Source organism: Rattus rattus, chromosome 2 (genome assembly GCF_011064425.1).
Source record: "Rattus rattus isolate New Zealand chromosome 2, Rrattus_CSIRO_v1, whole genome shotgun sequence".
Classification (NCBI taxonomy): domain Eukaryota; kingdom Metazoa; phylum Chordata; class Mammalia; order Rodentia; family Muridae; genus Rattus; species Rattus rattus.
The window spans coordinates 61898316-62041232 of record NC_046155.1 but is presented as its reverse complement, the minus strand read 5'-3'; the positions used below and the strand labels follow the sequence as shown (position 1 = coordinate 62041232).

The 142917-nt window shown below is 49.5% G+C and overlaps 3 protein-coding genes across 4 annotated transcripts; all 3 read left to right on the top strand.

Moving 5' to 3' along the window:
- Positions 1 to 18756: 18756 nt before the first annotated feature.
- Adgra1 (adhesion G protein-coupled receptor A1) lies at positions 18757 to 60812 on the top strand. The gene is made up of 7 exons (XM_032892354.1): positions 18757 to 19156; positions 25696 to 26282; positions 31014 to 31141; positions 32895 to 33018; positions 36951 to 37096; positions 58537 to 58635; positions 59474 to 60812. The coding sequence occupies exons 2-7, from the start codon at positions 26271 to 26273 to the stop codon at positions 60696 to 60698; spliced, it is 1734 nt and encodes a 577-aa protein (XP_032748245.1). The 5' UTR covers positions 18757 to 19156; positions 25696 to 26270; the 3' UTR covers positions 60699 to 60812.
- Positions 60813 to 78905: 18093 nt separating this feature from the next.
- On the top strand, positions 78906 to 127767 carry Kndc1 (kinase non-catalytic C-lobe domain containing 1). Its single transcript, XM_032892353.1, has 30 exons — positions 78906 to 79350; positions 85074 to 85272; positions 85979 to 86037; positions 92018 to 92164; positions 92535 to 92652; positions 93808 to 94544; positions 97278 to 97392; positions 98082 to 98153; positions 98239 to 98300; positions 103789 to 103947; positions 104397 to 104474; positions 105044 to 105137; positions 105667 to 105829; positions 105906 to 106519; positions 106796 to 106940; positions 107940 to 108019; positions 109034 to 109443; positions 113309 to 113402; positions 113488 to 113585; positions 113802 to 114022; positions 116556 to 116669; positions 117190 to 117337; positions 117439 to 117618; positions 118273 to 118479; positions 119097 to 119179; positions 119426 to 119576; positions 123103 to 123225; positions 123307 to 123366; positions 124310 to 124467; positions 125995 to 127767. Exons 1-30 carry the CDS (start codon positions 79249 to 79251, stop codon positions 126224 to 126226), a joined length of 5223 nt encoding a protein of 1740 aa, XP_032748244.1. The 5' UTR covers positions 78906 to 79248; the 3' UTR covers positions 126227 to 127767.
- A 1855-nt stretch (positions 127768 to 129622) lies between these two features.
- Positions 129623 to 130793, top strand: Utf1 (undifferentiated embryonic cell transcription factor 1). 2 transcript variants are annotated; one of them, XM_032895593.1, is made up of 2 exons: positions 129623 to 130223; positions 130321 to 130793. In XM_032895593.1, the coding sequence occupies exons 1-2, from the start codon at positions 129668 to 129670 to the stop codon at positions 130779 to 130781; spliced, it is 1017 nt and encodes a 338-aa protein (XP_032751484.1). In that variant the 5' UTR covers positions 129623 to 129667; the 3' UTR covers positions 130782 to 130793. The 2 variants fall into 2 exon arrangements, with proteins under 2 accessions (XP_032751484.1, XP_032751483.1); XM_032895592.1 differs by having other exon boundaries at positions 129668 to 130210; positions 130323 to 130781.
- The last annotated feature ends 12124 nt before the right edge of the window (positions 130794 to 142917 follow it).

Here is a 142917-nt window from a genome sequence, read left to right as displayed (position 1 = left end):
GAACCCCAAGGACTATGAGGAATGGGTGGATGAGGAGGGGGCTGGGTGAGTGGATGGATGATGGCATACATGCATGAGAGGAAGAGGAAGAAGTGTGGTTACTGAGGTAACAAGGCAGCAGGTGCCTGAGAACATGGCAAGGGAGGACAACTCTCTGAGGAAGACCAGGAGAGCCCTAACAGTTGCTTTATCCCTCAAATGCACCATACCTTCGTGAATTCAGACACACAGGAGTGTGTCTTATTGTTGTCAATGCTATGATTTGCAAGAAATATTTCTTTAAACTCAAATATTGGGTAAAATATAATGAAGCAAAACAGGAAGGAGCCGAGTTGGTAGAGTGATTGCCTAACATGCAGGAAGCCCCAGTCGGATCCCCAGCACCATGTAACACCAGCCATGGTGGCGCACGCTTGACAGCCTGGTCCTCAGGAAGCAGAAGCAGGAGAATCAGAAGTCCGACGTCAGAGAGATAGCAAGTCCAAGGCCTACCTGAGCTCCATGGGACTGGGTCTCAAAAACTCTTCTTAGCTCCTAAGTAACAATGGATTACAGGAGTTAAAAGGAAATGTTCTTACTCCCTCACATTAGCACAGAAAATAGGCCTGACGGAGATGGAAATTCTCCACACAGCAGCAGGGGCTCATGAGCCAGCATAGCCCTGAACACCAATGGGACTGCAGAACATCTACAAATACTCACGTCATGTAGTGCTAACAAAAAATGGGGTGGGGGCGCTGTGGCAAATGCATAGACAAATGATGTTTGCTCTGAAAATGTTTCTTAAGCAAGGTCAAGCATCACAAACGTACAAATTGGTTTAACATAAACAAACATGTTTGGGACTTTCTCAGCTACTGTGTGAAAATTATCCTGTCTTGTGCAAAGAAATTATAGGGTTAGTGTTCCCAAAAATAGTCACTACTAAGTGTGCCTGTGAAAGGTGGTGGCTGAGCAATTGGTTAGTTATTGTGGCTCACACAGTCCGTGGATGAACATGGGTAGGTGTGGGAATTATAAATACGGACACATGGACACAAGGACAAGAGACAAGTTCTGTGTGGTTGGAACCCCCTGATCCTCATCAGAGCACAGAAGCAGAGGAAACAGTGTGGCTCCTTATGTTCTCAATGCTTGGATTCAGGGACACTTGGAGGGTGATTGACAAGACTCCCTGAAAGATGAGCCCTTCCCAATTATGTTGCATCATCTGCCTGCTGGTGACCCCACCAAATCCAGCTAGGTAACTTTGACCCCAATGTGAGCCTCCCTCTGGGACAGACCACTAAGTAGACACAGAGCCACTGACTCGTGGATGGTTAGAGGCCGGTGGAACACATTGAGTCTCATGTACTCACCCGGAAGTACACTCACTCTAACCTTAAAGGCTCAGCTACCATCTGCCCAGCACTGAGACACACTCACATGTACACTCTTGTATATGAAGTTCTGTTGGCAGTGAAGATTGGAATGCCTCAGGGCCAGAGGGATATCCAGCTCCCTTACCTATTCCTGGGATCTGCAGATACCTCCAGAATGCTCTGCACTCTGGGGTGGGCATCTGCATGTGAGGGAACAACCAGGGCAAACATGCATGGTTGCAGCTGAGCTAGGGCTCTCTACAAGCAGCCCTGAGGCTGTCAAGCCTAGTGATACACCAACCCACTGACAGAGTGGCCCTACCTGTTTCTGCCAGTACTAAAATGGCATTTTTCCAAAGTTGGCTCTTCTCCACGTCCCCATATACCTCATTCTTTATACATTTCTCTACTCTTGAGATGTCTCAAGTCACCCTCTTTTTCTAGGATCGCAGTGTCCCACCCTAAAGCTACAGCTCTGCCCTTAGGCTGGATCAGCCTAAACGATATGGACCATGATGCTACAAGGTTACCTGAGGTCAAGTCACAGCAGCCCACCACACCAAACTCCTGCAAGGATATACCCCACAAACTTCACCCCGACCTTCAGCACAGGGCTGCTGAGACCAATGGTCAACTCTAGCTCTGGTCCCAACATAAATGAAAGGGATGAGAAATCTGGGGTCTTCTCAGGGCTCTCCAGAAAAGGTCATGAACCTGAATACCTTGAGCATGGGGAAGAGAGCAACAGCCACTTGAGGGTGTGACTCATCCAGCATTTCAGAAGAAAGGTCACTATGAAGCCAAAGGGCTTTGCATCTACCTGAGACTCAGGGGAAACCTCTACTTGGCATGGAACATTCTAGCTAGTACTATAACCCAGCCAGGGGATTGACTCGGGTGAAGCCCGGAAGATGCTTCAGAGGAGACTTGCCAAAAACCCTTGCAGGTGGCACATTCTCCCCAGGCAGCTTACTCTTCCCATGTGGCAAACAGAAATTAGAAGTGACAAGGAACATGTGACAGACCTCCGCTGAAAATTGATCTCTGACTGGAAGACATATGCTGTATAGACCCCATAACACTTGGTAAGCCTGTGGAGCTGACTGGAAGCCAAGAGTGTGGAAGAGTAGATACTGAAGTGTAGCTCAGACCCTCTCTGGTCTTCTGGGCTTGTGCAACACCTTTATTTGGCTTTAGGGGCCAGGGTTCCTACAGAGAAATGATTGCAGAACCAATCTCCAGCACTCAAGACTCCAGCCCCTTAGGGATGGCTCACTCCCTCTGAGACCCAGAGACAAGACTTTTCCTGGAACATCAGGGACTTTAGCTCCATGGTGTGAAGGGGACCTTAAGTCATTGACACAGCCCAACCTTGCATACTGTGTATCCCATTGTCTGACACCTCAATGATACACTGGCTGGTACTGTAGACTGAAGGGCCATTAGATTTGGACATGTCAGGGCCAAACCTGAGCATTGAGAGGCCATTTCAAAGAGCTAGGCCATGTGACTATGGGGGCCAATTGATTGGCTGGCAATCATGGCAACTCTGTTCATGGTATTCAAAGAAAAAAATTCTTAGGACTCCTTTAGCAGTTGGGTGGGGGGCTGGACAGGAAAAGACTGGAGTGAGCTACAGGTTCTGTGGACCACGGGACTTGGGGAAACTCAGCTGCGACATCTAGGCTCAAAGGTCTCTGAAAAGATATGTGTGCCACTGCTGACCCCAAGCCCAGGTGAGGCTACCTCCATGGCATAGGGGATCCCGGGCAAAGCCCAGAACTCTTTGCTTTCTCCCTTTGCTTTCATGGGGTTGGGTAGGTGAAATGGCACGAGAAGAGTCAAGGTGTGAGAAAGGATGCTCTCCTTCATCCTCAAGGGCAGGAGACCTAAGTGGTCTCGTGTGAGCATCAGTCTCACTGTCTCCCTGGGAACAGCAAATGAGTCCCTGTGTATGTCATCTTAAAGGTTGTGGGCAAGTAATGACCTGTGTAAACCACAGGGTGAGAGTTCCCGGCCTAGTTCTCCCCTGGGCTTCAGAGGTGTTGTCTGGGGTGGGGACCACTCAGGTGTGGCCTAACAAGAAGCCCTGGATCCCACTGCACTGCATAACCATTGACAATCCATTCTCCACCCCAGGCAGCTCCTTCAGAGCAGAATGAAACAGAGGCTATAGCCCTGTACTGCCCAAGCCTGGGCCTGCATTTCACACCTGCCACTTGGCCGGTTCCTCTGAGGCTCCTGGGAATTCTGGCACTTTATCCTTTTAATTAACACATGGCTACTATGACTTCTGTCACTTAGTGAAGCTGAACGGGTGTTCCCTCAGGAGGCCGGGGAGAGTGACTTACGGCTGGATCGCCACTCCACAGTACTGCAGCCGGATGGTTGATTTTCATTATCATAAAGCCCTTCAGTGACTTTTCATCCGTTTCAGACCAAAACCAATAAACAAGTTCACATACGTCTAAGAGGCCCAACCCAGGATGCAGCGCAGTCTGACTCAGAAAACCCCAGAGGAACCCAGCCTTGTCCTACCCTAGGAGACAGCACTATTCCAACCCACAACTCTGATATCTGCAGCAGCCGAGACATAGTGACATAGTGACCTGGGGTTTGCCCTGGGCAGACCAAGCAGGGCTCACACTAACCATGGTTGGCCAGCAGGTGGATGGGGTGTTCATTGGTTACTTTTCTCATTGGTTTGATAAAACAGAATAGAAACAATCTAACAGGAACAACTTGGGCTCACAGCCGAAGGGATAAATGGGCCTCACGGTGTGCGTGGTACAGCTCACAGCTGTGGTTGCAGGAGCATGAGGCTGCCTTCTCACAACTCAGAATTAGGAAGCAGAGAGAAGGAACCACTGGTGCCCAGCTTGCTTTCTGGTTTTCCCCTTTTAATTCCGTCTAGGAGCTCACCCCACCCACATTCCACTAGCTCTTCTCTTCTTACTTAATCCTCTCTGGAAACACTCTCACAGATATGTCCAGGGATGTGTCTCCTAGGTGATTCTAAGTCCAACCAAGCTGACAGTGAAGACTAATCCATCACAGATGGCACAAACCATAAGCAAGTAAAGAAAGAGGACACACTGGGAGCTTTTCTCAAATCACTGAGAGATAACTAATGCTTCTAGCTGCACTGGCCGAGGATATTTCTATTGCCCACTACAGAACAGAAATGCCCACTGGTTCTTCCAGTGGAGAGCCAGGTGTGGAAAGGGCAGGCAATTGTCAGTGCAGAGGTCTGCAGTTAAGACAGAGTCTGTCTGACTGGGCCTTTTTTGTGCACTGGCTATATTGTGTGAGCAAATAGACATGGCTCCCTTCTTCAGATAGGGCTGGTCGGTGGGAGCAAAGCCCCTCTCAGAATTTGAGACTGAAGGAGGCCAGGAAGGAAGGAAAAAGGAAGAGGAGGAAAAAGAGGCAGCAGGGTGATAGGGAGGAAAGAAGAAATGGAGACCCACTGAGAAGGAGGGAGGGGGAGGAAAAAATTAGGAGGAAGAGGAAATAGGGAAGAAAGGAAGGGGAATAAGGTAGAAGTGGGAAAGTGGGAGAGGAGAAAGATAGAGGAAGAAGGTTCACAGAGAAGAGGACAGAAAGGAGGCAGGAGGAGAAAAAATGGAGGAAGTGGGGAGGGGGAGGAAAAGGACAGGCTGGAGTGGGTGGGGAAGAGGAGGAGGAGAAAATCAGGTCCTTATTCCATTCTGCACTCTGTAGATCTAGGCGGAGGGCACAGGCTCAGCGGCCCCTGCCTGATCCAGAAGGGAACACTTGTCACGAATGCATCACCACAAGCCCCGGTTAGGATGGAAATCCAGGGGTACTGACTTCATTGTATCTCTCATGACACACAAGTGTGCATCATTCAGAGATCACTTGACCAGCACACACAGTGAAGACACCTGGGAACAGATAGATTTAAGTCCCACTCAAGAACCACGACCTCATTTTTTTCTCTTTAGTAGAGACACGGTAGGATTTCTGCTCTGTGTCTACTTTTCAGAGCCTCTGGAACTTTCAAACCTGGTTAGCTCCTGCCTCAAGCCTTCAAGCCTGCAAGAACACCATCAAACTAGGGTTAGAGTTAGGGTTAGGGTCAGGGTCAAAATCAGAGTCAGGGTCAAGGTTAGGGCTAGGGTCAGGGGGTCATGGTTAAGGTCAAGGTCAGGGTCACGGTCAGGGTCTGATCAGGGTTAGGGGTTAGAGTTAGGCATACATCAGCTTAGGGAAGTCTTTACAGGGAAGGTTCCTACAGGAAGGTATTCTAGTTGCAGTGAAAAATACCTCAACCAAAAGCTACTCGAGGAAGGAGAGAGTTAATTCATCTCCCTGGTTACAGTCCACCACTGAGGGAAGTCAGGACAGAAAGTCAAGACAGGAACCCGAGGGCAGGAACTGAAGCAGAGCCCATGGAGGAATGATGCTTGCTAGCTAGCTCCCCATGGGTTGCACAGTTGTCTTTCTTACACAGCCCCTAGGGTAGATTCCCTTCATTTACCCACCCAAGGGTGTCACCACCCACAGTGGGCTGGGTCCTCCCACTTCAATCATTAATCAAGAAAATGCCTCAGGCTTGCTTACCAGACAATCTGATAGGGATGTTTTTCTCAATTGAGATTCCCTTTTCCCATGTCAGCTTGGCAAAATACCAGCTAGGACAAAGGTCATGGCAACGGTGGGGAAAGTCTGACCCAGGCACTGGTGATCATTTTACAATGTCCACCAAAGACCAAACAAACCAGGTCCTGGCAGGACACATCTGAGCTTTCTCTTGGCAGTGCATACAGAGTAGAGTCACCAGATAAGAAGGTGCCGGAGGTAGAGGCAGGGGACAATGGGCTGGCTCTTAGAAGACAGCTGTCCCATCCCTCGGAAGACCGTGAGGCAGGGTGGAAACTATGCTGCATAGATCTCCGAGAGCCAAGGCAGAGAGGAGCTGAAGCACAGCCTAGGAAGCTCAGAATTTCCCACAAGAGGCGAGAGACTTTCCCACTGGGGCTGCTCTACAACCTCCTCCTCCTCCTCTTCAATGCCAAGTACCGAATCTGTGTGTTTGTCACACCTGATTGAGACTTTAAGAGCCATAATATCACAGTTACCGAGTTGCACATCATGCTTTTCAACTTTGTTTCCAACTGAATATTGTCTACCGGAAAGCATTCCCTCTCCCAGTCGGGCATTAAGCAGGAGTGATGGAAGGCTCCTTCAGGCCTGCGCGCCCCTGTACCATTCTGTCTGTGCTCCCCAGCTACCAGCCGAGGCAGCAGGGTCCACGAAGCCCACTCAGAAATGGCCACCCCTATCATCAGGAAACAGCTCCCAGGAATAGTGTTTCATTTTGTTTTGTTTGGGGGTTTTTTTGTTTGTTTGTTTATTTGTTTTGACCTTTGTTTTTTAACTATATTTCATACCCATTGAATATGCTCCTCACTCTACCACTTGATGACAGACCCTGAAAAAAATGACCCACCCTGGTATGAGGCACTGGGCAGTCAGTGAGCCTCCGAGAGGCAGGCCAAGAGCTTGGCCAGTAAGCACTCTCTGTTAACTGTGTTTGACAGGATATGGGAGCCATGGGGGCTCAAGGTTCCCTCAGAGCCCTGGGCTGAGGCTGCTAAGCTGGGACTATGGCCAATGGGGACAACTCTGTCACCTCAGCAGGTGGCCAGGCTATCTCAGAGACAAGAGTGCCATAGCCTACCACACATGCTCGGTTTTATCATGATGCGATCGGGGACGGTGTTCATTGGCAGAGAAAGTGGCACAGGAAGGATAACGCGTCCCCCACAGCCACCCAGATCTCTGTCAAGCCTCCTTCTCTTCACAGACTATTTTGAAACAAACCCCAGACATTTCATCACTGCCTATAAATACTCAGCATGTTAGCAGAAAGGTAATGGCTATTTTGTAAACACAGCCATGATACCACTACCCAATACTCTAACATCCAGAAAGATCCTTTGTAATCAAGCATGAAGCTTGCGTCAGGCTGTCTGGACTGTGGTAACCTTTGCCCCTACATCTGGACGTGGGCAGACCTCCCTGTACCCTCTGGCCAAGACTCTGCAGCTTTCACTTTCTGCTAGAGAACCAGGCTAATTGGTCTCGCCAGCACCCATCCTCGCTTTGCAGTGACCTCTCCCAGTCTTGTCCTCCAATCCTGGCTTCACGGTGGCCTTGCTTGCCTCTACACCAGCCACTGTGTCTTGGATTTTTTTTTCTGGACAGATTTAGAAACAGGAGACCTCAAGCCCTGAACATTGCAGTGGAGTAAAAAAGGAAGGAATGTGTGAAGACCAGCATATCCTGGGATGCTTGATGTCTCCTGGGAACACAGCTACTGCAGGCCTCAAAGCAAGCAGCAGGAAGGTAAATGTGTCTTAGTTTGGTCCTGATGGAGAAAGCGACAGAAGGTTGAGCCCAGGGTCAAGGATCTGGGTCCTAGAAGGTTACAGGAACAGGGCTTGGCTGGCCCATCTAAACTCTTTGTGAGCTTGGGGTGAATACCGGCCTTGAATACGGGGCTGAGCTGCCATCCTGGAGTTCAGAAGTCACAGGGAACCCCACCAGGTGCTGAGAGCTCTAAGCTTAAGGGCAGCTATTCGTTCACCCCATGTCTTCATACTTCAAGGTTGTTTAGGGTTTTTTTTTTCCAGTAAGAGACTTCTAACACATTGCCCAAAGAGCTGTGGTAGAGAAGAGCTCTGGGGAAGAGTAGGCTTGTAAGGAGTAGGCCTTCAAGAGATTTGTTTCCTACACAATCAGATCAGATCAGCCTAAACACGTGGGTCTCATCACAGCTCAGGGAACTCACCCGACATCCAAGAGTTCCCTGGATTCCGCATCTCCCCCCAAGAATGGGATGGACCTTCAGAGCTGGGCACTGCACTCACCTGCAGGAGTGTGGTAAGCGGCCTTCTCTTCTTGGAATCACAGAAGGCCTATAGGAATAGCAGGCAGCTTCCTGCAATGCCCCACCCCCAGCCTCCCAGCAGAGGCTTCCAAAAGCTGTTCTTTGTGACCAAAGCTTTGCCAGAAGCCTTGTGCACTGCCCTGCCCAGACCCAGCCAGCCAGCCTCGTCTGACCTCTTCAAATGAGAGAAGGCAAGAGCCATTCACCACAGCATGGCCCTTTGGGGGTGATGATACCTCAGGTGACAGGAGGAGGAGGAGGAGGAGGAGGAGGAGGAGGAGGAGGAGGAGGAGGAGGAGGGAAGTGTGTAGCCCCTCATCCTCCCCTTCCGTCTGCTAATAGCTGGGATGACTGAGGGTGAGGGACACAGGAGTCCTCTCTCACTGTGACTCCTCCCTCCCACCCCTGCCCACTTCCCGCTCAACAGCTCTTCCATGAGTCTGGGTTCCTGGGGACCCTGCTGCTGGGGCACCAGCTCACCAGATCCCGAGAAGGAGGAGGGTGAGAAAGGCTGTGCCTTCTCTCTCGGAAGCTGTGCCATTCACTAAGGATTTCTCCATGCTCACTGGAAAAACTATTAAGCAGATGGCCTAACGGGTCAAATATTTGGAGTTTGTCAAATGTATTTTGAAATTAATGAGGATTTTAACTTTTATAGACTCCTAAAATTCAAAATACACCAACTTAGGAGAGAAGAGTTCGCAGTTATTGAAGCCAGCTTGTGCTGACCTGTTTTCTGCCCTGTAGTATAGACATTTCGCTGTGCTCTCTCCCGCTGATATAACAAAATACTCAAAGAAATCAACTCAAGGGAGAAAAGCCCACTGGGCTCGTGGCTGCAGAGGTCCTGGTTCACGGCCACTTGGCTCCATTGCTTCAGGGCATGTGGTGAAACAGATAATCGCAGGAAGAGTAAAGAGCCAAAGGTGCACAGGCGGACGAGGGAGGGAGGGAGGGGAGAGAGGAAAAAGGGAGGGAGGAGAAGGCACTGAGGAAACGGAAAGGAGGAAGGAAGGCCTAGGAATAACTCACACCAGCGGGTACCTTCCCTTTCTCCCAGGATTTACCCCCAAGTTTCTGCCACCTCCCAACACACCACCCAAAAACGAACCCACGATGAATCAGTTCATCAGTAAGGTCGGAACGCTTATAACCCAGTTCCCTCCCAAGTGTCCCACCTTTGAAAATGGCTGCACACAGAGACCTGTGCCCTTCCATGAGACCTTGGGGGACATTTTAGATCCCAACCCCTGTGCACACGGAAGCCTGGTTTGGTCTCATTAGTGAATGCTAACAAGTCCTTTCTCTGGGGTGGGAGTGCTGGTGTCTGTTCTTCTGACAGTTAGATCAACAGCAGGGCCCCGAAGAAGGCTGGATCTCTTAGGAAGGGTTTGGTGTTGCTCCACCCCCATGGCACCCTACAGGGTCCCCACCCAGTGGTACGTTAGTCCTCAGCCCTGCCTTGCCACCTTCATGGTTTCCAGGTGCCAGCTGTGGACACAGAGGGTGTCTGTGCTAGTGGGTCCCACCATTCCATCCCAGGGCCCTACTTCTGCCCACCCCTACTTTCAGGAGCAGCGGGAAGCAGGGAGAGTCCACCTCCCTATGATGCTGGAACCTCGTGCACGAGTTAGGGTTGCTACTTTCACCTCCATGTTTGCTTTTCCCTTGTTTCTTGACTTTTTGTTTGAAATTAATTATTTTTCTGTCCCACTCTGTAGTATGGGCAAATGACAGACTATGTCAAACAAATTCAGTAAGAAAACAACAAAAGGGGCTGGGGTTTAGCTCAGTGGTAGAGCGCTTGCCTAGGAAGCGCAAGGCCCTGGGTTCGGTCCCCAGCTCCGAAAAAAGAAAAAAAAAAAAAAAAAACAAAAAAACTAAATGTGTCCACTAGAAATTTTTAGGTTTAATGACGATAGTAATTCTATTGGGTTTTACAGCACAGGAAGAAAGTGATGTCAGAAAAAGGGCCACAGTGCGTGTGGTGAGCAATCACCCTCCATCAGCTGACCAGCCATGACAGCACAGACATGCTCAGTGCAGCAAACACCCATGTTGCCACACGACACGTGCATGCATGCACTCTCTCTCTCTCTCTCTCTCTCTCTCTCTCTCTCTCTCTCTCTCTCTCTCTCTAACTCATAGGCTCCTTTGTATTCTCACATACGTTCACACTGTGTGGCCACACAATCATGTACATAACTCCCACATTCATGCACACTCCCACACTCACATCCACCCTCCTACACACATGTTCAAGAACATTCTCCCAAACTGTACATTCACTCCCACATGTGCGCACACACACACACATATTCACACATGCACATTCACTCATGTTAACACCAACCACACATATCCACACCTGACGGCACACACATACGAGCATACTCTCACATACACTTGCACACGCACACGTATTTGCATGCTCACACTAGTACCCAAGCACCTTACGCATGTTCGCGCCTACACAGTGGTGCACACTCACACTAATGTGCTCCCGCTCACATGCTCACATGTCTTCTTTGTTCACACACTCACACGTGCACATTCATATGTGCGCATGACTATACACATATCTTCATGATCATCCACAGCCATACCTGCGTGTGCAAACACACATACACAATCACTGTGATGACTAGCTCCAAGTCAATTTGACACAAGCTGGAGTCATTTTGACAAAGGGAGCCTCAATGGGGAAAATGATGCCACCAGACTGGCCTGTGGTCATGCCTGTGGTGACTTTTCTTGATTAATGATGGATGAGGAAGGGTCTAGATCACTGTGGGGGATGCTGTCTCTGTGCTGGTGTTCCAGATGACATAAGAAAGCAGGTGAGCAAACCAGGAAGAGCAAGCCAATAAGGCTGCCTCCAGCCTCCAGCCCAAGTTTAGGTTCTGGCTTCCCTCAGTGATGGGCCCATAGCTATGAAGTAAAATAAACCCTTTTCTTCCCAAGCTGCTTTTTGTCCTTCTGTTTTATCACAGCAATAGAAACCCTAACCAAGACATTCACATTCATACTAACTTATACACACATGCTCATAGACATTCCTGTTTACATGTTCATACTCCCTCATGTTCATGTACGCTCACACATCACACAGTCCTACATGCTCATGCACACACACTCACATTCACACACTTGTGCATGTTCACACTCATGTAATTCACTCACACTTATTCACATTGGTATGATCACATATATTCACACCCACCCTCCACTCTCATGCTCATTCAAACACACACACACACACACACAAACACACACATGCATGATCATACTCCTACAACCACACGACTCACCCTAACATGTTTGCCAAATCCACATTTGCATGTTTACACACATTTGTACTTGCTTGCTCCTCCCCATTCACACTCACGCATTCACATGCGTTCACATTTGCACACATTCTCACATATACCTATTCACAACCACCCTCACGCCTACACACATCCGACTAAGCCTGCATATTTGCACGCTGACACACTCACGTTCTTGTGTACAAGAGCATAGTGCCACACCCACATAATAACTTAAGTGCTCAGGAGTATAAGTGCTCACTTATACTCAGCTATAGTTGTACACACTTGGACTCTGAGACACATTTGCACACACTTTCACACATAATCATTTGAGCAAACATTTTCTTCAATACATTTATGCTGTCTGCCCATATATGCTGACCTGAACATTTTCTCACATACTAACACACATAGGCACATTTGCACACTCACAGCACACCATGATGTCTGTGATAAGGGCTCACAGAGTAGCAGCACTGCCCTATACCATGTGATTTGCTGGCTGCTCCCCAGAGTGGGTATTCAAGTGTCTCCAACCCACCCCTGTGTTGGATATTTAAGCTTTTCCAAACTTCTGCTCTTACCAACAGCTCAAAGCACGAATGACTGGCTGAAAATTTATTAGAAATTTAAAAATATAATGATATTTTTAGGCTTAAAGATATTTTTGAAACAGAGAGAGAATTATTTCACAATGTAAAGAAGAAGAAGGCTGCCCTGGCTTGTGCCAAAATTGCTAATCCTAGAAACACCAGTGACTCAGAAACACTAATTTTTAAATAAATAATTACTTAACAAAATTGCCAGGTGGAACAACTTGCTTTCCACCACATCTAATTTGGTTAAATTGCTCTGGTCCAACTGCCAGAGGACACAGCAGGAACAAGGCCCCCTGGGAGGGGCAGGCAGCTAGCAAATACATACCACACTGATGAACAGTCCAGGTATGATTTGGTTAGCAACACCCAGAGTTCTTAGCAGGTGGGGGTTCCAGGCCCTAGCTAGAATCTAGGTGCCGGACGCAACAGGAAAAGGACTTGTGTATCAGAGTCTGGGAAGCACCATGGACAGTTCCAGAACAGCCTAGAGCCTAGAGCCTTGCCCCTCCCGGCCAGCTGCTCTGTGAACTAGATCTGGGTCTGACTTTAATATCCTACCCATGGCTGACAGTGGCCCGGGAAGAGAATGGATGAACTGGAGAGTTATGTGTGGGGGCGGGGGGTGCAGGTGGATGAACTGGGGCAGGAGTGAAGGGGAAGCTGGGAGGAGAGTGTACAAGAAGTTTGTCCACTGAGGTGGTTAGGGAAGTATAACAATCCCTGCAGCCACCTCTACTCCTGATAGAAGGACTGCTATGGTGACTTCTGCCCATAGCACAATGCTCCTCCCCCAGGACCCTCACCCTGTACAGGCCGCATCTTCTCATGAAAGCCAAGCTGTTGGCTCGTCCCTGGGGTCTAGAGACTAGGGTAGTCCCTAAAACTTAAAGCCATCTGGAAAACTGGATGTTTCTGTTCCATCTTTAGCTCACATTTGAGATGAAGATAGCAGTAGGGAATGTGGTTCTGTTACAGAAGTCCCAGCAGGTCTGGCTAAAAACGCTGTGTTTAAAAATGTTCCCGAGGACCCAGGTTAACTCCTGACAGTGGAGGCAATTGAGTGGCCCACAGTGTTGCAGGCCAGCACCCGGTGGCTGTGTGCCTCTCTGGCTGCCATAGCAGTTGCTGCTATCAGTCTAGCCAGTGGGGACAGGCTCTGTGTATTGCTTATCTCTCCCTGTGATTGACTCTGATTGAAATTCTGTGCCATGCCAGAGGTTCTGCAGCTTGAGGGAAGCGTCCTTGCTCTGTCTGTGACCATACATCCAATCCATACCTTACCTCTGGGAGATGTGAGATACTGATGCTAGCATTTTTTTTATGCTGGTGAAACTGGTGTTCTCCAACAGTAAGGTTGCCTTTACCTTTGGAGAGCCAGGTCATCCATGCCGATGCCCAGAGCTATCAGGGGGAGGAGGCAAGCAGCTAAAGATCAGAATATATGTCCAGTTGCATCTCAAGATGGCGAGTGTTCATGGTAGCAACAGAGGCAGCCCCACTACCCTCTTACCTTCCAGAAGGAACTGGATGGGTCACACGGTGGGGGTGTGGGGAGGACACATGGACCCTGAAAAAGGTGGATTCACTTCCTGGTGTGGCCACTTTGGCTCCCTGGCTCTGTGCTCCTCCGATCCTGAAGACATGGCTGAGCAGTGCTAGCTCACGGTAGATGTAGCCCATCGGTGAGGATTTCAGAAGGCTGTGTCTGAAGCTTATGAGGCCTCAAGGGATAAAACGAGAGCACTGAGAGCCACAAAGTTGTATCATATTGCCCATCACCATGACAACTAAGAACAAACCTGCCTCTTACTCTCTCCCTCAGATACATCATTCCATGGCTCCCTGGTGCCTACAGAATAAGCAAAATTTCCACACATGCCTAGCCTCTGCTCCTGGGCCCAGTGTCCCAGGACCTCTGTCTAGAGTGTGAGCAGGCTTGATGGGCAAAGAGGCCACATATCTCTGCTGGGATCTACCACAGAGTCGGCAGAAGCAGAGAGAAACTGTGCATGTCCTGGGATATACCACTGCCTCCATGATCTTGGAGATATGAGGCAAGTTCTCCACAGGGCAGCCTTATAAATGCCTCCCTCCTTGTGACTGCAGCTCTCTAAACCTCTCTAAGGGTCCCAGGGAAGGAAAGTAGCCTTTGGAAGAAAGAGGAAGGGACTGAGGCCCAGGAATTGAAGCTCAGTGAGGCACCCAGCACTTGGGTACAGTCTTCACAGTTCCCAGGCCAATAGAGCCTGAGCTCTCTTCACTGCAATCTGGACAGGTCAGGACTCTGTTGTCTGCCCAGGAGGCCTCCTGGGCTCATGTGAAATGCCAAATGTCTACTTGTTATCAAGCAGAGACTGCACATTAGCTCCTTGTCCTCCACAAGGCTGTGATGGAGGGCTGGACTGGCCCTGGGTCTCTCCAGGGTCCGACAGTGCTTTGCTAAAGACCCAGCAGCATCAGAATACTGTAAGCTTGATAAGTTTATTATTTGCTTCTCAAATTCAGCTTCCCTTGAGGTGGGGATGAGTTTGATGGTTTGAATCTGTTAGGAATGGTCTGCACAGATTCAAACTGATGCTGTGGGGAATGGGGGGTGGGGGAGATGGCTGGTTTCCACAGCAACCCAAGAGTCTTTTAAATTCTGCTCTGCAGCCCAGATGCTGCACACAGAGAGGCCAGGGCCACCATCCATTCCCCTCCAGGGCCAGGCTTCATCCCCCAGAGGCTACCATTTCCACATCCTCAGGTCTCCTGTTTTGATTTCTTGGTCTCCACTAAGTGGCTGGGAAGCCTTCAGCTCCGAAGACTCAAGTACTCAGAAGAGGTGCATCTAGCCAGGGCACTAGCAGCCATCCACGGCTATCCTTATCCTACGATGAAGCGTTTCTCACAAGTACCTTGGTATGTCCTTGGTAGCCTCAGCCCTTCCCAGAGAAGGAAGACAGTCAGTCAGTCAGGATTCCAATAACCAGGTGTGTGACTCAGTCTTGGCCTCCTCACCAGACTGTTTCCTGCTCTCCCACAACCAGTAATCCAAGCAATGCAGAGAGAAGCCTGGTCTCCTGTGTGTTCTGGATGCTTGGAACTTTCCCCCTTAGCTGCTGCTGGGCAGCCTACCTTGATCCCCTGAGCATGGAGTAGGCTGTAACCCTTCTAAACTCTGTCCCTAACCAGGCAGTATTAATAAGCCCACAGCTGTCAGAATCCACGTCTCTGCAACATCAATAAGTCAAGTTCAAAGGCTGCTGGGAAGACCATAGCTTTGATTGAGATCCTAACTCTTCAGAGGAGGCCAAAGCCACCAGCTCAGTCCATGAGACTAGCTGGATGATCTCTTCACAGTACAAAAAAAACTGACCTCTCTAGAAGAGAGGCAGAACCTTCAGGTGGTTAGGGAACTGGGCTGTCCATATGCTGGGGAGACCTAGGACTATGCTTTAAACAGGCCACACAGCCTCCGACCCCTCTGCACCTTTGCTGTCCACTGATGCTTCTTTTGGAGACAGTGTCTGTGGTAAGATATGCGTCAGGAAGCAGCTAAGCAACTAGGCACAGCCCTGTGCCAGCAATGATGGGAGATCTGACCAAGTCCTGAAGACATGGCCTAGGATAATGGCCTCAGAGACAATACAACAACAACAGCTTGTCACATAAAACCTAAAACAGGACATTCTTTCTTGCACTTTTGAAAGGTTGGGAAAAGTAAGAATAACATTTCATGGCATGTGAGAGCTATGTGATTTTTCCAATGTTGGCATCCAGCCAGTCCTTTACTGAGGACTTGTCTGCACCAGCAAGGTGGGATGTTGTTAGGAGGACCTAGCCCAAGAGAGGTGCTGTCTTATGAAACTGACCATGAAGGGATATTCCATACTGCGTGTCTACAGGGTCTATTCTGTCTCAGTCAAACACGTGGAGATTCACAGAGAGGGAAGTCGGTAAATGCTGTGAATGTGAACAGTCGCTTCCAGCTTACTACACGTAAGGAAGATGACCCTGGATGACTAGGTAGGATAACCTGCCCGGCAGTGGACAGGCCTGGAGACTGTAGCTGAAGTTTTCTTGAGATAAAATTCTCAAGGGCAAAGGATCGGCATGTGTTGGAGACTTCCGGGCAGTCATCTCTACCCGATTGTCCTGCTGTCCCATGAACCAGCTCCTTGCCAGACACCACTGTTCATGTGACTATCGTAGGTACAGAAACCCTCATCCTCTGCAGGCACTGGACTTGGTGAACTTTTGTAAACAGAATGTACTCTAAGCAAAGACCCATGCCTGTGGGGTAGACATTGGCATTTCCCAACATGGAGGGATTTTACCTTGGTCAGGGTCTTTGTTGCCTGCATCCTAGTGGCCTCAGGTGAGAGGTTATTTCATTGCTTTGTCCCAGCCTTGTTCTTGCCCTGTTCTCTCTTTGACCAGTTTGGAAAGTTAGCAAGTATTCTGAGACGACTGTCTCCATCATGCCCAGAGGTTGGGCTGTGTCCCATAGCAACACTGAATCCACCCAGCTGAGGATGCCCAGAGGAGCAGACTAGAAAAGGGATCGGGCCTCTTAGAACCCTATGCAGGGGCAGGTTCCTAACTGTAGGGTCATTTACGTTACTCCCAGTGTTGACAGATATAAGATCTGAGGTTTGAACCACATTGTCAGGCTTTCTTGTTTAAAAAAGGCATAGCCCATAGCCAGCTATGCTTCCAGTAAGAAGCAAGTGTGGCCTGTCTATCAAATAGGACAGGGGGTTCTCCCAGAGCAGCAGCAAAGGCTGGGTGGCAACCAGCAATACACCTGACTACGTCATGCCTCAGTTTCCCCATACCATCGAAGAACTACTCTGTGTTGATATAGAACAGGGGTTCTTGACCTGGGAGTTCTCAACCTTGGGGTTGAACAACCCTTTCACAGGGATCACCTAAGACCAATGGAAAACAAAGATATTTACATTATAATTCATAACAGTAGCAAGATTACAGTTATAAAGTAGCAACAAAAATAATTTTATGGCTGGGGATCACCACAACATGGGGAATGATATTAAAGGGCCGCAGCATTAGGAGGGTTGAGAAGAACTGGTATAAAACATGGATCACCATGTAGGTCATCACAGCAGCTCTGTCTCCAGTGGCACCCTAGAGATCCAGTCTGAAGTGATGCCCTCCATGGGCAGCTCCAAACCTAGGCCCTGGCACAGATGTACAGGGGCATATGTGGCACTTATGAGTGGATGGAGGCCACTAGTCTAGTGCCCAAGTATTCATAAAACCAGGTCTTAGGCTTTCTTTCTGGAGACTTCAGCTACAGAGTACAAGGAGATTGACTTCTTCTTGCCACTCCAGGAAGAAACTGAGAAACATCATTCAAGCCATGAATAGACCAGTAGCCAGGGTTCTTCTGCCCCTCCTGAGGGCCTGGACCAATTGTGACAGAGCCCTGAGCAGAAGATCGATGTCAGAGCCAACTCTGGGCTGGAGCTGCCTCCCCCTTCCCACTTCCTGCTCTCCTTTCTGCCCCCTTCCCTACCCACCTGACTAAGACTATCATCCAGGATCCATCAGGAACCTTGGCTGGCCTCCAGTCCCCGGAGAAGAGACTCTGAGAGTTCAGAACACATGGAGGGCTCCATGACTCATAGGGTGCTGAGCAGACAGAATCCCTTAGGGTCGAATGCCTTATCTGAAGTTCAGGGACAGGACAGCTGACCACACCCCACCCAGAGGTTACACACCACAGGACTTCTAAAACAAAAATTACAATGTCTCTGGGTCTAAGTCTACCTTTATGATTTGTAACTATGTCCCCCTGCCCCAGGGACTCTATTCCAACCCTTTACACTAGCAAGAACCTGGGGACCCCCTAGAAGGCACTAGCTTCAGCAGCACCTGAGAGAGCAAGGTAGCTGGGTGGGGCTGGAGACTACAAGAAAAGAAGTCAGATGCAGAGGGAAGGGAATGGCCCCCAAACAGGTGTCTCCCAATCACAATGCCATGCTCACATCTGCCAAGGGGGTAAATCCTGTGAAAAATCTTGACCTCATCTGGCCATCCCCTCAGCCAACCAGTCTAGCCCAGGCCATCCCCCAAGAGGTGAGCCATTGCTCTGGCCTCTGACACATGCCTCTGTACAGTTTCCTCAAACCTTTGGCCCAGGCTTGGAGAAGGGGGTCAACACTGGGGTTAGGGAAGATACTTTCTACCCAGCCAGGCCCAGTGCACAGACAGGACCAGCCTGCTGACTCATGCTCAGACAGTCTTCACCTCAGTTTCAAAAAATTTGAATTTGAACAAATTTTAATATAGGGATTGTGAAGACTCTTCCAAAGTCAATTTCCGTTTTCACCTTCCTGTTTCTGGAGCCCTTGAGAGACAGGAATCTCTTTTAAAAATGAAATAACATCACCCTGTCCTCCTTTTGGGAAAAATGCTTTAATGTGAGTTGTCTGAATCAGTTGGAAGCAAGCAGCAAACCCTGGTCGGTTGTCTCTTTAAATCGACTCTGCAGTGTGACGGGCAGCGGGCCGCCGGGCTGGGAAGAACCATTCCCGCTCTGCCGCAGGGAGCCAGGGCACGGCGCTGCCGTGGTCCGCGCCTCCCCCAGTCCCCATGGTTACAGCTCCTGCTTCCCGGCCGGTCCTTCATTCCCCTGGCTGTTGCTGCAGAAATCAGGCGCGCAGGCGGCTGGCGTCCCCCAACCCAGAGCTGGAAACTGCCTGCAGAGAGCGCATTGGATGCCTGCTCTTCTCGGCTCTGACTCACTCCCTCCGGGTGCAGAGCTCCGTCCCCAGCGCAGTGCTCTGGCCACAGCCAGTCGCCAGGCTGCAGCCCTGCAATCTGTTGATAACTCCACTCATAAGCTCCAATCTAATGCCTTTCGTCATAGAAAGCTGTTCCCTAGCACGAGGGACATGCCACATCTCGCCTGTGAGAAGCAGGAGACCTGTGCCTCTTCAGCTGCCTTTACCAAAATAGGTGAGAAGTTGGGTGGCTTCCTCCTGGTGTCTGAGGAGGGAAGGGGAGGGGTAGGGCTTGTGCCCCAAGCTACTGGCCGGCCACAGTGTCCACTCATGAGGGCCATCTCTGGAGCAGAAATGCTATGAGGTGTTCGGCCACTCTTGCTGTTGGAAAGGTGGATTCTGAATAACTTTGGGTAAGTCTAGAGCTTGGAGCCCTCGCAAGACCACATAGTTCCAGCCAGGCAAGAATGTCCATGTGGGAGACGCCAGCCCTCAAGGTCCATCCACACCAGGCAGCGGAAGCTGTGCCTGCCAGGTCTGCCCGGGGAACTGAGAGATTTATTCAGGTTTATTTGATTCTCTTGATTTCAATTGACAATGCTGGTCTGGCTTGTGCAGCCTGAAATAACCAAGTTGCGGTCTTACGTTGGTGAGCAGAGACTACTTAAGAGATGGTTTCTGGCTGCCAGGAGCCAGGTTTCCTCCCAAGTCCCAAAGCCCAGGCTGTCCCCACCTCTCTGGATGCCTCAGATGGAAGCCTGAGCCAGGGACTCCAACAGGCTGGCCAGGTTGATAGGAGCCAGAAAGGGGCAAACTTGGGAAGGGACTGAGTGCTCCTTGGGTATACCTGGATATTGACCTGTAACAGGCTGGGAGGGGGCTCCGGTGCACCCTGACCATGCACTGTCTTTGCAGGTGGGTCAGCCTGCAGGTCCCCATTCATCTTCTCACAGTCACTCTGAGGTAGCCCTCCCAGGAGCTCGACTGTGACTGCTGTTTGGGACTTGACCTTCCAGATGGCCATGGAGGCCAGAGGGGAGAAGGGCACAACATAGTGGTCGGTGCCAGAAACCCCAACGCTGCAGGGCTCATGGTGAGTACACAGCCCAAGGGGCCTAAAGCTCAGACCAAAACCCTGCGGTTCATGTCAGATCAGGGGGTTACCACCTCTGATAGGTAGAGGAGGCTTGGGCAGGAAAGTAAGTATGGTGCGGTTAGGCAGTTAGCAACTGTCCAGCCTGTGTCAGTCCTGGGGTGGGAGAACTCTATGGGGGAGGTGCTGAGGGCAGCGGGGTCTGGCTACACTGGGTCTCTGGCTGCCTGCCAGGGTCTGTCTGGCTCACTTGGTGCCGTTCATACTAATTAGCTGCAGGCACACGGCAATGTCGAAGCATTTAATCAACAGAGTGGCATCCATCCATGGAGGCTCGTATCCAACGCCTGGGGAAACCTTGTCTAGTCCTAGACTAGGTTCCCTCCCACTCAAGGGGGCCTCAGTCAGGTCACCAGGCCCTTCCTACTGTCCCTGCTCCTCAGAAAGTCAAATGGCTTTGGCAGCTAAGGCTACACGACAGGAGTTGGGGGAGGGTGTTTCTCTCACTAGAAAGGAGTAAGGGCAGTGTGGTCAGTGGGTTGGAACAGTGTCCAAGACATGATGGGGCCCTTCCTGAAGGCTCGAGCTTGTTTTGTGGTCGCTGCCTATTGGTCTCTAGGAAGGCTAACAGCCGAGTAAATAATGCATTGTGTATGTTCCTAAGGGACAGCTGACAGGGGCAGCTCGGGCTGGGGTGCGTGCTGAGAATGCCAATGACCACCAGGATAACGTGTCCGTAGCTGAGACATGGACATAGGTGCTTCAATGCAGACCTGTGTGTCTACCGAGTAAGGAGCATTCTGTCTGAATCACTGTTCACTTGCTTCTTGCACCATTCAAAATGCCCAAGAAGCAAGATCCCTGGTACCCAAATCCACATCACGTTAGCATTGCTTGCCAAGGCAAAGGTTGTGTCCATGCTCTCTCCTGACCCCAGCAAGGTTATCTGTTCCAGGCACTGGCAGCTCTCAAAGGAGAGCACCCTGGGCTTAAGGGTCCCTTGGCTTCTGACTATGTCTCCTACTGCCCCCCAGGTGCCACACCCAACATGGCTGTCAGCCCTAGGTTGGAATGGTTTGTGGCCTTCATCCTCAAATTCACGATGTTTGCAAAATGGAAAACCTCCCTTGGCAGATGATAGATAAACTGTCTGAAGCTTCAGGAGGCATGGGTGGCTGCAGTGACCACCCTATGTGACCCTCTGGGCAGTATTTAGCTGCCTAGCTCAGCTCCCCACCTACAAGTTCCTGGCCCTCTCCTACACTCAATTCCCTATGCAAGATGTGTCTGCCCTTTGCTCCCACTTGCCTCAATATACAGAACTCAGAGCAGTTGCCACCTGCCCCGGAGAGATTTCTGTCCCATGCAAGGACCATGACAGACTTCAGAAGCCCAAGGCTGCCCCATTCAAGAGCCCACACTGTGAATGCCTCCCTGACAACTTGGCCTGCAGCCTGTGGACTTTCAGGGAGTTTATTACTATCGACTGATAGTTTGCAGATGAGAAGTATCTGAGAGACACAGAAAGTGTGGGGTGGACAACCTGAGGTACTACATCTTCTGGATGTCTGCAGGCTGTGATACTGGTGCTGGACAAATCACCTGGGACCTGGGGACAGAATGGTTGTAGTTCTGAGACTGGTTGGGGCTCCATAGCGACCTGCACCGTGCCTACTGGCACTTCTCCAACACACGTCCAGCAGCAGCACACCACTTTCCTGCTCTAGGGCTTAAGATACAGCTAGTGGTCTTCTGAACCACATACCAGGGCGTGAAAGAGCCCCGGATTCAGGGCTCTACCATGCTCCTCTTCCTAGACATTATCCTTGTCTGATCCTCCCCGTGCCATGTCCAACATGGGAAGCCGAGGGCACCTCTGTCCTCAGAGCATCTGCGCCACTGCAAATAACAAACTCAGAAGCCAACTAGCTTTGTTACAATAGGCACTGCTGCTTAACTCCTGCAGACACCCAGACACAGATGACTTTGCCCTCTGTCACCTGTGATTCTCACAGTTGGCACCAAGAAAGCATGTTTCCTAAGGGAACAAAGTGACACCTGCGAAAGACCGAGAGAGTTGTTCATCATCTGCCTTCTCTCTGCTGGTCCTTGGGAGCATCCAAATTGGTGGATGAACTAAGGCACTTGCCACATTCCTGGCTCTCATTTTCTGGCAACTAGAGGCGAGGAACTAAGCAGGATAGACTGATGTGACAGACGTACTCTGCCATGGTGTGGAACGGGGTGGTGTGGGATGTGTGGTGCAGAATGGATGGTACAAGATGGGGTGGTGTGGAATGTGTGGTAGAGGATGGGGGGGTGGGCTATGTGTATACATGTGGAAGGTATAGTGTGGGATGAGTGTGCTGATGTGTGGCGTAGGCTGTGTGGTATGGGCCGTGCGGTGTTGGTGTGTGTTGTAGATGTGTGTTGTTGAATAGTGTGATGTGAGTGTGTGATGAAGATGTACAGCACGGGGTGTGGGTGTAGGATGTGTAGTGTGGGTGTGTGGTATAGGGTGCGGTGGAGTGGGACTTATGGCACTGGTATAGAATGGTATAATATAAAGTTTATGATGGGATTCTGATACAGACTAGTGTTGTGTGGGATGTGCTGTAGGATGTGCGGTGTGGGATTTGTGGTACACATGTATAGAGTAGGTGTGGGATATAGAATGTATGGACGTGGTGTGGTGTATGGTGTGTGGTATAGATGTGTGGGTGTGGTGTGGACTGTGTGTGTGGTGTGTGATGTGGGGTGTGTTGTGTGTGTACATGGTGTGGGGTGTGTGGGGTGCGGGGTGGGGTATGTGGTGTGGTGTGTGTGTGTGTGTGTGTGTGGTGTGTGGTGTATGGTGTGTGGTGTCATGTGTGTTGTGTGGATGTAGTGTGTAGTATGTGATGTGGGGTGGGGTATGTAGTGTGATGCGTGTGTGTGTGTGTGTGTGTGTGGTGTATGGTGTGTGGTGTCATGTGTGGTGTCATGTGTGATGTGTGGGATGTAGTATGTAGTATGTGATGTGGGGTGGGGTGTAAGTGTTGAGTGTGGGATGTGTGGGGTGCTGTGTGGTATATGTTATGGGGTGTGGGGTGTGGTATATGGTGTATGGTGTGTAGGGTACCGGGTGCTGTGTGGTGTGTGGTGTTTGATGTGCAATGTGTGGTATGGTGTGTGCTGTGGTGTGTGGTATGTAGTGTGGTGTGGTGTGTGGTGTGCGATGTGTGGGGTGTGGAGTGTGGGATGTGTAGTAGGGTGTGTGTTATGTGGTGTACATGTGTATGGAGGATGTGTGATATGGGATGTTAGGTATAAAATGTGAGGTATGGAGTAGAGCAGTAGAGTGTGAGATTACTGCATAGAATCGTGCAGTGTTAAATGTGTGGTGTAGGAGGTATGGTGTGGAATGTGTAGCATGTGATAGGTATAGGAATATGTGATAGGTATAGGAATATGTGATAGGTATAGGAATATGTGATAGGTATAGGTATATGTGATAGGTATAGGAATATGTGATAGGTATAGGAATATGTGATAGGTATAGGAATGTGTGATAGGTATAGGAATGTGTGATAGGTATAGGTATATGTGATAGGTATAGGTATATGTGATAGGTATAGGATATATGTGATAGGTATAGGAATATGTGATAGGTATAGGTATATGTGATAGGTATAGGAATATGTGATCGGTATAGGAATATGTGATAGGTATAGGTATATGTGATAGGTATAGGAATATGTGATAAGTATAGGAATATGTGATAGGTATAGGAATATGTGATAGGTATAGGTATATGTGATAGGTATAGGAATATGTGATAGGTATAGGTATATGTGATAGGTATAGGAGTATGTGATAGGTATAGGTATATGTTATAGATATAGGTAGATGCTGAGGGGTATGTGGTGTTGAAAAGTGTGACACAGGATGTGTTATATAGAGTGTACAGTGTGCAGGGGAGGTGTTATAGAGTTACCAGAGTTTTAGAATGTGTGTGGGATGCATGGTATAAAATAGTGTGACATGAGATATATGTATGGGGTGTGTGGGGTGGAGTGTATGGAACAGTGTATCATGTGTGTGGTGCGATGTGACACACAGTGGTACAGTGCGGTAAACTGGGTCGGTGGGTCATGCCTGTCATCTCAAACTTTGGGAGTTCTGAGGCAAGAAAATTGGCATGTGTCTGAGGCCAGCCTGGGCTACACAGCAAGACCTCGTCTCAAAACCAGAGCGCTGCAATACAGAGTTAGTGTCTGAGTCAGTGCTCACTTGGACGATGTGGAGAAGCACGTGGAGTAGGAGGCAAGAAGTAAATGGAGAAGGATGATGGTTGTATAACGGGGCACTGTGGGGTTACACCATGTGGGTCAACACAGGACAGAACACCGTGTTGTGGTATGGGGAGGACTGGTGTGGTGTAGAGCCACACAGGGTGGACAGGTGTGGGATGGGATGGCACAGTGTGGTTTGTGATGATGTTCTTTGACACAGTGTGACGTAGGATGGTCTGGAATAAGAGAGCATAGAGAAGAGTGGGAGGGTTAAGATGGAGCTGTGCAATGGGGTACTCTGGGACGACACAGTGAGGGGACCCATGGGTGGGTTATGATGGTCACTGTGCTGGGAACACGTGGTGCTGGATAATGTGCTGTGATGCAGGATAGTGTGGGGTGGGGCGCCATGCTGTGAGGGGACACCGTGTGAAACTGTAATATTTGAGTCTAGGTGATCAGGTGCTTCACTTGTGTGTTGTTGTGACAATGCTGTGGCTTGCATTGGTGTAAGCATGTTAACAGCAGTAGCAACTGTTAGGGCTTTTACAGAGAACTTAGTAGGCCCTCACTTGCTGTGGCCCAGGCTTACCTCACTGCCACTGGATGCTGGCTCATTTGACAGGGACAAAGCCTTGCCTAGTCCCTGCTTGGAGTCAAGGATCTCAATACATGATATATTTGTGTCTATTTCCACATTTAAAAAAGACAGGAGAGGGGACCACAGACCCACAAAAGCCTAAAGGTCTGAGTTTAATACCCAAGAGCCCACATAAAAGTGAAAAGAGAGAGCTGATTCCACAAAGTTGTTCTGACCTCCACACAGGATCCATGGCATGAACATACTACACACACACACACACACACACACACACACACACACACACACACACACAAAAACACTGCTAATATTGATTAAATCAATAAATATATAGTAAGACGTGACATAATTTTCAATACCAAAGGCACTGGAAAGATATACAAAGAGTAGACCTCGCACCCTGGCTCTGCAGCTCTATGGAACTCAGACAGGCCCCAAGGCACTGCCTTCCTCCCCATGGTTCATGAGGGTCACAGAGGTTGGCAGTGGAGCACTTTCAGATGCACAGAAGCTTTGCCTGTGTGTGATCAGCTCTGAGACCATGGGTGAAGGGAGATCTGTAGCTCTAAGCTATGAGCCCAAATGTGTAGATTCCTTTCAACCTAGCGGGGCCTGTGGTACTCAGGAGCCAACAAATGGCCTGTCCCTGCCTCCCCTTACAGGCAGGTGGGACAGATCACTATGTTTACGAGCAACTCAGAACTTCTCTCAGGATTTGTTGGGGTCTATTGGGGTTTGGGTTTTGCTTTTGCTTTCTGTTTTATTTGGTTTGGTTTCTTTTTCTTTTTCTTTTTGTCCATCCCAAGGTCTAAATGGCTAGAACCGTCTCAGAGCTACCATTCTGTCAGACAGAGCTTTTCCGATTTCAACATTCTCCTGAGCCATCCACACTAAGAAAGCAACTGCCAGCCTAGAAGGAAACCTCCATAACACTCTTCAAAATGTCTGTCTTCAAACCTCTTCATGACTTCACCGTCCCATGTATCCCTCTAAAAAGGAAATCCCAGCAAACTATGTTCATGTAACGTCCACTGGCATTCTAAGAGAATGAGTGACTTACCTTCTGCTTGTCCCATGGAAGGCTGATCTATTGATAAGATCCAGTTATCACTGAAAAGACGAGCAAGGAAATGCATCAGGCTCTCTTGAAACCAGTCTGGGTTGGTGCAGAACCAGAAAATAAAAAATACAGAACGGAGAAAAACAAGAAGAATAGGAAAATCAGCACACAGCGACTCACACTGGTGAGTCCGGCACTTGAGAAGCTGAGGCAGCTGTAGAGGGAGATCCTGCCACAAAACAAAAGAGAACAAAACCACAGATGGAACCGAGGAAGACAACCCAGGAGAACTAAGTTGAAAGAAGGACCGAGGCTGAGGAGATGACTCAGTGGGTAAGACAACTTGTTGTGCAAAAAAACATGAGCCTGGGTTCAAGCCTATCACTTACGTAAGAAACAAAACAAAACCAAAACAAGCATGACTGCACGCTCCCATAACCCCAATGAAGACAGGAGGATTGTTAGAGCTAGTCTGCCATGAGGTTAGCCCCTTTCTTCACTCAGAGACTGACTCAAAGGATTAAGGCAGACAGTGAGAAAGCTATGATGGCCGGTCTCCTTTAGTTTCTGCACATACATGTGTGCATACATCACACACACTGCAACACACATTCACATACAGACAGGCAGACAGAGGAGGGGAGGGAGGAAGGAAGGAAGGAAGGGAGGAAGGAAGGAAGGAAGGAAGGAAGGGAGGAAGGAAGGAAGGAGGGAGAGAAGAAATCAGAAGAGGAATCAGAAAGATCCATTGCTCCCTGTATTCAAAGTTCCCTGGTCAGAGAGCCATGAGCCTTCAGACGTGGCATCCCAGGTTCAAGAGACTCCTTTTCCACTTGTCACAGCCATCACAAGCTTCCCTATTACCTAATTGAACTCTCTTCCTCCTTCCCTCCTTTCTTCTTGTCCTGTGTAACTTCCTGACTCGTTTTATTGGCAGAACAAGCTTAAAGGATACATCAACTAAAATACAATGATAATGTGAATTGAAGCCGTGACTCAAAACAGAATAGCTGTTACTGTATGTTAGAGCAGGTGTTTTAGCCGCTGTTCTGTAAACAGGAGAGCTGTTACTGTATGTTAGAGCAGGTGTTTTAGCCGCTGTTCTGTTGCTGTGACGAGACGCCATGACCAAGGCAGTGCTTATAAAAGAGGACATTTAACTGAGGGCTTGCTTTCCGTTTCAGATGTTTAGTCCATTATCATCTTGGCAGGGAATGTGACCCAGGCATGTTTGGCTAAGAGATATATCCTGATCCTTGGGAGACACTGGTCTTGGCTTGGGATTTTGAAACCTCAAAGCCACACCTCCTAATCCTTCTAATCCTTTCAAATGTGCTAGTGCTAGTGACTTTGTATTCATGAGCCTATGGGGCCCCTTCTTATTCAAACCACCACAGTGGGGATATTCATGGGACTGTTGGCTGAGCACCCAGCTTAAGGGAATAAAGAAATGTCCAAAAAGGCTTTCTGAAGCAATCAGCCCATCCTGCAGACAATGCAAGCAGCATGTCACCTGGACCGAGGTGGTTAAGAGCAGCCTTTATCCCTCATTGAAATTCACCCTGCTTCTAAGGGTTCTCTGGAATGGTCTCTTCCTCCATGTTACTGAATCTACAGATTCTTTTCCTACTTCGAGCTGATAGCATCAACCAACAACAGTTCTGAGGAGTAAGCAAGAAGTGTTATCCGGTGGTCAAGGAACAGAAAGGGGAAGGAACCCTGGAGGCTCTGAGGCTGCTCTTGGGTGTGGTTTTCACTAGGCCTGCATTCTGACAGTTCAGTGCTCCCTGCTGTCATCAGAGAAGGGAGGAGACTTCCAGGAAACAGGGTGCCACCTCCTTTCCCCCTGACTTGGTTATATTAAGGTCTTGGACAGCAGGGTGGGTATGTCTGTATCACTATAATTACATGATAACAAGCTCAGTATCCTCTCAAGTGTCAACATGGCCTCCACATCAGACTTCACCAATGTAGAGTTCCTGTGGAATGTGTGTGGTAACTGGGTAGCCGGCAGCCAGGAGCATGTGGTTATCAGCATGATAGCTGTAATTTGTGGGGGCAAGTGACAGCTGGCTGGACAACAGACTTTGGTCATTTGAGAGCTCTTATGTGGTGACCTGGGAGTCAAGCTCTGGTCCCCATCACTGCTTCAGAGAACGCTCTGGCTCCGCAGCAACAGAGGGAGCTGTCCTTAAGCCAGGCGGCCTGACCCCGTGTCAGATCGCTGGAACCTTGCCCAAGGAACATTTGCACAGTAGACTCCTTGAGAGGAACTTGCCCATGTGTGAACTTTAAAATATGAAATGCATCTCCATTTTGCATTGCCTACTTTGAATTTTAAATGTCACCTCTAAAAATGCAGAAAGGCACTGCTGATCATTCTGATACAAATAAGCAAGAAGCCAAACCAAACCCCATTTTTAACCAAGCTCATTGGTCATCCCCTGGGTCATCCTGTTCCTAGCCTCTGAAGTCCATCTTCATGTAGGTGACTCTACCCCCACCCGGGCTGGGTCTCCAAAGCGTACAGAGCCCCCAGAGGGTTAGAGGCTTCCCCTTGTGACTATCCAGCTGAGAATGAGTCCCTCGGCCCAAGACTGTGTGATCAGGTCTGGACAGCATCCTAGGGGGAAAAAAATCACTGCATAGAAATCTGGCCCTCTAAGCATTCTGCCTGCTACGTGAAGACAGTTCTCTTTGGTTATTTAGCCTCCCGTGAGGATTTGCTATATGAATCCAAGCCATAGATCAGGTTCCTATAGGAACTGGAGATGAGACTGTGGAACACTGCTCCCAACTCAGAACACCAGGGACTCTGCAAGCAGCACTCTGGTTATAGCTGAGCCCTCTGCCCTCTGGGGCTCCTTCAGATCCTTCCCATCACAAGCATCTGATACCATCAGGAACACAAGCCCCTGTGACACCCTCACACCTCATATACACAGTAATGATGACCATGGGGGCTGGGGGGCGGGGCACAGAAGACTTGGAAGCCATAGACTGGCCTTCATTGTAGAGTTTTAGTGCCAGGGAAGAAACCTAGCTGCAAGGCAAGAACTGTACTTAAAAGCTCACTTGCATTTTGTTCTCATGTTCTCTCGCTCATGCCTCCCCCCGCTCTCGCTCTCTCTCAGTCTCTCTCCTCTCTCTCTCTCTCTCTCTCTCTCTCTCTCTCTCTCCCTCTCTCTCTCTCTCTCTCTCTCTCTCCCCTCTCCCCCCAATAACAACAATAGTAAAAATGGGTCAAAATCCTAAGACTTCCATGGAGAGACTCATGTGCATAGGTACCTGGAGATGTCACTTGGGCCCAGTTGAACCCAAAGTTCTTAGAACCCCATGGGGCACTCCACCTCCCAGTAGCACAAGCTCATCTGGTATGTGGGTATCCTGATCTCACCAGGAAGCATGCTCCCCATGACTCAGAAGTTGGCTTCTGTCTGACAGGAAGCAGCTGAGCCGAGACAAACAGAATAATGGCCTTGGTACTCACGGGAGCCAGAGTGTCCTCTACCACCACATAGTAAATTCTCTGCAGACAGACACCAAAGAAGGACATGTGTTCTCCCATGCAGACCAAGAATCCGGAAAGAGGCTGCTCTCCACTGGGTCTGGAACCCTCCACTTAACACACTATAGAAAGCATCTGAGGCTTTGAAGTCAGGAGCATTCAGGAGATCTTAATGGAGGCACTTATTGCTTGGAGAGTGAGGTCGTCTCTGGCTGCGTTCTTAAAAATACCCATGGGCAAATGTCCTAAGTATGCCACACAACTGAGCTCACCCACCGGGTGAGGTGCTGGATGTTCAGGAAGAAAGGTCCACTTGAAGACACACTGTTTCCTCAGGGAAACAATGCACTCTCTCCCTTCAGAAACTCCCAGCCATTGCAGGTGCTTTGTCCTTACTCAGGCACGGGCTCCTCCTGCAATTGTTGCCTGGCCAGCATTTCTGAAGGCTTCGTGGGGCAGAGATGTGATGGCACTATAGCTGGGCCATCCTGTTGATATCCAGACTACAATTCCCCTTCCAGGACCTTGGGCCAAGTGTGGGGAGTTTCCTGGTCAGGAGGGTAGGATGTGGGGTCTCCAGTAGAGGAGTACAGTGTGCCCTCTCTAGAGCCAACTTTGCAGTGTCTTGTTAGGAAATCATGACCTGGGATGGACACAGGCCACATGGCATCTCGCCGTTTGAGTCTCGTGTCTTCCAGAGAGTTGTTCGTGTGCTACCCGTGTCCACACCTACCCCTAAGACATCTTCCCTGCACCAGCTATGACCCAGAAGTGTGATAGGTATGAGGACACTGTGGGCATGACCCCTGGATGCCCACTGACCAGGTGTCTCTTCAAGGTTAACCAGAGACTTGACCCTCTTGCCCCAAAGAGGGTGGCAAGAAAACCCACCCCAGGGCCCTAAGGATTTGCAACCCAGACATCCATTCCTCTGGGTGGCCCTACCACAGGAAAGCCATGCGTTCATGTGAAACTGTCACCTCAAACCCTTTACTTCAGTTCGGATGCACAGTAAAGTGGGTTTAAGCCTGGAAAGGTCCTGAGGCCATACCTATGGCTCGTAACAGCTTCTCTTTCTCCATCTGCTCAGGTTAATGCCACTAGGACCTGCTAGAAACTGGTGGAGAATTCCCCCAGGGAGCCATTTAAAAGCATAATGTCAATGAACGTGGGTTGCAGAAGTGGGTTGGAGGAGGCTGGGTGTTCTGTAACTTGTCTGAAGGCAGCAGACACACATGCAGTGGAAGCTGGCGCCTGCCTGCCCTCTATCTGTGACATGGATAGAGAGATGGCTAGAGGCAGATATAGGCACTGTGGCAATGCTGCCTCTAGGAGCTGCTCTCAGTGTCACGGGCAGATGCTCTCAGCTGAGCAGCCCTGGGAAGGTACCAACCCCAAGTGGGCTCCTGGGATACTATACCCTACAGCCTTCCTGCCTGGGTAGTCACTGAAGAGAGTCCCTTTCTGCCACCAGCCTGACCCCTCCTGACACACCTGACAAGTCACATAAAGAATCCTGGCTATATCAGTCACTCCACTCTCTGCTTCCTTTCCAGGATTTGAAGACTGTCCTCTCCCTGCCCCAGTACCCAGGGGAGTTCCTGCACCCCGTGGTGTATGCCTGCACTGCGGTCATGCTCCTATGTCTCCTTGCCTCTGTCATCACCTACATCCTGCATCAGAGGTAAGGAAGCCCACCCCACCCTGCCCAACACAGTGGCCACAAGACACAATACTAGAGAAAATCTAATCCTTCCATCTTGGGTCTCGACCTTCTTTCATTATTAATTATTTGTTGGTTGGTTTGTTTATAATTTATGGGTATGAGTGTTTTGCCTATATATATGTATGTTGTGTTCTATGTATATGCCTGGAATGGCCCAAAGAGGCCAGTAGAGGGCACCTAGTACACCTGAACTAGAGTTAAGGATGATTACAAGCCACCATGTGGATGCTGACGACCAAACCCAAGACCTCTAACAAACACCAAGCTCTTAAAGGCTGAGCCACCTCTTAGTCCCCACTGCAACGTCTTAACAGCATCCTCTGTGTTCTTGTGAAACTGCGTGACATAAGTCTGTCCTGAGATGGAAGCATGTTGGTTCCAGCATCCTAAGAGGTCATGGTCATGCTTGCAGGGTCCTTGAAGTCCCCTATTGTGACTTTTTATCTAAGGACCTTCTTGACAGAGGTCTCCTTCTGAGTTTGTTTCTGGATGCCTGTGTCTGAGAATGAATGTGTGTGACTTCTATGTGCCTGAATCCATAGAAGATGCACAAGGAGATAGGAGAAGGGAAGCCCAGCCATAGCCACAGCCAAACACATAATTAAAATTGTGAGTGATGCCTAGGCCTGGACCATAGGCCGTCACGAGTGGAGGCTTGTATATGTCAAGGCCACTGTTGGGGGAGAGGATTGATCCAAAACTGTTCTTAGTCTCCTTCCGCAGTTCTAGCAAGTTACTACAGAGAGGCTGGTTGATAACAGTGACTAGAATAGAAATTGTTTCTTCACAGTTCTAGAAATTAGAAGTCAAGAGCGAGGGTACTGAGCAGGTTTGGTGTCTGATGAGAACTCAGAGTCTTGGTACATGAATGGCATTCTCTCTGAGTCCTCCAGCTGTCTAAAGAGAAGGGAGCCCTTAGGGCCTCTTTAATAAGGGCACTAAACCTGTTCATGAGAACTCCGTCCCAACAACCATCTCCTAATACCATCAGGCTGACAATTGAGTTTCAACAGAGATTTCTTTAAAAGATTTATTTATTTTATGTATATAAGTACACAGTAGCTGTCTTCAGACATACCAGAAGAGGGCATCAGATCCCATTACAGATGGTTGTGAGCCACCATGTGGTGGCTGGAAATTGAACTCAGGACCTCTGGAAGAGGAGCCGGTGCTCTTAACCACTGAGCCATCTCCCCAGCCCCTTCAGCAGAGAATTTGAGAAGCACACCCAGACCACAGAAGCTGTAGGATGAGACTTAGACAGGTACACAGCCACAGTAGAGTCAGAGTCATAGGCTGAACAACGCTGGCCCTGCCCTGGCTGGCTACACAGAACTTTAGACATTCTGGTGACCATGAACATTATCATAACCAAAGGCAATCAAACTTGTAGTCACATAGTCTGGCCCTCTCTGTGTATCAGACATCTACTCAGAGAGAGAAGCAGCAGTCCCAGAGACCCCAAACAAGCCAGTCTCTGTCAATTGGACATAGGGGTAGAAACTCTACAGAAGTCTTTGCAAGCATTGCTCCTGTGAGAGCCTGCTGACGTGGGCAAGGTCAGTTGTCTGTCTTTCCCATGGTCTGGTCCTTGGGAGGGGTTACTCCCAGCCCTAGTGAGAGCCTACTATTCCTACCATGGACAAGGGTGGTATTTCCAGGCTCTTCTCTAAACCAGTGGTTTTTAATGTGAAATCTCTGTTTCCCATAGTGCCATCCGGATAAGCCGGAAAGGCCGGCACGCACTCCTCAACTTCTGCTTCCACGCAGCTCTGACCTTCACCGTGTTTGCTGGTGGCATCAACCGCACCAAACACCCTATCCTGTGCCAAGCGGTGAGTGCTGCCTTCCCCGTGCTAAACAAACAAAGGCGCGCATGACAGTTTTCTTATCACAGCAGAAATGTATGCTAATTTGCTTATAAAATAATACCTTAGTGCTTGTTCAGCTGTTGCTCCCGAGGAGAAGAGTGAGGCTTCTATAGTGGCTCCGTATTACAATCCCACTCCGTCTGAAGCAGGTCTAGTCTAAGGACTAGTGGGCCACGTACCTAGACAGCTACTGTCCAGCAAACATGGATCTTCACCAGAATGGCATGATGCCTCTCCCAAAAACCCAGTGAGGCAGTACCTAGGGGTGGGCTGAGTGAGACCTTCCAGTCCTGACCTCACCCTGCCAGCAGATCTGCCAGCCACAGCTACCAGTAGCAGCAGAGGCTCTACCCCACACAAACCAGGCAGAGAGCATCCCAGCCACCTCTGCTCTCCCTTAGGGAAAGGGGGGTTTTGAAACACCCAGCACGGAAAAGAATAGCTCAAATCACAAGGCAGATCATCTTCACACGCGTGGCCTGGTTTGAGCATCTTAAACAGGGAAATAGAATCTGTGGCCCGTGGCTAAGACGATGCTAGAGAGACTCCTTCCAAAGCCAAGCCCAGGACTGTCCTTTGGGGCTATGGCTCTGGATCAAGGAAAAGAGCCAACTGCACCTCCAGCAAGGTGTGTTTGTCCTGCTCCACACCTCAGCCCCATGTGTGAGGACAGGCAGGGACCCAGAGCAACTTACCAAAAAGCCTGGTGGTTACTGTCATTTCATGGCCAACATCTTCCCTGCACCCCGGGTCCTCAGGTAGCCCTAACTACTACAAATTCAGCAAATAGCTATTGGCAGCTGCAGAGATGACCCCGACCAACCCGAGAACTGCATGACCCACATTAATGACAATAACCACGTTATCAGTTCCCCAGCCTCTCCTATGACCTGTCCTCCTGTGTGGGTAGCCAGCTGCAGCTGAGGCTTATCCTGAGGATCAATGGGTGATGATAGGCTATTCCCAGAACAGCCTGGCTAACAGGACACACCCTCCCACCTCCCTGGTTCCCACCCAGACCCACCTAGCTCAGGCAGGCTTAAACTGACTCAGCCAATGCTACTGCTTACCTACACTGGTGCCATTTGAGGCCCACGGTGTTCTGGAAGCATGACATCCACACCTGAAAGACACAACCCATGTTCTGGTCCCCTGGGTACCAAATGTATATGTCATATCAACCCCTGGGCCAGACTAGCTGAAAAGGCAGTGCCACATGCCTGAATGGGAGAGAGATAGTTTCCTCCATGCTGCCTCTGTTAACCGTTAACCTGGAAGCAGCCACGGGGAGGACTAGGAAATCCCACTCTTGCTATAAAAGCTTACCCAGAAGCCATCAAAACGGCAATTGACTGGGTCGTTATCTTTATGTTTTCACTATGCCACCAAGTGCCGAGCAGCTGGGGCCTGCTGGCCACACAGTCATTGGAATCATCTTAGGGCCTCCATGAAATACAGCACTGGCCCAAAGCTCAGGCCAACCCCACGAAGCCCCAGGGATCCAGGCATGCATAGCACCCCAAAATCCCGCCAGGGCAGGACCTGGAAGAGAGATTTGGTAGGCGGGGACAAATGGATCAGGAAATACCTCCGAGCTAAGATCTACAAGGGCCATGCTCAGGAAGTCCTTAGTAACAATGCTGGGACTCCAGATAACAGACAGGTCCCTGGGTGCTGGAGTAGGGTGGACCGCAGAAAGCAGCCACCTCCTAGTCGCCGGTGGCTTCCTAAAATGGCCAGCCTCTATTCATCCCTTGCTTGGCGACACACCTGCCAGGCACCGACAGTGTTAGCGGTGTGGTACCGATGGAAACACATCTGCCAGGCTATGTTGGGGGAAGTCATGGATAGCACATGACTAAGAACCAGAAAGCCACAAGGCCTTCTGACCTCCCTATGTGTTTTGCCTCAAGTTGGTTTTTTTGGGAGACCCTGAACTACTGCTGCAAGGGCGGGGGAGTCAGAGAGAGCTCAGGGAAAACAAGAGATAAAGGGGGGGGGCAGTTCCCATAAAGCATTCCAGGTAAGAATCTCCACCACACAGAGACATGTTTAAATGTCCCTATGCCTATACACAGAAGTGAGGGTGTCTATTGCTTCTGAGGCCTCCCTGAGCCAGAAGCCAGGCTGGTTTTAATCAGTTGCCTGACAGGTCCGAAGCTAGCCCACCTCACTCATCGCAACCGCTCCCCTACCTCACCTGCTAGGGGGAGAGACCTGAGAGGAGTAGGCTAAAAACTAGATCGCTGAAAGCTAGATGTGTCCGGACTTTGATCAGCAGCCAAGTGACTGAGTACAGGAGTCTCAGCCCCTCCCCATCCAAGCTCAGCATCATCACAGAACAGCCAGGAGAAGTGGTCCAGAGCTCTGGATGGCTGGTGAGAACAGACAGTTGTCATAGCAACAGAAAGATGACCGTGAGTCTCATTAAAGTACTAAGTGACATCATAAACAAAGCAGACGGCTGCTGTTAGTCCCACATAATGAATGTGCGTCAGTGCTGGCCCCGGGTCCGGAAGCAAGGGAGGGTGTCCTGCCTGCTCTTCCTCTCAATAGCACATGCTGTCTGGAAGCCAAGCGGCATCCCTTGACCTCCCTATGTGTTTTGCCTCAAGTTGGTGTTTAAGAGACAAAGCCTGCCTTTGTACACTTTCTGCTCCCTGATCGCACAGCTTGGATGAGACTCAGTTTAAGGGAGGAAGCAGCCAGGCCTCCCCTCCCTCTCTCCTCCTAGCCATGCTCCCACCTACCTCAGGGCCCTGACCTAATGTCTCAAGGACAAAAGTCAGGCGCCCTTCTGAGGATGAGTCTGACATTTCTATCTGTCTATGACAATGACAGCCACACTGCAGACCTTCCTTCAAGCCGTGCCTACCTCCCCTTTTCTGTTTGCCTTTGCACTGAACTCTAACATGGCAGACAGCTCTTGCCACCTAGGTCCGGGGCCTCCTGCCCTCATCCAGGAGAGGTTGAGCCCACTGTGGCTGGAATTTCCATGTGGCCCATCTTACCTGAGCAGCAGCAAAGCCAAGAGAAGGCTGAATTCGCAGGACACGCTGCGCTGTACCCACGAAGCCATCTGAAACCATAAACAGTTCTCCAATCTCTCCAACCTCCACCCCGCCCCAAGTCCTCATCAATTATTATAGCGTTTGCTCATAAGTAAAAACTGAACTCTGGATTCGATAAATCATTATACCGGTGCGATGTTAGCTTTATTCAGGAAATCTCTGTATTCCTTAAACATTTATGTCCTTTCCGATTATAGCAATATTTTACTTGCCATTTCAAAATGTCAGGTTAGTACCTCAAAAGTAGCCTTATTTTATGGAATCAGATGGAGACGGAGCAGTGCAGAATGCGTAATTAGCTAGCGTAAAAGTGCTGGCTGGGACTAGCTCCAGCGGCCGTTTCCATAGCAATGAGTCACTGTGATGTGCAAGGGTGGGTTATCAGGCCTGAGGTGCCTTTCCTTAAACTCGGTGCCTCAGTGAATACATGTTAGGAGCCCTGCTGTGCAGCTGCGCCTGCCTTCCACTTGGGGGTCCAGAGTGGGGCCAGGGTTCACACATAGGTGTGTGCACCAGAGCCCATACATAAAGATGGCATAGACGTCCTGCAGAGGGGGAACCAGTGTGCAAACCCACAAGCCTCCCCCAGGTCCACGTACACAGCAAATAGCTGAGCAGTGTAAGAGTCTCGGCTGCCTCTGACTCATTCCCTACCTGTTCTCCTATTGACCTCCCTCTTTTTATTGTTCCTAAAGAACTGCAGAGTAGCTGCCAGGGTTCACTGTACTCACCACACAGAGTTTGGGCTGCACGCAAGGAGTCTGCTGTGCATGCCGGGGAGGTGGCTGGAGGAGGTGGCTGTCTGGTGACATTCTTTCCTCCCAGGTGGGCATTGCGCTGCACTATTCCACGCTTTCTACCATGCTGTGGATCGGAGTGACTGCCAGGAACATCTACAAACAGGTGACCAAGAAGGCCCTGCCGTGCCCAGGTGCAGACCAGCCGCCATACCCCAAGCAGCCCTTGCTCAGGTATCCATGACTGCTCACGGCCCCATCCATCACCTGAGCCCAAGAAACCCATGACCTGCCCGGGACATACCTTTCAGGTGTCCTGTAAACGTTCCTCCCCAGGCTCCAGGCTGGAGATGATCTGGCCTGATTAAGTGACCTGAGCGGTGGGCACAGTAAAGGGGCGGGGAGGAGTCTGGGGACAGAAATTGGGAGGCGCTGTGCTGAATATAGGAACCAGTAGCATGGGGTAGTGGAGCAAAGTCCTGAGGTAAATGGGTTTAGTCATGGGGTGAGGCTAATATAGGGACATATCATATATATCATATATATAATATATATGCATATGCCTGGGGCAACTTGAGAAGCTGCATGGGCAACACTGAGCTGCCCAGTTATTGGCAGAAGGCCCTCCATGCCTCCTGGAGTGACCACACATGGGAACTGGGCATTGGTGGCTTTGATTTACTTCTGGTCTCAGCAATGCTAAGGCACCTGCTTGTAGCTGATAGAAAACCTTTGCACGTTCTAGCATTAACTTCATAGTCACTGTGCACTGTCATGTTGGGACCCTATGGATTAAGGAGGCTCTGCTCAAGCTATGTCTACCTACCCCCTTTCCTCGGAGAGAATTCTCAGCAGACTTGGAACCACAGACATGCTGGGGTCATGGAATCATGGAGCCTTGAGGGCAAAGACAGCAGGATGGTTGCTCCCCCCTCTTTCCAGGCTCAGAGACAGAGAAACCACAAGAGTAGGAAGCACCAGGAGCCCTCTCGCTTCCCTTAGAAATCAGCTGTGCTGCAAGGCAATTGAAAGTTACTTTCGATGAGAGCAAGCCTGTAACCATAGTGGATGGCAGTCACCAATACAAGCCCCATCTCTTTGTCACTTGCTCAAGACCAAACCCCCAACACAAGCCAGATTCAAGAGTAGCCTGCCTAGGAGGCCCTCGGCATAGGTGCTACCCTCCATAAAGCAGGCCTTGCCTGTCCTGTAGGCCACTGAGGCTCCACAAGTACCCTTCTTGGTCAACAGTACCTGTTTTGCTAGGATGGTCTATGGTACTAGGATCCCAGCAGCCATTGGTCATTGGCATGTCTGACCCTTCCTGTCTTCCCCAACCCCTTTCCCCATGGCTAGCTGTGGGCTTGGTATACATACATTCTTACATACCATATGCACCTTGTACGTAGGAACATGCCCATACACATGGGAATGCTCATGCGCAGTTACATAGTCCCTGCAGATACAGGTTGTCCACATACACATGCATTTGCACGTCCTCTGCAGGTTCAGTCTCTTTGCAGGTTAATGTCATTCGCAGGTGCAGGGTCAGGGATTATAAAGGATGTCAGCTTCATTCACCACTGAGGGCTTGCTTCCCTCTGCTGATTTCTGACCTGGCCTGGGGCTGGAAAGGAGATTGCTGTGCCTGGCCCTTCTCGGAAAGACGTGAGGCTAAGGAAAAGAAAGGGGGACCCTTTCATCTCAGACCTCATGATGGCCTTCTGACACTTGACCTTGGTTGTTAACTTGACTGAATTGAGATATTCCAGAGACCAGAAAAGTACTCCTGGGTCTGTCCCTGAGATCTTTTCAGAGATGACTAATACAGGGTAAGGAAAAGGACAGTCCCATCATGAGTGAGGGCAGCAGCATACTATCGGGCTGGGGCCCAGATGGAATGAAGTAAGAGGGGATAACAGGCAGCATGCACAAGCGTCATACTTACTGAGAGGGTACATCCATTCTGGCCGCCATGGCCCATGGACACCAGCCTCCATCTTCAGCCTTTAAACATACTCACACCACTGGCTCTCCAAGGAGCGTCCATGTTTTCAGCCCCAGGCTGACGCATCCCTTCTCTGTCTTGTTCTAAGGCTCCCAGCTTCTTGAACTGAGCCTCTAGGGGATCCTCTGCCCCTCCAGCATGCAGACAGTTGTGGTTGGACTACACAGCCTCTACTGTGTAAGTTGATGTAACAGACCTCCCTTTAGATAGTTTTCAAATGCAATAATCTTAACTATAGACATACACGCATTCATTCTATTGCTTCTTTATTCTAGAGAATACTGACTAATTCACCCTCCATGTCCTCTATCATGGCAGCCTCTATCATGCGCTCTTTGATCCAGCATCTCATTCAGGTGTCTCTTCCTGAGACCACAATGGATATCTCTCTGGGTTTGCATCCTGCCCTCGTCCCCAAATGCATAAATTCATATCAACATCCACTGGAATTAGTTCCAGAGTCCCAGGAACTTCCACAGTCTCTGGAAAGAACCCTAGAGATGCCCACCAGGTGCATGTCCTGCTTAACTGCTCTCTGGACATAATACTTGAACACCGCTTCTCACCGCACCCTGGGCCACCACAGGCAGAAGAGCCGAATCCCATGGGTGCGGCTGGTGAGCTCTGTTTACTGTGTGTAAAGGCCACACGGCCAGCCTAGCCTGCAGGTTTCCCAAAAGAGGTACTAAGAGAGCTGTCCACATGTATAGCAACCTTCCCTTCCCTGAGGCAACACTGCAATCTCCGTATTCTAAATACATTCCCTGCTCAGCTTTGAGGAGACACACTCACCTTGGGGAAACTTTGAAGGAAAATAGAGCCACCGACGAGACCTAGGACTTGGGCAGGTAGTGCTGAGCAGGCCTGCCGCCCTCGGGGTTAGTGCTAGGTGCTGCACAGGCTGTGTCATTGGGCAGCAGCATGAGGACAGATGGCTCTCACTCCCTAGAGCTTTCACATGTGTGTGGGGGTTGTTTCAAGGAGAGAGAGGGATGCATGGAGACCTAGCAGGAAGCAGCCGAATGGGCCTCATTGCCAAGGTTAAAACCAAGTATTTGCTCTTCATCCATGATAGAGGTTCGTAGTTTCCATGACAACAACAACAAAAAAAATCTAGATTCTCAGCGGGGATTCTGTGAACTTAGTGATTTACCTGGTCTCATCTTCACTTACTCTGAAGATGTACATTTGAACACAGACACACACACACACACACACACACACACACACACACACACACGCATGCACACGCACACGTATGCCCGCTAATACAAGCTAACTCACAGAGAAGATTAAGGAGCACTATGAGCAACTAATGAGCAGCCAATCCCTCAGAGAGTGGCCCCTGGGTGTATGGAAAGGCAACAACTGAGGTCTCTTCCTCATTAGTGTTTTGTGTTGAAGAAGACATGACCAGCCCTGCTGCCGACAGGATCCTGGCTGGGGCCACGTAAGTGGATGCTCAGACATAGAGTTTATGTCCCAGAGACAAGTCACCAGAGACCAAAACCCCACAAAGGGCTAGGATGAGCATCCAAACATGCTCATAGCTCTGGGCCAAAGATGGAGAGCATTGGCCTTGGGAAGGCTGTCCGGTCATTTCAGTTCCCTCTGCAGCACGAATGATGTGGCCTGCCGGGCATGTAAGGAAGCATTCCAAGTCTACAGACACAGCCTCCTTTCTATGTATGGAAATCTTTGATAATTTGCAATGCGGAAGTCTTGGACCTCCTTGTTTACATTTTTTTCTGAAGTTTTTTTTTCATTTTAAATATTAATATAGCCAGATGTGGTGACTCATGCCTATACCACCAGCCCTCAGGAGGCTAGAGCAGGGGGATTATCACAAGTTCGAGACCAGCTGGTGATATGTAGTGAGTTCCAAGCCAGCAGAGATGACAGAGTGAGACCTTGTCTCAAAAATGAAAAATAAATGTAGTACAAATTGAGATTTTCTTAATTCTCATTTCTAATCACCAGTGCTTGCCTACAGAAATACAACAGGTTCTGTGTGTGGATCTTGAGTTCCGAAGGTTTTTGGTTAATCCCCAGGAGCTGTGTGCATGTAATGATTGTGACACTGTTGCCTAGGGACGGGGTTGCTTCTCCCAGGCCCTTCTGAATGCCTGACTTTCCTTCTGTCTAGCTAACTGCTCTGGGCCAACCTCCAAGTCAGTTTTGGCCTTCTCTCTTCTCGTAGCGCCAAGTAGGAACCAGCCTTTGGTGTATTCCCCTCCCCTCATCTGGTATATCATCTCTGCTTTCCCCCACCCCCAACTCTGGTTTATCATCGCTGCTCGGTCCTTCTGTGGGAAGAGGCTTGGTTTGTCCTTCTTCCTAGTTCCTAACCATGTGAAATTGGGGGATTCATTTTTTATTAAAATAGCTGTTTCATTTCTTGTGTGTGGCTTTGCCAGGTCCCAAAGGAATATTGTGTGGTTTTTCATTCATCTGAAAATAGTTTCTAGTTTTCCTTGGGATTCCTTTCCTGGTCTTTGGCTACTTAAGAGTGTGCGGTTTTATTTTCACAGTTCATTAGCTATTGGAAGACAGGAGGAAAGAACTGTAAACATGTGGAGATTTTTCTTTTAATAATGATGCGAATGGAGAAATTCCAGGCTTGGTTACGGGGATTGGGGGTGGGGTTGAGGTTTCAGTGGCTCAGACTCTGTTTGCTACAACCAAGAGACATGCTTCATTTCCTACTTCTTATTTCATATTTAGAAAATTCTGCGTGTGTCCATTGGCTCTGTGACCAGGGAGAGGGGCAGAAAATGGGCAAAGAGAAGGTAGTATACCTTACCTTCCAGGTAAATCTAGGCTATGTCTGGACTGGTCACTACTTGCTTTCTTGGAGCAGGAAGAGGAGAGCGGGGTGTGGAACTGTGTTGTTATGTGCTCAGTGGGAACTACAGCCTCTAGAGAATACCAGAGGCTGAAGACCCTGAACAGAGGTCACCCAGACATCGTACAGCAGGCCCAGAGCCTTGACAGGGGCCTCTGGCACAGACACGGCTATAGATCTAGTGGGAACACCCATCCTTAGTCCCATCTCAAGCCTCTGTCAGTTAAGAAATCACTTGTAACCAGAAGCACTAGAGAAACCCAGAAGCAGAAAGTATCAAGAAAGAGAGTCTTCCAACCTCAGCTAAGGAACTGAGGGTCTCTGACAAAGACAGTCTGGCTTTCCCATTGAGGGGTGGCTGACCTTGAACAGGCCTTACCATGTGGGACACACACTGGAGAGAAATTATGCTGGGAGAAGGAAGGTGTGAGGGATGGGGAAAGCCTGAGGAAAAGCTGAGCTGCCTGATTGAGAGGGATGCCAGGATAGAGCATTGCCTACCCAACCCATGGGAGATGCTATGCCAGCATCCCAGCCACCTATACCTCTGATGGTGTGGAAACACCTAGCCTAGCCGAACATTATATCCCAGTTCTCACAACTAACATCCTGAGCTCACTACACTGTGGCCAGATCTATAGCCAAGCACACTGAAAGTACAGCTGGCACACATCAGGACAACTCCCACCCCACCCCTGCCCCACGCCCACACAGAAGTAACTACCTAATAAGGCCTCCTCTTAGAGGATACCATATAGCTCAAATGTGATTGCAAGCAAGGCCTTTCTCACAGTCTACTTGAAATTCTTCTCTCACAGGACCAAGATTCCCCACAATGGCCATATGGGACCAGAATTCCATCCCCTGGTGTCCATATCCTACAAAGGTGTCCCCAGACATGTTTACATGGAAACAGAAACTTGTCCACAATCTTCATGTAAAGCCAAGATCTCCCCTTATTAAGCCAGACCCTCCTCCTCCTCAGTATTACCATTGGACCAGAACCAACCCCCTCATGTCAACATGCAACTATAACTTACCCTTCTGTACCCAAATGGAACCAAGATCTGCCCTGCGGTGCACATGTGCACACACCCACATGCACACATCACATGGAACCAGTTCATTACCTAGCATCCACGGGGAACAATACCAATGCCTCCCTCCACTTCACATGGGATCAGGACACTTCCCTCTTCCCAGCATCCACATGGGCTCTCTTCATTTATCAGAGGCTGGCATCAAGTCCTACTCATAAATATTGGCAGAGTGGCCTTTCATCCGGGTCTACTATATATTTATTGACTTTTCTTTCTATAAATCTCCTCTAGTCTGAGTTGAATACTTTGAAGAAATGCCATAGGTAACTTACTCTTGTGAGTTATGAGTGACCATGAGGGTCACTCATCCTTGTGAGTTTCAAAGCCCCACAGTCACATGTCATGGAGAGCAAGCCAGGACTCAGGACTCCAAAGCAGCCACCATCACAAAATGGTACCTCTGTGCAGAAGGACACAGGACAGAGCCTACAAATTCAGAAGACCCATTAACTAGAGTCAATGAGAATCCAGAGCAGATGTCTATTGTGCAACTCTTCCTGGTAGGGCATTAACAACGGTTCCTTTAACGACGGTAAGACACCAACAAACTAAAGAAACAATTCCAATGTAGCCTAGCTTAATGAATCAAGCTTGTTGGAGTCACTTACAGAATTATAGGTAGGGGCTTACTTACTATGGGTGACTCATAAGCAAGTATGTCATGGAAACCCACCCAAGCATGAGTGAGGACTCAGAAGAGAATGAGTCTATCTATAGAGCTACCTCAACAATTGGAAGTCAGCTCAGCCCATTTAGAGTCTTCCCATCAATTGTTACTGCTTACTTAGCCTATAAATCTTGTAAGTTGCAGGAACTTCCTGAGCCTTGCAAATTTTGTTTACTTCCTGAGTCTTAAGACCCTTCCTTTAACCTCCAGTAGGAAATGTTTCAATTCAGAGAAAACAGTTAGTAATCATGTCCTAGATTTTTCTGGGGTCTCTAGCCCATTTCTTCCTCCAACAGTTAAATACATTCTGCTTCCATCTAGGAAAGCTGACATCCATGATTCATTCAAAGTTCTTTCTGGGTCTAGTGTCTGAACACAGTCTTGAGCACCTCTCTCACTTAGGAAACATACTGCTACCTGGCATATACAGTGTTACTCACATAAACAGCCTTGGGAGGGTGGTTCTGCAGGCTCAGTGCTGGGCACAAAATAGGCCTAAGTAGACCACACTAGGATCCAAGTTCCATTTAAGGGCCAGTTGCCAGAGTTACCCTCATAGAACAGACTAACATCTCCTGCACTGGGTGTATGTCCTCCAGTGAAGACTGGCAGACCTCCCCATCTCTGGCTACATGGCTACACAGGGCCTGTCTGCCTAGGAAGTTGCTACAATCATCTGCCTTTGAAGACGTTTAGAAAGGTGAAGTAGAAAGATATTGGGTAAGAAATACATAAACAAACAAACAAACAGGCCAAGTGTGGATACTATCCCCTGGGCTGAGCTTTCTTACAAGAGTAGGGGCATAATTAGCCCTCCACTTCTGGAATATCAACACACTTAAGACTTTACATAAGAGCTACACAGGACTTGCTATGTCCCTAATGTCTTGTAACATTAGTTGACCCATTTCTCTGTTCTGTCTTCTGTTAAGCTATGCAGTCTGAATATCATAGGTAGGACTCCTGGACAGAACAGCAATCAGTCCTGAGCACATGATTAAATTTTTACAACCATTGCGTCAAGTTACACCAGTTACCTTAGTGGGATAGTGGCTAATTTCATAGACTAGGCCTGCTGGCCACCTCACATACTGCTCTCTCAATCCCGACAGTCTGCCCTCATTCAGCAATGGTCTCTGTGGACATATCTTGCCACATTTTCTCTATCCTCCATCAGCTTAAGGGAAGCCATTTCTGAGACCCAGAGAATGTCTTGGGGTGGTTTGACCTGCGCAGGAGCCAATGCCCAATTGTCCACGTGTAATAACATCCTAAGTGTTCAGTCTGTCTTGCCTCTTCTGATGGCTTCTCCCTAAGTAGTATCCATTGTGGTAGGCCCACTAGTGGTATTTCTGTTTAGAAGAAAGTTACCAGCAGCCACAAGAAGATTGCAGTCAACTTCAAGAGCCAGCTTTGGGAAACGTCATTTGTTTCTTCCCGCATAATGAGGACAACTTTGCTGAAGCCCCGGGGGGCAGACATGTTAGCAGAGTGGCTCCTGAGAACCCTCATCCAGAAACCCCTTCTTGGGCAACAACAGCAAACTCTGAAACCTACCATGATTTCTAATGTTCTTATGTCTAAGAGCCAGCCAGGGTTGATCCACATACAGAGCTACAGACCCTGAAAATGGCCAATGGGACAAGTTCACCTACCTCTGTTGCACTTGAACCTCACGCTCGAGGCCAGCCTTCGAGAGACCTGTGCTGCAGTAAGCTGTGGTCTCATGCAGGCAGACAGATGCCAGGCAGGAGACAGGGACATGGGATACACTGGGATGCTGACAGATGCTGAGATCCAGAGCTAGACAGCCTAGACCCTTATGAAGGTGGTTGCCTCTAGAGGCTACTCTGTATCTGATAAAGCATCCCTGCTATCCTCTCCCACCTTTCTTCCCAGATCCTTGAGTGCAAGGGCAAAAGGTCCTTAGAGTTAATGTCCGGGCCCAGTTTCCCAGATAGAGAGGTATGGGAGCCTGCACACAGCCATAGCCAAGCTTTCAGGATCCTCAGCCCCACATTCTTACCCCACACTCTCTGGAGGCATCCTATCATATCTCCCAGACACACAGTCTAGAGGCCACAACATTGACCTAGCCTCATTGTCTGCAAGTGAGCAGGAAGACCAGAAAGTGATGTCTAATGCTTCCTCAGATCTCTCACCACCTCCACGAGAGCCTTCTCAGCATCCCTGGAGGGACCCAGAGGATTCTGGAATCTTGGTGGACAAGTGAAACCATGACAGGTGTTCATATGCAGTAACAAGTCTTGAGTCCACACATGGGAAATACATCCTGGAGCGGACTGGGCCCAACAGTATAAACTCCCATCACGGCAAAAACGATCCCATAGCCCAGCCTGTGTGAGCCTCATTCTAGCAAGTCCTTGGGAGTGGTGCCTTAATGTTGTATTGGTCTCATTGCACGGCTGCCTTTCTGAACAGTAAGATGTCACAGTTGTAGGTGTCATCTGGCCTCACTCTACACTTCATCTCCAAGTCTGTGTCTCTACCTGTCTTCTCCTTGCCTAAAGCACTTCCCTCCATCACCACTCGTGCACTGTCTGCACTTGGGGGTGCACAGGAACCTCAAGTTAACCTTTTTATGCAAGTGGATAGGAGTGGATCAGTGCCTTAGCTCAAATCCCTGCCTGAGTTCAGTGTAGACATCCCTTTGAATATCTCCCCATAAATCCCACGCCTCAAGGATGTAAAGGTGGCAGAGGGCAGAGCCAAGATGTCTTCATTTCTTTCTAACTGCCCTGTTAGAACACCCTGACAAAAAGCAACCTGGGAAAGGAAGGGGTGGTTTTAGCTCACAGTTTCAGACTAGTCCATCACCGTGGGGAAGGCAGAGTAGGAGGAACTCAGGATTCTCAACCCCAGACACTCAGCCACATTGCATCTGTAGTTAGAAAGCGGGGAGCGTGGAATGGCCGTGCTTAGCTTTCTCTTCTCATTCCAGGTCTGAGGCCTGAAATGGCTCCACCCACATTCTGGGTGGACTTTCCACTTCAATTAACCAATTAAGGAAATTCCTGGGGTTGGTGATTTAGCTCAGTGGTAGAGCACTTGCCTAGCAAGCAAAAAGCCCTGAGTTCAGTCCTCAGCTCCCCTCCACCAAAAAACAATTCAAAGAAAATGCCTCACAGGGCTAGAGAGGGGACTCATTGGTTAAGAGCACTGTCTGGGCTCAATTCCAAGCACTCACAGCTAAAGAACCATTTGTAATTCCAGTTCCAAGGACTCTATTGCCCTCTTCTGGCCTCTGTGGGCACTGCATGTATGTGACACACAGGTAAAATCCGCTGCACATAAAATAAAAACAAAGGAAATTTTCTAGAAAGAAAAGAAAATCTCTCACAGGCAAACCCACAGACTGACCTGATCCATACAGTCTCTCGCTGACACTTCCTTGCTAAACAATTCCAGATCCTGCCAAATTGACAATGGAAATCATTGGCTTCTGAGCTGTCACTGTCTCTGTACAAGAGGTCTTCAAGATGCCCAGTAATGCCCTGGGCTGCATTAACCCTATATCCTGACCACTTTCCTTGGCAACCAACCCCAGCACATCCATGATACCAACACATCACACATGCTTTCTGGGGACTTTGATCTCCTCCAAGAGCAGAGATTAAAACAACATCAGACTCACCGATCCTCTGCCTGCCTCTGCTCCCAAACCCCTGGGATTAGTTGTTCATCGAATAGCAAGACCCCTCCCATGGCCACAGCACTGGGCCGTGTCTGAGCAATGGACCTGACTCTTGCTCATTTCCCTCCAGCTCACGTTAGTGGATGCCCTAATGTATCTGTGGCCTGGCTTGCTGCCTCTTCCAGCAAGCATGCAATCAATGAGTGTGCAAGGGTTTTAGTGTATAAATAGGCATGTGTTGAAGTTGTGTGTGCATGCATAAACAGGCGTGTGTATGTGTGTGTAAGCCTGTGTTTGTATGATACATGTGTGCCAAGTGTGCACTGTTTGTGCTGTACAAATGTCATTCGTGTAAATGGTGGGCTCAGGAGTGACCGTAGAGTGTGGTAAGATGGTGGCTGGGTCTGAGCCCTCTTCCACATTTTCTCAGGATTCTGGGGATGAATTTATTGCAACAGGTACACCATTTCCGATTGGCAGCCAAGTGACTGGAAAGGCAGGGCTCCGGGGTGTGTTAGCTGGTATTTCTATTGCTGTGATAAAGCACCATGACCAAAAGGAATCTGGAGAAGAAAGGGTTATTTCTCCTTCCAGCTTGTAAGCCCCATCTCCAGAGGAGTCAGGGCAGAAACTCAAGACAGGAACCTAGAGGCAGGAACTGATATAGAGTCCATCGAGGACTTCTGCTCACTGGTTTCTTTTCTTCGTGACCTGTTCAGCTTGCCTCCTTATAGCACCCAGGACACAATCCCAGGTATGGCACTGCCTGCAGTGAGTCTTTCCCACAGCATCAAATATTAATCAAGGAAAACAGCCTAGGTTTCCCCACAGGCCAGTCTAGTAGAGGTACTCTCTCAAGTGAGAGGGGTCCCTCTTCCAAAATGACTCTAGCTCGTGACAAGTTGACATAAAAGAACTGCCACATGGGACCACAAAAAACCAGAGGGCTACAGAGTAGGAGGAAAGACTCAGCTCCCAACGAGCCTCCTTCCAGAGCCCCAACACATCACAAGCTAAGTTCCTCTCTCTCTCTCTCTCTCTCTCTCTCTCTCTCTCTCTCTCTCTCTCTCGTGCACACACACATATGAGGGAGTGCTTGCAGAGATAAATGTGCAGGAATGTGTGCCCTGCAGCAGAGAAGAACCTCCCTGCCTATGAGCCCCTAGTCCCACTGGCCTGATTTTAGAGTGCCCCATAGTCTGTGGTTTGCCGCCCAAGTTTATGACCCTTGCACTGGTGCACTTGGGCCTGAGCTGGGGATCCTGGGATTGTTTCATTGTTTTATTTTCCTCATTTTCTCCTGCGCACCATTCTTTATGGCCTGTTACATAACTGTCCACAATATGGCTCACGGTTCCTCACTATGCAATATGGATTTATATGGTGCTGTGGTTGGTCCAGCCCTGCTGCCTCCCAGAGTCTTGGGCTTCCTGGTCCCACCTCCCTGTCCTTATAGCCCTGGCTATGTGATTCTAAACTGCTCTGTCTAGAGGTTGCCTTTTGAGGGCCTCTCTTCCTCTTCCTCTGACATACGGGGACTGACCTCAGGCTAGACAATTCAAGCTGCACCTGCCCTGTGTGGGTGGGCGGATGATTCAAAAGAGACCTAGAGTCGTTAGGGGCCTTATTGGCTAGAGCTGAAAGACTCCAAACAAAAGCCTTCCTGCGAGGGAAGCTCTGGGTATCAAATCTGATACTAGAACATGACACAAGAGAAGTTCCCAGGGAATCCATCTGGGGCCTCCTCAGGGCAAGCTAGGAATCAGACCCAGTGAAGAGAACATGACCAACACCACTCATGAGATCCACTGGCAGCCAGGACAAGGACAAGACAGATACTGGGGCCATGGCTCACACAGCCGTCATTGAGTGAGGTGGGCTCTAGCATAGTCCAGCACCCACCTCAGTAGTGGACACTAATGCAGAAAGAAAGCAATGGCTTGGCCAAGAAGCACCTCGACGGCCTCTGACGCCCTCTGCTGACAAAGCCTGACACTGCAGGCAAGGCAGGAAAAGGAAAGACTGAAGTTGTGACTGTGTCCCATGATGGCTTGGAGCTAGAACTCTGTAGGGGAGGATCAGTCTTCCCAGACACCGACTGTGAGTAATGACTTGCCTTTGGACAGATGACGCTGACACTGGAAGAACCAGTTTCCCAGGACAAGGTCTGCAGGCCTGCAAAGACAGTACTGGACAGTGCAGAGTGACCCTGGTGGGAACTACAGCAGTCTTCAGTCTCCAGGTAATGACTCAGGGCCACTAATTCTCTCTGATTCCTCTGGTCCTGGGCTTGCAAAGGAGACCATTGGTTTGCCTCAAACAGAGCAGACCCATCATCTTTGTCCCAATCCTTCCAGGAGCCTGCAACAGCAAAGGGCACCTGGAGGCTGGACCCTGTAGATATCACGGGGAATGTGACTACCTTCCCACTCAGAATAAGGTCTCAGGCTACCCTGTGCTCAGAACCAAGGCTTTCTGTGTCCCCACCAGCCATAGAAAGAGCAGAGTCCCTGTGCATGATGTCATGCAGGCTGGCTCTAGACAGCCAGGTACTGGCTGGCCTCCAGAGCCCAGTAGCCAGCTCTGGATAGAACTTGCTTTGGGGGGGTATCTCCCCTTTGCCCCTGGCCTACATAGGTTTAACTTCATCCCTACAGACCAGCTACTTTCTTTTTACAAAGGCCCTACTCCTCTTGGGAAAAACTCTGTGTGTGTGTGTGTGTGTGTGTGTGTGTGTGTGTGTGTGTGTGTGTGTCGCTTCATGAGAAAGTATCAGAGTTTTTCTTAGGGAACAGAGAACTGGAAGGTAGTATTTTCAGCCCAAATAGAAATACCTTAGCAGTCACTGAGCACTATGCATAAGGAGCCAGCAGACCATCACGGCTCAGAGCCTTACTCTGTGAGGTACAACTTTTACCAGCAGTTGTCCAGGCTAGCTGTTTTGCCTGATTCATGCCAAGCCTGCACCTCTACAGTCTTTAATACCCCCTTCCCCACCTGAAAATCTGTCCTGTCATATCACTGTCTGTGTACGTAATGGTCTTTCCCCGAAGGTGGGGACCAACCTGACCCTAGACAGTGCCTCCATGCAGGGACTGCTATTGGGTGGGTGTTAAGTCTATTGTCACGGGATTCTTACATTTCCTGGTGAAATTAGGCTTTGGCTAAGACCTGCTACTGGGACTTTGCACTGAGTACTTTGTCTATGGCTAAATGTGAGCCTGCACCAAACTAGAACATTAGGGCTAGGGAAGATGGTTTGTCAGGAAGCAGCCCAATTTGTATAATGCTGTCACGGAATAAGTCTGCCTGCCAGCTGAGAGAAGGGCAGAACCATGGCCAGAAAGTGGGGAGTTGTTCTGGCTGGATGTGGAAGGAAATACACAAAAACTTCCAGATTGCAATCTCAGAAAGCCAAGGGGAGGATAACAGGATGTGTGGGACTCCTAGCGTGTGGAAGGCATCGTGCTGTGTAGTGGCACATGCTAGCAGGCAGCTTGATGATGCAATAGCATCCTTGTTCATCACAGCAGTAGGGAACTCATGAGTGAGCTGTGATTGGAGATCCACCCAAAGCAGGTTCTGTCCAGAGCTGGCTACTGGGCTCTGGAGGCCAGCCAGTACCTGGCTGTCTAGAGCCAGCCTGCATGACATCATGCACAGGGACTCTCTGCTCTTTCTATGGCTGGTGGGGACACAGAAAGCCCTGGTTCTGAGCACAGGGTAGCCTGAGACCTCATTCTGAGTGGGAAGGTAGTCACATTCCCCGTGATATCTACAGGGTCCAGCCTTCAGGTACCCCTTGCTGTTGCAGGCTCCTGGCAGCATTGGGACAAAGATGATGGGTCTGCTCTGTTTGAGGCAAACCAATGGTCTCCTTTGCAAGCCCAGGACCCAGAGGAGTCAGAGGGAATTAGTGGCCCTGAGTCATTACCTGGAGACTGAAGACTGCTGTAGTTCCCACCAGGGTCACTCAGCACTGTCCAGTACTGTCTTTGCAGGCCTGCAGACCTTGTCCTGGGAAACTGGTTCTTCCAGTGTCAGCGTCATCTGCTCAGAGGGAAGACACTACTCTCAGATGCCTAGAAATCTGGTCCTCTACTGCCCTGGAGACCAGTGGGGGATGGAGCCCCAAATGGGGCCAAACTGCAGCCCACCTGCTGCAGCTCACACCAGGATTCACCAGGAGGTCAGTGGGTCCCACTCCACACCAGATTCCCACCTGGGTAGCTCTCTCCTATGGCACAAGCACTGGGTATCTGTCACCACCTCAGATGAGTCCTGGCTTGCTTTTTGGTTGCCGTGATAAAACATAGACCAAAAGAAGCTTGGGGGAGAGAAGGGTTTGTTTGGGTTAGAGGTCACAGTCTATCATTAAGAGAAGCCAAGGTCGGGATCTGGAGGCAGGAAATGAAGCAGAGACCATAAAAGACTGTGACCTGCCTAGCCATGGCACTGCACACCGTGGGCTGAGCCTTCCTACATCAATTACCAATAAGACAGTGCCTCAAAGACCAACCCGATCAACGCGGTTCTGCAGTTGGGGTTTCCTCTTCCCAGTGGCTCCAGGTTTGTCTTACATTGACAGCTGACGCTGATTATGACAGGAGTGTTCCACATCCCCTAGGGAATTTCCCGAAGGCATTTCCTGCTAAGACAGTGGCCTTCTCCCACACCCTCCCAACAGTTTATGATGAAAGCCTTCACCGCTAGTCCTCTGCTGTACCACACTGCACTATCTAGACACCCTCCAAGGCTATCGCCCTCCACCTGTGCACCTACTGTCTACAGTTCATCACCCTCCATCTATTCTCTACCCTCCTTCCACGGCCTAGCTCTACCCACCTGGCTATCCATCCCTGACGCACACACCCGCCCATCCATTTGTTTGCCTTATTTTGTACTTTCCCAAGTGTGCTGCAGACCTCATATACACACCCAAACAGTCGAGCAGGGTCTGTTTGCAGGGCTTCCCCGCTGAGTGGAGCTCGCTTATGCTTAAGTGGGTAGTGCTCGTGCACGCCTACCGAGCCCCAACAGATGCAGACACAGAACCTGACATCCACCTAGGTAGCCATCAGAGTCCATTCTATGGGAAGCTTATGGGAGGCTAAGCACATCGTGGTAAACCATGAGTGTATTCGACATAGGGAAGCAACCAAGGGAAATAAGAAGGGTGACATCCATGGAATACTAACAAGTGACCTTGAGCCACCAATCCGAATGGTGCTGCCTGGGGCTGAAGAGCTGCAGGAGTCCGTCCCGCTGCAGGCGGGGTGGCCTCTGTGTGAGCTATGTCCCCAGCAGTCTGCTGTGGGGGCTCTTCACGTGTGCAAGCTCTTCTTAATCATCTCCTACTTTATTATTTATCTGCCCGCTGGCTTTTATTTATTTTGCTTTGGGTCTGATAACTTTCACAGCCAAGTCCCAAAAGTGTCCTTATGGCTGGCCCTAGGCACCTCTATGAGTGATATTTTTTCATCACACAGTGACTCTGCCTGGCTTAATGCCTGGGATTAATAAGATCACTCAGGGCTGGAGTATGGTTCTGTGGTAGAGTACTTGCCTACAATCAGAGCAAAAAAAAAACAAAGACAAAACAAAACACTCCAGTGTGCAGCCTTTTGGATCAAACATGGTTACCTCAGATGTTTCTGGACCCATGTCCTGTGAGGTCAGATACACAAATCCCAATCATGTCCGAAATGCAGGAGTACCAGAGATTCATCTTGGTCTTTCAAGATGTATCTGAATAATCCAATCACTTACACTCCCAGATAATTATAGAATCAACTTTTCAACTTTCACGAGAAGAAAATCTTCCAGGGCTGTAGCTGTGGTAAGTTTATGCCATTTATTGTCATCTTTATTTCTCGATGTCCATTCATACTCAAATATAAAAATTGCATCTGTGTGTGAACTCTGTACCTCCTTAAATTCACACGCATGTCCCACAGAGCCTGCAGAAGTTCTCAAGCAGTTTATCTCATTATCTACAAACAGAAACACATCTTCTTCATTTTCATCCTCATCTGGTGCAAATTCTCCCCAGGTGACTTACAGACTTATAGATATTGCCTTCTATGGTGGTTGGCTGAGTTTGAGAAGGAATAAACCCTATTTCTACTCGATACTTTTCCTGAATCCAGCTAAAGATCTCACCATGTTCTCCACACTGCTGATATGTTGAACTACATTGCTAAAATGTATGAATAACAAACCAGTCCAGAGTCTTACTTCCATAAAGTGCTAAGACTCCGTTTACTGATACATTACTAGAGAGTTAACTGCAAAGAACTACAGGTGCAAACAGTTGACCTCTTCAGTGCCTTCTGATTGGTTTTTGACATCAGGTCCCATTGACCTCAAATCTGAGAAAGCTTTTCCTGCCCAACCTCTCCAAATTTGTCATATGAACAAGCATATATAATACTCTACCAGCAATCCTACTGAGTGTATAGATGTTAAAATCCATTTTTATTAGACAGCACACTAAAGCTTGTTTTAGTTTGGTTTAGGGTTTGGTTGGTTAGTTGGTTTGTTAGTTGCTTGGTTAGTTGAATAGTTGGTTAGTTGGTTGATTGGTTATTTGGTTGGTTCGTTGGTTGGTTGGTTGGTTGGTTGGTTGGTTGGTTGGCTGACTGGCTAGTGAGTTGGTTGGTTAGTTGGTTTGTTAGTTGCTTGGTTAGTTGAATAGTTGGTTAGTTGGTTGATTGGTTATTTGGTTGGTTCGTTGGTTGGTTGGTTGGTTGGTTGGTTGGTTGGCTGACTGGTTGGTGGTTGGTTGGTTGGTTGGTTGGTTGGTTGGTTGGTTGGTTGGTTGGTTGGTTGGTTGGTTGGCTGGTTGGTTGGTTGGTTGGTTGGTTGGTTGGTTGGTTGGTTGGTTGGTTGGCTGGCTGACTGGTTGGTTGGCTGGCTGACTGGTTGGTTGGTTGGTTGGTTGGTTGGTTGGTTGGCTGGCTGACTGGTTGGTTGGTTGGTTGGTTGGTTGGTTGGTTGGTTGTCTGGTTGGTTGGTTGGTTGGTTGGTTGGTTGGTTGGTTGGTTGGTTGGTTGGTTGGTTGGTTGGTTGGTTGGTTGAGGGGGGATTGTGGTTTGTTTTCTTGAGACAGAGTCTTGCTATGTAGCCCAGGCTAGCCTTGAACTTTCAGAGATGCTCCTGTCTCTGCCTTCCAGGAGGTATGTGCCATCAGATCCAGCAAGGGTTTCTTTTTTTCTTTTCTTTTTTTTCTTCTATACAATATGTTTTTATCATATATTTTCCCTCCCCAACTTCTCTTGGATTCTCCCCACATCCCTACACACCTAAAATTAAAATCAAAACAATGAGAAAAACAATAAGATAAAAAAGAATAGAGTTTTGTGTTGGCTAGCTACTTCCAGGCAAGGGGCCTGCCTGAAGTGTGGTTGACATTCTCTCTCTCTCTCTCTCTCTCTCTCTCTCTCTCTCTCTCTCTCTCTCTCTCTCTCTCCCTCTCTCTCTCTCTCTCCTGGAGAGAATTGATTTTTCTCTTTGCCTTTGGCTATCAATTCCAGCAAACTTTTCTTTTCTTTTTTTTTCTTTTTTTCGGAGCTGGGGACCGAACCCAGGGCCTTGCGCTTGCTAGGCAAGCGCTCTACCACTGAGCTAAATCCCCAACCCCCCAGCAAACTTTTCTAATGCCTTTATTTTATTTTTCCCAAGGAATATATCCATTTCATCAAAGTTACTGAATCTGTTGGCATGCAGCTATTCACTACATACCCCACCCTCCCGATTCCTGTCATTTATCTGTAGAGTGCATAACAGTAACTCTTTCTTAAGATTGGAAATTAATCTCAGTCTTCTTAAATTAGTTTACTATCACTATTGTGTGTATGATGTATGGGGGAGGATACATGCCACAGTATGTGTGTGGCAGTTAGAGGACAACTCTATGGCACTGGTTCTCTTTGTCCACCAAGTTATTAGGGTATTATTTGGGTTACAGAGATCAAACTTGGACTTGCAAGGCCGGGTCACTTGCCCACTGAGCCATCTCGTCAGCCCTTCTCTAGTAGTCTGAGTTTACAGCTTCACTGCCTTTTGCTATCGGGGAGCAAGTTTTCAGGATTTTTTCCCCTCATCTTTATCATCTTCATCAGGTGGCAACTTTGGGTCGACCTGAGCTTTTGTTTTTCTACCTTGTCAAGGTAGACTTTAGATCTTTCTCTTCTTTCTAATGGAAGATCGGAAACTATAGTTTTTCCTTTCAGCCTTACTGTATCTGCAGCCAAGAAATTTTGGTGTGATATATATTCTTTTGTGTTGTTTGAGGTACGTCCTTTATGATTTCATCCTTATTCCATGAATAATTTATAAGTGTGTTGTTAAGTCCACAGTATCTGTGGTATCTCGATCAAAATATTGCTGTCTAACTTATTTATGGTTCAAGAAGATGCTCTGCATGATTTCCAACCTTCTGAATGTTTGAGTCTTCCATGACATATACCTGTTGAAGAGCCCGTAACACACTAGAGAATGCCACTGTTGTCATGGTGAATATGAAAGAGCACATATAGGGTACCGGTGCGGTCATAGTAAACGAGCCACACACAGTGAAGAGGGATGTGTGCATACCACTGTTGCCATGGCGAACAGGCCAGTACACAGTGAAGGAGGGTATTTGAATACCATTATTAATATGGTAAACAGGCCACATACAATGAAGCAGGATGCCACTGTTGTCATGGTGATCAGCACATGCCCTGCGTACTTACCAGTGTTGTCTTGCTGAAGCAACCACACAATGAAAGATGTGTGGATACCTCCGTTTTCATGCTGAACACAGCACGGGCTCTGGAGGAGGATGCATGGACCATGGTTGAGAGGTCACACACAGCAGAGGAGCATGTGAAGATGTCATGGCTGACACGGTGAGCACACGCACACTGAAAGAAGATGTGTGAATGTCACGGTTGCCATGGCACATAGGCTACATGGACTGAATGAAGATGCGTGGGTGCTACTTGAATTTGGATGAATAAGCCAGACATTCTGGAGAGCAATGTGTAAATGCCACTGGTGTCATGGTGAGCAAGCCACAGTGACTGGAGGAGGATTACACTGGTGACCCTGTTTAGTGAGATGTGTTACAAGGAGTCTTGAGGCTGACTTCTTCAAATACTATGGCTCTACTTCCTCATTGAATTCTGGTTGGTTGTTCCGTCTCTTGCTTTTTGCCAACTGCAACTCGGGGAGCTACTATTTCTCCTCTATGTCTATCAGAGTTGTTCTGGTACTTCGAATCCTCTATTGGCCGCTGCCTCTCAGCCCAATGCAAACATCAGGCCTTCCCTGGGTTACTCCTGTCTTGCCCAAGCCTGTTTTCTCTTCTGCTGCTGGCCTGGTAGCCTTCCTTGGCCCAGAGCAGTGGCTCTCCCACCTCCGAGTGCTACAATCTTTTAATACAGTTCCTCATGTTGCAGTGACCTCCCCCAACCATAAAATTATTTTCATTGCTTCTTCATAGCTATAATTCTGCTACTATTCTGAATAGTAATGTAAGTATCTGATGTGTGATCCCTGTGAAAGGGTTATTTGACCCCAAAGGAGTCACAACCCACCAGGTTGAGAGCCACTGGCTTACAGGGCAAGGCTGAGGAATGACTCCTCCTACAGGTCCACTTCCAGGCCCCATCCCTTCTCTATCTATCCTCCCCCCAGCTGGGGCTCGCTCTCTCTCTCTCTCTCCCTCTCTCCCTCCCCCCCCCTCTCCTCCCCCTCCACATTCTTTTCCTTGAAGTAGAATGTTTAGATTGTTAAAATGTAACTAATTTTTCACTTGGCTAGATTGTCTTCATTTACTGTTTCCTTTTTCTATCTCTTTTGTGATACTGTTTTGGTGTAGTTTCTGTTCTTTCCTCCTTCTCTGTCTGTGTTATTATAATATTTCTATTTAAAATTTAATATATTAATTATTAGCTCTTTTTCCCTCTCAGTATCTTGCAGCCACCTCTGAGATTAAAAGACCCAATCTAATCACAGTCTAAGGAAAATAAAGTTGAAGTAATTGGCCCGAAACATCCAGAGATATGTTGTAACTCGAGGCCACCTCCCCCTCTCTTTTTTATGTCACAAATGCCAAGAGTCTCACCCCGTGTCCTCCATGAACTCATAAAATGACGAACTTCTCTGTTGTAACACTCACCTGTTGTTTGAAGAAGTTAAAGGGAAAAAAACTTACCTAGTTCCCCCTAAGCTTAGCATTCCCTGTGCCCTTCCTGGTGACCCAGCTTCCTTCAGAGCAGAATCCCATGACCCTTAGGAATGGCACGTGACCTTCCTTCACATATAGTTCACTGGAACTGCTAGCTACACTTCAGTGCACCTGCCTTATTTGATTTATTTTTAGGTAAGCTATCACTGTGTGGCACTAGCCTCTCTGGAGCTTACTGCTGGGCAGCCCAGGCTGTCCTCAAACACCATGCCTTGCCCTGCCTCCCAAGGCATGCACTGCTGTGCCTACTGCACCTTCATTCTTGAATTCTAGTAGCCACAGCATCCCTAGAAGGCCTTCCTTCCAGCCTTTGGGTCTGGATCCCAGTTACAGTGCTTCTAGGGACATTGTATGACACTCAGGGTGTCTGTAACAGCAGCCCCTTTCTTGGGAGAATCCTCTCTGAGCTGGCCTTGAGGTGGCCCCACCGTGGCTCAACACCATGGGAAGCTATCAGTCATGACAAGTACATCAGAACCAGTGTGTACACTGGCTAAGTCTAGGGCACACATGCTCAGTGGGATTGGATTCAAATAGTTATCCTATAGGCTAGATACTGAATCACCCTCAGTGAAGCTATCTTCTGAGACCTGTGGAGGGGAGGTCAGTCCATGCTACTGCCTACCCACTTAGGGTGATCAGCTAGCTCTCCAGGGATAAGTCAAAGGTGTGCAATTCTCCCAACTCCCACAGAGAGCTAGGGGGCCTAGGCTCCTCACTGTAAAGCTAGGTTTAAGTCTACACCGGGCCACTGATTGCTGAGCACTGTTGACAGTAAAGGGAAGGGTGTGAGCTAAACTCTGGCTGAAGACAGGTTAAAGGGAATCCAACTAGGCCACCACTCAAGACACTACTTCAGAATAAGGATGTCCCACTCAACACCCTCCATGACCGTCTTTGCCCTATGGGCATACTGGCTGCACCTCTTCATATTTGCCGGGCTCCCAGCCCAAGCTCCACGAGGTCCCACTGAGTCTGCAGATTCACCGTGAGTCCCTGCTATTGAGAACCAAATGGGTAGAAAGCAGATTCCCCCATTGGACGCGTGCTTGTCTCTTCTAAGGGGTGGCCTGGCCCTGGAATCCAGCCACCTCCCCTTTTTATCAGGGAATGGGGAGGATTTGGGCCATTCCCAGGAAGTCAACCTTCTGATCTCCGACAGGTTCTACCTCATCAGCGGAGGGGTCCCTTTCATCATCTGTGGGGTCACAGCTGCCACAAACATCAGAAATTATGGGACAGAGGATGAGGACGTGGCATAGTGAGTATTTCCTATCTGTAAGCTCGTGAAAAGCTGGGAGCGCTCCCCAGCTCCTCCTGTGGTCATCCCAGACCCTCGCAGAATGTGCTGACTTTGTGCCCAAGGCTGGGGAGGGCAGGGAAGGTACCCACAGTCATCTGTCATAATCAACCTCTGTCAGTGACTGTCCCCCAAGGCACCTGTGGGAAGGCAATCAATCCCTTGAGACGAACAGCAAGCCATGAATGGTTCTTGGGTCCCAGAAGCCATGCAGCGTCGTATCTCCCCAGCCTCTGGGTGAGCAGAAGCCCTTCTCCAAACACACTCAGCTTCCCACTGACTCTTAGACACCAAAGGCCTGCCTGTTTTATAGTCTAGGATCAGATAGCAAGAGGTTGGCTGGGCATGGTATACCCCTAGAGCACAGACAGATCCAGGCCCACCCCTTACAGGTGCCCAAAGCCCTTCGTCATTCCCAGTATCCCCTCAGAACCCCAGGAAGTCCAACTCTCACCCATGCCATAGTGGGCCCCATACCTTCCTCATCAGAACCTGATTCTGCTCACTCCATCAGTGGACCTCCTTGCCCCATCCACCCCAGCCTGCCTCTGTCCCACCCTGACCAACTTCCTAAGGGCCAGCACACCAGGCTAACCAACAGCTGGCTCCAAACCCTCCCAGATTGCAGTTCTGTCCCCATCAACCCAAGCCTCATGGCTGTCCAATCTTGGTTGCCCATCTGTTTCCTTATCATAAAATTAAAATCTTCCCTTGTAGGAAAGAAAGCCCATTCAGTCCTGAGGGCAGGGGAGCCAAGCATGCTAGCCACATACACACACTTACCTGCTTCTCCCTGCAGCTGCTGGATGGCCTGGGAACCCAGCCTGGGTGCATTCTATGGGCCGGCTGCCTTCATTACCCTGGTCACTTGTGTGTACTTCCTCTGCACCTACGTGCAGCTGCGGCGTCACCCGGAGCGCAGGTACGAGCTCAGAGAGCGCACGGAGGAGCAGCAGCGGCTGGCAGTGCCAGAGACTGGCCACCGCCATGGAATGCGTCCCGGCACACCACCCACCTGTGATGCCCTGGCTGCCTCGCAGCTGCAGAATGAGCATTCCTTCAAGGCCCAGCTCCGTGCCGCTGCCTTCACGCTGTTCCTGTTCACAGCCACGTGGACCTTTGGGGCTCTGGCCGTGTCTCAGGGCGACTTTCTGGACATGATCTTCAGCTGTCTGTATGGCGCCTTCTGCGTGACACTGGGACTCTTTGTGCTTATCCACCATTGCGCCAAGCGAGAGGACGTGTGGCAGTGTTGGTGGTCATGTTGCCCTTCTCGGGGAGATACCTCCGCCACCAAGCCCAGTGCCCACCCCACACTTGATGCCAACGGGGACGCGCTGGGGCATACAGCCTGCTTGCAGGACTCACCATGCCCTGGAAAACTCAGAGGTTTTGGCCATCCACCAGCCAGCCACTGCAAGATGACCAACCTGCAGGCTGCCCAAGGCCATGTCAGCTGTCTGTCCCCTGCCACCCCCTGTTGCGCCAAAATGCACTGTGAGCAGTTAATGGAGGAGGAGGCCCATGTACACATGGGTGAGGAGGACGCCTTCCCACACGATCACCATCTGCATGACCCTCACCTGCACAGGTGCCTCAAGGGCAGAACTAAGCCCCACTACTTCAGCCGGCACCAGGCAGCTGCAGCTGAGAGGGAATATGCCTACCACATCCCCTCCAGCCTGGATGGCAGTCCCCACAGTTCACGTACGGAGAGCCCCACCAGCTCTCTTGAGGGCCCGATGGGGGTGCACACATTGGCCTGCTGTGCCCAGGCTGACCCCTTTCCCATGGTCAGCCAGCCTGAGGGTGGAGACACAAGCCCTGGGCTCTATGGCTGTCCCCCACGCCTGTCCCCAGGCCCTGCCCACTTGGAAATGCTACGAAGGACACAATCCCTGCCTTTTGGGAGCCCCAGCCAGAATGGGCTGCTCCAGGGTGATGTTCGAGAAGGCCTGCCATTTGGCACTGATGGGACAGGGAATATCCGAACAGGACCCTGGAAAAATGAAACTACAGTGTAGCCAGGTTGGGAACACAACTCCTTCACCAGTGCCACCATGTGTCCCTGGAGGAGCTTCAGAGCAGGGAGTGGCCCTTTGCTTTGTGGGGTTAATAGGCTGGAAGGGTCATCAAATGACCAAGTGGTTCTGAAATGGTTCACACCCTTAGCCATGACCTCTTTTATTGTGGAAGAACCCATTGGAAGAACGCTGGGCCACGTACACCTCTCCTGGTCCCCAGGAGGGAAGTAGACCTCCATAAGCTTATCACCTGCTTTCTGTTTATAGCACCTACCCTTGCTGCCGGGAGGGAAGCTAGGAGAGCCCCTCAGAGACTCCAGCTGGTGTTCTTGCCTTTGGTAGACGTATGTTAGGTTTTACTCTAGGGACCACAGTCGTGGCCCTCAGAGCTTGCTCACCCTGGGCAGTTTCCTGTCTCCTGTCATCCTTGCATTACCTCACACCTGCGTCTTCACAGGGGGCCCACCCTGGCACCTCTGCCTGCTCACCACCCGCACCTGTATGGGACATGGCCCTGGCCTGATAGCCTGAGGTCATTTTGGGTGCTAAGGATGGGCCTGGTACAGAGCCATGGGAAGAGGAAGCAACTAAGGGCTGTGGCCTTCAGGGAGCTGGCTGCAATCTCTCTGGGCCTGTGCTTTTGACAGTCGGCCACTGTCAGACTGGATTCTGTTCCAGTGTGAGCAAGTAGTAGTCGAGTTCTCTGACCCCAAGGAGGGGCTAAGTGGGGTGTGATGTTCATCACGGATGAAGGTTTCTTACCACAGACGAAGCTTTCTTTTCCTTTTTGCCATTTTCATGAACATTTTGGGTACAAAACCCCACCTCAGAGTATATTTCAACAATGAGCCTTTTGTAAAAGCAAGTGTCTTCTCCTAGGGGAGATCCTCACAGAGGTGAAAGCCCAGAGATGCCAACCTGTGAGACTGTCCACCTTTCCTCTCTAGCTTTCTCTTCCCAGTTTGTAGTCCATATGCATACATATGTGTACACACACACACACACACACACACACACACACACACTCACACACACAGGCATACATACACGAACAAACCACACATACACACCTTTGTATGTACACACACGTGTAAACACACATGCTTATACACATTTACAGTTACACCAGGCACACCACATACATGTGCACCCACACACTTGCTCACCACGTACATGCATGTGCACAGGCCTGCACTGCACCACACATATATGCACACACACTGCAGTGTCCACATAGAGACACACTGGTGTTCATATGCACCCACAAACAATTAGTGTGTATCATAGCCCTGAGTGCTGGGTTTCTTTGCAGATGTGGGCGAGTCTGTGACTTGCTTCACAGAGCATAGCCTTCCTGATAACCGCCTCAGAGAACAGGACTTGGGTAAGTTCCTAGAGCATTGTGGGGGGGCAGCACATTCTGCAGCCTATGGTGAGCAGCGCCATCTAGAGGCAGACACTCAGTATCTGAGTAAGGAGACTGACAGGCAGATCGTGACATCTACAGGCTCCTCTGTGATGTCCCTGAAAGCAGCATTCTGTACCCATCCCTCGGGTGGGTAGCCAGGGACCACCAGGCTGTTTCAGCTCCTGTCACCAACAGACTTCTTTACCTGCTTGCGTAGCTGATGTGTGCAGAACCCACCACGCTGTGTACGTACTGTAGATACAGACCATCCAGAGGAAAATACAGTGTTTTACATTGTTTGTCCTTGGTCAGGCTGGTCAATGGCATTTATGTGTGTGTTTCTCAGTCTTGACAAGGAAGAACAGTGTGGGAGAGGCCTGGACCCCATCCAGGCTGCTCCCCTGGGTCCACTCCCTCATCTTTTCTACCACAGCGCCTCTGGGAGAACAGAGACACCTCTTCACTCAACCAAAGAAATTCGGCATTAAATATTGAACCTGGCTATGTTTCAACATTGATTTAGATCCATGAGTCCATTTGGACCAATGCTGCAACAGAGTCCCATAATGTCCTGTGGGGGAGTGTAATGATTTGCAGCGTAGGTGACTCAGAACCAACCTCCCTTAGACTGAAACTTGTCTGTGCCAGCTTTGCGGGCCTTCCGTTGCCATGCCCTTTCCTTCCTTCATGAGAATGCACATGGCCAGCGTGTAGGTTATGTACTCTGAGTATGCACATTAGTGTGTGAAGTCATGCCTGAATTCTATGAATTGTGAGTGGGTGTTGTCAGAGTCATATTACATGTCCATCTGTATGGAATGTGTGTGTGTGTAAGAGAGAGAGAGAGAGAGAGAGAGAGAGAGCTCTTCACAATGAGACACACACACTCAGTCCAGCCTCCCTGCACAGGTATTTCATAAGGTTATATCCTCAGCACACAGAGAGGGTATGACAGCTTTAATCACCTCAGCAGTGATTCTAACTATGGAGGCTCTGCCTGTCTAGAGACTAGCAGTGTCTGCCGTGTCTCCCACGGGGACACTCCACAGCCAGACACCGACGCTGCCTAGGCAGATCAAGGACACCTCTTGGATCTATGAATGAGTCACCTCTTCAGGGGCTTTGAGCAGCTGAGAGGCCCCTGGAGCTACCAGAAAGAAACTGAGATGGGATCTACATTCCATCTGCCTGAAACAGGCAGGCAAGACATGGGAAGACGAGGGAGACTCTGGGCCCCGTCTTCAAAGGACAGTCAGCTTAGAGGATGTAATGAGGCTGTCAGGGCTGTGGGTCAAGGCGCAGCCTTGCCTGGAGACCTGTGGATGGATCCTTCTGCAGGAACAGGTAGTCCTATGTATTTCTTAGTAGTTCCTGGCAGAGGCGTCCCTAATGATGGCTGTGCTGTAGGCAGCCTGCCAAATCCTACCACCTGTCCCCTGACTCGTGTTTCTGGGTAGTTGCTGCAGACCTCAGCCTACAGTAGGCTCTGAGACCAGCAGATAATTCTGCAAGGACCGCAACCCCCAGGGCAGCCCTTGTAACACTTTACTCCTTCATGGTGTTGTTAGAGTTGACATTTGAGGCCAGTGGCCTGGGAAACACCTTGATTCTCTGATTTACTGTCCTCCACAATGTCACCTGTTACTATTACAACTGGGACCAAAGAATGCAGCCTGTAAAACAAAGTATTTGAAGTCCTCTGACCACCATGGAGCCCAGCTCTACATCTGCAACAGAACTAGATAGAAAAGAGACAGGAACCCTGGGCACATGGCTTGCGCAGAGGTTGGCCCGGTGGAGCTCCTCAGATAGAAGACAGAGAAACCAAGTAAGTGAACAGGTATCTGGGATAAAGGACCATCACATGGGTGCCTTGGTTAACCAGGAGGATGGATAGAGCAGGAAGATCCTGGGGTCCAGGCATGAGAAGGAAGGATGTCCCTGGTGTCACCACTAATAAAGGATGTCTTCATGGTCAGGCTACCTTGAGGATCAGCCAGGGAACCAGTTTTCATCTCATGCCTCCTTGGATTGGCTTCTGTGATGACAGACAGGAGGTTTAAGCAGAGCTAGTATCCAGATAGCCAATTCCCACTACTCTGCCATTACTGTCCTGGCCTTCTATGGCTACATGCCACATTCTTTCCATTCACCAAGGCCCAGACAGGCACTGAATGCCTCCATCCAGGGATGTCCCAGGGAATTATCTGGGATAATGGGCCCCTGGCTGACTCCTCACCCACTACTGGTATGGGTGCTTAGAGATGCAATGGTAAGTTCCTTTGAACCCCAGTCTACCTGATTTAATTCTGCATAAGTATCAACACAATTTTGATACCACATTCCTATCTCCACAACCCAAGCTGCAGCCATAACCAGCCATAGCCCCTTCAAGGTGGACCCAGCAGTCGGGCCAGTGCATCAGTTCCCATAGCTGTTCCAAGACAGTGACTAGTAAGACAACTGACTCCGAGAAAAGGCTTGGTTTGACCTGCAGTTTGGAGGATCTAGTCCAAGATGAGGAGACCAAGGCTTTGGGTTCGTGGTGGGAGTACCAGACAATGACAAAAGACATGTTGGGAGACACATGGGAGAACAAGCAACAGGGATCACACCGGAAAGGACCAGACACCCACAATCCCTCTTAAAAGCCTGTCCAATGACTTAAAGGCTTCTCATCCCACAAAGACCGACCCCTCCTAAAGGTGCTCAGCCCCCAGCCCCCAGCCCCAACAGCACTGCCTTGGGAAACAAGCCTTTGACACATGGACTTCTAAGAGTACCACAGCAAGGACACAACAGCAAGACATCCAGAAAGCAGGCCCTTCCCTTCCCACGTCCTTGGCCTGTCCTCGGACGAGATCCACCTGCCTGGAGAGGGAGGGTGGAAAGAGCTGACTCACCAGGGAGAGCTGGAGGAGTCCTCATGCCTGTGTTTTGTTTTAGAGAGGACTCCTGGCTCTGTCTCAGGAACATATCCCTGTGTACCAAGACTCCCAGAAAGAGAGGCATTCTAGTGAATTATTGTGGGGAAGTGTTCAGGGAGGATGCTGACGGGGCAAGGAGACGTAGCCTGCACAGGGCAGGATGAGTGTCAGAATTCACCTTTCTGGTACCCTGGGATGGCAAGTGATCTCCACTAGTGTATTTAGGAAAGCACAGAAGTACTATGGGATAGGTGAGTGCAATGTGACCTTTGTATTGTGAGAAATAGTGAGTGCAGCCATGACCTTGGGAAGCTGACCCCTGGGGTCTCTGAATTGTCATCATTTGCCTCCCCTCGATGTAGGCTTAGATTTTTTTCAAAACCTACTTTATTTAGGGTTCTTAAATACCTCAATCCCCCTTCTAGCCCACTGGCCAGAGGTAGGGGAAAAGAAGGTTAATAGGAAAAGGGTGATTTGGAGCTGTTTAGAAGTAGTTCCTTGGGGCAATTTTACACTTTGTTGTCAGGATACCAGCAGTCCAGGCCAACAGCAAACACCAAACAGGAATCAGTAGGAGTGGCATGAGCCAGCAGAAACAGCAAGGTCCACAAGAGTCTGCAGAAATGGCCAGAATCAGCTGGAATACCATGAAAGTTCTTTGGTGCATTTCTCTCTACAAAGTGAAGACCAGTGAAGATCAGCGAAGACCAGCGAAGCATTGCACAGCAACTGCGAGAGCATCTCACATTTCATTGTGTGTGGGGTTCCATCTCTATTCTTTCTAAGCATCACGCAGTCTCTCAAGTGTCTGTTTTCAGCAAAACACCGCATGTCCTCTCACAAGACAGCTCCCTGAAACCATCAGGTGACACAACTGAGTTGTTAACAGCACAACTGAGTTGGTGAATTTTCACTTCACCAAGAGGAACACCTCCTGATTTATAATCTGTGTCTTGAGGGGGACCTGGGATGGAGGCTCTTTCAGGGAGGTGATGAGGGAAAGGCTTCTAATCAAGAACATGGCACCATTACAGTATGGGCGGCTGAACTAGGCAAGGCCAGCGATCTGCATGGACGGTCTTGTGAAAAAGTTACCAAGTAACAGTTATCACACACTGATGAAAGGAACCACTCTACTCTGAACACTCAGGGTGAGGAGAAAGTGAGGCAGGTGCCTGCCGTCACCAGGACAAACTCTATGCTAGTTACCAGGATTAGAAATGAAAAGGCTCAAACCTATCAGGTCAAAATTTCCTCCAGCAAGGCTCATAGAAATAAGGTGCTGTGATGGGTGGCTTGGGGACCTGAGTCATTTGGTGGTACGTGACCACAGGTACCCTCAACAACTCCCCTATACTGGGAGGAAATGTGGCGGGCAGAGGATGATGCTAACGAGAAAAACCCTTTTGCGGGCGGGTGAAGCCAGCAAAGGCAGGCAGCCAAACTTACCGGTCTTCTGCTTTCACTGCTGCCTTCCATCCGACATCCATCCTTTTTGCACTCTGTACCCCTCCCTCTAGGAACATCGGCCCTACCCCCACTCACAGAATCCCACCCCTCCAGGAAAACTCAGAGGAGAGGCTACAAAGAGAGATGGTCTGGGCTTCAGAGAACATTGGGAATCTGGGGATGGAACTGTCCCTTCTTATGGTGACACAGTCAACCTATCACACTGCACAATTTGCTAGCATTCAGTATCATGTATGTCAGTCATCTCTATAACAACTATTTGTCACATGGCACCAGGGAGGAGGGGTTAAAAAGTACTGAGCAGAGGGCCACATCCTGGCCCAAACATTCAGCATCAGCCTTCAAAGCCTGCCCGAGATCCTGGGAGGAACCACGGGACTGTGGGCATTTCTTGGCAGAATGATCACCATGGAAATAGAACCAAGACCAAGAGTACGTTTTGAGACCTGAGCCTCGGGCATGCGCAGGGTTCCCTGGTATCACAGTGACACCTAAGCCTCTAGGCTGCTGAATCCATTCCTTCCCACTGCTTCCCTGGCTAACAGGCTGCTCATCAAGAATGTCCTCAGAGACAGCATGTCCTGTCCTGCATGGCAGGGACATCCGCAGAGACACAGATAAATGGGGTGGGTGAAAGACAGAATAGCCACAGCTCCACAGAAATATCTAGGATCTGACATGAACCTGACCACCTCAGTACTGTTATTCACCTCTCCTGGGAGAGCCAGGGAGACTGTGTAGATGCCATGTGGCCACCCCAGTTCTGGAAAGAAAGGAGTTGGTGGGTGCTAATGAAAGGCCAGGCTTCTCCTGAGGACACTACAAAGGAAACCGTCCACTCTAGAGCGAGTCCAGCTTCTCCTGGAAAGAAAGATGGTATACCAGAACTCTCACACATACACACCACCCAGAGGGGAGCCCAGAGCTACCTAGCTATGAATTTCTCCCCAGAAGGCCAGGGAGACACCAAAAAAGGCCACAGAGTCAGAGAATGACTCCAACCCCAACTTGCAGGCACCATGGGCTAGCTGCCACGGAATGTCCTTGTGTAAAAAGAATCAGCTGGGACACAGACCCCAGGGGGAGATGGTACATCCCTGTGCCTCTGCTCAGCTGGAACAAGGAGCTATTGTCCCTTCTGGTCATCTTCAAGCCTGGGCCAGGATCTATCCACAGTGACATCTGGGGACATCTACAGAGGACAATGTCATCTTGAGAGGGGAAATGGACTGTGTTCCATGACTTTCCAGAGTGTGTTCTGGCCTCTACAGTGCTCAGTGGAAGCACTGGGCTGGAGCCCCAGGATTGGTCAGGGATGGCACCGGGACCAGTAAGCATCAGTGGTCCAGGGCAAATGTATTCATATTTAAATGCATATTAAATATAAATGAAGAAATGCTGCAGCTAAAGCCAGAAATAGTTGTACTTCTACCTTTATCAATAGCCACCTGCCCTGTTGTCTTACTCAGTGTTCTATTCTGTGAAGAGACACCATGACCAAACCAACCCTTATTAAGGAACACATTTAATTGGAGCTTATTACAGTTTCAGAGGTTTAGCCCATTATCATCATGGCAGGAAACATCATGGCAGATGTGCAGACAGGCCGGGTGCTGGGGAAGTAGCTGACAGTTCTACATATGAATCTACAGGCAGAACTGTGGCCTGAGACACTGGGCTTGGCTTGGGCTTTTGGAACCTCAAAGCCCACCCCTCCTCCCCCAGTGACACACTCCTTCCAATAAGGTCACATCCACTCCAACAAGGCCACACCTACTAATCCCTCTCAAGTAGTGCCACTGTCTGGTAACTAAGCATTCAAATATGTGGGCCTCTAGGGGCCATTTTTATTCAAACCACCACAGCCATTAATAAGGAATGTAAATAGAAGAATGTAGAAGGATTACAAATAAAATAAAAGTGATACTGGAGAAATGGCTCAATGGTTAAGAGCACTTGCTCCTGCTCCAGAGGACCTAGGCTCAATACCCAGCATCCATATGACAGCTTGCAACTGTGTAACTCCAGCTTCAGAGGACCTGACACCCTCTTCTGACCTCCACGGGCAGGAAGTACATAGGCGGTACACATCAGACATGCAGGCAAAATACTCACACACATAAAAAAATGCTTTTTAAGAAGTGAAAAAAACTTGCCTAAAAGATATGTTTTATTAATTAAATTAATTAAAATATAATACTAATATTAAAGTATTAATATTTAAAAGAAGTTTCTTCAAATTCATGAAAAAATATATTTCATAAAGATAACCATTTTAATATGGAAATATTATACTTGAAATTGTGCGTTTATAACAAATGCCTCATGGTAGACTCCGAGTAGGGATTTTTCTGATTCCAATCACAGTGAATAGTTCTGTTTACCCTTATGGGCACTAAGAGACACGCAGATTAGCCATGCATGGTGGTGTATGTTTGTAATCTCAGTGCTTGAGAGGCCAAGGCAAGAAAATTGCCATAGAGACTAATCTTACCTCACAAAAGATAAGACAGAGAGATGAGGCTGGGGAGATGACTCTGCAGGGAAGAGCACGGGCTTACCTTACAGAGGACCTGGGTTCAGTTCCCGGCACGCACATGATGGCTCACAGCTGTCTGTAACTCCAGTTCTAGATAATGTGCCTGACCCCGTCTGGCTTCCTTGGCACTAGGCACACAAATGGTACACAGACATACATGCAGGCAAGCAAACACTGATATACGTACAATTTTAAAAAGATATTTTTAAAGAGAAAGAGCAGGTAGGGAGGAGAGGGGAGGGGGGAGGGTAGCAGAGAGTGGAGGGGAGATGAGAAGAGGAGTAAAGTCAGGATACAGAAACTAATACTGTGGTCAGTTAAGTTTGAACTCCCGACGCACAAAGAGCACTCAGGTCTCATGCTATACTGGAGGCGCACATTTTGAGCTATAAACAAAATTTCACATATTCTCTGATTCTCATTCTTCCCCAGGCTTTTCTTCTCTTATGTACCTGCACACACAGGGTCTACATACACAAGAAAAACAAAGTAGATTATTTTTAATTTTTAGAGCATTTCTTAAAAATAAGGTCTTAGATGTCTCCGACTGCCGCTGAACTCGCTATGTGGCCGACACTGACCTTGAACTCCTGATCCTCCTGCCTGTAACTCCCACGTGCTGAGGTTATAGGCATGCCCAGCTTCAAATAATCTCCTAATACACGGATGTAAGCCAGACACCACTAACATTGAAATAAGCAGAAAACATGTTTGGAAACTTTGGAACATGTTTGATAGAATCACCATGGCAATGTAATACATCAAAACTTATCACAGTAAAACTGCTACATGCAGAGGGGAAGAGGGGCAGGAAAGGAAAAGGGGAGAGGGAAAGATTCTGTAAACATGGAAGTTATTCATCCACCTCAAGAATTTATAAAAACAGGGGCTAGAGTCAGAGGCCCCGTGTTTGGATCCCCATCTGGGTAGCTAATTACAGCGCCTACAACTGTAACTCCATTTGATGAAATCCAATGTCTATTTATGATTTTTAAGTGCATTAGTTGGGGACAAAGAGATGGCTCAGAAATTAAGAGCACTGGCTGTTCTTCCAGAAGACCCAGGTTCAATTCCCAGCACCCACATGGCAGCTCACAACTGTCTATAACTCCAGTTCTAGGGCATCTGAACCTCTTCTGGCCTCTGTAAGCCCCAGGTATGCATATGGTACATAGAAGACACCAGCAGGCAAAGCGCTTACACATAAAAAAATAAATAAATAAAAATAAATGTGCCCTTTAAAAATGTATTAGGCTGAGGCTGGAGAGATGGCTGAGAGGCTAAGAGACCTGACTGCTCTTCCAGAGGTCCTAAATTCAATTCCCAGCAGCCACATGGTGGCTCACAACCATCTGTAATGGGATCCGATGCCCTCTTCTGGTGTGTCTGAAAACAGTGAGAGTGTACTCATATACATAAAATAAAATGTGTTGTTTGTTTTTAAAAATGTATTAGCAAACTAGTGGTGGACAGGAACTTAAACAGCTGGGTGGAGTTACAGAAATCCTTGATAAAGTTATGCTGTGCCCAGGGGTTCTGACACCCGTTCCTGTCTTCCATAGGCATCTGTGGACACATGGTTCACGTACAACCAGACACACAAATACACGTAAATAAAAATAAATTTAACTTTTTCAATTTTTAAAGAATTTCTAAACTAATAATTAGCCAAAATTAGGAGAAATTAAATCATAAAGAAGCACATAAAATCTAAAATGAAATATAAATACATATGCTTATATATAAGCATATATAAATATGTTTGAAAATATTAATAAAGCTAGGTGTTTTGGCACACTTCTTTAATCCCAGCACTCAGGAGACAGAGGCAGGCAGGTCTCTATGAGTTTGTGGCCAACCTGGTCTACATAATAGTAGGATAGCCCAGAATAGCCAGGGCTACTAAAGACTGTTTTGGAAAAAATAATTAATTAACTAGTTAACTAAACTAACCCTGGCAAATCTGATCAAGAAAGAAAGAAACACAAGCTACAGATGCCAGGAGTCACAGGGGCTATCACTGTAGATGCTACAGAGACACAGAGAACGCATGCTGCCTGTAGCCAGACACCAGCAAATTTAAACAGTGGAGTGAGACAATAATTCCCAGGAAATGGTATAATAAAATTGTCTTAAGGGAATATAAAAAACAGCTTAACAATTTATAACTATTCAAGCAGTGACTCCATAGTCTTTAAACTTTCTCATTAAGAAAAATAGTGTCTTAGTCCAAGTGTCCAGATGGCTTCATCAAAAAATTCTATCCAACCATTAAAGATGGAAACAATATGAGTTTACAAGAACTTTTCCAAAGAACAGGAAAAGAAGGAATCCATCCAACCACTCATGAGTAAGCATAATCTTCTAATTAAATCTGACAAGGACACTATAAAAATATAAAATATAGGCCAACAAAAACAAGTACGAAAAGCCTACACAAAATATTATTCAACCAAGCCCAGCAACACTGGGGAGAGATAACATATCCTAATCATATGGATTTAGTCCAGAAATATCTAATTAAACAGTAAGCATTTGTCAGTATAACCCTAAACATTAATAGAACGAAGGGAAAAACATCATCATCTTAATAGGCACAAGGCACACATTTGATGAAACTCGATGCCTATTTATGATTTTTTTTTTAAACAGACCTAATTCATTACGTATTTCTTGTATAAAAACCCTTATGTGGTAGCCATAGCTGGAGCCTGAGTCTTCTGAACATAGCCTCTGGGGTGGGTTTTCACAAGACGAGTGAATTCCTGATAAGGAGAGTTGGTGAACAGTCTCCCAGAGGTAGGAGGTCAGGTCGCTGTAGGCGTTGGAGATGGCATCAAAGGTAGCCTTGGCAAAGTTGTCCCGGGTGGCAGTGCAGCCTCTGGCTGAAGTGTAGCAGTCATCTATACCAGCCAACATCAGTAACTTCCTGGGCACAGGAGCAGAGACAGTGCCAGTGCCTTGGGGGCAGGGATGAGACGCACCAACACAGATCGACTTCACCTTGCATGGAACAGTGTGGGGCTTACCAATCTTGTTCCCCAATAGCCTCTCCACAAAGAGACGGTGGAAAGCTTGGCCAAGATGATGCCCCCTTAGATGACAGTGGCTACCTGCTTGGAGTATTTAAGACCAAGACCAATGCGACCATTGTAGTCCCCAATAGCGACCAAAGCCTTGAACTGGTCTGCTGACCAGCTGGAATGTGCTTCTGCACTGGCGTGATTTTCAGAAACTCGTCCTTCGAGGATACCCCAGGGAAAAGTCAATAATCTCAGACTCCTTAATGGGCAGGGGGAACAGGTAGCTCTCCTCCAAGGAGATCTTCATGTCCTTAACCAGGCGGCCCAGCTTGGTGACGGGGATCCACTTCTTTTCTTCAGCTTTACCTCCGCGAGCCCCGCGGCCTCAAACACAGCCAAGGCCTCGACCAGGACCGGACCGCAGCCCCTAAGACCGCTGCCGAATCCTCCGTAGAAGCCTGGAAGCTGCCATGGCTTCCTAATCCTGGCTCCCCAGGTCCTTTCGACCCTCCCGCTGCACCAGCGTCATCGCCATTTGGTGTTTCCACAATGAAGTATTTATGATTTTTTCACATGGGTTAGTGGGGGCTGGAGAGATAGCCCTGGAATTAAGAGCACTGGCTGCTGCACCAGAGGACCCAGGTTCAGTTCCCACATAGCAGCTCACAACTGTCTCTAACTCCAGTTCTAAGGCATCTGAACCTCTTCTGGCCTCTGTAAGCTCCCAGACATACACGTGGTTCATAGAGACACATGCAGGCAAAGCATTCATACGTAAAATAAAAACAAATAAGCCATTTTAAAACTGTACTAGCCAAGTGATAGACAGGAACTTAAACAGCTAGGGGGCTGGAGCGGTGGCTCAGTGGCTAAGAGCACTGACTGCTCTTCCAGAGGTCCTGAGTTCAATTCCCAGCAACCACATGGAGGCTCATGACCATCTGTAATGGAATCTGATGCCCTCTTCTGGTGTGTCTGAAGACAGCTGCAGTGTACTCATAGCATAAAAGAACAAGTAAATTTTTAAAATATTTTAAAAGAACAGTTAAATGGAGTTACAGAAACCCATAATAAAATTATATTTTCTGGCAAAATAGAAATCTTGTCTACTTTCACTCTGGGAACTCAGCAAAGACTGTTATTACCACTCGTCTTCGATTATTTCACAGGAGGTCTTGGCAGGAACCATAAAGAGGCACATGATGAGAACTACTTGTGAAGAGCTCAAAGCTTCCTATTCTCTGGTAACACAATGGCTTGCATAGGACATCAGGGCAACCTACAAATCAAAATTAACAAGCAGGCTTAGCAGCCAGGCATGGTAGGGCACACCTTTAGAACCAGCAGTGGAGAGGCAGAGGTAACCGGACCTCTGAGTGTGAGGCCAGCCTGATCTACAGAGCAAGTTCCAGAATAGTCAGGGATACACAGAAAAATGCTACCTCAAAAAAAAAAAAAAAAGAAGGAGGAGGAGGATGAAGAGGAGGAAGAGGAAGAAGGGAAAGAAGGAAAAAAGAAAAGAAAGCTGAGCAACGTTGCTAGGTAACCACAAAGTCAAAATATATCGGCTTCGATAGGACAACGCAAAACAGATATTTTTTTTTCCTAGTACTGTGGATCAAACGCAGGACCTTGCATTTGTTAGGCATACACTTAGAGATTTTTTTTTTAACAAGGATTTAATTTGCAATTACACCACAAAATATCAGCTATGAGCAATAAAAAATAGTCAAAGATAAACAAATCTTTCCCCAGGCATCTGCAAACTGCAATCAAAAGGATAGAAGGAGAGTCTGAGCGCACAGGGGCACATGTATGCTCCTAAGGCGGAAGACGAATAAAAACTTAGAGCCAGTTGTGGCCTCATATGGCTTCAGTTCCAGCACTAAAAGGGGAGAGGCAGGTGACTCTCCATGAGTTCAGGGGCAGCCTGATCTACATAGTGAGTTCCAGGACAGCCAAGGCTGTATAGTGAAATTCTGTCCAAAAGAAAAAGTGAACGGAAGGGGTGAGTGACACGGCTCAGTGAGCAAACAAACACGCCTGCTGCACTGCTCTAGCCTGGCAACCAGAGTCTGATCCCTGAAACCCACATAAAGGTGGGAGGAGAGGACCAAGCCCTCAAAGCTGTTATGACTTCTGCATTGGCATAGCATGCAATCATGCACACTGACATGCACACACAGCACAGCAATGATTTCTTTAGAAAGACTTGTACGTAATCAGACACATTGCAACCCAATCAAATCCCAGCTTTCTAAAGCACAAATCTAATTCTGAATATACACGTGTGGCAATTTGTTTTGATTTGGGTACCGTATTTAAGTGTAGCATACGGTGTGTAGCATCTGTAAAAGCCAGAAGGCAGCACGTTCCCCCTGTGGGAACTGTGGGAGTTCCAGGTGACTGCGCTGCCCAGTGTGGATGCTGGGAACTAAACCCAGGGTCTCTGCAAAAGTTCTCCTAACCGCTGAGCCACACACCCAGCCCCTGGCCAAGACGGTCTTTGAAGAGACATAAGGAGAAAGCGTGAATTTTGTGTATAGAGATTTCTGCCCTTTGGAGACAGGGTGTTGCTGTTTGACAGACAGAAAATGCCAATGGGATTAACAGAAAGTGGCAATAGACACAGGACACACACTTGAGTCAACAAAATCAAAGTGGAAGAACTGATAGTGACGAACTATTCCCAATAAATTGTGCCCAATCCATTGGACATTCTTGTGGGAGGAAATTATGACATATAACATGTGCATCATGATGGCCTGCCAGTTCACGAATCTAGGCGTAGCTGAACCACGTGTGCAATGAGAAATAAACAAGATAGTTCCCAAGTTTTTACTCATACAGTTTGAAATCTAGAGGCCGCCCAGCACCCTAGACTGATACGCTCATGTTGCTGAATCCAATCCTGTGACTGTTGTGAATGAATCATCCCTACATTGACAACATGACTGGATGACAAAAACTTAACACGAGAAAGACCCTTCACCAACGCGTCCACATTATCCACAGTAAGACCCCAGGATACACAAAGGAAAAATAAAATGGGCCAATGAAACTGCTGTGCTTGACGACTTCAACTTATGGTGGTGGAAAAAAAACAACACAAAAAGGCAGAAGCACAGAGCACAGGTGTGTGCACCTGAGCATGTCTGGGTGGGAGTGTGTCCTCCTGCACACCTAGTCTCTGCTTTCCCTGCAGTACTTTCTTACCAAAGGTCTCATGGGAACCAAGGCTTAAAGCCTACTGGTGTGAGAGATCACAGCAGGTTCTTAGGAACGTCCTCTTCCAGGCTTGCTTCAGGACGAGTGGCTGAGCTGGAGACGGCTGTCCTGTCTGTGTCATCATTCCCATCCCAGCCACATAGGTGTAAGCTGTGCACAGAAGCTAGCAGTGCACCCTCATACCGTGGGTCTATGGTCACCAGAAACTGAAACGAGAATACAAGGAGAGAATACAAGGTATCAATAGGAAAATCTGGGGACTAGAAACAAGACGGTAAGATCAAATTCTGGGTAAACAGTCCTGCAGATCCAAGGCTGCAGGATCTCCATGACACAGGGCAGCAATGGGATAACTGAGAGGAGTCCTGGTGAGGATCCAGTGGATAGTGTGGCAGAAGTCAAGGGCTTGAACCAGACCAATGACTCATTGCAGTGAACATTTGCAAGGAAAGATGTGTGGACAAAAGGGTACACCGTGGGACACACTGTGACACACTGACGCTCCCGGGATGAGATTCTTTTTAATTTTATTTAGGGGGAGGGGGTGGCCAGGGTGGAGGGAGGATCTAAAGGGATGGCAATATAAGTGGAATTGAGAGACATGATGTGAAATTCACAGCCAGTAAAAAGTTTTTTTTAAAGAGAGAGAGGAAAATAAAATCAGGAAGGGGCAAGGATGCCCCACATTAAAAAAAAAAAATGTGGGCAATGCCAGATGCATGGGATGAGGCTGGAGAAAGATGTAGCGAAGTTCTGAGTGGAGAAGACTGTGACTATGGAGTTCTTGAATGATTGACAGCAGGTACCGAGGCTTCTTTGGAATTTAGGTTCTTGCATATGTTTATAGGAATGACTAACAGTTTTGTTTCAGAATATCAATATTTACCCCACACAGAGATGATATTCTTTGCATTTGTATTTAAAAAAAAATAAATATTGGCTTCAAAATGTACACGTGATTTGGCAACTTGTCAAAATTCCTATCGGAAAAATGTGAGCCAAGCTCTGAAACTCCCGTTCCACCTGCCAACAAAGGCAGCCAGCCACGCTGAGTGCTGACCCGTGCCATGAGGCAAAGGCAGCCTTTATGTGGTGGAGAGACGGGGTCAGGGGACGAGACAAATCCTGATCATGTCTGAATATGACCAATGTGGAACAGGATCTCTGAAGAAAAGATCAAGGTCTCAGGCACCAGGTAGAAGGGATAGAACAGAAGGCCAAAGGAGGCAACCCTCAGGCAGGGAAACCAGATCAGGCCAAGAACAGCAGTGGGCAGAGCTCTCCGTGCATCAGGACAATCTAGCAGGAAAGAGCGACAGGATGGATAAAGAATGAGTAGGCCAACCAAAACCAGGAAGAAATCAGCTGTCAAAAAGCCAGAGTGCATAAAAGTCATGGCTTGGGCCAGAGACCTGCTGGTACAGAGTTCTGACCACCTGGGATAAGCCTTAGGAGGAAACCACCAAGCCTATGTTAGGCATGCCAGGCTGCATGAGCAGAGCAGAAATGGGGAAGCCATTCTCATGATCTATTGATGATCCCATGAGTTCCAGAGGCTCCTTGGACATTCAGGTACCATCTGTGCTGCTCCTCAGTTGACAATGTGGAGTGCCCGCTCTAAGCTTGCTCTGCCCTTCAGCATCACGCTCTCACACACCCTCAGTCGGCATCTATAGTGTGCAAAGTATAGATGACCGGGGCCAATATCAGACTGTTCCCTTGCGGGAAAGCTCACTATAAATGGGCAGATGTTCAGTGACACTAATGAAATGTCTAGCTGATAAGGGACAAACTTTTAGGGAGGTAGTTTCAAGAGAGATGGTAGGTCTGAGCCCTCCAAGGTCCCCTCCCCATTCCTCACAGCATTCATGCCCCAGCCCTATGAAGGAGCCATAGTGTTGCCCAAGCTAGAAGGCAAAGGCCTGGTGAGAAGATTTGACTGCTGCAGCTAGAGCTGCGCCCGCTTCTATATTCAAACCTCACTCATGTTGGATACACCTTTCCCCTGACGTAAATGGTGCCTCACAAGAGCCAGAAACTGTACAGTGTGGCTGCTCCATAAGTTTTGGGTGGTCTGCCCCTTCCAGTCAATGTTAGGTCTTTCCCTTAAACCCAGGGCTCAAGGGCATGCGTGAAGCCACCTGACAAAGTCCCGCCTCGGCCACTACCAGGCCCTGAAGCCTTGTCTTTGTGGCCATATCTACCTAGGTTCCTCAAGAGAGCATGGATTGGAAGATGGGAGAGCACAAGGTGAGGTGCATAGACTTAGGGAGCACCAATGGGAAGAACATGAGCTGGAGGAAAGCACTGAGCAGGAGGGAGCACTGCCTGTGGAAAGAACGCAGGCTGGGAAGCATAAGCTTGGGCAGCACAGATTTGGGGAGCACAGGCTCAGGGAGAACAGTCTGAGGACAGCAGGCTACAGAGGAGCACGGACTTGAGAGCACATGTTGGAGGGAGCACAGGCCGGGATGAGAACATGGCTGGAGGAGCACAAGCTAAGGGCATCACAGACTACAGAGGAGCCTAGACTAAGGGAGCACAGGCTGGAGGGAATGAATTGAAGAACAGGCTGGGGAGCACAGGCTGGGTGGAGGACAGGCCGGGGAGCACTGACCAGGGCAGCACAAACTGGAGGAAAGGGTGGCCGAGAAGCATCAAAGCTTGAACAAAGGAAGGAGGCAGCTTCCCAGCCCCAAAGCAGAGAGGACTGAGACACCAGACTGGGCTATCTATCTAGAATCCTGGGACAGGCTGCAGCTAAAGTCCAGGAGTCCAAACAGGGTCTGCTGGCCACATCCACCCACTTCTGACCCAAAACCGTGTTAGAGGAGTGAGCAGACCAGAGCAGCACACCTGTGAGATGTCTTTTCTCCAACTCAAGTTTCCAGCATTTTCCATAGCCTACTCTGGCTGCAAGCTCATGAATGGTTAGTAATTAGAAGCCGTAAGGGCAGGCTGCTGAGAATTAGTGTCCCCAACTGCACCGTACCCTTGGACTTTGCCTGACCAATTACAAACCCACCCTCCTTCACTCAAAGAGCACATCGAGTGTCTACTATTATGTCTGGTCAGGCTAAGCTCTGAGGACAGGGCCAGCAATGCCAGGAGCCAATCTGACCTGCAGTGTTCTTCAGGAGCTGTGGTCCATAGTTCTGCTTGCTAAGGTTCTAGAGGCTGTCAGAAACAAAACCAAAAAAAAAAAAAAAAAAAAAAAAAAAAAGCCTGTGGAAGGGGTTCTATGTCTGTCCTTTGCCAAGTTTGGGAGAGCAATCTAGTCCTCTGCTGTGCTTGGGATGAATGAACACCTGACTCCCAGCCCATCACTGGACCCAGACAAGGAAAATGCTCTAGCTGCTAAAGAACCTAGTACCTGCCCCAGTCCCGCGCCACTGGAGGTGACTGCAGCAATCCCGCCCCTGGGCTGGGTGGGGCGGGAACTGCGAAAGACCTGAGGCCCGGTGTGATCTGGGTGGGCTCAGCCCAGGTACCCTTTCGGCGCCTAGGTGGGTGCAGACCCCCAGGGCGGCCGCTGCGCGGAGTGGCTCCGCCCCGAACTGTCACGGACAGCGCAGGCAGGCGCAGGGTGCACCCCGGAGGCTGACGTAGTTGAAGACATCTGCGGAGCCCAAAGTCGGTCCCGGCCCGCCAGTGACCACGGCCCTCAGGGAGCCACCCCCGGCCCCGCCCCAGGCGTCCCCGCGCCACCGTTTGGCGACACTGCGGCAGGCAGCGGGCGCGTTGCCATGGCGGCCGGGCGCGCGTAGCTGGCGGTGCCCAGCTCAGCCGGGCAGGCTCAGAGGCGGCGGCCAGCTAGGACGGAGATCTGCCCGGGAAAGGACCCACCAGAGAAGGGATCTGACCCAGAGGAAACCTACTGGGGAAGGGATCCCAGACCGTAGCTCTGTCCAGGGCCACAGTTTCAACCTGCGTGCAGGCCCTGCTGAGCGCCAAGATGCAGGCCATGGACCCAGCCTCCCGGGGCTTCTATGAGGAAGATGGCAAGGACCTGGACTTCTACGACTTCGAGCCGCTCCCTACCCTGCCGGAGGATGAGGTGAGCCAGACCCAGAAGCCCACCTGCTCCTGAGAAGAGGTGGGGAAAAGGAGTGGGCAGAACAGCTCTCCTGCTGCATAGATTCTGGTCCCTCATAGTAGCAACTGCTAGGGGATCCTGTCCTTAGCCCCACCCGCTAAACAACAGCTGGAATGCTATATGGGACAGCAATGAGACTGTCCCTGCAAAGTTGGTTACTAGAGGAATGGGCTCTTAGTTTCAGTCCTTGAGCAGAATTGGGGAGTGGGGGGATGGTGAAGATTCTGGCAGGTAGGGACAATAGGGACACTCCTAACCTCCACAGCTGGCCAGGTGCTGAAGCAGAGGAGCTTTGGAATGCCCAGTGAGACCCCCTTCCCAGCATCAAGGGTTCTTCCTGCTCTGGAAACCCTCCCTGCCCCCAGTCCCCTGAGAGCTTCTGGTACAGAAGTGGCTGGAGATACACGAGCCCCTCTTGGTTGGAGGAGCTAGGGACCCCGCCCCCAGGTCTCCAAACGATAGTCATGCCCAAACTCCATGTTTTGAAAAAGCATGGCAAGCAGCCCCCCCCCAAAATGCTTCCAGGGGTGTCGTGATCTCCTTCAAAAATACAGGATCTTTGGGGAGATCCTTCCAAACCAGGCTCTGGAGTCCCTATGAAGAATCCACCATTCTTTAGTCCCTTAAGTACTCTGATACTAGAGACCCTCCACCAGTCTTTGCAGCTGGCCTGGCCATCAGACAGTGAAAGTTGGCCAGAACCCTCCTGAAACATAAGCCTGTGGTCTGCAGCACCAGGCCCTGACAGCTCTTCCCTTCCCTTTCCCTAAAGAGTGGGCTCTGAAAGAATAAAAAAAAATCCATTGCTCCTGCCTGCCCCACCTCCAGGTCCCTCTGAGTAGTGCTGGGGTTGGCGCCCTTCACCCCCACCCCCCCCCCAAGTGGCCTGGATTTGATGCAATTTAAGGCTGTGGAGAGGAGAGGCCAGGGAATAAATAAACCTTTGGACATCTCCCTGGCTTTGATGGGAAAGAAAGGATGCCCTCGGCACACGGCCGGCCTTCAGAACTGTTGGAGGACAGGACATGTTCTAGGGGATCTGTGGGAGCCTGGGCTCCGGGTCACCACCAGAAGCAGATCTGAGAACCTCTGTGTCCTTTTGTATCAGCCACTGAGCTTGGAGGGCTCACTCTGAGCCTGGCCAGTGAGGCAGTGGTACCACTACATCATCAGAATCTAAACCTGCAGGGTGAAGCCAAGCCTTGTGCCCAGAGTGCCCTGACACCTTCTGTATGAGAAATGTCCTCAGTCCCTCTGGGTTGGAGAGTTTTCATATACACGATGCACGAGATAGCCATCCTCTGATCGTGGTGAGTCCTTTGTGTCAAATGGAATTCCCCATTTTAATGGCATCCAGTGGGAAGTTCAGGTGAGTCTCTCACCTGAGCAAGAGCGTTATGTTTATTCCTCTAAACAGAAGGCAGCTGGTAATAGAGATGAGCTGGAGGGTGCTTGTCTAGCATACACAAATCCTTGTGGATTCACAAGGAAACTGAACCACAACAAAAACTTAGTCTCCAAACTAGAAGAGGAGGCTTGGGGTCCTGGCCTGGGGCCAATCAGAATCCTGTGTCTAAGAAAACAGCTGAGATTAGATTTTAGGCTTCCTGCAGTCAACTCCGTCCCCATTAAGGTTTTTAAATTTGCGTTTATCAAGGTCACATGACTCGGTGCCTGGCACGGCCTTCTGTATCTGGCTGCATTTGAAAGCTGTCCAGAGTAGGGTGGCAAAGAGTTAGGCTGCCACCCATCCTGAAGCTCTGTGCTGGTTAATCCCATGGGGTCAGTGTGACCCAGACAAGGACAGCTCTTATACGGGTGAGGTAAGGCCAGATCCAAGTTACATACAGAGCATGTAGGACATCAGAATTCTCTCTACTACAACCAAAAATATAAAATCCTACAGAGCCTCTATGGGTCCCTGAATATCTCTACCCTCTCACGGCTCAAAGAAAGTCCAAATGGCTTGAGAACATGCTGTCTAATCCCTTGATAACTGGTAGAGGGCTAAACAGGCTCATGGAAGGCTTTGCCATGGCTACCAGAGATGACACTGGACGTGATATGTGTGAGCAGGTCGTTCCTCTGTGCTGGGTACAGGAAATGCCTGTTAGAAAACATCTTGGCATTTTCTTGTGATGGTGAGACCAGCGCCTACATCCCAGCGATTTCTCCAGAGAAGCAAGCCACATGAGCAGGCCATGTGCCTATGAGAAAACCCAGTGGACACTTTAGAACTCGTCATGAATAGATCAGCATGTCCCACTAGATAGTGGACCCTGTGTCCCCTGGTCTCTTAGACTGAAACAGCAAGGAAACCCTGGATGCACAGTAGAGATACTCTGACCAAGAATTATGCAAGATGGACTTCTTGAAGGAGATGGCCTTTCCTGGATTCAACCTGGAGCATCAGTCTTTCTGGATGTGGAAAATGGAGTCAGAGGCAAATACTAAGGCTGCATCTAGGTAGAGCATAGCTGCTGGAAAGGCAGGCCTGCACCAAATGGCCATGGCTGAGGGTCTAGCAGTGCTGATCAAGAGGTAGGTGATAAAATTGGACTTCAAAAATGCAGACTAGTACTCGTTTGGCAAGGAAGATGGCATCACTGGGTGTCAGCAAAGAGTTCTCACTGTTCCTAAACCAACGGAAAGCCTCCCAGGACCTCCTAGTGCTGGACAGGCCTTGAGGACTGAAAATGAAAGGGACCCACAGCAGAGGTTCTCCCAGAAATTCTCTTAGATTTTCTTAGAAAGGGCTTTTCCCATCATGCCCTGGAAGTCCATATAAAATGTTTCAAATCAGACTCTGAGCAGAAGGCAGCCTAAAACCAGAAAGGAACCCAGCAGGGTGGGCACTTGGGGGCAGACACAGCCCACAGAGCACCTTGCAAGCTCTTGCATCCCTGATGGGATTTGGCTGCTCACGAACTGAGGCTGCCAACAAATGCTGCCAGCATCAGTTTGAGTTTTATGTTGGCAGGTCCCCTTGTGATAAACTGAAAAGTTAATTGGTTATAAATGCACTTTAAGTATGCACGGTGACCCCTAGAGTCCCTATAACCCAGCTCCAAGTCTGTCTAAGGGAGGGGGAGCTCTTTGGTGCACATAAGCCCTAAACAGGGCACAATGCCGTAACCAGATAAGGGCTGGCCCTCTGAAGCTCAGGGACCAGCTGAAGTGTGTCTCCCTGGAGCATAGCCCTCAATCTTCAGGGTCTCATCCCTCCCAGCCAAGATCTGACTGAATTTGTACCATCATACTGCTGATCTTCCTGTCTGCAGGGAAATGACATTGGTGATCCCCACCCCCGCACCCTTAGGTACCACCCTGATAAGGATGGTTGAGGGGCAGGCTGGACTGTGAAGGAATTTCTCACCCACTAGGGACCTGAGCCTATATAGGGCAAATGGAGCTGCCGAGTTGGCTGAAGATCAGGCCACGCTGGCACGAGCCGTAGGAGACTGCAAGCCTGGAGCTCACAATGTCTGGGTCTGCATGAGAACCTTAGGGTGCTTGTTGTGGAAACTCCTTACAGATCCACATCTAGAGAGTGAGGTTTACTGCTCATGGGTATCATAGTAGAACATGTCTGTGGTGGCTCCTGGACATGATACCTTGTGGAGCCAAAGTTAGAGCCAGCCCTGTGACAGGTTGAACATACTTCACTGGGGACTGAGCTGTATGGCAGACAAACTGGGCTACCCTATCTCCAGGCAGTCTCTTGAGGAAGCCAATGAAGGCACACAGGGTGGGCTCCTATCCACAGGTCTGACTATGAGGAAGAGGGTGGCTGGCGAGTGACAGCTGAGTCCTTCCTGGTCCGTTATCTTTGTCTCCAGCCCATTAGCCAAAGCTCTCCCTCTACTCCACCTCCCTCCAGTGGCATAGATTTAGTTAAAACACAACCTTTTCTCCTGCCTGGCAAAACTGGAGCAGCTGTAGGTCCTAGAAGCAGGTGACTCCAGAGCCCAGAATTCAGGCCTCCAGGTCCCTCAGTACTCAACATGGGGGCACTGGCGGGGTCTGCAGCTATGTAAGTCGACTCTGACCTTAGACTGTCAGGTGTGGAAAGGGCTAATAATCCTGTCTTTGGAGAAGGCCATGGCTGGAAGCAATGACTCAGGGTCCACAGGGTTCCTCCCAGAATCATACAAATAACCCTGGGCTCCTGATTTTCCAAGTTATATACCCCTACCACGAATTGACACCGGGGGGCTGCTCTGAGATCCGACTGGGCTCCCCACCGTCGGGAGCATCTCCCTACCATACCTAAGTAGGAGGCTGTGGTGTAGGCTGCAGGGTGGCCAAGCAGCATGTCTGGCAGTGTTGCCTTCTGCTGGCAGCACATCCTGTCATGGCTGTGAGCAGGCAGGCCTGTTGGCCAGCATGAGGAGCAGCAGTGGGGTGCCGGCAGGCCCTGCTGTGGGACTGACACTGACTCAGACTCACGGCGTGAACTGGCTTCACTTCTCTTACATGGCACAGCCCCCGGGGTCTACAAGGTGGCACACTACCTCACTTACGTGTCTGTGTAGGTTTGCATGAACATGTATGTGCAGGCATGGTGTACACTGTGCAGGCACATTCCTGTATGAGGGTGTGAAGGGGGTGGCGTGCGTGTGTGTATGCATTGCACGTGTGTGCCTCTTCAGCCAGGGCCAGTGAGTATCACTGGGAGCTTGGGTTCTCCTGACTTCTCAGGAGTCCTTGGTATAACAAAGAAACTGCAGGCTTGAGCCCTGGTTAGAAAAACAGCTCAACAAGTCAGGGGGCTTCTGTCTCTGGAGTAGGAGATCTTGGCAAGTGAACGCACCAAGCCCTACCTTGTACTCCGACAAGGAAATGGCTTGTGGATATGCAGGGTCTAACACCCACACAGAACCTAAAGGCTCAGGCCAGCGCTTGAGAATCCTGCTGGTAGCTGGAATGTAGCTGGTGGCTTGCTTGGTTGTTTGGATGTTTGATTTAAGCACTCTGCCTTCTCATCTGCGATCTGTGCTCATGCGGATGCCTTACAAAATCAGCTGGAGGCAAAGATCATGAAGGACTGTCATTTGCCTGTGTCCTGGGGCCACCGCCACACCTGGAGAAGCTTTCTTCAGCGCCCTACTAATCCCAACAAGGGGTATTCACATCCTTTGCCCACACCACCACCACCCCCAGCCCAGTTTCCAAAGAAACTCCCGCCCACACCTGTGAGTGGGTGGCACACAAACACATGGACACAGGAGATGCCAGGGCACAGGACAGCAGCCAGGCAAGACTCTTGCAGTCTTAGATACCTGATACGACGAATGAGCCTGACTGTGTGTGAACATGTGTGGGCAAGGTAAGTTCGGCCGTGCTATGCTCGTGAGTGTAGGTGTGTAGAGCAGTATGCATTGTCGTACGGGGCCATTTCTACTAAGTGTGAGTGTGCTTACGTGGAGACAAGTATGTGGAAATGTCTGTGCCTGTTCTGAGCAGTACACTGCTGGTTTCACCAAATGTTCCATGGTTGTGATATTCAGGGAACAGCAGGATGACTCTGTCTAAAAAAAAGGGCCTGCCCCAAGGCCCTTTTCCTGACTGTGAGTGAAGTGCCAGCCCGAGTTAGCTGTCTGTGCATTAGTCTCCGGGTGGAGTACTACTAGGTCCTTCCTGGGGCAGCCCTCTGTGGGCTCACACCAAGCCTGTCTTGGCAGGAAAATGTGTCTCTGGCTGACATCCTCTCCCTGCGGGACCGAGGCCTCAGTGAGCAGGAGGCCTGGGCTGTGTGCCTAGAGTGCAGCCTGTCCATGCGGAGTGTGGCACACGCAGCCATTTTCCAGACCCTGTGCATCACACCCGACACCCTGGCCTTCAACACCAGTGGAAACGTGTGCTTCATGGAGCAGCTCAGTGGTAAGGAAAAGGGGACCATGGCAGGCGTGGGGGGTACCCAGTGCTGCACAGAGGAGGTACCTCGAGGTTGGCTATGAGCACCAAGCAGCTGAGGACAAAAGGGAGGATCCAGGCCCTGGTTTCCTTGGTAATCTGATGGGATCCTCTGTCCAAGGCAGCGCAGAGGGAGAAAGGCAGGCTGGGTGTAGAGTTTGGGCAGCCCCTGTACATCATAGCATCCTAAGACTGCCATACACTCCCTCCTGAGCCAGAGATGATGTGTTCAGCCTTAATTCTGAGCTCTCCTCATAAGAGGACGCCTGGGTCACTGTCTCCCCTAGGCTGGCACTCCTTGCCTGCAGGAAGTAGATGCAGGGGACCTGAAGGTTACACCTATTTGGCTACTTAAGCTGACCACCATTAGGCCCCTTCCAGGAAAGGTTGGGTTTCTCAAGTTAGGAGGCTAGGGTAACTTCTTCAAGAATCCACACAAAGTCCTTTTCTCTTTCTGCTTTGGAACTCTTATGGCTTAAGTCTTATGGCGTATCAGTCATTGCCTTGGATGCTCACCGCCTTCCTTAGAGGCATCAGTCTGAGCAAAGGACAGAGGCTTCTGGGGGTGAATCCTCCTCCTATGGCAGGAGGCTCCCAGAGTCTGAGCTCTGTTAGGTGGGGTTATTCTTCACCAAAGGGCAAGATCAGAACACGTTCTCTTTTCTTCTCCAAGATGACCCCGAGGGTGCCTTTGTACCCCCAGAGTTTGACCTGACAGGAAACACCTTTGAGGTAAGTACCAGCAAGTGGTGACTCACTAAGCCTTGCCCTCTTCCTCTATGGGGTTACCTCTGTTACCATAGTCCTGTAGTCCTGATGTAGTAGGCTGCCAGACGGGAGGTGGAGCAAAGGCTGTCCCCAGTGAGGCTGCCTTTGGGGCCTCCACCTTCATCCTTGGTGGCTACTGGAAGACATGTGGGTGTTTGGGAGCCTTGAACATCTCTGTTAGGGTTGGTATTGAGTTCACTTGTTGCAATGTCAAATCAGATGGCTTCTCAGCCTCACCAGTGAATTGTGGGAGGAACCAGAAAAGGCTACGAATGGTCACCAACCTTAGGAAACACTTCTAGGGGCTGGAGAGATGGCTCAGTGGCTTAAACCACTTGCTGCTCTTGGAGAACACCCAAGTTGGGTTCCCAGCACCCACATAGTGGCTCAAACCATCTGTAACTCCAAGTTCAGCGGAGCCCATGCCTGCTGGTGTCCACTGGCAGAAAGAGTTTCTCTGTTTTGTTTTGTTTGGATTAGGGTTCTAATTACATTGCCCAGGAGTCCTACTGAGGGTTACTATTGCTGTGATGAAACCCCATAGCCAAAGCAACTGGAGGAGGACAAGATTTATTTATTTGGCTTACAGTTCACATCATAGTCCATCACTGGAGGAAGTCAGGACAGGAGCTGGTGCAGAGGCCATGGAGGGTGCTTCTTATTGGCTTGCTCTTTAAGGCTTCCTCAACCTGGTTCCACGATAGGCTGGACTCTCCCCGATCAGTCACTAAATAAGAAACCACCGACAGCCAGCTCTTATGGAAGCATTTTCTCAATGGAGGTTCCCTCCTTCCCATAACTCCAGCTTGTGTCAATTCACCATTCTCCACCAAGAGTTTCTAAGTTCAGTCTTCAGAGAAGCCGGTTTCCTTAGCGTCACCAAACTGTGGTTTTGACAAACCAGAGTTGTATATTTTCAGTGCACAATGTTCCGATGTACGCTGATGCTGTAAGGACTTCAACATACACTGATGCTTGTTGTGACATTAGGGGTTTTTTTTTACCTAGTGTGACTTAGAACTTCATCTTCTCCTGTGGCTGGATGATCACTTCCCCGCTCTGCTTATTGGCTAGCTGTCTTGCACATACAGCTACCATCCATTAGGATCCAGGCAAAGGCCATCGGCTTTCAGATGTCCATCCCCCTCTGGCCCATGGTCACTCACTCACCTTTGAGCGCCAACCCTATCTTTTAACTACCTACTTCCTGGCAAGGCCTGTGACCTGGTGTAGAGCTGGCCTGCAGGGGTAATGACTTGCCAGCCTCTGCCCTGTAGTGTGTGCAGTGTCTGGTTACTGAGCTCCCTCAAAGCTCTGTCAGCATGGTGACTAGAACATCATGAACCAGTCTGGGTAGAATTCGTGTTACGTTCTTCATCTCCAAGGCCTCTTTTGCTTATTGACTTTTGGTTCCTCCTTCTCCTCCTCATCGTCATCCTCTCCCTTTTTTATCTTTTAAAAACAAGATCTCAAGTAATCTGGGTTAACCTCAAACTCATTATGTAGCCAGAGATGACCTTGAACTTCTGATCCTCCTGCTTCCACCTTGCAAGTGTCAGGATTGCGAGCACGCACCGCTGTGTCTGATTTCTGCAGAGCTGGGGTTTCTGGGCATACTAACCAAGCGCCATAACTGTCTATGCTATCTGCTCGGCCACCGTGATCTCTCTCGACATCTCCTGGGAACAGTTTAAAGCCCTTACAGTTGGGGTCCCAGATACCTTTTATTACATGTACTCCTGAGAACTTAGGAGGTCAGGAATGGTGGCACGTGCCAGGCTGGCCAACATCGTGTGTTCCAGGTTAACCAGAGCTACATAGTGAGATCCTGTCTCAAAAGAAAAGAAACTGGGTTCTGAGTACATCCTAAAAATGATGGCTTAGTTATGTTTTTACCTTCAGTTTTCTGTTCCTTTATTAACTTTATCCACTTTAATATCAAACCATCTTACAGAATCCTGCAGCTCTTTCTAACAATTTAGGGAACCCTTTCTTTTCTTTTCTTTCTTCCTTCCTTCCTTCCTTCCTTCCTTCCTTCCTTCCTTCCTTCCTTCTTTCCTCTTTCTCTGATCAAATCACCAACAGTATTTCATGCTGTCGCCTCCGGGGACAAAGTTTATTCCTGTTCCAGTTCTCAGCAAGTGTAGGATCTAGTCAATGGTAGAAGTGCAATGTGCCTGGGAGAACTGGTTACCCTGGCCTAACCACATGGATGGCACTGGCCTTGGCCACAGGAGCCCCTATCTGTTCTGAGCTTATTAAGGTTTACTGAGAATACATAATTTGATGTTATGAAATATTTCTTCTGTCCTCTGGAAATGATCGTGCAATTTCCTTCACTGAGAAGTTAATGTGCGCATTTTTATGTTCTACCATACCGTTACCACACTGTCCCACTTAAGAAAACCTTGGCTAACCAAGTGTCATATCTCTTCTGGGCACTATTGAAGCTGACTGACAAGTACTTATTAGTGGCCCTCTAGGATCTTTATGGGCAGCTGGTATAGTCTTACCCTACGAACATTTCTGACCATCACTGGTTTCGAGATTGCTCTGGACTTGTCTGTTTGCTCTGCTTGTACAAGAATGGGATGGTCTATGCCTTGAAAGTCTGGAAAGAGTCATTGAAAAGGACCTCAGCTTCCTTTGTGAACGATTTCTAACTACCGTCAAATTTTAATAGTTACAGAACCATTCGTGTTTATGCTGCTGAGGTTTTTCTTTCTTTTTTTAACTACAGCAGATGAAAACAGGCGCCTAACGGGCTCCAGGTGATACCCTTTGCCTCTCCGTGATGTCTGCAAATTTCCTGTTTCCATGTGCCGCCCTTTCTTCTTTGGCTTCTCTTTCTTTCTCCTGTCAGTCTAACCAGGGGCTGTTTATCTTGTCATTTCTTTTAGAGCATCCTCTGCATTGTCTGGTCCTTGGGGGCCTCTGTGTGCCCTCTGCTATGGGTCCTTATTGCTGATTCTATCTTTCTTTGGGTTCTTATTTCTTATTCTGTCTTTTCTTTTGTTTGCTTTGAGTTCCACAGCTGACTCTTTTTTTTCATTTCAGGGGGAAACGTGGTTCATCCATTTTCATCTTCTTAGAGTCGCTATTTCCCACTGTGAATCTCCCTCTGCATGCGAGCTTTGTCATACCGTGTTTGCTTCTCGGTAATTTCTTTTGGTTCAGTACACGAGTTATTCAGTTATGTGAATAGGTTGGGTTTTCCTTTTTTTTTTTTTTTATGACGATGCATACATAGAAGGCACACTTGTAACAAGTACACAGCCCCGTAACTTTTCAAAGGCTGAGGTCTGAACAATCAGTATCCAAATGGAGTTAGCACAATGAGAAGCTGGCACCACCACCCCCAGGGTGGCTGTCGAACCACACAGAACAGAGATGTTGATATCATCCTGTTCTGCTGCTTCCTGTGGCTGGATTCCGCAGGGCTGGTGGAGGCTGGCTCCTCTGCCCCGAGTTGTGAGAGCTGTCATGGGAGCGGAGTCACTGGAAAGCATTCATTCCCTAGAATTGTTTCTTATTTCTGAACACACTGGGACCTTTTAATGCATCTTTTGTCTTTTTCCTTTGACTTTCTGGCTTAGTCAGTCTGTGGCTGAACCACTGCTCCGTCCCTCCCCCACCCTCTGCATACCTGCTGGATCCAGCACGTACAGGTTTCCTTTGTTCTGTGAACCCTTGTGTTCCTCGATCAGGGTGCAGCCCCTTCCGTGCACCTCAGGCTCATTCATCCGTCTGTCTGGCTCTTCTGTGGTGTTCGTTCTGGTTGATTTACTTATTGTTTATTTAGTTGCCCTTGTAACCATCAAAATCTCCCTCGAGGAACTGGTGAACGGGGCTCTTCCTCTAGAGGGCAGTATGCTCCCACTGTTACAGAGCAAGTAGCCACTGAGCATGAAAGGATCCTTTGCTCCCCTGGGGCTGAGCCCTGTAAGGAGGGGATTTCCTGTGGGTTGCTTGCCATGTGGTCATCCAAAGTGGAATAGGAGGCTGGGGCTGAACGCCAGAGAGGGGCCCAGGTCCCTGAGCTTCTTCAGATGACTTTCCTGTGTTCTACATACACCGAGAGTGGATTCTTCCTACCTTAGCTGTATTATGGAGAGACCCTGTGTACATGGGAAGTGCTCCCATGTGCACTCTGGGAAATACGGCCCTAGTATAAGCCATGGTGCCCAGGGTCTTAGTTCTGTCCCAGATTGACTCTTCTCCTGAGGCCTTTGCTTGGGCTTGCCAGAAGCCATATACAGTCCAGGTGATACAACATCAATAGAGCACAGGGTCCAAGTGTGTGTGCTGGACAGCCTCACTCTGACTCAACTACATCCTTTCTGGAACGTTCTAACACCAGCTCATGCACCCTGGACTCTCTATGCTCCACATGCCACACACACACACACACACACACACACACACACACACACACACACACCCTCTCCTCTTCTGCTTCCGGGACCAGCTCCCCCATCACATGCTCTAGAATCTCCTGGGCTTGCTGTGGCCAGTCTTCCCAGAACTGAGTATGGTCAACACCCTTGTTCAAAGTCCCCACGGGCTCACTAGCTTCCAAAAGCTAACAATCTTCCAGCCTCTGCCATGTTCCCTCCTCCTTGCCCTTGTCACTCTGATGGGCTCCTGTGGTAGCGGCCAGGCTGGCTCAGTGCTGTCACCTATCATTTGCTTGAGGCCACGGTCCACACAGACACCCATGTCGATGGGAGACCAATGAGTCTGTGAGTGATGAGACAAGGCCCATCAAGGGCTACAGGCCTCTGCTCGCAGGCAGACATCAGGCTACAGACCAAGGGTGAGTTTAAGGAAACAAGACGCTGGGGAGGTGGCAGGGTGGTGAGTATCCACTTACAGGATAAGGAGGCTCGCACTCACTAGGCAGCAGGCAGCCGGTCTGTGGTTCCCTGCGCTCACCCCTATTCCTCTCACAGAAGATAAGGGCCCAGTTAGGGCTGGAAAAGCAATTGGTCTGTGACAAGGGGCAGCCAGGATCCCAGGCCTGGCTAAGAGTTCAGCAGACCGTAAGCAGAGTGTGCACAGCAAGGGCTGACTCCAGAAGAGGTACACACACACACACACACACACACACACACACACACACACACACACACACGCACGTAGGAGCTAGGTCTAAGAGAACAAAAGGCTTCGGATGTATGAAAACAACCCAGGCCAAGTGGGTTCCTTTGTATCGGTAATTTTAAGCTACAAATATAATTTAAGTGAGCCACTTTCAAGAGCAACAAAACCCACAGGAATCCCGGAGATTAAGGCAGCAGATTTTTAAGGAATAGGAAAATCAAGTATTAAGTTAACACAATGAACATAGAAACATCCCACAGTGCCCCTTAAATATAGATGGTTATTTGTGAGTTAAAAGTAGAAATTTTGGGGTTAGGGATTTAGCTCAGTGGTAGAGCGCTTGCCTAGGAAGCGCAAGGCCCTGGGTTTGGTCCCCAGCACCGAAAAAAAAAAAAAAAAAAGAAAAGGAAAAAAAAAAGTAGAAATTTAAAAAAATGCTTTGACTACACATAGTGATTTCATTTTGTAAACAGATTAAAAGAGGAGCTGGTCCTTCTTGAATGACATTGTCTTTCCCACCCCCACACTTCCACACAGCTGGTGCCCCAGCCTTGCGTAGAGCCCTCCCTCCCTCTCCTATGCACAGACAGGACGACCATGACGATGGCAACTTTTAAACCAAAAGAAAGCTCTTCTTTCCTCCTGCTCTCATCCTGTTTGTGAAGAATGCCTAAGGCAAAATAGGCAGCTGGGGAAAACAGGATTTCTATGCCTTGGGCAACAGGCCCAGGCAGCACACGGAACACAGGAACGCAGACTCTCTGGTCTGCTTAGCCCTGAGTCTTGGCAGGGAGAAAGCAGCCATTTGCAGGGCAGGGACTTACACCCCTTGGTACTGCAGGCTCACATCTACTCCCTGGGGGCCACACTGAAGGCTGCCCTGGAGTACGTCACAGAGCCAGAGCTGGAGCCCAAGCTGAGCACAGACCTGGAGGGACTCCTGAGCCAGATGCAGGCAGAAGACCCCAGGGACCGGCCAGACCTGCAGGTAAGCTCCCAGCTGGACATGCATGCTGCATGAACACGTAAACACAGGCAGCACGGACCCTGCAGCCTCACTGGGGTTCCTTAGCTAGAAACTGGAGGCGTCGCATTCTGTCGAAATAAGGGCCAGTTTTTACTATGCCTTTGTAAAGAAATTTGTGATGAAATGAAAGTTATCAGGGACAAAAGAGTCTTTTTCTGCCAAGATGTATGCGTTTATATGTACCAGAAAGTGCATGTGGGAGCAGGAGGCTGATCTGGGGGTGCTGGGTGCCATCCCAGAGCTGTGCAGTTGGGGGGTAGGGGGATGTCTCAGGAGGATAGATCTCCTTCTTGGTGAGCTGCACACCTGAGAGGCACCCTGGCACCTGCAGAGCATCATAGCACTGTGTGAGGAGAAGATGCAGCCTGTGTCCTCATGCCGCCTGTGCCGCAGTCTCTCAGCCATTGGAAGAAGGGTGCTCTCCATTGAGTCCTTCGGAGCATTCCAGGGTAAGCACCATCGCCCCCACGTCTATGCCTACACATGTATACATGCACACATACACATGCATATGTGTACCCAGGGACAACGTGCATCTATACAACCACCCACAGAAGTGTGCACATAGTATGCACATATAGAATCACGCACCCTTACTCATGTTCATATGTCCTTGTATACACTCACAGTCATACACATGTTCAGATCCAGCACATGTATCCCATGCAGACACACTTACATGTTTACACCACTGCCTACATAAATACCTGAATGAGTGTTTATGCTACACACTCCAGTGTAAGTGTGCACACATCCACATTCAAGTGCATACCACACACATCCACACGCGTGCATGCTGGGCACACACTGGAATTTTCAAACTCAGGATTAGTGACTCCAGTCAGCCTTGTCTGCTACGCTCACCTGTTTGCATGACGAGCTGTTGCTGTACATCTGGAATGTACCAGTCTCAGGACCCTGCTGGCCCCCCTCAACCATCCAGAGCCTCAGAGTGGCTGGAGGGTCCTCCCTGGCAAGCAAGCAGCAGTGTTTGTAATGCTGTAGCCATGGTGACTGACAGCATCACCGCAGCGCCAGTAGAGGGTAACTTCTGCGTGCAAAGCCATAGACAGACTCCCGAGTAAAACAGGCAGCAGAGTCGCTGCGGCATGGATGCAAAATTGCGTGCCACAGTGTGTGCCATGTGCAAGGCTGTGAGCCATAGCATGTGTGCAAGACCATGCTGCATGCCGTGCGTGTAGAAAACTATGTGCCCTATGACTGCCACCAGACTCCATTTCTCCCCTCAGGGAATGGCTTGTGTAATCATAATAGAAAACTAAGGAGCTTTGGGATAGAGTAATTAGATGGGCAAGGGCTGATCCTCTGGGATGCTCAGCCAAGAGGGAGACACAGGAGCCTCCATTCAGAGCCTCTAATTGACTGAGTCATGTGACAATAGATCCTGGGGCCCTCTGGAGCCTATGCTAAGGGTAGGAGTGGGAATCTGGAAGTGCATGACAGGTAAGCCTGCCCAGTGAGACTTTGGAGGAGGGGTCTGTGATGGTGAGTAGGACAGGGTAGAGGTGGCTCTCAGGGATCCATCCCAGCACAGACTCTGTCCCAAGCTTCCCTGCAGTAACCATATCCTACCTTCTGCTCAGAGCTCAGCGAGAACACATGGAGGGGAAGGCCTGCTCCAAGAAATGTGGGGCCCAAGAAGATGCCAGGAGACCTCAGCACTGATCCAGAGGCACTGTCCTCATCAAAGGGTCTACTCCAACCTCCTGCTTCCAGAGACGCAGAGCAGGAGGCTGGGCAGAGGCCCAGAGCCCCATCCCCCAAACCACTGCTGTCAGCCCCCATGAGAAACGGTGAGAACCCAGGACAGGAAGGGCTGGCCAACCTTGTCCTGGAGGCCAGGTGCCCCCTGGGTGAGCTGGACAGAGACATCCTCAGACGAAGTCGGCTGAAAAAGGCTCAGACATTTCCCAGGCTCCTGCAGGAAAGCACAGAGGCCAGCACCCTCTGCCTGTCACTGAACAGCTCAAGAAACCAGCTGGCCATATCTGAGTTCTTTCCCCCAGACCCCAGGAAGCTCTTCCTGGAAGGGAAAAATGGCCTTTCTGGTTTCAAAACGCAGTCTAAAAGCAGACTGTGGCCAGAGCAGGAGCCTGGAGTCCCACTGGATATGACACCAGGTGCAGGCCGCAATCCACACAGGAGTCCAGGAGCCTCAGGGCAGCTGGAGGCTACATCTCCTAGCCAGGGATCTGTAGAGTACAAACCTTCACCCAGCCCTGTAGACCCTGGAGATTCAGACCATGAAGACCAAATACCTAGGAGTGAAGAGAAGATTCCAGAAGAATCCAGACAACTGGGAAGTGCAGCCACAGAACAGGTATGTGATGAGGGAGCAGGTGAAAAAGCTGTCTCTGCTTAGCCTCAATGTACAGCTCACAAAGGACCTGCCCTGCCCTTCCTTCACTCCCAGTCAATAATTAACTATGCTTTGGGGGGCTTCCTATTTCTAAAGGGAGCTTCAAATTCAAATTGGGGGAGGTGCCAGACATGCAAGCTAACCTCTGGACAGCCTCGGAAATCACTAACTTGCTCAGGCCCCATCCACCAGTGTATAGGTGCAGCCCCACAGTTAACGGCTCCTAGTACTGCTCCTTCAGGGGCCCACTCACTTCCCAAGCCTTGCCTCAGACTAGGTTTCTTAAACTTCATGCTTCACAATGGGATGAAACTCTAGTGCACGGGTGTGCAGACCAGATACAGACCACGACACTAAGTGTGATCCCCACTTGACTGCTCAGTGGGTTCCTCAAAGCCCTATGTCCCAGCCTGGTTCTCAGGGTAAGGACACCTGAGCCAGTTCCCAGGATACATACATCTGACTACCAAGACATCGGCCTGCTGACGCCTGCCATCGGCCCCATTTCCCATCAGGCTTTGCTGCCCCAAAGGAGAGAGTATGAGGCGGGTGATTCTGTGGTGTATGTTGTCATTTATACACTGATGAGAGCTTTAAGAATTCCCACGGGAAGTGCGGGTCACTTAAAGAGATGTAAAGTCAGTGATGCAGATAATCTATGTTGTCTGGGCCAGGGATGCACACATATTCTCAGCCACCATCTCGAGATTTTCTCACAGGTTACAGCCACCTCACAACACCATCTTCTAGATGGATAAACAAATGCATGGGTAACCTGTGCAAGGGAAGGCACTGCCAATGGAGAAGAGTTGAGGCCTCTTGCTTGAAGGAGAACACAGCGGACCAATGAGCCTAGCTTTCACCTCAGCCATCTGATCAGTCTCTCTCAGATAGAGTATGGCCCTCCAAACCTCAGACTCCCACATAAGGATGACCCAGAGCCCTCACCTCTGGTTCAAGGTTCATTGTTCCTACCCGAGGATAGAGCAGGCCACCAAAAGCAGTGCAGATGAGCTGGGGAGCAGAGAGCCACAGAACTGACCCAACATGTCAACCCTTGCTATTCACAGGGCCAGTGGATAGCATCCCGGGTGAAGTGGCTGCTAACATGTGCACTTCTGTAGTAACCTTGTTTCCAGACCATCAGGTGGTCCCCATAGGCAGGAACGATCTGTCCTAGGCTCCACTGGTTCCTTTCACTTGAAGATGTGTTAAAATACCCGTAAACGCATCTACCATGGAATCATCTCTACGCCTGAGCCTCCAGCATGCACTCCCCTCCATCTCTCTCCACAGCCTCACCACAACCTCACGTGTGAACAGAACCTTCTGTTCTGTTGTCTAGCTTGTTTCACTCAGCATAATGCCCTCAAGATTCATCAATAATCAACACTGCAGTGCTCCTCCTCTTCCTTCTCTTCATCTTCCTCTTCCTCCTCCTCCTCTTCCTTCTCTTCATCTTCCTCTTCCTCCTCCTCCTACTCTTCATCTTCATCTTCCTCCTCCTTCTCTCCATCTTCCTCTTCCTCCTCCTTCTCTTCATCTTCATCTTCCTCCTCCTCTTCTTCCTCCTCTTCCTCCTCCTCTTCCTCTTCCTCTTCCTCCTCCTCCTCCTCCTCCTCCTCTTCCTCTTCCTCCTCCTCCTCTCCTCTTCCTCTTCCTCCTCCTCTTCCTCCTCCTCTTCCTCCTCCTCCTCCTCCTCCTCTTCCTCCTCTTCCTCTTCTTCTTCCCTCCTCCTCCTCCTGCTCCCCTTCTTCCACTCCCTACCTCTTCTCTTTTTCCTTCTTGGCTCATGGTGCACAGTCTTGGAACTTACTGTGGAGTCAAGAAAAACCTCAAGTTCCTGATCCTCCTGCCTCTGACTCCCAAAAGCTGGGATTGCGGGTGTGTCCCACCACACCCAGCTCCTGAATGGTCTTATTGCCCTGGGCCATGCCATTAGAAGTGTTTAAAACATTAAGTTTTACACTTTGTGTTTTAAAACACAAGCTCACGAAAGTGAAAACACTCTTTAGAAAAGGTTGAGCAATACCATAATAGTTTGTCCCGTGGGTGGACCATTTTTTAGCCTTTATTTTAATTTTCGTGTATGGATGTTCTGTCTGCATGCATGACAATACACCATGTGCATGCCTAGTACCCATGGGGGACCAAAAAGGCATCAAATTCCCTGGAGCTGAAGTACAGAAGGTTGTGAGCTAAGACGTGAGTGCTGGGAATTGAGCTATCCAAGAGCATCAGATGATCTTAACCACCAAGTCAACTCTCCAGACCCTGACCCACATTTTTTTTATCCATTCATCCATTCATGGGTATTTGAGCTGCTTCCCCTTTTGGGATCTGGTGAATGGTGAAAGGCCTTGAACCTAGGTGGACAACTGTCCACTCCAGTTTCTTTTCAGGTCTTAGGGGTACCCAGAAATGAAACTGTTGGATCTTGAGGTAATTCTCTGTACTTTCTCAGAGGAGTTGCCGTCTTTTCTCATGGCAACTACACCATTCTATGCATGAGGGCTCCAGTTTCCCCATACACTCACCCACACTCATTTTTAATTTGGAGAACCTTTCCAGTCCCTGGCTGTAGGGAGTACTACAAGTAGAAACGGAAGCACCATTCACACATCCCTGTCCACGGAAACCCTTCCTTGACATCAGAGGGAGACAGCATTCGTAGGTGATTCTTCTCTTCCACAGAGCCTGTCCCTGCAGGACCTTCTGTCTAAGCTAGGCCGGCCCTTCAGGGAGTATGAGCTGTGGGCACTGTGCCTCTCCTGCCTTAGCACTCTGCAGACACACAAGGAGCACCCAGGTAATTGGTCAACCTGCTCTGCCTGAGCCCTGGGCCCAAAAGCTGGGGAGGGAGAAGGGGGAGTGGCAAAACCACTGCTGTGAGCCAGGGGCAAGGCCCAACTTGACCCAGCAACAAACCTATGGGGGTGGGGGATGAAGACAATTGCCTACAGTGTGGTCCTAGAGCCAATGACAGCTCCCAACCTTAGAGGAAGTAAAAACTAGCCTTGGGAGGTGAGGGAAGAGCCCAGGATGTTACACTAGTTTGTGACCCTGAATGTTCAAGCCTGCTGGATAGCCAGGTAAATGGACTGTTCTTCTGTACTCTCAAAGTGCCATGGGGCAGTAATCAAGGAGGCATCTGAGGGACCAGACTGCCACCCTTAGAGAAATATTGCTCCAACAATCTACTGTTAAAGCTGCTGTGAGACTGGAGAATTTAAAGGCCCCAACCTACCTCACCCAGCCATATCCAGGGACAGAGCAATGTGGACCATGTCCCCATCCATCCTCCCATTTATTCTTAACTCGATGAGGGTGATATACCCTAACAGTGTTCCCAGGCAACTGTTAGATGGAACGGCCAGCCCTCCAGTGTCTTCCCAGTCTTGACAAGTTTCTCTGGGGTCTCTGTGTGGCCTGGGATCCCCTGATGCTGGCGAGGGCGCGGCTCACACACAGCTGCATCCTTGATCGGCTCTGTTGCAGCTCGCCTGTGCCTGGACAACGTGCTGGTGGCTGAAGATGGGACTGTGTTCTTCGGACCACCCCCTGCCGATGGTATACACGGGTCACTCTCGGGGGCGGAGAACCAGAGCGACCTGCCAAGGTGGGAAGAGTAACCAAACTATGGTTGCCTTTCTAGGCGCCTACAACTCGCTCTTCTTGGCTCCTGAGGTGTCAGAAGAGAAGCTGGTGACAGAGAAGGTAACCGCATCACTTCTCACGCGGTCCGCACCCTCTCCCCAGTGGATCGCAGGGTCAGATAGCCTAAACGTGGCACCCATCTCACTTGTGGGGCTACTGTAGCAGCGTTCAATAACGTCCTCGGGGTTGGGGATTTGGCTCAGTGGTAGGGCGCTTACCTAGGAAGCGCAAGGTCCTGGGTTCGATCCCCAGCCCCGGAAAAAAAAAAAAAAAAGAAAAAAAAGAAAATAATGTCCTCTGAGTTATGGGCGTGCCCTGGGATCCTGGGCGGGACAAGCTCCGATCCGAGAACGTAGACTCGCCGCCAGTAATAGGCTTTTTAAAACTTTAAATTAAATGAACTAAATTACACTCAGAACCTAATGCAAACGCCACCCTGAGAACTAGGTTAGCTGATCTTCCAGACTTTGGCTCCTCTAGGACTCTACAGAACAGAGACCAGTTCTTGGGAAGGAATGGGCGGGGCAATGTAGAACGGGGCGGGGGGGGGGGGTTAATGAGAGCAGGAGGAAGGAGTGAAGGAGTGGGGTGATACCAGACAGGGCAGAGAAAGCCAAGTGGTTTTTCTCTAGAGAAGTGGCCCCTGGGAAACTCCGCACAAGCAAGGGGAGCCTCCCTGAGGCCAGGCTTGCTAGTCAGAGGGCCAGGGGTGCTGGCTTTGGGTGCTGATGCTAAGAAGCCACCCACAACAGGCGAGGGGAGCTAGAACTATTGCCATCTGGACAAGAAAAATAAATGAGACCAAAATTTGAGCATGCCTGAGAAGCTTGCCCTAGAAAATCACTCATGTCATTAGAATTCTGGGAGGAAAGAAAACGGTGGGTGAGGCAGAAGAGTAATCGATGAATGGGTAATGAATGAAAAATACCCAATTATGGCAAAACACATAAGCCTACACATTCAAGAAAAGAAACAGAAAAGAAAAAAAAAACAAAACAAAACAAAACAAAACTGATACACCTAAAGAAACCAGCACCACTTAGTAGTAAAACCTCTGAAAGCTGAAAGCTGAAAGAGAAACAGTTTATCTATGTTCAGGATACAGTTCAAATGGCACCTGACTTCCTTCCTGATGACCTTAGAAGTGGAGACCTTTCACCTAGAGTCCTTTGTTCAGCAAAACCCCTATGTGTCAAGATGCTCTCAGAAGGAAAAACAAAAAGAACTAAAAATGTATCACAGACAAGAATAGCGCGCTAAGTTCTAAACAGCCAAAAGACTGGGCTGGCAAGATGATTCAGTGGCTGAAATGCCTGCTGAGTAAAGCCCAGCAGTTTGGCTTCAAGTCCTAGAATGCAGGGGGTCTGTAGAGAAAACTGGCACTACAGAGTTGTCCCCTGGTACACACACACACACACACACACACACACACACACACACACACACACACACCATCCACACACAATAATAATATGGTTTGGGGGCTGTGTTAAGTATAAAGACTGGGCAAAGAGATGGCTCAGTGGCCCAGAGAAGTTTCAGTGTTTATTCCCAGCAGCCACAGCAGGTGGCTTCTCCTGTAACCCCAGCTCCCAGTTATCAGATAACAGCTTCATTTGTTTATAGATGCTTGTACTTAAAACGATCACATAAAACAATCTCAAGTGGGAGAAGTGAACAGGATGCAGAGGGCAGTATGCAGGCTTGTAAGATGTTTACACTGGTCCGCTGTGCAAACGAACCACTAGAAAAACAACCTGGTAGACAGAGAGTTGCCCTAGAAACAGGACAGGTGAGGCAGAAGGGAACTGTGAGCAAGAAAAACAGGAAGCTAGAAAGCATCCAAAGCAGGGATGGCAGAGGGGCATTTGCAAGCACCAGGACGGCAGGCAGGAGACACCTCAGCAGCTTCTCCATGCACTCGGAGGTTTGGCTGAGATGCACACAAACCCCACAGCTCAGCCAACAGGAAATAAATTGCTGTGATGGTCCACAGCTATCAAGAGACTTGAGCTTACAATTTGAAGACTCCTAGCGCAGTGGCTCTCAACCTTCCTAATGCTGAGATCCCTTAATACAGTGCCGCATGTTGTGATGACCTCCAACCATAAAATTGTTTTCATTTCTATTTCATAACTGTGATTTTTACTACTGTTGTGAACCATAATGTAAATTTTAGAGATAGGGGTTTGCCAAAGGAGTTGCAACCCACAGGTTGAGAACCACTGTTGTACTAGAAAAGCATACTGATATGTAAAGAAAGAATAACCTTTTTCCTACATGATCTTATCCAGAAAACAAATGAGGAAAATCACTTCCCAGTTTGGTTTTATAAAGCTCATTTCCCCCTGATACTCAAATTAAAGACAGTACAAATTTTTTCTATCATAAATATGAAAACGGAACTCTTGGGGTGTGCACAGAATTCAGTAGTATGTAAAAACAAGCCTACACTGTGAAAAAGCAGGATTCCCTCCAGGGATAGTGAAACCAGTCTTTTTCAATAGTAGAATCCAGTGTAATGTAATGTATTAATGGGAAAAAAAGGGAGAAAGATCCCATTGTTATATTAATTAATGCAGAAAATAAAATTCAACAATCAGTTATAATTTTATTTTAACAATAAAAAGAAACTCAGGAAAAGTAGAAATAGAGGAAAGGTCTTCAGCCCTTGAAGTTGAAGCTGACAGCCTCAGTTCTTTCTTTTCTTTATTTAATGAGTGCACTGTAGCTGTCTTCACACACATCAGAGACAGCATCGGATCCCATTACAGATGGTTGTGAGCCACCATGTGGTTGCTGGGATTTGAACTCAGCACCTCTGGAAGAGCAGTCAGTGCTCTTAACCGCTGAGCCATCTCTCCAGCCCAACAACCTCAGTTCTGTATCCAGGGACCTACATGGAAAAAGAGAAAAGATTCCCACAAGTTGTTCTCTGACCTCCACACATGTCCCACCCACTTGAAGCAAGGCGGTGGTAATGTACACCTAAATTTAATCCCAGCACTCAGGAGGCAGAGGCAGGTGGATCTCTCTGAGTTCAAGGGATACACAGAGAAACCTTGTCTTGAAAAACAAAAACAAACAAACCAGATAAAAACTGCTGTAAGCTGGAGAGATGCCTCGGGTTAAGAGCACTGGCTGCTCGTCTACAGTACCTGGTTTCAATTCCCAGCACCCACAGTGCGGCTCACAACTGTCTGTAACTCTAGACCCAGAGTATCTGACACCCTCTTCTGGCCTCCCAAGGCACTGCATTCTCATGGTGCACAGGCAAAAAAGACAAAAACCCATTCACGGGGTTGGGGATTTAGCTCAGTGGTAGAGCGCTTGCCTAGGAAGCGCGCAAGGCCCTGGGTTCGATCCCCAGCTCCAAAAAAAAAAAAAAAAAAAAAAAAAAAAAAAAAAACCCATTCACATAAAATTTAACAAAAAACAGACAGGAGAGATGGCTCAGAGGTTGAGAGCACTGACCGCTCTTCCAGAGGTCTTGAGCTCAATTCCCAGCAACCACAAGTTGGCTCACCTCCATTTAGAATAAGACCTGGTGCCCTCTTCTGGGCATTCAGGCATATATTCACACAGAACAATGTAAATCTTTTAAAAATCATCTTTCTTAGAAAAAATTAACAAAAGACAACTCTGGTGCTATAGATGTGGGGTAAATGCTCTGAATGCCTGGAAAAGTGGTTCTAACGTTCTAGGAAGTGGTTTGTGGATATTTGGAAGAATCGCACAAGGCATATTAGAGAAGTCGTAAGCAGAGCTTTCAGGCAGTGGTGGCACGAATCTCAGCACAAGGGAGGCAGAGGCAGTGGGTTCTCTGAGCCTGAGGCCAGCCTGCTCTACAGAGTGAATGTTCTGGTCAAAATGCTGACAGACTGCAACCAGAAAAGGCTGGGGACATACAGTTTCAAGTGGAAAGAGGACTTTATTGGGAATTGGATTGGAAGCCATATGTGTTCCATTCTGGCAAATAATTTATAGTGTACATGTTAGTAATTTTGATAAGATTGAGTTTAGAAGTAATGGGCTTACTAGTTTTGTGGAGGGAAGTTCAAGACACTATATCGTTTAGATGTGGCATGATTATTTGCTGAGTGCTTGTTGCTAGAATTTACAATAGAGTGGAAAGTTTGAGACACTTGCCTTACCTAACAGAAGCATCTGGAAAGTAGTGGCCAATGAAAGGCATTGTTGAAGAGATCACAACCATTGAGAGGAAGCCAAACGCTAGGCAATGGTGGTGCACGCAGTTAGTCCCAGCATTAGAGTCAGGAGAATCTCTGTTAAAGGTCAGCCTGGTCTACACTGGGAGTTTCCATGACAGCCAAGGCCACACAGAGGAACATGCCTAGAGGGAATCTCAGGAACTGGCAGGACTCCACCCACACAGGCTTTTGTAAGATCTCTGCTGGGGAAAAAAAGGAAGTATTTTGGGATGATCTACTTGCAAAGATCAGCCTGAAAATGTTTCCCAGAATTCATTTTAGTGAGATCACCCTTCCGAACACTCAGACATTGCTACATCCATGGTCCGGGTGAGTTAGGCTACTGCTCCAGCCCACAGCCTCCCTGCAGAGAGCAAAGGAGTTAAAAGGGCCCTGGAGAGTGGAAGAAGAGTAAAGTGATGCTGCTTTCCTGACAGGATGATGCTTAAAGCCTAGGAAGCAAGCCAAGGCTGCTGAAGAAACCTGGGACGTTAGTGATGTCAAACATGCATAATGGGCTTTTATCTCATTCATCTCAGGTGTTCATCACAGCAATGGCAAAACTGACTAAAAATCAGTTAGCAAAACATACTCTACACTGTGCAGCCCAGGAGCTTGAAAAAGTGGCCTTCCTCCACCCAGAGTTTTAGATTTATCTGACTGTTTTGAAATAGGATAACCCCAGGCTGGCCTCGAACCCTCTGAAAGCCAGCTGCCTCAGCCTCCAAAGTGCTGGGATTACCGGTGCATGCACTGCACACCATTATGCTTCCCTTTGATCACACTCATGAAGATCCACAGCAATGTCCCAGGCATGTGTGAGGAACCTGCACTGGCTACAGATGATGCATTTGGTGTGAGCTATCGGCCTGACAGAGAACACCTTAAACCCTGTGCTAGCCACCCCTCCATCAGAGACAGAGTGTCTGCTCCGTGAATGCAGAGGGCTGTCTACACAGAGGACCAGTGGGTAACCATTTGGCAGCACACTATTAATTGGGAAGGAGTCCCAGCTGGGCAGGCTCTCTACATGATTCATGAGCAACTTACTTCTCAAACTATTGTGGTTTTTGCCCTCATGAGGAAGGAGACAGTATCTTTTGCAGTGTCTAAAACCCAAACAGGGCAGGGAGGAGCCTGGTTCTGTTAAACTTGTAAATTCCCCCTCCCAGGCTATAACCCTAGGTGCCACAAATCTAGCTGAAGTGGAGCTCTAGGCACTGAGCAGGTGACTGAGCTGAGGGACTGTGATTTGGGGTGGAAGCAGTCAGTCCTGGTGATCTCCTTCAACCCAACTCTTACTACCTCTCTCTCTCTCCTGCCTCCCCACTACCCAGGCCTCTGTGTACTGTGTGGCTGCGGTTCTGTGGACGGCAGCCAAGTTCAGCGTGCCCCGAGACCACAAACTGGCCCTGCCCCGTAGACTCAAGACACTCCTTCTGGACATGGCCAGACGCCATGCCTCAGAACGGCCATCTGCAGCCGAGGCCATCAAGGTAACTGCACCATGGTCAGGCCTGCTCATAGTCTCAGGGGTTAGGGTGGAAGACAGTAGGGTCTTTGATGCTGAAGCTGATGTTAACCACGGCTGTCTACAGAATTCCTCTACCTGTGTGGGCAGCAGGTTAAGGATTGCCACATCTTGTGCGTGGTTCTGATCCAGTCCTGCCGTGACTGTAATCACATCCTCCTCCCCCGCACCCTGCCTTCTCGATTCCCCAATACCATGCAGCCGCCCCTGAGCCCTGAGACTCCCAGCTCGGCTCTTCAGTTTTATTCACAGCCGTGACAGGAAATCCAGACGCCAGGAGTAGGATTATTTAGAAAAGCGCCAAGGGTCTCTGTCACAAATGTTCGCCGCAGTATCAGGAGCAGTGGGGGCAGGCTCGGCCGAGCCAACGCCTGCCGGCTGCACTACCCTGGAGGGACGTCTCCTTCATTTCAGGTGTGCAGCAGTTACCTCCTTCAGAGAGGCATGGACAGCAGCAAGATTCTAGCCCACCTGCGGGCATCCACCTGCAAGGCAAGACGACGCTTCCCAAAATTCTCGGGGACTCCTTCATGCTCCCATTCGTACCCACAGGGCCCCGCTTGTCCCCTGCTGCATTGCAGACCCAGAGGGACTCTAGGGAAGAGGCAGTGAGCAGACATTCCCAACAGCTCCTGCTTAGTTGCGCTGCCAACCACTCACAATGCAAGCACTCGAATCTTGAAAGACAATCTTGAAAGGCTGCCCTCTCTACTCCCCCCCCCAACACACACACAACCTTAACACAGGAACCTGTCAACTCCTAACGGGCTGGGAGACCCAGAAGATGAAGATCCCACCCTGTGTAGTGGGCAGGAGCACTGGGTTCTCTGGGACGCTTCAGGGATTCATTCTCTACTACCTTCAAATTCCCTAGAAACCCACCACAGCTTCACTGAAGGGACTCTGTGGCTCTAATCCCTCTGTGCCAGCTCCCCTGAGCCACAGGAAGCCCCTTGAACTAGGCTGGAAGCTGTGTCCGGTGGCAGTATAGCATATATCCACACTATACCTCCTCAGCCCCAGTTGGCCCCGACTGACCATTTAATGAACTTACACCCCAGGTTCACCCAGAGGAAGAGACCATCGGCCTCCAAAATGCCTTCTCAGTGGTTGACCTGAAACCCACCATGGCACCTGCTCCTGAGAGCAGTCCAGGTGGGTCTACCCAAGCCTTTCTATTCATCAGCCCCTGTACCCCTTAACCAGGCTCACCCCTATCCTCCATCACAGTCCTGCCCTGAGTGGACACCCACAACACGTTTTACCCATAAAGCAGGATGATCAGGTCAAAGTGTATGGCCTTGACCCAAGGCTTAGCGTCTGTCACTGAGGACTCTGCCACCTGCAGCTGCTTTCTGTCCTTCAACAATGTACGTCCTCTTTCGTAAGCCAGTCCTCCTACTGTCTGGCTTCCCTCTCAAGGGAGAAGAGACACACCCATCCCAGCTTAACAGCATCTGGGCCTTCCAGCTATGGCTGTCTCCAAACAGTTCTTCTCAGGCACTGTCATACACACACACACCTTTGGGCTCCTGGGCTAAGCTTGATATAGAACAACCTCTGGGCATCTGTGGTGCCCACCTGTGGGACCTTAGTGAGGATTGACTCAGAAGTATCCGCTGATCTCCCCACGGCTCCCTCTCCTGTTCCCCTGTTCCTCCCTGCCTCCACCTGCTGTCCCTAGGCTTCCTGCAGGTCAGCAATGATACCAAACTGGTCGCTGTCCCTGGGCCTGTGCCTGGTCTACCCCCCTGCTGTATAGAAGCCTGTGAGCTGCCAGCAGCCTTCACCTCTGAGGCCACTCACTTTAAGCCCATAGTCCTGGCTCAGGACACGGGTGTTACCAGGTGAGTGTCCCCACTCCCTGCTAGCAGAGGCCCCAGACACAGATGGCCCTTCCTGAGTTCTCATCTCTCTCCACAGAGACCAGCTTGCCTTGTCCTCGGGGTCAAATGAGAAGCCCAAAGAAGGAAGTGGTCAGCTGGACAGGGAGGGAACAAGAAAGCAGGCAGCTCTGGAGCTTCCTGAGGACACTGACCTAAAGATGTCCGACCAGCTGCCACATGGTCCAGAGCTGCAGGGAGCAACTCCAGACCCTGCTGGTGACTCAGTGCCCCACAGCTCAGCCACAGAATGCTCCTGCCCACATGGCCCTGCTCTGGTAACTCAGCAAAAAGGAACATCGGAGACGCCCAGCTCTCCTGCCTCTTCCCTGCCCTCTGAACACAGGCCAGATGGCCAGGGACCACTGGGCACCACTGTGCCCCCAGGGCCCACCTCAGCCAGCCAAGGCTCTCGACACCCATGTAAGCCACCCAGGGGTAAGGCTGCAGCGAGTCCAAGCAGCCCTAGGGGCCCGGATGGTCATCCTGAGAAGGCTCGGCCAGCAGACCGCAAGCTCTGTCCGTCCGGTGTAGATACCTCATCCCCCCCTAAGATGACAGCGTGCCCCTCACTGCAGGAAGCCATGCGCCTCATCCAGGAGGAATTTGCCTTCGATGGCTACATGGACAACGGGCTAGAGGCACTGATCATGGGTATGAAAGCCATAGGGGCCACGCTGGAAGCCCAAGATAAGGGAGAGGTTGAGGGAGGCAGACCCGGTCCAGAGAATGTCAGTATGAAGGGGACTCAGGAGGCCACACATCTGTCCTGCTGAGGTCAGGCAGGACAAACAAGGGCAGTTTCCAGCTTGGAACCTGTACCTCTTCAACCCCCAAAGCCCTGAGACGAGTTACCAGTGATCGAGGGCAAAGGAACCAGAAAGCCTCCCATGTGTAACCTGGTTGACCTATCTATCCTTTGTAAACCAGGAGAGTACATTTACGCCTTGAAAGACCTCACCTTTGCCACCTTCTGTGGCGCCATATCTGAGAAGTTCTGTGACCTATACTGGGATGAGCAGCTGCTGAAGAACCTCTTCAAGGTGGTCAACGGGCCAGCCTCACCGTCTGAGAGGTAAGTGTGTGCACAACCTTCCCCTTCTAGCATTCTGGGCAGGCCAAGCCACCAAACCCTGTAGGCTCAGTCATTCCCGCTCCTTCTGGCAACCCCAGAACAGCCAAGGACAACTCCATGGTTGTGATTGTTGCTGGTGTTTATGGTTAGGGACAAGAACAAGAAGGGGAAGGGCCACTGAGGCTGTCAGTTCAACCTGGAGGAGTGTTGTTGTTGTTGTTGCTGCTGCTGCTGTTGTTGTTGTTGATGTTGTTTTCCTGAGACAGGGTTTCCTGCCTGGCCTCGAACTCACAGTCCCACCTGCCTCTGCCTCTTGAGTGCTGGGATTAAAGACGTGTGTCACCACTGCCTGATCCAGTTCTACTTCACAATAAAAACTGTACCAGGCAGCCAGGCGTGGTGGCATACATTTGAAATTCTAGAACTTGGAAGATAAAGGCAGGAGCTTAGCCATCGTTTGAGGCCAGATGGTTTACATATTGATTTCAGGTCCGACAGGGCCACATAGTACAACCCTTTTTTAAAAAAAATAAAATCAAGGGCTGGAGAGTTGGCTCAGCAGTTAAGAGCACTGACTGCTCTTCCAGAGGTCCTGAGTTCAACTCCCAGCACCCACATGGTGGCTCACAACCATCTGTAATGGGATCCGATGCCCTTTCCTGGTGTCTGAAGAGAGCAACAGTGTGCTCATATACATTAAATAGATAAACAAATCTTTTTTAAAATGAACAAATAAATAACTACAGACAAGTACACTTCCCCTGTCCTGCACCCAACCCAACAGCATTTCCACAACCCTGAGAAGGATCTCTTGACTACACTCGACCTCTCTCAAGTGGCACTGTGGAGTCACTACCCAGGGCGTTTCTGACACCAGGGCGATGACAGGGTCCTGTCCTACCTAATGTACTCAGATGACACTCCATGCTGGGACTTTTCTGAACAAGCTCCAGGTCTCATCCGAGGGCTGGGTGAACTGACTGGTGTTCTCGTTACCAGCACTTCCGAGGAGCCTGGATCCCAGCCAGAACGCTCACCCAGCAGATGCTCACTGTCCAGCAAAAGGCCTTCCCTGCATGGTAAGAGACCTGGCCTGCATCGTGAGGCCAGGCAAGAGCTATTCTAGGTGAGGTCCCCTGGACAACTGCAGGAGGTCTTCTGTTGTCAAGGACAGCCCTGTGTTGGGAGACATCCAAGAAGCCCAGACCTTAGGGCATGGGCTATCAGGGGACAGTTTCCTGTCCCTTCAACAGCCAGCATGATGGCTCTTCACAACTGTGAAAGTAAAAGCCACTTAGATACCAGAGCTGGCCTTCTAGGTTGTTAGCCAGAATAACAAATCAACTTAGATCTCAAGGAGCGGGGCCTAGTGATGCACAGTACTGAGGCAGAGACAATATGATCTCTGAGAGTTCGAGACCAGCCTCCTCTACATAGCAAGCTCCAGAACCACATGGACTACATAGGGAGACCCTGTCTCCAAAAACAAGCAAACACCACAATAAGCAGTTTGAGGACGAGAGACCAGGCGGCCATGTGGTGGTCTCTGGGGGCAAGTCCATGGCTGTGATCACATGGGTCTGTCTAGTAACTGTGGTAAGAACATGGTGGTGGCTTCATCCCTATTTGAGTAAATCAAGGAGCAGGTGATCATGTCTTGGGCACAAAGTCTACCTGCTCCTGATGGCCAAGGAGCCAGAAGGCTACTGGCACAGAGAGAAGCTTCTGGAGTTGACAGAGTTCCAAGTAGCCTATGGGTTTGTATGTGGAATGTAAGTATACGACTGAGCTAGGTTTGATTTTCAAATGCTCCAGGAGAGGAGAGGGGATCAGAGGGAACAGATCTTGGTTGAAATCAGTTCTAGTAGAAGAGAGTCCAAGTCTCAGAGAAGTTTGGAGCAGGAAGAATACTCAGGGGAGCTGGTCCCGGCTAAGCCTGTCTCTTCACAGGCACCTGAGTGTTCCCTGAAGCCCCTGTCAGTTCCACCTAGCACAACAGCCATGGCTAGCTAGGATCCTGGATAAGGGTGTTTGGGTTTCCTCCACGGCGGGAAGTGGAGGTGCTACTCACTGACCATTGTCTTTCTCTCAAGGCAAGGAGAAGCCAGCCACGACCTGGGGCAGCGGGGGACCCTGCTCGCCCACAGCACTATCAGATATAGACTCTGACACGATCTCTCAGGGAAACTTTGAGGTTGGATTTCGGTCTCAGAGGTCAATAAAAGTCACACGAGAGCAGCAACCAGAAGCCGAAGTGGATGGGCAGCCAGGTCCAAGCCAGGAGTCGACCGGCAGTGCCTCAGACACAGTGGCCCGACTAACTAGATCTGAGGATGGTGGTCCAGCTGTGTCCCCAGGTGCAGCTGATTTCCAGAACTGCAGCCCTGGCTGGTCCAGTGCCTTTTATGAAGCTGACTGCTTCGGAGCCGATGTCTACAACTATGTGAAGGATCTGGAGAGGCAGAAGGCCAATGGGCACACAGAACTGGAAGCCCAGAGTCCAGTGAGTGCAGGGAAATCTACCCACTGTGGGCTGGGAGGGCATTTGTAGCCTTAGGAACACCATAGGCAATGATGCTTTTGCTTAGGCAACGCTTTCAGGCTACTTGGGCCCAATGGCAGGACTCTGAGAAGAGCCTTTCGGGCGGTGTTCATTCTCAGTATTCTTCCACTCTGGTGGGCCAACTCCCTTTAGCCTACATTAGAGGTTCTACAATGTAGGTGCATGCTCCCACAGCAGGGAAGCAGGGAATGACTTTTATTTCCTGTTAGCAGAGCCTGTGGGTCTCAGATGCCAGTAGTCAGGGTCACTTGGTCTTTGTGAACATAAGCGTTGGGTTAAATCTACTGCGCATGGCTGGGTGCAGCAATGTCTTCCCTATGGGGTCTTAAGCCTGGGCAAGAGAAAACACCACATGTAGCATGCCTTCAGCAAGTTTAGGCTGGACTTGGGGTCAGTGGGGTCAGCAAGGGTTTCTCTGGCAGGTAGCACTAGGAAAATCCAAGGCTCTTTCCTGGCCAATAGGAAGAAAGGAGTCCTGACTTCAGCGGCCAAAGCTAGCCAGGGTAGCATGCAAAAGAGCAACAGTTCTGGAGGTGCAGCATGTGCAGGCCCATTGTTGGGAGGAGGGCGGGGAGGTCAGCAGCCTTAGCAAGACTATGTACGGTATATGTGAACTGCAGGCATCTCCACACTTCAGACAGGAAGCCCCTGTCACTGCAACATTCTGGCCTAGTTCTAGTCCTTGCATCTCCTGCTCGTCAAATAGGCCTGGCTTTTGGCATTTAGGGGAGTGCTGTGGCTCAGTTTATCTTCTTTTTGTCTACAGTTTCTGGTGACTCTGTTTCCTTCTGGTTGTTCACACACACACACACACACACACACACACACACACTATGCACTATGCACACACACATACATATATATCCAACTAAACCCAGTAGCCTTCCTGCTTAATTAGTTCTCAAATCATTTTTGACTCCTTCTAAGGAACCAATGTGTCTAAATTTTATAACAAATTTGGGTTCAAACCTCACCATAGGCAAAAGATGAGCTTAAATTGCCCTTTTTTCTTTTCTTTCTTTTCTTTTCCTTTTTTTTTTTTTAAGATTTATTCATTTATTATATATAAGTACACTGTAGCTGTCTTCAGATACACCAGAAGAGGGCATCAGACCCCATTACAGATGGTTGTGAGCCACCATGTGGTTGCTGGGAATTGAACTCAGGATCTCTGGAAGAGCAGTCAGTGCTCTTAACCACTGAGCCATCTCTCCAACCCCGACCACACTTTCTTCTTAACTCCGATCTTGTGACAGAGTCAGCCCGTGCATCTACCAGAGTATGAGTGTCACGGGGAGGTCAACACTTACGTCTTCTTCTCCATCATCCTACATGTTGCATGAATTTAGGTCATTTATACTTCTCTAAAATCATCTAAAACAGTACTCTGTTTAAAACTAAACACAATCTGATTGCTGTTGACTATCGAGTAAAGTAGTCGTGACAAATGTCAGATTAACTTCAATCTGACACCAACTTTAATGGGTTCATAAGAGCCTCCTTGGTTCGCTAATGCCTTGGTGCTCACAAACCAACCCCAGCAGGTTACCGGGATCACGACAGTGTATGAGTGGACAGCTGTGGAGACCCTCAGACCTCAGGGCCCATTCAAACCAACAGACAGCAGAACACAGCTTAGAACATAGCTCCCCTGTCTGCTCAGACTCTCCATAGCCCCTCATTGACCAGATATCCTAGATATGCACTGCCCTCAGGAGAGCCTCCAGCCACTGACTACTGATCACTCAAGCGGTGGCCCACGTGACCAAGGACTTGACACTTTCCTTTTAGTTACCTTACTAATCTAGACATCCTCAGATACCAAGTAGTTCCACGTAGGGAGCCCAGGTCCAAGGCAAGTAATTCATACTGCATCCCAAGCCTGGCTCTGATCTCTGTCAGCAAGGAGAAACTAGCCAGCTGTCCATCCAGTGGAAACCAGACTTGAAGCCAAATGTGTGATGTCAGAGCCCACACTCTCCTCCAGGACCTGACGTGGGAAAGCAGTGTCCCAGCAGTTTGGGGCAGCATCTAACCGACTTCTTTATGGAGTACGAGGCATGAGCAGAGAGACCCTGTATGGTTCAAATCGGTTTTCTCCAGTTTCTTTCTAGTGGATTCGCACCGTCCACCAAGTGAGGGTGAGCCCTGGCTGAGTGGATTCACACCCTGGTCTGCGGTGAGCTGGCACAGGTCACCCAAAGTGAGACCTGGCTTCACAGTGAGACGGCATCTGCCTAGCCAGCCTCCGCAATGCAGCTAGTGGGTTTCCAAAGGAGGCTTGGGGGTTCACCTGCACAGTAAAGAAACTCGCATGGCGAGGCTTCTTCAAGCATAACTTGAAAAGAAAGACACAGCATCCCACCCCTGTCTGCTTCTTGACTGTGGAAGCAATGTGACCAGCTACATCCTACCCTTGCCACCAAACGTTCCCTGTCCTGATAGACATGGTCCCAGAACAGTAAACAAAATTAACTGTAAAAGAGAAAGAAAGCAGCCAGTGTCCCAGCCAAGCATGTGGTGCACACCTGTAACTGCGGAACAGGGAAGCTAAGACAGGAGGAGCATGAGCTCAGGGCGGTAGTGGACTACAGAGTGAATTGTACACCAGCCTAAGAGACATAACAAGTCCCTATCTTGAAGAAGAGAGACAAGAGAAAGAAAATGAAGGAAGGAAGGAAGGAAGGAGGGAAGGAAGGAAGGAAGTGGCTAACAAACAGAAGGGAACCATATTGGGAAGGTACCTGGCCCTGGAATAGGTTCCCCTACCTCCCCACACTGCAGTCAGGTACATGGAGATTAGAGATACTGCAGCCTGTGTGTTCAAACAGGCAGCAAACATCAGAGCTGCAGCTCATTCTCCTGAGGTACAGGGACACGGCAACCATGTATCCAAGCCCCCATCCACATGGACATCTGTGTGTCCCGCTGAAAAGGTGAGGGCCCTGGAAAGGGGGCTCCCTTTGGCCAGAGAAGAAAGGCAGCCTACCCTGAGCCCAGTGCTAGACAGGGAGACTGGAGACAGTTAGAGGAGCCTTTGGGCTACACATATGGGGCCTGCCTTTGCTTACTGAATAAGCCTTTGTCTTTGTAGACCCTGACTACCACTGATCGCCAAAACAGAGAAGCCACAAAAAGGTTTGCCCCTGGCCCTCTGAGATGGAGTCTAGAGAACTCTCTAGAAGCAGTCAGGTGGGGCCAACCTAGTGGGTAAGGGGAAGGATACCTCAGGAGACAGACACACCCTTACACTGGGCCAAGTCTTAGGGCAGAGTTTCTCACCCTTCCTAATGCTACAACCCTTTAATACAGCTCCTCGCTTTGTGGTGACTCTCCCGACCATAAATTATTTCATTGCTACTTTATAACTGTAATTTCACTACTGTTATAGAGTAATGTAAATGATATCTGATATGCGGGGCATCTGATATGCGGGATAACTGATATGCAGCCCTGTGAAAGAGTCGCTCGACCCCCAATGGCGTCGTGACCCACAGATTGAGAACTGCTCCCTAAGATGGGGCATACGCCTCTTCACTGTGCCTCCCCTTTCAGCAGTCAACCCACAGGCACTGGTGGAGCCTGGCATCCTTGAGGGATTGAGTGCTGGTTTCGAGGTGAACCTCTGAAGCCCTGAGGTGTCCCCTCATTCATCTCCTTTGCCCTTCTTATGCCAACCAAACGGCTCTGGCCCTAACACACACCTGCTCCTCCTGCGGCCGCTCAGGCCGCTCAGGCCGCTCAGGCCGCTCGCTTGGCAAACGTGCCTGGCATAGGTGCTCACGCTTCACCTGCTTCCTCTTAGGAGCTGGAGCAGCAGCTCATGATAGAGAAGAGAAACTACAGGAAGACCCTAAAGTTTTACCAGAAACTCTTACAGAAGGAAAAACGCAGCAAAGGTAACACCGTACAGCTAGCTACCTGACACCAACGAGATGCTCTGTGCCTCCCGAGAGCCATGTGCTGACTCTGCTCTGCCCACAGGCTCTGAGGTAAGGACCATGTTATCTAAACTTCGAGGACAGCTAGATGAAATGAAGTCCAAGGTGCAGTTCCTGGGCCTGGTCAAGAAGTACCTTCAGGCAAGTAGCCCTCTATCCCTGCCCTTCTTCCAGAATGAGCACCAGGCCTCAGATGGGGTTCCTTCAGTCATTGGATCAAGACCCATTAGGTCATGCACATGGGCCCTGGGTAAGGGTTCAAAATACTGAGAAACCCTGCCATCCCTGGGTCAGTAGGAAAGTGACCCATAGACACACACCAAGGGGTCAGCCATAATTCACTTCCTTTCCCCACAGGTCTTGTATGCAGAGCGCTGGGGGCTGGAGCCCTGTGCTCTGCCCGTGATTGTGAACATCGCAGCATCCCCCTGTGATACATTGGACTTCAGCCCTCTGGATGAGTCTTCTTCCCTCATCTTCTACAATGTCAACAAACACCCGTGCAGCAGCCGGCAGAAGAAGGCTCGCATCCTACAGGCTGGCACACCACTGGGACTCATGGCTTACCTCTACTCCAGGTGTGTCAGGTGCCCCAAAAGGACTCTCTGACCCTGACGTACCAGAGTTTGAGAACAAGGAGGCGAAAAGCAAGGAAAGCTCTGTCTGACATGGGTTGTGCAATTACTTAGAAACTTGTTAGAATTCAGTCTAGCGTGTGTTAGCTTCTACCTACTGCATAGCCAAGCTGCCAGCCAGAGCAGTTTGTCACATTCCCCAGGAGACTCCCTCTAGCCATGGTACTGGGTCACAGGGTGTGGCCAGGCAGCACTGTGGGAGAGCCTGGGCCAGGCCATTAGGTTGCTATACCATCCGTAGGAGTCTCCAGGTTACCATCTGAATCCAAGTCACTAGTCGAAGTATGTCACAAAGGGCCCAGAGCACCGTCTGTAGTATTTCTATGGCCTCTGTCTCTCTGTGTGTGAGCACTGCTTTGGTGGCTTCCTGAGAACTGAGTGCTACACTACTTGCCCCTTTGTCAGGAAATCCACTCACCTGTACTCACAGGGCTATTCATAGGACGTGAATGGAATCTCATCCCTTCCTCCCCTTCTCCCTCCAGCACCATCTGCCCTGCCTCCCTCTGCCGCATAGAGCGCCAGCCTTGTCTTGTTTCTAGATCATTCAAGCTCCCTGCAGTTTCCTCACTTTAATGGAAAGTCCTATGCCTAGATCTGGAGCCAGAAAGCCAATGTCACAGCCATAGTTCTGACACAACTTCTGAAGTCCTCTTCGAGCAAGAGGCTAACAACTTCTTGGATTCAGATCTGATTGGCAGGTAGCACTGGGAGAACAATAAGGCAACAAGCTTTCCACTATAGAAGCCCAAGCTCCTGGAATGAACTTGATGTGCGCATGCGTACTGGATGTGCATATGTGTGGTGTTTTGAGCTATTATGTGTTATGATATGTACTGCATAAGTAATTTACATGGAGGTATGTGTTATGGAGTATCATTGTAGACTATTACATGGTGTACATAATTGTGTGTGTGTGCGTGTGTGTTAGTGGTATGAGTATAATGTACATTATATGCATGTCGTGCTTATGTATACATATATGAGGTATGTCATCAGCATTGTGGTGCATACAATGTGTGAGTATATATGGGGGTACTGTGTGATATGGTATATCTCATACCTGTGCTGGTGATGTATGGCACTACACCTGGGAGACTTGAATAAACATTTACTCATCCCAGATAGGGAACCAGTGATAGGCCAGCGTAACAGTGTCATCCAAGTCCATCTTGGTAAACCAGCGAGTTTATCGGGGTTTCACATAGGAATATGGGTGAGGGGTTAGAAAAGCATGGGTGACTCATGAGCAGCTGTATTACTGAAAGCCCACCCTGGCAGCTCACCGCACAACTCTCAGGCAAACCCATAGGTCAGTTTCCTTTCCTCGTGCATCGCAGTTGGGCAGAGAGAGTCTCTTCCATACAGATGGTTTTAGCCCCTTCCAGGCAGCTCAGCAGGTCTAAGCTCCTCAGCAGCCCCCACTACTTATATCTATACTTACGACTTGGGGGAGGAGAAGCTTTCATGTATCTGGTAAATTTCAGATAAACTTCCTGAGACTTCTGAGATGTTTATTTGCTCATAATAAGCCTCTCTGTAGAGCATCCTCAGCTTAAAGAGCCTCCCTTTAGAATGGGCGAAGCTGCTGTCTGGTGGATGTGAGCACGTGTGGGAGAATACAGGAGTGGCAGCTCTGTGTAGTTTGGTGTATGTACGATTATGGTCTGTGATACATGCTTAAGCAGACAGCAGAGGAGGGCAGGGCCTTCTTGTTGAAGTAAGCACTCACAAGGGGTTTTCTCAGCACTGAGTACTCCGTGGGCACGGCCTCTACAATATAGGCTGGGTAGAAGGCTGCTTAGTCCCTGAATCTAGATACGGCTATCAGTGTCTTCATGTTTAAGTGTCGTCTCACCGAGGTAGGCCAGTGACCAAGCTTCTTTGATCTATGCTATGACGTTTTCTACTCTGGAACTCATCTGTAGAAGAGGTATCTTGCTAGGACCCCTCATCTTCTGGTTACTGGTCATCATATTCCCCAGGTTGTCAAAGAGTCACATTCAGGTCTCCTGTTGATGTCCCTTACATGAGGCTTTCTGGAAAGTGCCTATTCTGGGTAGGGATGTTCAATGAGATGTGACAAACTGACATGCACATATGCGCGCATGTGCGCGCACACACCCCCCCCACACACACACACAGTGAGAAGCTGCACACACAGATATACTGAGAAGATGCACACACACACACACACACACACTGAGAACACACACATGCACACACACATACCGAGAAGCTGCAAACACACGAACACATATACATACATGCTGAGAAGCTACACAAGTGTGTGCACACACTCACATGCACGCACACACACACTCACATGCACACACACTGAGAAGCTGCACACATAGACATAGTCAGTCACCTATGCACTTAGAATCACATGCACACTCATTCACTGCTGGGCAAGGCTGCAGGGAGGGTCCCAGCTGGCCTAGGCCCAAGGCCCAATACCACATTCTACCCTCAGTGATGCTTTCCTCGAGGGCTACGTGCAGCAGTTTCTCTACACTTTCCGGTACTTTTGCACACCGCACGACTTCCTGCACTTCCTCCTGGACCGCATCAGCAGCACCCTATCCAGGTACCACTGCATGGGATCCTGGCCAATAGGGGTGGGATTATGGGGCACCTTGTTTGGCCCATGAAGGGCTCTGACGGGATACAGATGAAGTGTCCCTGGGAAAAGTCAGGGCAAGATAGCAGGACCAAAGGATCATGGGTAAAGGAACCCAGCTGGGAAGGACAGCTGGAGTCTTTGTGCTAGGGTGGGGAAGAACACTGGAAGGGCCCTTACTGCTTGCTTCCCCAAGGCAGGAGATTGAGGAGACCCAAGCAAGACAAGAGAGAGATGAGCTCACTAGCCTGGCAAAGATAGGCGGAACGGAAAGAGGCCTGTGAACCGTATAGCTTCTTTCTACAAGGCACCCAGGCCAGCAGACTGGGGTGGGGGTGGGGGACGCCCAGAGAGAGCGGTGGCAAACATGAGTGCAGGACTCTGTCCTCCACCGTCATCTGGCCTGTCATCACTCGGACTCCCCCTGTACTCCTCACCCCTCACAGCCCACTTGGGGCCTATGCTGAGCCTTGCCATCTGCCTCCAGGGCTCACCAGGATCCTACCTCCACCTTTACCAAGATCTACAGGCGGAGCCTCTGTGTCCTGCAGGCCTGGGTGGAAGACTGCTACACCGTGGACTTCATAAGAAACGCGGGGCTGCTGGGACAGCTGGAGGACTTCATCTCTTCCAAGGTGAAAGCCGCACTGGCTAACCTGTCAGCCTTATGGGCTCTGGCAGAGAAAAGCACTGCCTTGTCCCAGGAACAACAGTGTCACCTCTTGCTTCTGCCTAGATCCTACCCCTAGATGGCACTGCCGAGCACCTGCTGGGCCTCCTGGAGGTGGGCACTGAGCGGCGGGCTGACAGTGCCTCTCGAGGGGCAGACCTAGAGGATCCTAAGGAGGCAGAGGAGGACACCAGACCCTTTAATGCCCTCTGCAAGAGGTTCTCAGAGGATGGCATCACCCGGAAGGTGGGAACCTGTACTGGGGAAGGTTACTCTAGGCAGTAATGCATTCTGGAGGACGTAGCGTGTGCATGCATACAGAGGCATACACAGCTGTCCACATAGACACATATGCAGAAACAAACCATGCATGTACACACACCCAATGCAGACATGCACTTGTGCATATACAGACAAATGCACAGATAGATGTGTAGACACACACACACACACACATACACACACACTTGTATGCATATAAGTAACTGTTTCTTATTCATGACCCAGGCACTTCCCTACAGGGCTGGTATTTCCTGCCCTGTGGAAGGAAAGCCATGGACTAACAGGGTTCATTCTATCCAAGCCAGAGTATTATTGCAATTCCCTGAACTCACCTCCCTGATCCCCAGGGCAGAGGCCTGAGTGGAAGAATCCACTGGGGTCAGTGAATGGTCTTTCCACCAATACAAGGCGACAGCACTAAGTCTGAGCAATGTGTGTGGGTGATCTGCCCAAGTGAGTAGGACAGGTATTCTGCCAACAAGCCTGGATGGAAGGCACTTAGCCTCTGACATTACTTGGGCCAGTCTGAAGAGTCCTAGGTTGGACCAGCCTATCCTCACCCTGCCACATCTAGCCTGGCCTACTCAGCCTTGAGGGGGGCACCTGTCTTATTTGCAGAGCTTCTCCTGGAGGCTGCCTCGGGGCAATGGGCTAGTGCTGCCACATCATAAGGAGCGCCAGTACACCATTGCATCAGCCCTGCCAAAGCCCTGCTTCTTCGAAGACTTCTACGGCCCCTATGCCAAAGCCAGTGAGAAGGGTCCTTACTTCTTGACAGAGTACAGCACCAACCAGCTCTTCACGCAGCTGACCCTCCTGCAGCAGGTATGTGGGAGCTGGGACATCAGGAAGGGGACACAGAGCTCTACATTTGGGCCAGCTGCTGGTGTCGTGGCGTGGGCTCAGGGATACTCTGGTGCTGGCCTCAGCAGATACTTCATAGAGGGGAAGATGGATGGTCAGCAGAAGGACCTGGTTGCTAGGTGCACGAGTTCTGTCTTTAAAGCAGGGAGACCCAGCCCAGCGGGATTCTCCTCTCCAGCTACACAGAATACCATGCACTGTGCATTCACCTGCCAATATGTCCTCATGTTCTTACCCAGCCCTGGGATAGAGGAATCAGCTATTCCCTCTGTTCCTCTCCTCAGCCCAGAGCCCAGGCAAGTCCTACGCAGGTCTTCAACATCATGTAACCCAGGGTCATGAGTCAGGTGACAGCACTGGGTGACCCTAGTTACTATCATCAGACCCTAGCAGTGTCACGACCCCTGAGGTGACCTGCACATAGCAAACTCTACCAGCCCAGACATGACACACTTGGCAGGTTGACTACAGGTTACACAGATGGCTTCAAAATACTGAAGTCCTCTTTGGGACACTGCCTTGGACATCAGCCCACTTGGGAACAATGGACTGACCATCTGCTTCTCTGTCTCCAACAGGAATTGTTTCAAAAGTGCCACCCTGTCCACTTCCTAAATTCAAGGGCCCTGGGTGTCATGGACAAAAGTGCAGCCATTCCCAAGTGAGTGTCCACTCCTGAAGGTGGCTCTGAAATCCTTGGTTTTGAAAGTTGGTGAGAGAGTCTGAGGGGAGGGCAATTCTACCAAGAGCTCTGTGGACCGGCCTGGTTGAAGGGAGACACTTGCTTCTCATCCTGAGGGAAGATGCCTTTACTTCCTCCCAGTCTACAGAGAAGCCCCAAAACCTCAGGGCTTGGCAGGACAAATTCTCACACCCTTGGTGACCTGCACCATATTTTTTCTTCCAGAGTCAGCTCTTCCGAGTCTCTTTCTGCCAAAACCTGCAGTCTATTCCTACCCAATTATGTCCAGGACAAATATCTGCTACAGCTTTTAAGAAACGCAGATGATGTCAGCACCTGGGTGGCGGCTGAAATTGTGACCAGTCATACCTCCAAGGTAGACATCTCCATTGCTCAGAGGTGGAAATGACTTACAGGGTCCACAGTGTCCCTGTGAGATCACAGTCAATCTCTTCTCTGGGTGTAGGGAATCCCACACTTTGTATCTCAGCGCTATAGTCAACCCAAAGCCAATGGAAAGAGTGAAGCCCTTACTAATGCCAACAGAAATATCCAACACTGAGTGCATGGCAGTCACAACCCATCGTGACATACTGTTTCCTCTTTCTACTGGGGCTGATCCAGATCTGTGGATCGCTTGGAAAGTGGGATGTATGAAACCTCCATCAGAGCACTGTACAGGAAACTCTACACAGTCTCTTATATACACACGATCACTCATTCAGTTCTTTTTACACACATGTAATCCTTCACACACAGTCCCTCACAACATATGGTCACACACACACACTGGGGTTGAGAGGGCAGGAAGAGAGAAAGAGAAAAAGAAACCGACTGTCTCATGGACACAAGTCTCTCACAGTTCCTTGTAATTACAGCCCTTCACACACTGTTCTTTACACAGCTATCAGCTTACCTGTAACTATAGCAGGATGCCTGATGGAAGCAAGTTAAAAGTATGGCTCCAGAGTCCTCAGTCTATCATGGTAGGGATGGCAAGATGGAGCTGCTCACAATGGTGGCTAAGGAAGAAAGCTGAGACAAGAAGGAGCCAGAACACATCCTTCAAAGACATGCCTTTTCAGACTCAGTCCAACCACTATGCCCATCCTTTCCCAGTTTTGTCATACTCCATTCAGATTTTGAAACAGTGGAATGAACCATTCATTAGACTAGCGTCCTCATACTCTAATGGCCAATAGAAATGAAAACATAGAGATATGGCTTACAAAATTGGGTGTTTCCCAGTCCAATCAGGTCAACAATAGGATTAACCATCGAATAGATAGTTTCTTACACACGTAATCCTCATACAAACTTTTTCACACTCACCACACAGCTCTCACACACAAAAAAGTCCTCACACTAACTCCCTAGTGCACAGTGGCTCACACTAACTCCCTAGTGCACAGTGGTTCACACTAACTCCCTAGTGCACGGTTGTTCACACTCTTTCCTCACTTAACTCCTCACACACAGTCCATCACTGTCCTTTACATTCAATTACTCCATCTTATTCCTTCACACCTACAGACTCCCAAACACAAACGTCTTCTCACACAGCCCCCCACGTGCAAAATCTTTCACACACAGAACTATTGCTCACATGTGTTCATCCTCCTCAGTTTCTCTCACGCATACTCCCTCACCCCAAGTCCAGTCACAGTACACTCCCATCACCATTGTATCTTGTCCCGTCTTTCCCTGAGCCTTTCAGGGGATGATTTGTCCGCCTGAGCTTCCTTGCTTGCACTAAGGCAGTGATCTTCCTGACTAAATTGTGAGCCACTATTCCTCCCCAGCAGATCCCACACTACAGGCTCTCAGGGGTCTTGTGGGTTCCTAATACTTGGCTCAGTACCTGGTCAAGGTCAAGGTCCAGCTTTTGCAGGCCCAATCCTAGTTCCCCCTTAAGTCCTATGGGCCTTGAGCTAGACTGGGTACAACCTGGACTGCTCACAGACAAGTTCTGGCAGCCTGAAAGGGACAGTCGTAGTGCTCCTATTACCGGGATGAAACATCATGACCAAAGAGCAAGTTGGAGAGGAAAGGGTTTATTCAGCATCACTGTCCATAAGTGAGAATCGGGATCAGAGCTCAAACAGGGTAGGAACCTGAGGCAGAAACTGATGCAGAGGCCACAGAAGGGTGCCACTTACTAGCTTGCTCATCATGGCTTGTTCAGCCTGCTGTTTTATGGAACCCAGGACCACCAGCCCACAGATGTCACCACCCACAATGGACGGGGCCCTTCCCCATCAAACATGAATTTAGAAAATGCTGTAGAGATCTGCGCACAGCCCTATCTTGTGGAACCATTTTCTCAGCAGAGGTTTCCTCCTGTCAGATGACTCCAGTTTGTGCCAAGTTGACATAAATCTAGCCAGCACAGTGACTGTAGCTTGCCTTGGGTCAGTGCCTCCTTCCAGGTTCCCGCCCAGGAAGAGCCAATGTCCACAGCTTCTCAAGATAGTGCTCCCAATCCTGAAGGCCTGCACTTCACCCGGTGGGCAGTCTATTACCCAGGGCTCTAATGTATCCCCTTAGGATGGAGTGGGTTCCTTCCCACACAGACAAACAAAAGGGTTGGCTGAGCATCAGGACGCAAAGGCTCTGTCTATGCTGCAGCTTCTTCCTCTTCAGCATGAAAAGTGGAGACCTCACACCGGGTGGGCACCCTTGACCACCACGCCCACACTCCCTTAAAGATAAATCAAACCCAATGATCAGGGCTCCCCCAGCATGAAACTCACACTATCTATACAAATTCACCGTCCACATTTCTGCCAGGACACGGCAACCGAAGACTTGGGCTACTCAGTTTGCTATGATGCTCTCTGAGTATCATGTGTAACATTAAAATGCGTCAGGGGCTGGGTATGGTGGTGTATGCCTATTATCCTAGCATTTAGAAAGCAGAGGTAAGAGGCTGTCTATGAGTTCAAGGCCAGCCTGATCTATATAGCAATTTCTATTACAGCCAGGGTTACCTAGAGAGACCCTGTCTCAAAAACAAAAAGAAAGTGTCATGTCTCCAACAAGATCCATGTGACTGTCATGTACAAGGGCCAGGAGAAAAATGATGGAACACTTCACAAACCTCAAGTGGCCCTGGGTGTGTTCTCATCCCAGGCACCCAAGTCCCCTCCCAGCCTGAAGGCACACAACCCAAGGGTAAAAGCCAGAGTGATACATCTTGGAGCACAGCAGTCCTTCTGGGTCTGCAAGGTGGGTCATAAGGACATATACCCTGAGCTGTGAGAATCCACCTTAGAAAGATGAGAAGAACAGAGAGCATCCCAGTACAGGGCCTCTGCCACTGCTGTCCCCGAGTCGTTTAGAAGGAGCAGTGTTCAGCAAGGAACCAGGAAATCTCACCGGGAAGACTGCACATCAACCAGTGAGCCTATCACATTTTAAAGCACATGTCGTATTGATGTTTTGCATTTTACTTACTGTGGCGCCAAAACCCTTCAAAGACCGAGTCTTACACCTGTAAACTGATAGCCCCAGAGCACTGTTGAGACATGGAGTTTGGCCCAGCCAGTACAGTGGAGTCAATCAAAGGCCCTGGGGAGAAATAGTCTGACCCATTCAGATGCTGCCCTGAATCCTTGGGGGCTGCCTCAAGCTATCACATATGACAGACACCCCAAGCTTCTCACAGGGAACACTTGGAGCTCTGATCTACCGGCTGCTTTCTTTTTAAACAAATTTAAGTCAGTCAATCACAGGGCTTGGGGCCTTAAGGACCAGCTATTCCAATAGGTCTCCCTGTAGATTTTTTGTCTACTTTTGTTATGCTAATGCAAGGCCCAAGCTTACTGCCCCCCTCAAGCTTGTACCCGCTGAGCTCTAGTGCTGAGCTGCACCCTTTACAGAGCACCATTTTCTCGTTTCAGCTGCAGGTGAACTTGCTGTCCAAATTCCTGCTGATTGCTAAATCTTGCTACGAACAGAGGAACTTTGCAACGGCCATGCAAATCCTGGGCGGGCTGGAACACCTGGCCGTGAGGCAGTCCCCTGTGCGTCCCGTGGGACTCAGGGGGATATGGGCAGGGCAAGTGCATGAGGCCACAAGTTTCTCACTAGTGCTTCCTTCTCAGGCTTGGAGAATCCTGCCTGCGAAGATTGCTGAGGTCATGGAAGAGCTGAAGGCCGTGGAGGTTAGTACAAGTTCTCTGCAGGGCTTGCCCTGAATAACTTACTTCACACTGCTTGGGGAACTCATAACAGACTCCTATCAGAGAACCCTAAACACACAGGGAAGACATGGTAGTGCACATATGTAATTCCAGAACTCAGGAAGCAGAGGCAATCATATCTCTGTGAATTCAAGGCCAGTCTGGTCTACAGAGAGAGTTCTAGGCCAGCCACAGCTACCTAGGGAGGACCTGGCTCAGAGCTGCAGAGAATAGATAACATGTTGCTGCTGGTTTACCTTGCCTGACTTGTTTGACTGGTTTACTAGTTTGACTTCCCAAGGACTACAAGGTATCCTTGAGAAGGGATACGGGTATAAGACAGATCCTGGACCAGGACAAGTAAGAGGCATGATGGTACAGACCTCATTGAGTTGACAGACAGGAAACACAGACCAAATGATTGTGTATTTCCTGGTGAGGCATCAGGAGCCTCACAGACATTAGCCTGAGGCAGACACCCCAGAGTAGCCACAGCCCGTGCTATCCCTGAGCTCAAAGCCCAGCCTCGACTCTCAAGGATCAGGAGAGAACTGATATATGATCACTGTACACGTATGCTCAGGACCTGCAGTAACTCATGCAGACTCCATGTGGGAAGGGAGGTCGGTCACCTGACTCTTCTGGAATCAGAAGTAAGGAACTGGCTGAGTAGTCCTATGGTTATCTGTGTGCCCTGGCAGCAAGCTTACAATGTCTGGGCTTTGGACCTGCAATCCAGGAACCTCAGGTTCATTTTGGACTGGCTGTTCAGTGAGGTATTAGGCAACTTTCATGCCCTAGAGGGACATGTATTAACAGAGACAGGTAGGCTGCCCCCACCACCAGATGATTACCACCTGTCCCTCCCCTGTCGCTATTCCCATCCCTCCCTCCACCCCCTTCACGTCCCTGGCTGATCCTCCAGGTATTCCTGAAGAGCGACAGCCTGTGTCTGATGGAGGGACGGCGCTTCCGGGCCCAGCCTACCCTACCCTCCGCCCACCTGCTGGCCATGCACATCCAGCAGCTCGAGACAGGAGGCTTCACCATGACTAATGGAGCTCACAGGTGGAGTAAGCTGAGGTAAGGGGACTCTATCCTGCCTAGCAGAACCCACTAGTTGACTAGGCGGAGAAGTGGGGGCTTCATTATGACCAAAGCAGGTCACAGATAAAATCAGCAGAGATAAGAAAGCTGCTCCCCGTCCAATTGGTCCCTAAGGTGAGCACATTCAGTGGTATGTCACCTCTAGTCTTAGCTCCTTACCTACTCTTTGGCTTCCTCTGCCCAGAGCCATCCACATGGCCTCAGCCATATCTTCTCATCTCCCGCCTCCCATCTCACTGTCCACAGTAATTAGAGAACGGCCTTGTTGGGTAGATGAGTCCTAGGGGATCTTGTAAATAATGGCCACAACCAGCCCAGTGTAAGATTCCTGCCCCCTCCGAGTGTGTGTGTGTGTGTGTGTGTGTGTGTGTGTGTGTGTTTGTGTGTGTGTGTGTGTACGAGCATGAATATGGGGCCCAAGGTCAACTTCAAGTATGATTCCTTAGGAGCCATTTGACTTGTTTCTTGAGACAGGATTTCTCAGTGGAACCTGAGGCTCAATATAGATTAGGCTGGCTGCCCAGCAAGACCCCAGATTCTGACTAGCTCCATCTCCCCAGTACAAGAGTACAAGTGCTTGCATCGCATCTGGCTAGGGATCCATTCAGGTTCTCATGGTTGTATAGTAGCATTTTACTAGCTGAGCTATCTATCCAGCCCTGAGATCTCCTTTTTAAATAGCCACCTGTTTAAAAAAAAAAAAAAGAAATTAGCCGGGTGTAGTGGCACATGCCTTTGGCGAGGTAGAGGCAGGTAGATCTCTGTGAGTTCAAGGTCACCCTAGCCTACAAGTCAAGTCTAAGACATTAGGGCTTGTTACAGAGAAACCCTGTCTTGAAAAAAATCAAAAAGAAAGGAAGGAAGGAAGGAAATTTACTAAAAGCACATGCTTACTGCAATAGAAAAGAAAGCTATGTTGGCAAAAAAAAAAAAAGGAAATTAAACATGGAGGTAATGGTACAAAAAATGGTGAAGAACTCTCGTCTGTTCTTCATAGCTTTGTGTATGCACAGACGTGACTGTCTTTGAAAGAACAAAAGCAATGAATACACTATTCTCCAGTTCAGGTGGGCAGGCCTGTCTGCAGGTCTGTTGTTCCGCAAGCAGAGTTCCTCAGTGCCCAGTAACCCCCAGAGGTGTGTCCACCTGTGTGTTAACTGAGAAGAGAGTTCCCAGTACAGCGAGCCAGAGCCCCGCCCCGAGCAAAACTAAAGCTATCAGCAAAGGTTTGGGAGGGATTTGTTTGTTTTTCCGTGTTGAAGGCCTCAACTGAAGCAACCTGACATGGATTTTCAATGAATATTTATAAAGGGGGTCCCTTTATGCCCAGGTATAAAGCATGGTTTTACGAATGAGTACAGAAAACCCCATCCTTCGATGCTGCCCTTTGGGAAAGGTTTGAAATGGTTTGAGCCATTCCAGAGAAGACATTAGGATAAGCTGGTCGAGGAGCCTTGTAACCTATGCAAACTAACTAATGAACCTTTTCTTTCCCCACAAAAGAAACATCGCCAAGGTGGCAAGCCAGGTGCACGCTTTCCAGGAGAACCCCTACACGTTCAGCCCTGACCCCAAGCTGCAGGCCCACCTCAAGCAAAGGATCGCCCGTTTTAGCGGGGCTGATGTCGCCATCTTAGCAGCAGACAACAGGGCCAACTTCCACCAGATCCCAGGTGAAAAACACTCCCGGAAGATCCAAGACAAACTGCGGAGAATGAAAGCCACATTCCAGTAGTCAAGAGCTCCACCTGGGTGTAAACTCGAAACAGGACCTGACCAAGGAAGATGGGTCCAGTGGAAAGAACCCCCCAAGGGCTGCTGGGGAAGCTCAGGCACACTGAGTTCCCTTAGGGAAAACAGTTCTTACTTCCCTGAAAGAAGTGGAAATTGCAAGGGACTAGCCTGAGGCCATAGGGAAGGCTGAACCAGCTCCAACCTAGCCCTAGCCCCAAGGCAGGGTGGACATAGCATTCAGTAGGCTTGGTTTTGCTAGAATTTAAAAATCAAATTTAAAAAATGAAAAGGGAATAGATTCAGCTATCCCCAGCTTCGGACCTTCTTAGACCTGGGTTCCTATTTATTTATCATTGACCTCTCCAAAACCCAACACATACCCACATCTGACTCCAAAAGAGCCCAAACATAGCTGCTTGCTGATCGGTGTTTTTGTTTCCACTCAGCAAGAAGGACCAAAACTGTCTTTTGCACTCAGTAGCTCCAAGGGTCTGGAACCTTCCACTGGAGCCCAAGATTTCTAGCAGCCTGTCTTGGCCAGGTTTATAAATCCACCCCATCCTCAGCCTATCCTGCCAAGTCTTCTGGTCTTCTCGGTCCCCAGAGAGCGGGGAGAAGCAGCCTCTGTCCCAGCTGGGCCTTCTGCCTTAGCTGTTGACCCTCCCCGTGGCCTGTTGTTGCTCCCCATCCCCAGCTTAGAACAGCTGCAGTTGACAGGGATGTTGGGCAGAGGCTCTGCCCCCTGGAAAGGGGGAAGAACACTGTGCACTAACAGCAGCACCAATGCAGGTTCGCCATCCTGAGGCCTCTGGGAGCAAAGTCCCTTTTCACTGTCCTGCGGGCCCCAGGAGCAGCGGCCTATCAGCCTTCAGCAGCTGCGCATGCGCACACCCATCCACTGTGTTCCCTTGGCTCTGCACACCACTAGCGCTTTGTTAGACAGACAAAGATGTGAGTCAAACTTGTTGCCTTGGTTGCATCAGACACCTCAACAACTGGCGCTGGGCTTTGGCTCACTGGGAAGCGTTCGTCTGGCCAGGAGGGCTAAGAATATGATAGAGAACTGTAGGTGGGACGCCTTAGGCAGCTGGAAACAACCCAAGCCCTGCCTGCCACAAGACCAAGACTGTTCTGTGTTTTAGAAGTAGGGATTTTGTAGTGAAGCAGCTAGTGGTATTGCTAGGAAGCTGTGACTTGTGACCAAATGCTGGATTTTTAACGCTGAGAGGTGTTTCCTCACATAAATTTGCTGGAGACACCAGACCCTGCTTACACTGGATGTAAGTGGGACTGAGAGTCCTGGCCATGCATATGCAACTTAGTGTTTTGGGACTTTTCTATAAGGATTATGTTCTGTTGATCAACGCCTACCTTTTCAGATTTTGTATCTAGTGCAGGAGGTGTCCAGCGCAAACCAGCATTCCAATGGTGCTGACTTATTGCGTGGGGAAGTGAACAGGCTTTTTGGCTTCAGCACTGTTTGCATGGCGCCCTAATGTCACAAGGTACAGATTTCTAAATAAAGTCATTTCTACCAAGCTACTGCCAAATGGTCCATTTTGTAGATTTCAAAAGCAACAGCCACTCTGAGGCTAAAGTCTTTCTTGGCTGGGCAAGGGCACCTCACCTAAGGTCTCCAAGTGCTTCAACAGGAAAGAAGCCCAACCTAGGACAGAAAGCCCAACTTCCAGGTCATACCACATTCTGCATGACATTCACACCCTCATTATCACAGGGGCCAGATCTGGCAGACTCACCTCTGATGCATCTGTCCTTTCCAAAACCAAGAGTCTGAGGGCCACAGCTCATTTTCCCATAGCACCAACGGCAGAGGGGTGACCTGTGATCTGTCCACTCCAAACAGTTTCCACTGGTCAGCCTGCAGACAAGACAGAACTGGCTGGTTCCCTTGGCCACCCATTGGGACCTCTCCTGAGGCCCCAGTGTCTCAGAGACATGAAGTGGGTGGGGAGTGGAATGCATATCAGTGTACTCATTCTGGACACAGGAAAGATGACAATAGTGCTACCTGCCTAGTGGTGATGCCCAGTTTTTTAAAAAGTAACAACCAGTGGCCCCCAAGGCTCAGTGAACCTCACCTCTCAGGTCCCAGCCCTGTACTGAGCCTGGAGCGCAAGGCCCAGGGTTCGGTCCCCAGCTCCGGGGGGGAGGGGGGGAGAGAATAAGTGTTGAATGGACAAAGATGTCCCACCACTGCCAGCTGCCTTGTCCCAGAGCCACTAAATACCATCATCGCATGGGGCTCAAATGAGGTGATAAAGACCTTGAAAACAACAGGCTGTGACTCAGAACAGGCTGTGACTCAGGGAAGCTAGGCTTGGTATAGCAAGTAGAGTTGACCCTGGCCTACCCCAGTCATGAGGAACACAGCCAGTGGTCCCCTGGTCTTTGTTCAAGCCCTTAGTCACAAATCACTAATGAAACAGCCGCTAATCTTTGCTGCTGCACTGTTGTCTCCCCTTCCACAGCGGGAGACTACTACAATCCCAGAGGCAAGATGGCAAACTGGTACGTCCTTTGACTTCACCGATCTTTGTAAAACTAGGGCTTGTATAGCCAGCCCACGGGCGACAAGGGACTTACTTGCCATCTCAGTATGATTTTTCTTTTTCTTGTCTTAACTACATTGGCCAAGAATTCTACACTAAGACTAACTTTGAGCATCTTTTTCTTGGTCTTAATCTTGAGAGAAGTGGTGATATTTTGTTGCCTTTGTTAATAGATACATTTTACTACACTAGAAGGGTTCTTTTTTTTTTTTTTTTGTAGTGTGTGAACTAAGATTTCAACCCAGCGACCATTGATCGCTATCAAATCTAGCACCCAAGTGGCCTTCTTAGCTAGATTGGTAAATTAGATAAAACATATATGCCCATCTTCCAAAGCCCACAGCCAAATGAGAGTGGTCCTACTAATCGCATGTATGAACAACACATTCTGATGCACTAGCCATAAAAGGTGCCAGAGTTTTGTGTTTCTGGAACTTTCCATGGGCTGTTTATGGGTAGTAATTAATGGGCGTAACACAAATCTAAAAACAAAAAATAAACAAAAAACCGAGCTGACTCCTCCTATCTGTCCTCTTCATTCGCTCTTATTATATTGTACCTTAATTAAATTTTTTAATTAAAATTTTTTACACATTCTACTTTGTGTAACAGGGCAAAACTGTGTTCTTAGGGCTTAGCCCCCTAAGGAAAGGGCTAAAAAAAGGATGGGCTAGAATAAGCAAGGCACAGACCTAGAGGAACTAGGCAGTCGAGAGGGGCGGGGCGGCTAGACGATGGGAGGGTCGCGCCGACCAGGTTCAGACGCAGAGGGCGGTGCGGGGTCCTTAGAGCGTGTGTGGGCGGCTCTGGAGGAGCCCTCCTCTCGGGTGAGGCCACGCCTCGGAGTACACGCACCTCTACCTGGCTCAGGGATGCTGCTCCGTCCCCGGAGGTTGCCCGCTTTTGCTCCGCCGTCGCCAGGTAGCCCCGACGCCGAGCTACGGCCGGCCGGGGACGTCCCGGTGACTACGTCTGATGCCTTCGCTACTTCGGGCGCGATGGCGGATCCTGGCTCGCCCAAGGCTCCCGTGTCCCCGGGCTCGGCGCAGCGCACGCCCTGGAGTGCCCGAGAGACGGAGCTACTTCTGGGCACGCTGCTGCAGCCGGCGGTGTGGCGCTCACTCCTGCTGGACCGCCGGCAGGCTCTACCCACTTACCGCCGCGTGTCCGCCGCACTGGCCCGTCAGCAAGTTCGGCGCACGCCCGCTCAGTGCCGCCGTCGCTACAAGTTCCTCAAGGACAAACTCCGAGACTCCCAGGGCCAGCCGTCCGGACCCTTCGATGACCAGATCCGCCAGCTCATGGGGCTATTGGGTGACGATGGGCCGCCGCGGGTCCGCCGCCGTTCTGCTGGTCCTGGACGTCCCCAGCGCCGTGGTCGCTCAGCCTTCTCCGCGTTAGCACCCGCACCTGCAGTGGTGGAGCAAGGTAGGAGCAGCCATGTGGATAAGAATGGTCTGGGTCTCCTGGGGAGGGGCGGAGCCCTGAGATGGGATTCCGAACGTTCCGCGCGTTTCTCTCGTAGAGGCCGAGCTGCCGCTGGCTGCGGAAAACGCCGAACCTGCCCCCGCGCTCAGATTCAGCTCGTCCACTACGAAGTCTGCAGGCGTCCGCCGCATTACCAGCTCCCCACCTCCTACGGCCATCGACACCTTGCCTCCTGAGCCGGGCCATACCCTCGAATCCTCCCCGACGCCAACCCCCGACCACGACACGGAGAACCCGAATGAGCCTCCTGGCCTTTCCCAGGGCCGTGCTTCCCCTCAGGTTGCTCCCCAGTCTCTGAATACCGCATTGCTGCAGACCTTGACGCACTTGGGCGACATCTCAACAGTTCTGGGCCCTCTGCGCGACCAGCTTTCGACCCTGAACCAGCACGTGGAGCATCTACGAGGTTCCTTCGACCAAACCGTTTCTCTGGCTGTGGGGTTCATTCTGGGCAGTGCAGCCTCCGAGCGGGGCATCCTTGGGGACTTGCGACAATAAAGAAGCTTTGTTATTAGTCCTCTCCAGAACCGACCCCTAGTCTACCTACACCCTAGTTACTGTCCCTATCCCCACCCCCCTAACCTAGGTTCTTACCAAAATAAAGATTGTGTTTTCTACTTAATCCTGTGAATGAGTTCGGACTCCAGGTCTCGGTAAGAATGGACCCCTGAGGGTAGAGGTTAAAAGATGCGGCCCCTCACCTCACATTTGTGCAGCTTTTCGGTGAAGATTTGGCTCAGTGGTACACAGTTGTTACGTGATGTTTGGGGCACCAACCTTCTCAAGGTGCGGAACCCCTCCCACCAGGACCAACGGGTCAGCAGTGAGTGAAGCCCGGGGGCTGGCTGAATAAGGTATGTGGATGACCGGTAGGGTAAGAAGTTGAGGGGCCTTTCCTGAGGACTCATGCTATTGAGTAAAACATCCCTAAAGTTCCTGTCTATCCTGGCTCAAACTCAATTTGAATACTCTGATCCGTGTGTACGGGAATAGTCAGGAGCACTGTTTCTTGGAAAACTTCCCCGGAGGTGTCAGGTTTGTCGAGAGAGGCTGGGCTCCTGGGTATCAACAACTCCATAGGACATAGCAAAGCCAAGCTTCCCTGCTAGAACTTTAAAAGCTGAAATTCCAAGGTCCTCGGGGACTAGAGAATCAGTGGGGGAGGGCTTGGGTGCAGTTAGAGAAAAGGAAGCGGCTGCCGGCACTTCACTAGCATAACAATACAGGCTCAGACTGTGGCTCCGATTTACAAATTCTGGGCCCATCCGGCCACTGCTACCCCGTAGACTAAGGCAGTCTACGTTAAGGGAAGTCCTGAGGAGTTTATCCAGGTGGTCCCAAGGTCACAACTCCACCCCTTCCTGAAGACTTGGAATAGACCCTTACACACTGACCAGTGTTAGTGTTTCCAACCAGGTCCTGGGACCCCCTTCTGTGAGAGACAAACTTGGACATGATCCCACTGTACAATAAGCCCCTAAAACCTTATGGATGAGCCCGCTCTGCAAATGCCTGCCCAGCAAACACACCTGGTAGTTTAGAGCCACAGGGTAGGGGGCCTCGGATACAGCCCAGGTGCCTCAAAAGTTTTATTTCCCCTAGCCGGTGATGGTGGCGCATGCCTTTAATCCCAACACCAAGAGGCAGTAAGATCTCTGAATCTGAAACCTGTTTACAGAGTGAGTTCCAGGACAGTTAGGGTTGAGAGAGAAACCCTGTCTCAAAAAAAAAAAAAAAAAAAAAAAAAGATTGTATTTTTCAACAAATGTACCCACAACTAAGATGGGAATCTTAGTCCTGGAGAAGTTGGTCCCTGGACTCTGAATAGATTTCAGCTGAGGGTCTGGGCTGAGTTACTTGAGAGCCCAAGGTGACCACAGGAGGAATCATTCTCAAACCTGCCTCAATCTTCAAACTTGGGAAGAGGAGTTTTGTCTATTTTTAATCGCCTTAATAATATAAAAAGTGTTGAGTTTTTGTGTGTTTACTAGGGCTGATACTTTATCTGACCTGCCCTGCTTTCTGGAATTTGGCTTGAAACAGGATTTCACTATGTGATTCTGTCTGGCCTTCAGTTCCCTATGCAGACCAGACTGACCTTTTAGATCTGCCTGCCTCTTGAGTGTTGGTATTAAAGGTGTGAGGCAAAACACTCAGTCCAGTGGTTCTCTCTCTCTCTCTCTCTCTCTCTCTCTCTCTCTCTCTCTCTCTCTCTCTCTGTGTGTGTGTGTGTGTGTGTTCGTGCTGAGAGTGTCGTATGTCTTAGAACTCTGTAAATCAGATTGGCCTTCTACTCAGAGACCGGTCTGCCTCTGCCTCTGAGCGCTATAGACATGGGCCATGATGCCTGTCATAGCCCAATTATTTCTTGTCTTTAAACCTGTTTGTTATCGTCCCAGTTGGGTATGAGGTTCACACCTTCTTTTACAGCTAATGGACTTATGGAAATGCCCTTAGAAGTGGGGCGTTTTATTTTCTCCCTCATCCCAGTGAACTGTGTGCTACCCACTTAGAGTTCTCTGCTGTGTAGCCTGTCAGTATAGAGTCAGTACAACAAGTAGGACGGTTTGGGTAGTCTTCCAGTTTCTGAGCCAAGTAACCGAGCTGTCGAGTGCTGACCCTGAGTTGGGAGCAGGCTCCTGTAAAAAAAATACTGGGATGAGCCTTTGGGTACTGCCCTCTAGTATTGGGCTATTCCTGAAGCAAAGGCTTTGTATGTGAACCCTCAAATCTGAGAACCAGGCTATCCCCTTCATCGCTCATGCTGTCTGGACTTCTCATCCCATCTAAAAATCTATGCTCTGGGGCTACCAAGTTTATGCCTAATGGGATCTGGGCCTCAGTAAAGTCAACTCTTCCAGTGGTTCGGTATATTGTTAATAAAGGTATATTGTTAATATAGTTAAAGAACCTCACCAGTTTGGGGCTCTTTATATCCCAGAAGTAGTTGACTTCTGTTTATGTGACATTCGTTAAGTTTTCTGGTTTGGTTGGGGGTTTTGGTTTGGTTTGGTTTGGTTGGTTTTTGGTTTGGTTTTACTCTGATGGAAACAAGAGGCAAGACACTGTCTATGGCAGTGCAACTGTGTCTTCTTCTTACTCTTCCTAAAATTTAGCCAATGTGATACACTTGCTTGCACGGAGCCCTCAGCTCAAGCCCTAACACCACCAGTACATAAACAAGTGCTTCACAGCTTTAAGTTCCTAATTTCCTGTCGCCTGTTTCTTATCGGTCTGAGTTAAAGCTTGGTCTTCACATGATTCTTGCTATTGTATCCAGCATACAATGTCCCAGTAATGGTTCTTTTTTTTTTTTAATTTAATCTTGTGAAGCCTCAGAATTCCTTCACAGCCCTGGGACTATTGACTTTCCTAACCTAACTAAGACATTGAATCTTGGTCTAGTGTATCTGTAGAGAACATATCCTGTGGTTTTGGAAAACCCTCTTTGTATGACTTAGAGGGTATGGAGATTTCCTCTTCCCCACAACTCACACCAACATCCTAAAGGTCTTTGGACGTCTGTGCCCACCATAGGTCTGTCTGTCTTATCCTTGGTCACCTGCTGGCTTCATCTTCTATTTGTAACAGAGACAGTTCATGGCTTTCCCCAGGCCTTGGACATCACAATTCCTTTCCTCACCTGGGAGCCTAGTTTCAGCCTGTTGCACACATGTGAGCAGTTGCTCTTGGGAATTTTCTGTTAAATGAGACCAGTTACTCCCTTCCTGTTGGAGCTGAGCCATGGACACTTGCGTCTCTATTCTCATGTCTTTTTATGATGCCCATGCCAATCTAACAGAGTCTTACTCTGTGACGGTTGTAGCATTTACCGGTTGTAGCATCTCATTAGTATTTCACTATCTACATGACTGACTATGCCTTTAAACCCGGCCTGCTGGGGCATCTGATGAGATGAAGCCCCACATTCCTCTCTGGCCCCATGCTTTCACTTGTTTGTGCCCTGGCCACTCTGGTCTCTTGACTGCACAGGACCCTCAGGGTTTAGACGCCTTTGCCCTCAGCCCCACGTGTGACTCTATCCTAGGATATGCTACCTAGATTCAAGTCAGTTATTTTATTTTTTCTGAGACAAGGTTTGCTGTGTAGCCCTGGCTATCCTGGAACTTGTTCTGTAGACCAGGCTGACCTCGAACTCTGAAATCTACCAACACTGCCTGGCTTTTAAGTGAGTTCTTTTTTTAAAGTTTGGTTTATTAATTAATTTTTTTATTTATTATATATAAGTACACTGTGGTTGTCTTCAGACACACCAGAAGAGGGCATCAGATCTCATTACAGATGGTTGTGAGCCACCATGTGGTTGCTGGGAATTGAACTCAGGACCTCTGGAAGAGCAGTCAGTGCCCTTAACCACTGAGCCATCTCTCCAGCCCCGTAAGTGAGTTCTTAGTAACAGATCTCTTCTCCCACATGGCCTGTACCCACTGGTTACTCATCATCTTTGTCCTTTGTTTCCAAGATAAGATCTTAAACCTTATCCTGCTTAAATATGTGTCATCTAACCTGGGCAGAGGTGGGTCAGGTCTTTAATTTCAGTACAAGGGAGACAGAGACAGATGGATCTCTGTGAATTTGAGGTCTAAAGAGCAAGTTGCAGGACAGCCAGGGCTATACAGAGAAACCCTGTGTTGAAGAACAAACAAACCAAAATGTGCTGTCTCTCAATCTTTGATGTGTCTGCCGTTCTCTTAGCACCAGTGAACCCAGTACCCTTCCCCCATGCAGTGCTGAGCAGTATTCTGGGATTCCAGAATGTTCCTAGAACTCACCTGAGCCCTTAGAATGTGGCCAAGTATAGCCACAAAATTAAATTTTATTTTATTTGACATAGGATCTCACCCTGTAGTCCAGGCTGTCCTTGAACTCACAGAAATCTACCTGCCTCTGCCTCCCGACTGCAGGTATGCAGTACCAAACCAAACTAGAACAGGACCCCTCCTGCTTTTCTATGAGCTCATCTTATTAATGAACTGTGTCCACAGACCACCTCCGAACTGAGAAAGACCTGAGCATGCCCTTCTGAAAGTCACACACTCTAAGGTCACACATCAAGGGACACGAGGGTCCCCTGAGGGGCGGCGACCAGTGTTCCCTAAAGTACCGGCATTATGGTGGTTTGGCAAGATGCTTGGATGCCTGAGGCCAGTCAGGACTGAGCTAACAGCTGACGCTTTCCTAGCACTGGCAGTGCTCCTGACGCCCGCCCGCCGAGCCTGATAACGAGGCGGAAACAAGCACTCTAATCTATGCTTAAGTGTTCCAGCAGGGGGCTTACAAGCACAATGCGCAGCTGCAGGTTTCCTCTCCTAATCTGAGGATCTGGCCTCCCCTCGCACCCCTTGATGGGGGACGTCTTTCAAACTTGGCCCCAAGCTCACATATTCCTTTCCCGCCGAGCCCTCCTGATAGTTTTGGTGAACTATAGCCGGCAGTGGGCTAAACAGAAGCAAGCCCCTTCCTAAACCCACAGAAAAAAGCACTTTGCTCTGGGAGCAGCCCCACCCCTACCCCCGAAGGATTAGAGGCTGGAACAGAAGGCATCCCCTCCGTAGATTAGCATTAGGACCTAACCTCCTGAGAATCTAGAAACCCCGGACCAGTTAGGACGTGGTGACGTCCACACAATCCCCACCCACCCCACCCCCTTCTGCTCTCTGTTAGAAGCGCGAACAGCAAGCGGGTTTGGGTCAAGAGGTAAGGAGGACCTGAAGAATGGACAGGGGTGCGTGAGGGTTGGAGACAAGTGTGGAAGGCGAATGAGGGTCTGTACTAGGAAGATCTGTAGGGACCGTGGAGGAAGAGAGTTAGGAAGTCTTGGGCGAGGTAGATACAGTGTAGGAAGGCGGAGCTTATCACGAAAGTGAATGGGGGAGGCTGGCTGGGCCAAGGGTCCCTGATGGTGGGAGTTGCTCAGTGTTCTAAGTCCCCCGCAGGTCACTCTTTAATACCTAGGCTCCCTGGAGCCCGTGTGCCCTTCTTGGGGGAGTGCTATGGCCGCTTCATCGGCCTGGAGATGGTGCTTACTGGGCTTCACAAGTTTCCGTGCAGGAAGCATTCTCTAGAGGGGCTTTAGAATTAAGAAGATGAAAGGGGGACGTTCGGGACTACTTTGGGGTGCGGAAAGGGGTGTTTGCTGGAGGGGTGGAGGAGAAGAAGCAGACACGACTGCGTTTAAGCCTAGAGATCAGTCTTGGGGCGATCTCGTCTAAAGGCTTAGACGAGAGAAAGTATGTGGCTCTGCTGATGGGAGGTCAGCCCAGTAGAACCGTGAGGAAAGGGGTGAAATGAAGAGACCCAAAAGGTACATTTCAGTGTCGATGACTTCAGATTCATTTGTTAAAGCTTTGGGCACAAGAAATAATGACTCCTTCAAATGCCTCTGTTGTTGGGTTGGAGAGATGGCTTAGCCGTTAAAGGCTAGGCTCCCAACCAAAAATATTTTTAAAAGCCTCCGTTGACTTAAGGAACACTTAAGTAGTTGGGGAGGAGCCCTAGGGCAGCTCCACCCTACTACGGGACAACCGCACTACAAGCTGGAACTGCTTCGTGTGTGCCTTCTGTAAAGCCTGTTTTGTGTGGTGCTGAGGCTCAAATCCAGGTAGGTATGCTAGGCAAGCACTCTACGAGTTACAACCTCAGCCTAAAATTAAACAAACAAAACACTATTTATTAATGCACGGCGCACACAGCAGGGTGTGGAAGTCAGAGGACATCCCCCCCTTTGGTTTTTGTTTTTTTTTTTTCCCCCGGAGCTGGGGACCGAACCCAGGGCCTTGCGCTTCCTAGGCAAGCGCTCTACCACTGAGCTAAATCCCCAACCCCGTGTCAGAGGACATCTTGATGGAGAAGTTCCTCTCTTTCTCTTGGGTTTGAGGATAGAACGCAGGTCGCCAGTCTCCTGTGGCAAGCAGGTTCACCCTCTGAGCCATTCTGCCCGCTCAGTTTTGTTTTGTTTCTGTGGTTTTGTCTCTTTAGGTAACCCGGGCCTGGCTTGGAACATGTGGTTCTCCTCTTCTTCAGCATCCGGCATGCTGGGATTACAAGCATGAGCTGTGTGTGGCTTTGTATCTGCGTTGTTTGTTTGTTTGCTGGTTTGTTTTTATGAGAGTTTTCTCCCCGCACTCCTTTCTTGCTATTTTCAGTTGTTAGTTCCCTGAAAGCGCAACTCTCTCTTCTCTTTTTGTTCCGCCAACTCTGATCCTAGACCCTCTGGGTGGCTACAGGGAACCAGGCAAAGGTGGTTTTGGTTGCCAGGGTTACCAAAACAAAACTCCACCCGGGCTGCTCTGTGGCTACCTGACATATACCCTGTGTGACTCCACTTGGCCTTGACTTTCCCTGCTTGCCTAGCCGTTTCCCTCGGGTGAGGGAAGGGATCTGCTTAAATTGATTCTAGCAAATCCTAAACCTCTTTCAACTTTAATTACCACCTTGAAGACCCTGTCTTCAGATACAGCTATAGTGGAAACTGAGGCTTCACAGTAGTAGAGAAAGCATTATCGGGAGAAATCATTTTGTCCCAACTAGGCCACCGTAGGCTGCCTGCTATCTCTAAGGAGAGCACCTTAGGGAAGGCTTAGGTTTCCTGACAGCGCTCCTACTAAGGTAAGCTCTGCAGCATTAGTGCAACTTGCTAGATCGTGTTCTGTGCAGGGTGGGGGTGGGGGGTGGGTTCAGCAAAGTGCTTGCCTCCAAGCCTGATAACTTAAGTGTGATCTTGGGTCCTACTTAGTGGCAAGATAATCAGCTCCCTCAAATTGTCCTCTGACCTCTACATGCATGCGCTACCTCCTCCCCCAAATAAATAATAGATAAATGTAATTTTTTTTACTGGAGGGCTGGAGAGATGGCCCTGGGTTCGGTCCCCAGCTCCGAAAAAAAGAAAAAAGAAAAAGGAAAAAAAACAAAACAAAACAGAAAAGCCTGTAGGAAAAGGCACAGAATAAAACTAGGAAACTTGAAGACTAAGGGGAGGGCTGGGCAAAGGCTGGCAGATCTCGCCTTCCTTAACAACTTGTATAGAATTCCTCTCTACAGCCTCAATTTGCCCAAGTGTGGAACAATTGGGGCCGTACAGCCATTCCTGAATCAGCAGGGGGCACCATCATAGATTTCCCCCGCGAGTACCTGAACTGCAGATGATTCTGAGCCCTGTCAGTGTACAATGGTGCAGCTCTGTAGGATGCTTAAACAAAGCTGAGGATACTTCTGAACCTTCAGTTCCTTCGCCATCTGAGTCCAGGATCTCTGGGCTCTGCTTCACTGGAGAACTGAGAAGCCAGGGAGCTTTCCCGTTGCTGAGTGTTTGATGATACTGCACGGGACACTGAAACAGGCATGGGCAGCTGATGAGAAGGTGGCATTTTGGCCACTCCACCCCTCTTCACCTGCCTACCACCTACAGGCCCTGAGCCCTTGTGGCCCTTCTGAGTTAGGAAACATGATTATGTGTACAGCATTTCAGCCGCATGGTCCCAGTGTTCCCCGCTCCTCCTTAGGAGGAGCCCTACACCAATGCCCCTCACCCCACCTAGGCACAGCACTTCGGAGGGTGTATTTCAGCACCACCCATTCCTGGGATGGATGAAGTGGACCAGAGACACAAAGCTCTCAGAGGTGCAGGTGAGTGGGGCAGCACTGGGCTAAGCTGGGGTGCATCAAAGGCATTCACCACCATGCCCAGTCCAGCTAAGGAAGTTTAAAGGTTTTTTTCTTTTTTCATTTGTTTTTCGAGATATAGTTTCTCTGTGTAGCTCTGGCTGTTCTGGGCTTCTTTATTTCTGCAGATAAACGTGGTTTTAGAGTCATCAAATGAAACAAAAGTCAAATTTGGTGCACCTTTCTGGGGGCTTCAACATTCACTCTTGGCTTTCTCCCTGTCTTCCACCCTGGACCATAACTCAGAGCTACTACGTTCTTAGGTGCTCTTGCTCTTGCTCTTGCCCTTGCTCCAGACTTTCATTGCCCTCTGACTCCTCCTGGGGGGCTCTGTCGAGTGTGTCGAGTCTCCTGACCTCTGTGTGTACTTCCTGCCAGGATAAACTCTGGCAAACTACTTCGCAGACCATGGCACCCAGGTACATGCACTGGGAACACTGGGGTCAGCCTTGTCTGTGGGTCCCAGAATTTATGTGCTATGCCCGTGACAATGTATGGCCTTTTGAGAAAGTACTTCATTCTGTGGCCTCCCACTGGCAGTTCACAAATCATGCCTGGTCAGTGTTCATTTTTTACATTCCTGGCATGTTAGCCCCATCCTGTATCTGGTGGTGTGAGCTCTCCCAGTCCACAGATGGGACTTTATAGCTAGTTTTGTTTGTTTTGTTGGGTTTTGTTCTTTAATGATTTTTTTCTTTGCATTATTCTTGTGTCTGTGTGAGGGTATCCAGATCCCCTGGAACTGGAGTTACAGACAGTTGTGAGCTGCCATATGGGTGCTGGGAATTGAACTCAGGTCCTCTGGAAGAGCAGCCAGTGTGCTTAACCATTGAGCTGTCTCTCCTATCCCCATTTAAGAGTTTCTTTGCTGTACCCCTGACTGTCCTGGAACTAGATTTGTAGATCAGGCTAACTTCAAACTCAGTACTTAGATCTGCCCAGATCAACTAAAGAAGTCACTCTCCCCAACCCTGACCCCGACAGGGTTTCTTTGAGTAGCCTTGGCTGTCCTGGAACTCGCTCTGTAGACCAGGCTGGCCTTGAACTCAGAGATTTACCTTCTTCTGCCTGCCTAGTGCTGAGATTAAAGTCTTGCACCACCACTATTTCAGTAGCTGAAGTTTTAAAGCTATTCTTTCACTGAAGCCAACCCTGGGAAATAATTATAGGTGAGTACACAGATTCCAAAAAACAAGCCGGCTGTGGGCTTATTGTGTGTGAATATCTTTATTGTTGTCATTTTGTTTTTTTAAGAAATGATTTCTCTATGTAGTTCTGGCTGTCCTGGAACGTACTATGTAGATGAGTCTGGCCTAGAACTCACAGAGATCCTCCTGCTTCTGTCTCCTGAGTGCTGGCATTAAAAGAATGTGCCACCACATCAGACCTGTGTGTAAAGCTTTTTACCACAATCTGCAAGGATAATTTATTCAATTAAAAAAAAGGTGTTGGCAAACTGGTTTTCGTACTGAGAAATAAAAACAAAGATTATCAGCCTTGCAGGTAAGAAAGAGCCGTGGAAGGAAAGGGGGTGTTGTGTTTATCAGTTTGGAGTCTCTGGGAGCTCTCTAAGATCCTAGCCGAAGGCCACCATGGTGTCAACAGCCAGGAACACACTTAGCAACTTTTCCAGAGTAGAGAATAAACAGAGGACCTGAGGCTGCCTTGACTGAATCGTTGGTGTGAGTCTTCCTGACCCAGCACTTCATCAGCAGAGGAGCTGACAGAGTCTTCCAGCAACTTCCTGGAGCACCATGGCCAAGAATCAGCAGCTGCCCCTTGGGGAGGAATGTGGCACCAATCTGTAATAGTGTGCATTGATCTGGGGTTAGAGTGCCCTTGACAGTCCTACACTGAGGGCAACTGGGACTTGGGTTACTGGGACATGCAGCAGGGGGCACTCATTCCCAGGACCCTCTTCAGGCTTCAGGAAGGTGAGGTTGACCTTTGTGTGTCATGCCCACGTGTACTGCAAGTTATGGTGAGAGAAGAGACATGAGCCTGTCCTATAGCTCTGGGTTCTCAGCAAGCCAACATTGGACCATAGAGACCTAGGCTTCCCTTTCTCTGTGTTTGTGCTGTAGGGATGTTTACAATGAGCCCATGCCTTATATAAAATCTGCACTGAGGTGTACAGTAACTATCGTCTCAACAGAGCCTCCGAGAACTACAGGAGCCTAGAGATAGCTGAGTATAGGGAATAGGGGCGCTGCCTGTGATTCTGTAGTTTGCTTAATGTACCAATCGAGGTCCTGAGTGCCATGATAGCTGTCATACCCTTCCCTCAGTGGGTGAGGACTTGCATGATGGGCACCTCGGTGGTCCAATAAGCTGAGCTAACTGTTCTCCCTATAGCAAACTACTCCAGAGACTAGAGACTAATAGATCGTGGAGAGCACAGCAGGCTTCAAGAGTGCTGTGAGATGTAGACCTTGAGTTCTTGGGGACACTGTGGCTCTCAGGCCAGAGGCTCACAGGAATCCAGCCTCCACAAAGAAGCGATTCCTATGTCTCAGTGTTCCTCCCTTGCTGGTCTTCTAGCTGATGGCTTGGCATCGGTAGTCCCAGGGTTTGACCCACTTTGTCTTTGCTCCTTGGAGCCCTCAGTCTCCCCAGATCTGCAGTGTTCCCATAGGCAGGGAGGATCCAGCCCCCTCCCTCATTCCTTAGCCATTATCCTCAAGGCTTATCCTAGCAGCCGCTGGACCCTACCCTCCAAACCTCTCCCTCCTACTGGGTTGCTAGTTAGCACCTGGGGAAAGAAGCATGGCGCTTTGCTTTCCTGCTGGGAAGCTCCTCCGTGTGTCCTCTCTTCTTTCCCTGTCCTGTACTCAGGCAGTGGTCCATGATGGGAGGTGCCCACTGGTGACAGTTCAAGAGGTTAAGGAGCAAGTGAGGCCCAGCCTGGGGTAGATGTATGTGGGGAGTTGCTACTGGACAGAACTGGTAGCCACTTGCTGAGCCCAATTTGAGGCTAACAGGATGAAGGTCCCACACCTTCCAGGATCCGTGGCTCAAAGGGCAAGAGGCAGTCCCGGCAGCTCAGCTCACAAAGGCTTACTTTCCTCCGTTCTTAAAGACGACACCCACAAGTCTCCCAATCCTGGGTTCTCTTGTCTCTGTTTCTTGGCTGAACAAGTTCCCAAGAGTCTGGCCCTCTAAAAATGTAAGCCAACTTATGCCACCCCCAGGGAGGGCCCTACCAAGATTCCTGGGACTCCTCATTCCCTTGTGTTTATACGCTTTGATCACACCTTCCGGTCTGTTCCCTTGATGTGACCCCTCCATTGTCCCTCATACCAATGTGATATCTAACATCCAGTGTGACTCCCTCAGTGTGATACTACCAATGTCCATCCACCCAATGCTATATTCCTCACGTCCCTCCCATCGTGTGACAAACCCCAGTGTGTTACTTGTAACATCCTTCCCTTGATGTGAGACCTTCAGTTGTAATACCCACATTGATACCTCTGATATTCCTCAGTGTGACACTCTCAATGTGGCCCCAGTGATGTCGCTCCCCACAGTGTGATTCACACACACCACACCCCCTCAACACACACACACATCAGACCACAGTCATGGGGAAAAAGCACAGTGTAGCAGAGCAGCTTGGTCCAAACATTTTATTTTTGTCAGCTTTCCTGATCTTTTTTTCTTTCTTCCTTCCTTGCTTGCTTGGTTCCTTTCTTTCTCTCTCTCTCTCTCTCTCTCTCTCTCTCTTTCTTTCTTTCTTTCAGTTCTGGAAATTGAACCCAAAGAGCCCCTCATTCATCAATGGTTCAGCTTCTCTAGAACTTCGGCTCAAAAAAATCAACCACACCCATTATTAAAAAATGTAATAATGGTGAGAAGAAACCACACAGATTGAACCCAAAGCCCACCCACGGACCCCTCAGCTGGTCCTTTTACCTCCTCCAACATCAGACCCAAGGTCACCCACTAGTGT

What these genes read in the sequence shown, in the direction of transcription:
- Adgra1 (XM_032892354.1), top strand. An exon ending in ACCTACATCCTGCATCAGAG is followed by an intron (nt 31,142 to 32,894) that starts GTAAGGAAGCCC and finishes TGTTTCCCATAG; the next exon opens with TGCCATCCGGATAAGCCGGA. An exon ending in ACCCTATCCTGTGCCAAGCG is followed by an intron (nt 33,019 to 36,950) that starts GTGAGTGCTGCC and finishes CTTTCCTCCCAG; the next exon opens with GTGGGCATTGCGCTGCACTA.
- Kndc1 (XM_032892353.1), top strand. Translation starts at nt 79,249, where the DNA reads ATGCAGGCCATGGACCCAGCCTCCCGGGGCTTCTATGAGGAAGATGGC. An exon ending in GAAGTGCAGCCACAGAACAG is followed by an intron (nt 94,545 to 97,277) that starts GTATGTGATGAG and finishes TCTCTTCCACAG; the next exon opens with AGCCTGTCCCTGCAGGACCT. An exon ending in TGACCAGTCATACCTCCAAG is followed by an intron (nt 119,577 to 123,102) that starts GTAGACATCTCC and finishes TTCTCGTTTCAG; the next exon opens with CTGCAGGTGAACTTGCTGTC.
- Utf1 (XM_032895593.1), top strand. Translation starts at nt 129,668, where the DNA reads ATGCTGCTCCGTCCCCGGAGGTTGCCCGCTTTTGCTCCGCCGTCGCCA. An exon ending in ACCTGCAGTGGTGGAGCAAG is followed by an intron (nt 130,224 to 130,320) that starts GTAGGAGCAGCC and finishes TTTCTCTCGTAG; the next exon opens with AGGCCGAGCTGCCGCTGGCT.